This window comes from Pongo pygmaeus, chromosome 12, assembly GCF_028885625.2.
Source record: "Pongo pygmaeus isolate AG05252 chromosome 12, NHGRI_mPonPyg2-v2.0_pri, whole genome shotgun sequence".
Taxonomy (NCBI): Eukaryota; Metazoa; Chordata; class Mammalia; order Primates; family Hominidae; genus Pongo; species Pongo pygmaeus.
Genome location: NC_072385.2, coordinates 87,340,976 through 87,461,336, shown reverse-complemented (window position 1 = coordinate 87,461,336; position 120,361 = coordinate 87,340,976). Strand labels below are relative to the sequence as shown.

Genomic DNA, 120,361 nt, shown 5'->3' with positions numbered 1-120,361 from the left:
TGGAGGGTCTTGGATACAACAATTGGAATATTTGTGACTTGCCCAAAACTTGCTTCCTTTTAGGATAGGGGATTTCTAGCAGGGAGGAAACAGATTCATACATTTGTTCAACAAACGTTTGTTTGGCTGAGTGTCTTCTAAGAGCTGAGCACTCTGCTAAGTACCCTAGAAGATGGAAGGAGTGATTAGCACCCATTACTCTCTGCTAGGAGCTTACAGTGTGGATGAAGGATCACATTTCACTTGCATGACATCCTCCCTAGAGAAGTATCTTCCTACCCAAAGACCCAGTGAGGAAAGTGAGACCTAGAGAGGTTAGGGCTCTGGCCCCAGCCCACACAGCCCCTGGCTGAAACCTCCTGTGTCCAGCTCCATACTTACTCCACTGGACAGGTCCCTCTGCAGATGGGAGCTGCAAATGCAGCCCTTACCTTACAAACAATCCCTACCCTTTTCTCCTGGGCACACATCCCCTTGAAAGTTATCCTTGGCAGATATGACTCTCTCCACCAATCCTGTGGCCTCGCAGGACCCACCCTGCCGAAGAACAGGCCGTGGCCCCAAATGAGACACATCAGTTAGGCACATGGAGCATCCAAGCTCAGGTTTCTCTGTTTGCTTAAATTAATCCTTTGTTATTGTTCAACATTAATGTCTTATTAAATCAGGGTGGGCCTTCATTGGCATGTGAATGCTGGTAAGATTTGGCAGAGCTGGGCATAATTGTGCTCTGGGTACACAAGCCAGCATCTTGGTTTGCCTGGGTGTGGTGACAGTGGCACTAGCCTGGAGCAGTCTTTCAGGATGTGGGAGATCTTGTCCGTCACACAGCCAGGAGGTGATGGGACCGTCTTGGCTGAGAAAGGCCACTGGAAAAAGTTGGTCCCTCCTTTACAGTCAAAGCACATGTTTCCCCAAAGGGAAGGCAATTCTATTGTTAATGGGGAGATACTAATGAATTGAGAAATTTCTCCAAACCTGACCTGCCATTTGGTGTCAAGGCCTCTTCTGTGGAAGTTCTAAGAAGGGGTTGGGAAGGTAAGCTGGGCTCCCCTGGAAGCTGATCTGAGGCCCCCAAAGCTTCTGCAAGAACCCTTGGGGGGCCGATCATCTTAGAAAGCCAGTGAGAGTGCACACACCCACACACAGGCAGAGGGCTAATGCCTTTTGAATCCCGGCAAAAAGCAGCCACTTTGAGCGCAGAGGTGCTGGGTGAGGCAAACTGGCTGATGTGGTACTTATGTGGGATTGCTGTTTTACTCCTTGAGGGATTAGGCTCTAAACATAAACACCCCTGCAGTTATAGTTTAGAGTTTAAAGAAGAGGTCTAACTAGCGGTAGTCCCCTGCCCCTGGGCAGGATGTTATTTAAGCTACATGATTTTTCTTTTCTTTCTTTTTTTTTTTTTTTTTTAAGACAGAATCTTGCTTTGTTGCCAGGCTGGAGTGCAGTGGTGCAATCTCAGCTCACTGCAACCTCCAACTCCCTGGTTCAAGCAATTCTCCTGCCTCAGCCTCTGAAGTAGCTGGGTCTACAGGTGCACGCCACCACACCCAGCTAATTTTTGTATTTTTAGTAGAGACGGGGTTTCACCATATTGGCCAGGATGGCCTTGATCTCCTTACCTCGTGATCCACCTGCCTCAGCCTCCCAAAGTACTGGATTACAGGTGTGAGCCACCGTGCCCGGCCACCACATGGTTTTTCTAATGCTTCCATGTATTCCCTCCCATCAGGTCTCGGCTGTATCTGCTCACCTTCTTTAGAGTGTCTCCCACAGAAATACTGTCCCTCCTCTCTTTCGGTACTTTCTTCATTCCTCAATTCCAGGCAGCACAAATGACTTGCCTCTAGTTGAGAATGTTGACGGCATTCTCTTCATCTTGCATTTCTCGTTGCATTTCCAGATGGTAGCATAGTGCCCAGCACCAAGTGGCTGCTCAGAGGGTTTCAGAATTGACTGGAATGCTTCCCCCTGCCCACCTGAGAGACTCGATGGCCTCTGTCAGTGGCTGCTTTCCAACTCCCCTGGAAGCCAGTTCCTAACCCAAATTCTTTACCCCGAATCTCAACTTTCTTTTCCTTAGAAATAAATTACTAGAGATGAGGGAGGGCTTCTTCCTTAGTCTTTGGTTTCCATGAGGCCTTCCTCATCTGTGCACTCCTGGCAGGTTACTCCACCACGCCCGACCCCCGACAGAGGTGAACTGCGGTAGTGACTGAGTGAACAGTTTGGGAATGGATCAGGGCTCAGTTGGGTGTGCCTCACAGCGGGTAGTTTGCACTCTAAGGTGCTCTGACAGGGGTAAGGGTAAAGGATCTACCAACTGGGGGGGCCTGTAGCTGGTTGGGGGTCTGCTGAAGCTGGTCTTCTCAAGGGCCCCCTTGGGAAGTCCCTAGTCCTCAGCAGCTCAGTTCATAACAGAGCCGACATATTTCCCTCCAACCACTGATTCTATATTTCAGAACTTGGGGCCTGGCACAGTGGTTCACACCTGTAACCCCAATATTTTGGAAGATGGAGGTGGGAGGATTGTTTGAGGTCAGGAATTCAAGACCAGCCTGGGCAACATAGTGAGACCCTTGTCTCTACAAAAAAAATAAAAAATAGCCAGGTATGCTTGGTGTGCACCTGTAGTCCCATCTACTCAGGAGGCTGAGGTGAGAGGATCACTTGACCCCAGGAGATAGAGGCTACAGTGAGCCAGGATCATGCTACTGCACTCCAGCCTAGGCAACAGAGTGAGGCTGTCTCCAAAAAAAGAAAAAAACAGAATTTGGATGGGGAAAACATGATTGTTATGTATCAACCTCCTCAGGCTCCAACAGGCCCAGAAAGAAACTTAAGAGGCATTTTTAAGAACTGTCTTGAGGCCCAGAGGCACATGGGAAGCTGGGTGCCCAGGATCTGGAACCCCATTTTACAGAGTAGCTGTCTGGGTCTCTAAATCTGTTCTTGGTTACTTTTTCTCCTTAGGGCCTCTTGACATGTACAGATGCTTGACTGAGTCCTGAAAGCTGCAGTTTTGACTTAGACACTGTCCTCAGCCCGGTGTAACTACACAGGGTCAAAATGACTCAGCATGCACCCCAGGCCCTCATTCATTTTCCACAGTCTCCTGACGGAAATCTCTGGGCAGACGGGGAGGTATCAAGGAGCCACAGGGAGCTAGGCTGAATTCTGGGTAAGGCAGGAAGGATGATGAGGTGTCTCAGGAAGAAAGTCAGGACACCCCCAGCACCCATTCTCCCTTTGTAATTAGAGCCCCCACCCACTCAGCTCTCTGGAGATCAGGAACACTGGCCAACACTTCCTGTTTAGAGCAAATATTTGCTATAGCTGAATTTTGTGTCCAATCCCTGAAATGGGTGCATAGGAAGGGCACCCTGAAGCTAAATAAAACATGTATCTTAGGGATTTTAGGTCAGGCTAAACTTTCAGTGTGTACTTCCTGAGCCAATTGTGGAGAATTCTTAGCTTTCCATTTCCCTAAGGAGTTAACACTTGACAACTTTCACGGAGGAGTGATTGGAAAAACATTGCTCTAAAGAAGTCTTGAAATTTCTGGGCCCAGTGTGAGCCCCAAATTAAACAATTCTAGTAGGTCACTCTATCTTTAACTGGCTCATCTCTATGACCCAGATGGAGGGAGGGAGCGGCCTGCCTTGGGGACGTTCCTGCCTTACCCAGAATTCAGCCTAGCTCCCTGGTGGTTCCTTGATACCTCCCCGTCTGCCCAGAGATTTCCTTCAGGAGACTGTGGAAAATGAATGAGGGCCTGGGGTGCCTCCTGACTCATTTTGACCCTGTGTAGTTACACCGCGCTGAGGATAGTGTCTAAGTCAACACTGCAGCTTCCAGGATTTAGCCAAGTGTCTGTACATGTCAAGAGGCCCTAAGTAACTAGCACTGGGTGACTTTACAACTTGGTTAAACCCAAGGTGTCACTTCCATGGCTAGTGGATTGATCATTTACCAATCTTTCAAGAACAGTTCTGTCAAGCAAACCTAACCAATCCTTCTCTGATGTGTCAGACATATTTCAGGATCTCTTGGGATTTCAGAGTACTCTTGGAACTATCATTCCCATTGCACAGATATGTCCACTAAGAGAGTAGGAAGCTTATGGGAGGAGCTAGGCCATTTAGTCTAGAGAAAGGATGACTCAGTCTGCAAATACAGGAAGGGCCAGACAAATTTGGTCTCTCCCAGAGAGCAGAACCATGTCCAGTATATGGAGGGAGGGAGCTGCCTGCCTTGGGGACATTCAAAGAAAGACTGTATATGCATCAGCCAAGATGCATAGAGGGAGTGTTTATGTCTCCCATGAGGGCTGGTTTCCAAGACATTCCCACCTGTTATGGACTGTGTTCCCCCGAAATGTATATGTTGAAGCCGTAACCCTCAATGTGATGGTGTTAGGGAGCAGGACCTTTGGGAGGTGATGAGGTTTAGATGAGGTCATGTGGGTGGAGTCTCCATGATGAAGTTAGTGCCCTCATAAAAAGAGGATGAGATACCAGAGCTTCCCAGCCTCCAGAACTGTGAGAAATAAATGTCTTTGGCTTAAACCACCGAGTCTAGGGTATTTTGTTACAGCAGCAGGACTGGCTAGGGTACCACCCACGAGTCCTTAATTTCATGGAGGTTACAGAGATGGAGCTGAGTCTACACCAACCTTATGAGATGCCCTGAACATTATAAAAAAGAAAGAAAATTTGCTCCTTTGTCTCCTCCTAAAAGCAGGCAAAAAATTCCTATGGTTTGTACTTTCATTGAATTGTGGATAAACAGGAATCTGACAAATCTTCATGTGTTTTCCTGGGATCTGGAAGGTGCTATTTAGCGATGGCCCCCTGGGGGCAGAGGTATGCTGGGCTTCACTGTATCTTATGAGTCTATGAGCATTCTCAAAAGTCCTGCACTCAGAGATTGTAGTGACAGGTAGAGACCCAAATAACCAGGAGGTGACATTGGCTGAACCACTACTGCCAGAGACCACCTCTCAAGTTTTCTTCTTTTCTCTTCATCCAACTTCTCCACCATCTAATTCATGTGGCAACAATTGAGGTCTAGGTCACAGGCAAAAAATAAAACATGCAGGCCAGGGAAGAAAGGCAGGCCCTTTATGCGGGAAGAGCAGGTGGCTGTCTGCATGGTGAGCCTTGAGAGACACTTACAAAGTGCCTTTGTCCCCACTCCCACCCTATCCATACTCCCTGACCCCTCATTCTGCAAAGCTCACTGCCGTGGTGCCTTGGTCTACTGACTGGTTATACAGCAACACCAAGGCTGGATCCAGGGTATTCATTAATTCAGCAAAGCTCCAAGTAGTCATCATAGAAAAAAATGTATGAATCTTGTTGTTCTTCCTTATGTTTCCTTTATTTTTTCCTTGAAGTGTTTTAAAGTTACAGAAAAGTGAAAAGAACAATATAACCAGCATCCATATTTTCACCACCTAAAACAAGCCTTCTTTCTCCCATTTGCTTCTAATCACTTTATTTTGCAATAAATAAACATTTCAGATAGAGCTAAGTGTCCTTGTTTTCATGCCCCAATCCTACTCTTACATATCTGTTTGTGTCTCTTTCTTTTTATATAAATAAATATAATGTAATTATAAAATTATGAGTGGGTACTGGGACACTGGGATATTTTCAGTGCTTGGGGCCCTGTTTAGGGGGACTTTGGGGTCCAGGAGAGACCTGTCACTCAGCAGTGAGGTGACCCGCCCCCTGGGCTCGTGCCCAGCAGCCAGTAGGGACTTGTGACCTCAAGCTCTCTCTCCTTCTCCAGGCGGGAGAAGGCAAGGCAGGCTAGGGCTGCTTCCTAGAAAGCTCCGCCCAGGCTTCCCTGGCTGGCTGGGGGGAGGCGTTTCCGGGACGCAAGACCCCGGCAGCCTGGCAGGGCCGCCCCGCGGAGGAAGCGCTTTATTCTTCCAGTGGCACGTTCGCCGCAGGCCGTGCCAAGTGCCCCGCTGGGTGGCAGGGAGTAAGGGGAACCCGCGCCACTCTGGGGGGCCCAACTAGGCCTTGGGGTTTGCAGGGACGCCGGAGGGCACTCACTTGTTGGCGCCCTAATGATGGTAGCATTTCTTACACACATGCATATGTCTTACAGCTCTGTGCTGGGCACTGGAATTACAAAGACGGTTTCTTCCTTCATTCATTTGTTCTACAGATAGTCATTGAGACTCTACCTGTGCCAGGCACAGTTCTAGGTGTAGGGGAAACAGCTGGGGAACAAAATAAATAAAGGTCTTTGCTCCCCTGGAGTCACATTCCAGCAGAGAGAATGAGTAATAGACATAAGAAGTGAGCATATTCTACTGTAGATGTTAAGTGCTATGGAAAGAAAAAAAGAAAGGAAGAGGAGAGCAGGGTCGGGGAAATTAATAATAGAGTGGGGAGTGGGGAGAGAGTTGCCAAATTAGGTCTCTGGGGAAGAGCATTCTAGGTAGAAGAAACAGCATGCAAAACCCTGATATGGGAACCCGCCTGGTAGAAGTGATTTATGCAGAGATGGTTTTCCCCCTCAGACACTTGAGCCTCATCTGGACTCTCTAAGCTCCCCTAGAGGAAAAAATGTAAAATTTCCCCAAGGGAGGGCCAACAGTGAGTGGCCACATCTGAGCTCCAATGGCTACTATGATCTGCAGGATAAAATTTATACACCTTGGGACACCCACAGGTATCCTCATTATCTGGACCTTGTGTATCGCTCCAGTTCCATTTCCCACCTGTTTCTACTTTCTCCCCTGAAGCTTGACCAGTGACTTCTGGTTCTCTAGGTGCACCATGATGCTTTAGGCCTTGGCTCACAGCATCTCCTAGAATGCAATAAATGTACTTTGCTCCTACCTGCATTTACCCGACAAGCCCTTACTCTTCCTTTAAGACTATTCAACATCACCTCCTCTGTGAAGACTTTTTTCATTTCCCTCTGAACATTCCAGCCCCATCCTCTGCTTGTTTGACACCTGGCACAGACCTCTACCAGCAAGTGTCTGGCTACATTGCAGCTATGCATTGACTTGTCTGTGGTCCCACTGGATGTGGTGGTTCTATCTCCCTCACCTCTGTGTCCTCAGCATCCAGCACCTGCCTCATGCAAAGTAAGTCCTCAAGAAAGACGTGCCAGGTGACCGAATGGGCAGTGCTTGGTTGCTCTGGGCCCCTGAGAGGGCCCCAGAGGCCTGCACCAGGCAGCACCTGGCCCATCTTGAGCTATTTAACAGACTGTATTCACAGCTGTGAACTCCCGGGACAAGGATTTCCTGTGGATGAGGGACTGGCGGGGAGAAAGGCCCTCCTTTTAACCACAGAAAATGGCCGGCTCAGGGGCATTGTTATCCAAGAGAATAGGAGGAGCCGCCCCTCTCCCTGACCCCACCCTTGCCCTGGGTGCCAGTCTGTACTGGTGCACAACTCCTGGAAACCCTGGTCAGAAATGTGCTTCCTCTCCCTCCCCCAAGGACTCTGAGCACTCCTGGGGCAGTGGCGCCTCAGCTGCTGAGATCAAGGTACACAAAGAGTGCGCTGGGCTGGTGGATTAGCCACCACTCAGCCCCCAAGGCCTGCCCAGTCTTTCCTTGAAAGTCCTTCGCCACTGGTCCTTTTCTTCCCATTCCCACCTCCACAGTCCTAATCCGTGCCCCTGGCATCTCACCTGGATGGCATGAATGTCTCTGACTCACCACCTTGTCTCCAATCCCTACCAGTTCCTATTGTCTCCTGCCAATGTTTAGAATCACCTTCAGATACCTCTTTTCAAAGTCGCCTCTTTGGAAATGTGCAGGTGCCTCTCATTGTCCAAAGGACAAAGTCTGGACACTCAAATCTGGCATTCTTAGTCCTTTGCAAACTGACGCCAACTCCCTTGTGTGTACTTTTCCCTACTCCTCTCCTTCACCAGCCTCTTTCCAACAGTCTACACACTGTCCCTCAAATGTCCCAGCTCTGTGCTTTACCTGTCCTAAAAGGCTTTCCCAGTCCTCTGTGGCAGTCCAGCCCTAACAATCCTTCTGCACTCCCAGACAGTCCTGGCTCAACCCATGTCTGAGCTCTGTGTCCTTTGTGCTTATACCTCTACAATAGTTATTTGATAACCAATTGGATGGTCAATCTTGAAAACTTTTAAGGTCCCTTCAGTCCTGCAGTTCTATGCTACCATATGTTTTTGCTGTTATTTTTCACAAGTCTGTCTTAGTTCTCCATTTACAGAGTAAGAAACCTGAGGACCAGACCTTGCCTCATATTGGTCTGCATCTTCTGTGATATAGCAGTGCCTGGCACAGGGTAGGAGCCTCAGTATGGGCTTACTAATGGAAGATTCCAAACCCCCATCTCCAGGTATGGCCATTCTCAGTAGTTCCCTCTTCAGTTCCCTTACGCAGGGGCTCTCACATACATGCCTTCTGAACGGGAGCTGATAAATATATACATATCAATACGTGCATATTAATATATTTGTCCTCCAAAGGGAATCTGCATTGTGAAAGGTATCTAGAAAGAATATTCAGCTGTACTGGTGGGGTACCAGTTACCAGCGAAGGCAAAATGCTTGGCATAGGAACCTTCCTTGGAGCCATCTCCCTACCTTCTTTCCCTGGATGTTCTGCCGGCTCTAGACTGGGGGGATAGAAAGAGGAGAAAAAACCATTTACAAGGAAACTCCCTCTCACTCCTTCACTCTATGCAAACTTTACCTCCCTAGATGTCATCCTGAGAAGAAACCCTGAATATGGGTTGTCAGGGTGAAGGGAAGGAGGGGTTGTCCCTGTTCCTCCATCACTAGTCAGCAAGGCTGCCTGAGCTCCAGCTGGCACCATGCCCTGAAGGAAGGAGCTAGCTCAGTCCTCCTGGGCCAACAGACCTGCTGGGAAGATAAATGTTACTCGAGTAAAGGAGAGTGAGACAGACTGTCTGTCAATGGCACATAGGGTTCAGAGCAAGAAAGATGTGTGTGGGAAAGAAGAGGGAGGGAGAAACAAACCTGCATTTATTTGAGCATCTGTTATGTGCCAGGCACTGTGCTGGTCACATTCATCATCTAATGTTCTCAACGATCTTGATAACTGTCCTTAGCTCCGTTCTCCAACATAGAAGTTCATTTCTTCTCAGACCCTTTCTCCATTGTTCTTTTTTCTGATTTTTAATAAGCTCATGAAGTATTGATAGTCATTATAGATATGGTATATAAAAGAATATAAAAGTGTATGGAAGAAAATAAAAATCACATATAATCCCATGCCCAAAATAAATCATTGCTAGCATTTAAGTGTGTGCATTCCTGGTTTTTAAATTCATTTTAAACATATATTTAAAATCTGCATATACAATTTTCTGTTCTTTTAATGACCTTTATAACAAAAATATTTCCATGCCATTAAAATTTCTAAAAAGCATCCTTAGTGCATTCGCAGTGTCCCATTATGTGGAGATACAACTAGTTTCTTAACTGTTTTCCAACTGCTAGATACCTATTTTCCTATTTTTTAAATTATAAGTAATGGTTTAATCACCATTGAGTCTTGGCTCTTTATACCAACATGTTTCACTGAATTTCTGATTTTTTAAATACATTTGAAGAAGAGGAATTACTGGGTCAAACAGTGTAATTGTGATTTTAAATAGTAGTTTACTTTCTCATTTTAAAAGCTTAGAAAATATAAGAAAATGTCACATATTACCTTTCAAATTACTATTATTAACCTTTAGGGGTGTTTCTCAGTCTATCTTCTAATGGCATACATAATATATAAGCATAAATATAGCTGCATAAAATTGAGATTATACATTATGTACGTTATTTCCTGCTTATCAGCAAACATTGTATTGTAATCACTATATCATCAATCTATAAAAATATTTTTATTAGCTGTATAATTCCACTTTAAGAATGCATTATAACCAATTTAAACATTCTTTTACTCATGGCCATTTAGATTTTTTTCCAAAAATTTCCTGTTAATAACTCTGTGATGAACATCTGAACATCTGTGAATATTAATCTTTGACCTCATCTCTGATTATATCCTTCAAACAGATTCCTAGAAGTGAAATTACTAGGTTAAAATGCATGAGTATTGTTAAAGCTGTTGGTACATATTGCCAAATTGTGTTCCAAAAAGCATTCCTAGTAACCAAGTGGAGGTTGTCCATCTTATCACACCCTTGTCAATACTGATTATTATAGATTAAAAACTACAGTAGCTTTTCATAAGCGAAAGGGCTTGATGCTCTCCTCCCTGGCCCAGGAAGGAAAGGCGGTAAGTCATCATCATCACCATCATCATCGTCATCATCCAGTAGTTTAATCTTGCATTGCCATGTCAGAGAGGTCCCCTTTGGGGAGTATAGTGAAGGTGACGTAGGAAGGAGGAAGAGGAGAGGCTCCTGGTTACTTGCTCTCTCTTCTCTTTCATGGCCCCATCTGGGCCTGTCCTCAGGGAGTTTGGAAATGCCTAAAAAATTTATCTTGGCATTTAACTGCACTGTGGGAAATGGCTGGAAACTTGCAGGTTTTGGAGCCTGTATGGAAGCCGGGATGGACGGGTAAAGAAGCTGCAGTGTCCCTGGAGGGGGAAGAGAATTGTGAAGTTCTGCAGGTTGAAGGGAAAGAAAACAGAAACGTGACCTACAGAAATGAATGAAGAGCATCGGAAATTATTAAATACAGTGGTAACTTTTAAAAAAATACTCTTTTCAATTCTTAATGTCTTTAAGACATAATTATCTAAAGCGATAACAACAACAACAATAATAGTGGGGCTTATGACATACGCAGTACTTAGGTATATGATAACAGTAGAACAAAAGATGAGGGTTATAAAAGGGAATGACACTGGTTTAAGTTCTTTCATGTGATTTCAATGCAGACTATGAAAAGTTTAAGGTACATATTATAATCCCTAAAATAAACACAAAAATTAAACAGAGATTTAGCTAAAAAGCAAATGGAGGAGGCAAAATGGAATACTAATTAATACTTGATTGATCCAAAAGATGGCAAGAAAAAGGAAAAAAAGAACCAATGGGACACATAGAAAATACATGATGGCATGTATTCATTGTAATATTATCCCCAAAGGGAAGAAATTAGATGATCTCTAAGGTGTTTTCTAGCTTTCAGTGTCTCCAATTTTAGTCCATACCTCCCCCATGAGGGGGAGGCAGATCTAGTTTCCACTCAGGGAAACTGAGGCAGATCTAGTTAAGGTTCAATATGGCAGGACTGGGATGACAGTCTGACCTGCTGGATCTCATGTCTAGGATTGGCCCATAGAGTAGAGGGGACTGTGCTTATGGATTTGGGTTTGCCATTGAGATTAGACTGCCAAGTTAAGGTGGTTATTAGGGACAGGATTAAAGTTAGAAGAAGGTGTTGTTTACACAGTCAGGCCTAGGGTTAAGGCCACATTTAGAGTCAAAGTCCGCTCTGGAGTTGCTGCTGGGTTTGGCTTGTTGGTCAGATTGGAGGTGGGGAGTGAGCCTGGGCTCAGGAGTCTTAGATCAGTGGGGACGGGATGACCCAGCAGAGCTTGTGCAATCTCTCATAGCAGCTATTCACTCATATTGGGCATATTGTTTCCCACCATTAATAACCTCTTTTCCTTCACTCTCTCCCAGGACTTTTCTCTCTTTCTTTTATCAATACAGTGCAATATCCATTCATTCAAAAAGCCCTTCATTAATTACCCTCTAAGTGCCAGGTACTAATCTAGCTACTGGGGATGCAGCATCAACAAAACAAAGTCCCTGACGCCATGGAATTGATGATCTGCTGATGGGAGGCAGGAAACAAACACGTAAACAGATAAATGAGATTATTCCAGAGAGCAAAAAGCAGGCAGTGGGACAGAGTGATCTGGAGGACGAGGAAGCCCTGGGATTGAGAAGGAGGCAGGCTGTGGAGAGTCAGTGGGGGAGAAGCATGATAGCAGCCTGGTGTGAGAGATGGGGAGGAAAGCAGCTTAAAGAAGGTGAGCCACCTGGACTGTGCTCTCTCTATTGGGAAGCCACAGAGAGTGTGAGCCAGGAGTGACATGGTCTCATTTGAGGTTTAAAAGATGACTCTGGCTGATGTGTACAAAATAGCCTATGACAGAAGAGAAAACCAAACAAAAAAGAACAATGGACTAAGAGAGAGCAGCCCTAGATCCGTCAATACGCTGTGTGATCTTGGATACTCCACTTAGTCTCTAAATAAGTGCTGATAGTAACATCTGTGTTATTGATGTCAGAGAAACAAGGTAGGAATCAGGGATAAACTGTTTAAAAAGTTAGTTTTAAAGAACAAAGGGCTATACAAAAGCTAAGTCTGTGGTGATTTCCCTCCTCCTTGGTATATGGACACTTGCTAAATGCAATTGATTATGTGGGGTGTGTATAATAATAATTTGAGTTAATTTCCTCCATGAACACTGGGGCTTCTGAGACATCACTTGCACAGCGGCTGGTTAGCTAATTTGGTTAATGAGGCCAGACTCAGCTGTGTAACCCTAGAGCTAGCCAGATTCTTCCCCTCCATTCCCAGGCCAGGAATGCTCAGAGGCCCTGATCGACAGCTTTTAACTGGATGTTGCTGGTCACCAGCAGCCCCACTGACAGAGTGAAGATTATTTCCCATGGCTTCACTGCGGAGGCAAACCCTGGTGCAAGCAATTCTCACTCCTCAACATCTGGAAGTCAGATGAGCTTCAAGCCTGGTGGCCCCACATCTCTAAGGCAATTGGTGGGGGTAGGTGGGTGGGAGGATTCAGGATCAACAGAAACCCCTGGGGAGATGTCCACGTGTTTGTTGTGTTGTTGTTGATATTGCTGATGAAAGCTTTCCTGTCCTTAGTGAGAAATAAGAGAAATAAAAGCCTGTGGCACATCAAGAAAGGTTTTAGTGTTCCTCCAGCAGTGTTATCTGTGTCCAGCCCTGGCCCTGCAGGCCAGATCTCAGTGATAGGGCATTTTGTTTAACCACACACATGCACAATGCAGAAAACAATCAACTAAACAACGACAACAAAATGCAAGAAGCCAGACCCCATCTGCACATACACCTTGAGTGGTGCTGTAGGTGATTTGTGTGTCTGAACACTGTAGAGGCCTTGGAGATCATTTAATCCTTACAGCACCCTCTGAAGTGGGTAACTTCATCCCCATTTTACAGATAAGGAAATTTTTTTTTTTTTTTTTTTTTTTTTTTGAGACGGAGTCTCGCTCTGTCGCCCAGGCTGGAGTGTAGTGGCGCGATCTTGGCTCACTGCAAGCTCCGCCTCCCGGGTTCACGCCATTCTCCTGCCTCAGCCTCCTGAAGTAGCTGGGACTACAGGCGCCCGCCACCACGCCTGGCTAATTTTTTTGTATTTTTAGTAGAGACAGGGTTTCACCACGTTAGCCAGGATGGTCTTGATCTCCCGACCTCGTGATCCGCCCGCCTCAGCCTCCCAAAGTGCTGGGATTACAGGCATGAGCCAGCATGCCCGGCCACAGATAAGGAAATTTATATCAAGAAAAGTTAATGGATTTGTCCAAGGCTATAGGATGAATTATAGAGCTGGGAGGCCGACCACATCAGTCTGATTCCAAGACGCCGTGCTCTCTGGTCCTCAGGCTTGGACAGTCCCAGAGCATTTACTGTACGTTTTCTTTCTCTTTCCATGAAGCCCAGAGCTCCCAAAACCCTGGTAACTCCTCAGGCCAGAGATGGAGGACAAGCTGAGACCTCATGGGGCTGGTTTGTCATTCAATCCATCAGAAGACAAATGCTCAATCAGCTGGGCTGCATTAATTGAGGTCTGTGAGGTGTCTGGCAGGACAGGCAGGAGGTATGCATCCCTATGAATAATTTTAGAGCAAGATGCAGCCATGTCTGCACCCAGTGGAGGGGTAGTGCTGGCCACTGGGAAGGAGCTGACCCGGGGTTAAGGGTGAGGCACAGTCAAGGGGTGCAAGGCGTGTCTGGAAGACGGCAATGCCATGGGCTCAGATGCCTCCACGGGGAAGCCAGAGGTCTGACTGCTTCCCTTCCTGGGGCCTGGGACACTTCCAGGGTCCAGGATCCCTCTGGATCCTTGGAGAGGCCAGGCCAGGGCCACTGGGAGCACCAAGCAAAACCTGCACCCACATCTCAGGCTTGCCCAAGTGGCCCAGGTGCCAACCCTGGCCCCCTGTCCTCCCCTCCAGAGCCAATCTCGGCACTGCCAGCTCCTAGCTAACGTCTGGATGAGTGACTTAGGCTGCCAGGGTCTAGATACAGGAACAGGGCTAGGAGCAGGGGTTTCTTTCTACGTGCGAGGAGGCCCCAGGAGAAAAGGGAAAATCAGGGGAAGGAGAGGTTCTCATGGAAACACTGTGTGGGGCCAGGGCCAAGCAGCACCCTCTAATTTGTGGGGCTGGGCTGACAGCTCCCCTGGGGTGACAAAGTGACTGGGTGTGGGGCAGGTGGGGAGGGACGGCAGGAAAACCTGTCCTTCCTGTCAGGTGAGCCTCCCTGCCTGCCTCTCTCCCAACACTATTTTTAAAGTATAACCAGAGGCTTACCACACTCCCACCCAACTGCTCAGGGGCAAGGGGAGGGAGTTCACCCAAAGAGTCCTATCACTAGTGGGGCAGGAAGGGAAAGGGGCCTTCTCCAGAGGCAGGCTACTTTAGCAATGGCAAAGAGCAGGGAGAGAGTCTTTCCCAACACTTAGAAATGCTTCTGAATTTTAATAGAAACTGATTTTTAAATGATCTTAAATAGAAACTAAGTTTTAAAATGTACTGAATTTATATTACCTTAGTGTACAAAATTTAGTTTCTTTGGTTCCTTCTGAGGCTATTTTATCTTGCTAATGCTCTCCCTTTGGAAATCCATTATGGTATAAGAAACATCAAGATATTAACGATAGGATATTAATAACCACATTTGTATTGTACTGTATACAGTGCCCTTGGGCTTAGTATTGCATTTGATTCTATCCCTAAGTGTGTGAGGTGGAATTAGAATTCTCATCTTGCAGATGAGGAAGTGGGGACTCAGAGATGTTGTTCGGGTTGACGGAGACCTGAACCTGGGCTCCAGGATTCAGACTTCAAGCCATGCTCTTCTCCCCTCCCCTTCTCCCACAGTGGGCTCCACAGCATCATCTAATCCAGGGACTTCTAGGCCCATAGGAGAAAAGGGCAAGTTAAACTGCTTCCTATTCCATGTCTAGCCCAGCTTGGAGCAGCTTAGCCCACACAGACCCAGGTCAGATGAGTTCAAACCCTTATATTTATATTGGGCTTTAGACTTTTCTTATCTTATGTCTCAGTTACTTCTCCACCATATGAGGAAGATATGTTTCCTTTAATTTGGCAGAAAAATAAAGTTAGGAATCAGTGGGAAATGGGACCTCACTGCATGTCCTAACGCCTTCCCTCGGGTTCTCTCTGCCATACCTCTCTAGCATTCCTTACCCTCACGCTACCCCAGCACCACCCCAAGGCCCAGCACAGTGTTGGGTTCTTGGGTACTGGTACTGGCCTGAGTGACTTAAAGCCATTCATCTTTCCCTCCAGCTCCTCATAAGCAGTCTGGCCAGGCCTACAGAGAGGAGCCTCTGCTGTCTCTCATCCAAAGACAGTGATGGAAATAGCCTTCTTATCTCTGTAATCAACATGGTCATTGAAACCTTCAAACTCAGTAGAAACTTCTAGGAAAAAAAAAGATATATTTACTGAGAAGGAGGAATGGGGAAATAAAAGAAGAATTGGAGAGGAGAAATAGAAGAGAAGGAATAGGTACGGAGAAGAGGTGGAGGCAGTGCCCAGGGTGAGAAATTGAGTGGAAACTTGCAGGACCCAAGGACTCCCCACTAAGTCCACTCTTCCCAACTCTAGAGGCCTCTCTAATGTTCCCTATGCCTAAGAATAACTCCTGAGTTGGGCCATGAGGGAGTCTGATTTGCTTTTGACCCCATTTAACATCCTCTGCCGTGAGCAGAGATCATGCCACTATACTCCAGCATGGGCGACAGAGTGAGACTCCGTCTCAAAAAAAAAAAAATCCTCAAGATGCTGTGGCCTCCACAGCCATCCATCTGTACTTCCAGGCCACAGATACTAATCAGTGTCCCCTCCAACTTCAGGGTGCAATAATTGGCTCTTTGCTTAGAGTAATGTACTCTAGGAGATTCCAGAACTCATGGGAATGTTGCTCTGATGCCAATGCCTACTGTGCAAAATTTCAGTTTAAAGAGAACATTAAGGTTTTATAAAAATTGGGCTGAACAAGAAAGATACATCTTCTTGGGAAGAACTTGAAGAAGGCGCCTGGTAACCTGAGTCAACTGCTGCACAGGTCAAAGGCATCTGCACTCGGTTCCACAGATGCTCCTGGAGTTTGCAGAAGAATACTCACTACTGTGCTTTGGTGTCACTACTGCTGTGATGGCCACTTAATTATTGGGAACAAATCCAAGGTAGGAGAGCTGGAATGTCATGACTAAAAGATGAGGGTCATATCCCATTCATCTCCAGCACAGGCATTACTGTCATCCTCAAAATGCCCTATCAGGCACTAACTTAGGTGGTCTAAGTACTGCACAAAGTCAGTAGCAGTTGATAGTCTAGCATGGGCAATAATAACTAAATCTCTGCAAAAGGTCTTTTGAGTTGCTCCTGTATGACCTGACATTTGCTTTGCGGATTATAAGAGAAGACTGTGTCCCAATTCTCAACCCAGAATGCTCTTCCTTCCCTGTTCTAACTAGCAAACTTCTGGTCACCCCTCAAGATGCAGCCAAAATGTCACCTTTTCTAGAAGCCTTCCCTAAGTTCTCCTCCCTCCCACCTCCATCCCCAGGCAGAGTCATTTCCCATTCTGAGCTCCCAGAAAAATGGGGTTTTCTCTTTGGAGGTGTAGTATTTTGTTTAGAAGTCTGTCTCCAACAGGAGAGAGTGAGCTTTAGAGGGTAGAGCCATGTGTCATTCATCTTTCTCAGCTGAGTTTCAACCACATCCATGCATATGGACTGGACAGTCAATAAATACCAATGAATAGAAGAATTAATAGATGAAATTAATTCAACAAAGACCAGAATGCATGCAGTCAAAGGGGATGGTGCCTCAAGCACAGTGGAATTTGAAAAGGAAATTGGAAAGCTGCACTGTGTAAACACTATCATTTTATTACTTATAAAATGAGCTTTCTACTCTTAACAGGCAAAGCTAACTTGGAATTGTGTATGGCTCTTTTCAGTACTCTTATAATTAGGCTCTTAATTATTCTTTAAAACCTTGGGCACACGAACTTCACTCTGTAATTCTTTCATACACAGTGCACTCTGGGCTCTCTGCCTTGAGGTCATCTACTTCGAGATTTACCCCTGGCATGTTTTTAGGCCAGAAGGCATCTCTTCACCATAAATTACTATCTGATCAGGATACATTTTAATCTAGCCTAAGATAGAAGTAATTAGGAGAGCTAATCTGCTATCATAGAAAATTAACAATTAAGATAGGGCATGCTGGCAGGGTGCAGCAGCTCACATCTGTAATCCCAGCACTTTGGGAGGCTGAGGTGGGCGGATCACTTGAGGCCAAGATTTCGAGACCAGCCTGGCCAACATGGTGAAACCCTGCCTCTACTAAAAATACAAAAAGTTAGCCAGGTATGGTGGCGCGTGCCGATAATCCCTGCTACTCAAGAGGCTGAGGCACAGGAATCACTTGAACCCAGGAGGCGGAGGTTGCAGTGAGCGGAGATTGCACCACTGCACTCCAGCCTGGGTGACAAAGTGAAACTCTGTCTCAAAACAAAAACAAAAAAGATAGGGCATGCCAAGACCCATTGCCTAAAGGTTTTGAACTGTCTGCGTCTCGTCTTCCTTCCACTGGGGTAGATCATTGAGCACATACGGGCCAGATGGCCTTGAAACCCCAGGATTCATGCACCACAGACTACAACCCTCTGAGGAGACCAAGAGAAAATCCTCGGAGTTTAAAATCTGAAGTATTTACAGTTACATTCTCAGCATTGCATCCCTGTTTTTCTTCAAAGGGCAAAGACTGAGGTATGCACTGAAGAGAAATGAAAAGTTTCCAGTGAGGTTTGTGTAGAACCCTATTTCTGAGCTTGGCACCAGGGAGGTACATGAGCATGTACGTGTGTATGTGCAGGTGCATCTGGGGATATTTCAGTGTGTGCTTTAGACATAACCCCTGTATCTCTGTTGTGTAACACCATGACTTTGGAAGGACCCACATTCAGTCCCCAGAATGATGCAGATATAGAAGGCCCTTACACAGTCACTGGGAATCATAAAGGGGCAAACATTTTCCTCATTCTTCGTGTATTATTTTCTGAGTGTCCATTTTATGCCAGGTTCCCTGCTAGGCATTGAGGACGCCAAGACATTTTCCCATCTAGCACGTCTACCCCATCCCCTTACTAGCCTCACCTTGGCCCCTGTAGGGTAGGAGGGAGAATAAAAAACAAGGAGTAGGAGATGCCTCTCTGTCTGCCTTCCTTCCTTCTCTCCTTCTCTCCTTCCCTTGATCCTTCTCTTCCTTCCTCCCTCCTTCTTTTTCTCCCTCCTTCCATCCTCCTTCCATCCTTTGTTTCTAGCATGGATGAAGTATCTCTTTGACCTTCCCTGGCCATGGCTGGTGCTTCCCTCTTTGGTATCTTTGTCACCTTGTATGTAACCCTCCTGGTCCCCTGGGACTGCAGTCTTCAAGAGTCCAAAGGGGCCTCTCCTTCAGCTGGTCACTTATGGTCCTCCTTCAGCCTCTATCTCCAGTTGGGCCTCCACCTTTTTCTGCCGAGGTCTTTTTGAAGAAGCCCATGTGGACAGAGTCCCCTCAAAAATTGCTGGGCACAGTGGCTACTTGGGAGGCTGAAGCAGGAGAAGTGCTTGAGCCCAAGAGTTCAAGGCTACAATGTGCCATGATCACACCTGTGAATAGCCACTGCATTCCAGCCTGGGCAACATAGCAAGACCCTCACTTCTAAATTTTTTTTTCCTTTAATTCTAGGTGGTTATTCTTTTTCTTTTTTTTTTGAGGTGGAGTCTCTGTTGCCCAGGCTGGAATGCAGTGGCATGATCTCAGCTCACTGCAACCTCTGCCTCCCAGGTTCAAGTGATTCTCCTGCTTCAGCCTCCTGAGTAGCTGGGATTACAGGCACCCACCACCACATCTGGCTGATGTGAAACAGGGTTTCACCACGTTGGCCAGGCTGGTCTCGAACTCTTGACCTCAAGTTATCTGCCTGCCTCAGCCTCCCAAAGTGCTGGGATTACAGATGTGAGCCAGTGTGCCTGGCCCTAGGTGGTTATTCTTCTTGCAGTTTCCACATCTGGTACCTGCATGCCACGTACCATACTGGACCCTGTGATCCCTGCCCAGATCTCCCCTTAGGAATGAAGGACACATTCCCCTACATGCTGTTGCTCAAGGTCACAGCCTTTCCCCAAGGTCAGCCAGCAACAATGACCAATCTATGGCAGGGGTAGAAAGGCCCCTTGGCTCTGCCTTGGGACAACTCTGAAGGGCCACCCCAGCTTCAGATCCGGGCAGTGGGGGTCCACTTCTCTCTGATCCTGCTTCTTCTCCTTTCCTCCTCTGGGTGCTATCCCAAGAGCACTCTCTAATAAACCCTCCTCATGCTCATCTTCCCCCTCAGAGTCATCTTCCAGGAAACTCGATCTGCCACACACTCCCTTGCCATGATATAGGCAAGAGGGAGTGACTTCCAAATGGAAATGTCCTCTACAATAGGCGTCTTCAGCCAGCTGCTCACCGGTGGGCAGTCTCCTGTGTTCCACAAGCTCCAGGGACAGATATCAAGCTCTGTGTGTGGTCTCAGGTAAGCCCTAGTCACTGGACTTAAGAGACAGGAGCAAGGCGTGTCCCCTCTCCATGGTATGGGGAGGAAAACTGATCACAATGTTGACAACTCAATCCTAGAACTCCAACTTTGAGTCCTCTTCTGTATCAATCCATGCACTTCCTTGAGGTGGACAGTGGCTGGAGAAGGCATGCAAAATCATTTTCAAGGAGCTCTTTCTTTTGTTCTGCATTTTGGAAGTGGGAGTAGCTGGCATTGATTGTCTTGGGAACTCAGTTGAAACTGAAGTAGGAAGAGTCCCATTTTAACACTTTGCTACAAGCCAAAGCAATGCCACAGAATAGAGAGGGTGTCTCTGACTACACCCCGACCGGCGCTGTCCTCTATGCCTGTCTTAGCCAGGTGCCAGAGAAAATCGGATGCTTGGGGCCCAATGTCATCATTTTTAGTGATACAGCACCTTCATTTCTACTCATGCCTTTTTCTAAGGTGGGGCTGGCATGTCCTTCTTATTGGCCATTCCTCCCACATGAGTGTTATTTTATCACCTCAGAGGTCACACTCATTAGCCCGGCAGCTGGGCCAGTCCAGGTTAGGCTTCTCTGGGTCCTAGCAGTGGACATGGCTGGGACTCTAGATTTTCTGGTTGTTCACCACCACCAAATTCTTACCACTCCTATTGTTTAGGCTATAAGATTTTGCTCTCGATTTTCACATTAAAAAATTTTAAGAGCATATCAATTGTATATATTTACCAATTTAAAAATTGGGGGAGGAAAAGGAATTACCATGTCAAAAGATACCTGATTTTGGAAGCCTTAAAAAGTATGTATTCAGAATCTGGGAAATGCAGTGTGTACCCAACTGAACTATGTCCTCTTGGAGGGAAGGAAACCAGTGCCCTCTTCCACAGACTGATGTCTTATGCTTTCCCAGAGGCAGCAGAGCACATTGGCCCTGGACCTGTGACTCCTTCACCATTGGTTGAATGACAGTTATAAATGCACAAGCCCCTTCATAGGCAAAACTGCATCCCTAAGCCTAGCGATGGAAGATGTTAGTCTCCAAGTCATCAATATACAGGTGTGAGGAATGGAGAAGCTGGAGTTCTTTAAAACTGCATCCTTCTTACCAGTAAGCACTTAGGAATTCAAGTAGGAAAAAAAGTTTGACTCTTGTACATTGATTTTGTATCCTGAGACTTTGCTGAAGTTGCTTATCAGCTTAAGGAGATTTGGGGCTGAGACAATGGGGTTTTCTAGATATACTATCATGTCATCTGCAAACAGGGACAATTTGACTTCCTCTTTTCCTACTTGAATACCCTTGATTTCCTTCTCCTGCCTAATTGCCCTGGCCAGAACTTCCAACACTATGTTGAATAGAAGTGGTGAGAGAGGGCATCCCTGTCTTGTGCCAGTTTTCAAAGGGAATGCTTCCAGTTTTTGCCCATTCAGTATGATATTGGCTGTGGGTTTGTCATAAATAGCTCTTATTATTTTGAGATACGTCCCATCAATACCTAATTTATTGAGAGTTTTTAGCATGAAGGTTGTTGAATTTTGTCAAAGGCCTTTTCTGCATCTGTTGAGATAATCATGTGGTTTTTGTCTTTGGTTCTGTTTATATGCTGGATTACATTTATTGATTTGCATATATTGAACCAGCCTTGCATCCCAGGGATGAAGCCCACTTGATCATGGTGGATAAGCTTTTTGATGTGCTGCTGGATTCTGTTTGCCAGTATTTTATTGAGGATTTTTGCATCAGTGTTCATCAAGGATATTGGTCTAAAATTCTCTTTTTTTGTTGTGTCTCTGCCAGGCTTTGGTATCAGGATGATGCTGGCCTCATAAAATGAGTTAGAGAAATAGGAACACTTTTACACTGTTGGTGGGACTGTAAACTAGTTCAACCCTTGTGGAAGTCAGTGTGGCAATTCCTCAGGGATCTAGAACTAGAAATTCCATTTGACCCAGCCATCCCATTACTGGGTATATACCCAAAGGACCATAAATCATGCTGCTATAAAGACACATGCACACGTATGTTTATTGCAGCATTATTCACAATAGCAAAGACTTGGAACCAACCCAAATGTCCAACAATGATAGACTGGATTAAGAAAATGTGGCACATATACACCATGGAATACTATGCAGCCATAAAAAATGATGAGTTCATGTCCTTTGTAGGGACATGGATGAAATTGGAAATCATCATTCTCAGTAAACTATCGCAAGAACAAAAAACCAAACACCGCATATTCTCACTCATAGGTGGGAATTGAACAGTGAGAACTCATGGACACAGGAGGGGGAACATCACACTTCGGGGACTGTTGTGGGGTGGGGGGAGGGGGGAGGGATAGCATTGGGAGATATACCTAATGCTAGATGACGAGTTGGTGGGTGCAGCACACCAGCATGGCACATGTATACATATGTAACTTACCTGCACGTTGCGCACATGTACCATAGAGCCTAAAGTATAATAATAATAATAATAAAAAGAAAAAAAAAAGTTTGACTCTTGCCTCAAAAAAAAAAAATCACAGAACTCTTTTTGAAAGATGACAAATTATAGATTTGTGGGGTCAAAAGTCACAACATTTAAAAGAAGATACAGCACATGTCTGTGTGGAATATCTCACGACATTGGCCTAAAGCCAAACACAGGGGGCATGGTTTTCTGGACCTGGAATTCAGTGACAGGCAGTGTGAGTATAGATTTTGTAAAGTCACAAAAGGGGCTGGTTTTGTTTGGATGGAGTAACATGCAAGTGTGAGGGAAGGAGTGACTCAGGCAAGGCTTTTCATAGAGAAAGAGTCTCTGCCAGCTTGTCCTCCCTCCCATCTCTGCTCCCTACCTCCCCTGCTCTCTCCACCCCCAAACCAACTAAATAGCCAGACAAGGGTCAGATGGGTATTACGTGAGATAAGGCATGTAGCAGGACAGAGGCCAGTGTACTTGCATGACTCTTAAAGGCCTCTTTTGCCTCACCCTGGTCCCAACTTCAATATGTGACAATGCATTGGAAGTTGTAAGGTACTAATGAGATAGCCCATCCTTCCAAGAGCTCTTCCTGTTAGATCCCATCCATTCCAACCTAATTTCCAACCGCATCCTGGAACATACTGTTACTTCGATGGGAGTACTGAGGCCATCTTTCTTCCACCAGCCCACTGCATCCCAGGTGGCTGCTCTCTGCCAGGTTTGTAAGTTCACACTTTATCTCTATCCCACCCTCCTGAGGGCACATCCTACAAAGAAGAGAGGAAGCAAGAGAATCAGATTTGTCCCTTATCAAAACAAATAGGTGTTTCACTGGTGCCACAGCTTTTGTTCCCAAACCATCCAATCCAGAGTTGGGGGGCAGGTAGGGAGATTTGCTGGGAGGTGGGCAGTTTGCTCCTATTTTAAGCAGCTTGGGAGCTTTGCCTACCGGTGTCCTCTGCTGCCCTCTGTGGCCAAAACATCAGTGTCTCTAAAGACACCCCTCTAAATCCGGGGACCCAGCTCCCCATCCCCCACTCACTGCCCCAGCATCACCTTTCAAAGTTTTTCTCCTTTAGTTCTCCACAGGGTCTAAAAAGTAAAATTTGATGCACCCTAGCCACAGCCTGCATCTGGTTTACACTCTCAGCTCCTTCCTGCAAAGGTTATTGAGCTGAGTCCTGGAAGAAATCTTAGGCCACCCAGCTCTGCTCTAAGCAAGGCTGGGTCCAATCCTTTTGAGAGTTATATAATGAGTTTTTGGTGAATCTCAGACACTGCCAAAATCCCAGACTTGGCAAGGCGCAGTGGCTCATGCTTATAATCCCAGCACTCTGGGAAGCCCAGGTGGGTGGATCACACGAGACCAGGAGTTCAAGACCAGCCTGGCCAACATGGCAAAACTCCATCTCTATTAAAAATACAAAAATTAGCCAGGCATGGTGGTGCACATCTGTAGTCCTAGCTATTTGGGAGGCTGAGGCAGGAGAATAGCTTGAACCCGGGACGTGGAGGTTGCAGTGCGCCAAGATCATGCCACTGCGCTCCAACCTGGGCAACAGAGTGAGACTGTCTAAAGAAAAAAAAAATCCCAGACTCAATGCCAGCTGTTTGTGTTAGCCTGGGGATCTTTCACTTATAGGGTGCACTCTGGCTAAGAGGAAGGAGCTATATAATATGGTTGATGAAATTTCCAACCTTTAAGTTCAGGGATACATGTGCAGGATGTGCAGGTTTGTTACATAGGTAAATGTGTACCATGGTGATCTGCCGCACAGATCATCCCATCACCCAGGTATTAAGCCCAGCATCCATTAGCTATTCTTCCTGATGCTCTCTCTCCTCCCACCCCTCACCCTCTGACAGGCCCCAGTCTGTGTTGTTCCCCCCATGTGCCCATGTCTTCTTAGGTTGATGTGGTCTTCAGTGACCCCTCCTTGCCTTTCCTCTTTAAAAACATGATCTAAAAAACTATGTTCTCTATGGGTTAGAGGTGTTGCCTTGATCTGTCAAGTACAGTCCAGGACTCAGAGGCTGTTGTGGTGAACTACTGTAGGCATCTGGAAGCCACCAAGGTGCCCTTTTCCTGCACCCTAGTCCCAAGTGAGGGAAATAAGCGTATGGTTAAGGGAGAACTGTCTACCAATTTGAACTCATTAAAATACATAAATGTGTCCACTAGAAATGGCTGGCTGGAGAAGCCCAGTACCAAATCACCCCATTCCTGAAACCCACCAGCCCCATGAAATAGTTCGCTAGAGAGAGATTTGCAATCTTTGAATTCGTTGACTATCAACCTGTATAGGTGCTCCGTGGCCCCGAGATCTGAGAAAATGACAAAATACGTCTACTTCCCGGCCGGGCACAGTGACTCACGCCTGTAATCCCAATACTTTGAGAGGCCAAGGCGGGCAGATCACTTGAGGTCAGGAGTTAGAGACCAGCCTGGCTAACATGGTAAAACTCCCGTCTCTACTAAAAACACAAAAATTAGCTGAGGGTGGTGGTGGGCGCCTTTAATTCCAGCTACTCCGGAGGTTGAGCCACAAGAATCGCGGGAGGCGGAGCTTGCAGTAAGCCGAGATCGCGCCACTGCACTCCAGCCTGGGCGACAGAGCGAGACTCAGTCTCAAAAAAAAAAAAAAAAAAAATTCCCAATTCTTCGTCAGTTTTTCCCCTCTCCCCACTTTGCCTTCTCCAGGCTTCTGAAAAGTATCTCCCCCAACCCCTTCTGTATACACAGGGAAAATACGTGTTCATTTTTATTATGGCGCTGAAACCTACCCTTCTCTTCAAATCGTTTCTGTAGATCGTTCTAGTATAAAATGTGGCAAGAGGCTAAAGGGAGAGATATAGACCAGTTCTCTGGCCCTCGCTTTCCAACTTCAAGTTACACCTGTGAAACTCATGGGTCCTTCCACAGGCTTCAAAAACTAAGGGCGTCCCCTGTCCTCTCCCCAGATGTCCCTTCCCCATCGCCGGTAGCGAGTGGGAGACAGCTCAGCGCGGGGCAGGGGAGCACTGGGCCCGGAGATCGAAGGCAACGTCAAAAGCGCTGCTGGAAAATCCCTGAACGCTAACCGTTGCCTTTGTGAGCCCTTAAATCTACCAATTTCCAACACCTGTAGCCTTTGCGTTTCCCAGGACTTCCATCAACCCTGGTGACAGAGAGGGCAGGCCTGAGACGCAGTGACTTGAGGGCACATGGCCAACTCTTGTCACTCCAAGATCACACTGGGGAACCAGACTGACTTTTCCAATTCTGAACTCGCCCCGGCCCGCGCAGGAGCGGCGGGGTGCCGAGAGTAGGGGCAGAAAGGTCTGGCGGCTCAATGGGCCTCCTCTCCCGCATCCCCGCCAAAACCAAACCGCCTGGCACAAGCCGGTAAGCAACCACCGTGCTGGGAGACGGAAGGAAGAGCAGGCGCAGCCCTAGATCAATTTCCTTGCACTGTTTCTCCCAGACGGTCAAGTCAGCTGCGTCCCACCGAAAAGGGCGCATCGCCCAAGCCCGAAACGCAGCCGCTGGGGGCCGAGAAATTATCCCCAGCTGGCCCGAGGGCCACGCCACAGGGCCAGGGACGCGGGAGCGCAGCAGTGTGGAGGGGCTCCGCGCTGGCCGGGCGCTGCCCGCGGTCCTGCCCTCGTTCCAAGGGCACAGCGCCGGTACGAGGACACCGACGCTGTGGCGCAACTGCCGTCCCCCGCAGCAATCCCGGAGCCCGGCTCCCGGCCGCCCCTCGGCCCTGCAGGCTGCGTCTCCCCGACGCGGAGTCCCACCCCGCTACCCGCCGCCCAGACGACCTCATAAACAAGTCCTAGAAGTGCGGAGGCAGGAGGCGGGGCGCAGCGCGGGGGCAGGAGGCGGGCCAGGGTCAGGGCAGAGGCTGCGGCCGCGCGTCCCCATTGGCCGGGACGCTGTGAGCCGCCGGCTCGGCGCGGGCGGGGCCTGCCGGCGCGTGCCCGCCCCCACCCCCGCGCCGGTGCCCGCCCCGCGCCCTCCGCGCCCGCCCCGTGCCCGCCCCGAGCCGGCCGACGGAGTTTTTAAAGTGGGCTGGCGGCCGCGGGAGCTTTACACTCGCGAGCGGACCGTCACACGGGTCCGGTGCCCGCCGCGCTTCCGCCCCGGCGCTCCTGAGGCGGCCGTACAATCCTCGGCAGTGTCCTGAGACTGTATGGTCAGCTCAGCCCGGCCTCCGACTCCTTCCGACTCCCAGCATTCGAGCCACTTTTTTTTTTCCTTGAAAACTCAGAAAAGTGACTCCTTTCCCAGGGAAAAAGGAACTTGGGTTCCCTTTTCTCCGTTCTCTTTTCGGGTCTGACAGCCTCCACCCACTCCTTCCCCGGACCCCGCCTCCGCGCGCAGGTTCCTCCCCGTCACCTTTCTCCACCCCCGCCCCCGCACCTAGCCCGCAGCGCGCCACCTTCCACCTGACTGCGCGGGGCGCTCGGGACCTGCGCGCACCTCGGACCTTAACCACCCACCCGGGCCGCGGGGAGCGGACGAGGGCCACAGCCCCCCACCCGCCAGGGAGCCCAGGTGCTCGGCGTCTGAACGTCTCAAAGGGCCACAGCGACAATGACAGCTGACAAAGAGAAGAAAAGGTAAGCGGGCGTCCGGGCCGACCAGGGGGCCGGTCCGAGGCCAGGGCCGGGCTGCGCTGGGCAGGCGCCACCGAGAGTGGTTGGGAGAAGAGTGCTGAGAGGTCTTCGGAGCTTGAGGCTCGGTTTGGAGGGCTGTGAGGGGGAGAGCATGTGCCCGGTTTGGGGGCGCGGAGCAGCGGCTTTGCAGTGGAGACGTCTGTGGCTCGGAGGAGTCGGGGATCCGCGCGCACAGCGAGGCCAAGAGGCCGAGGGAGATGGCCTGGAGGTCGGAGGTGTTTCCGCGGTGCCTTTGAAAATCTCCCAGCCGCCCCGCACCAGATTACCGTGGCCACCGGCGCTTGGAAATGTTTGTGGGTGCATGTCTTCGACTTTCTCTGGTCTCTCATGTTGGAGCAGCATCCACGTCTCTCTTTTTCTCTGGATTCCCGGGGTCCTTCCAAATGCGCTCCTATGCCCGCGCCGCGGCCCAAGTGGGCAAAGGGGGGCGGGAGGCGGAGAGCGGCTCGGGGACACGATCCTACCGAGGAGCCAGGACCCTTCAGAGCGCCCCGCTGCCGGGCTCCAGACCCCATCGAAGGTTGGAGAACCCACTTCCTCGTGCCGCACCTTGACTCTGGGGAGAGTAGGTAGTGAGTGACCTGGATTGCCCTGCGGGGGCAGGTGGTTCGGTGTGTAGGGAGCGGGCGGCAACACTGGACGTCCCTGTCAGGTCCGGGTGTCTGTCTCCTAAGAGGACAGGGAAGGGCAGCCACGATCTCCCGCTTGCCCTCGCAAGCCTCTCGGCACTGGGTGAGAGGCAACTCTGGCCAATTCTTGCTGCCCTCTCGCCCTCTCCCGGCCGCTCCCAGTCCAGCCGGGCCCGGCGCTACCCGAGCGAGGGTTCGAGCCCTCTGCGCGGCCGCGCAGAAGCAGGTAGGGCCTCATCTTCTGCAAATGTGTGCGGCTGGCCGCCTGTCCCCTTTCTCCTCCTGTCTCCACCCCTGCGGCCCCAGTGGCCTGGAGCTTCCAGCCCCGCGCTCGGCCGCGGCTTGGCGAGGCTATGCTGCGGGAAGCTGGAATCCAACGCGCGGCCGGCTGAACCGCCTGAGCCGCGGGAAACCAGCGGCGGAGCGGCAGTGAGGAGGTGCGAGGATGAGGAGGACCGACCCGCTAAGGGAGGGAGGTGACTGGCCGGGGGGCTCACTGCCGAGGTTAATTTGCTCTTGTTCCAACTTCCACTACGGGACTGGAGCCAGAAACCGTGTATCCTCTGGTCGAAAGCAGCGGTTCCCACCTCGGGGCACCGATAGGGATTTGATAAACGGGAGCGAATCGCGCCTGCCCTGGCTCAGCGCCCGGGCCCTTCACTGCGGGATCGCTAGGGGAGGGGATTGGGCCCTGCTCCCCTTTCCTGGCCGCAGTCCCCCCTTTCTCGTCACCGTCGCGCCCTCAGACCCAAGACAAGTGAGGGAGCCTTGAGACTGCAGCCGGCACATTCCCAGGGCCCTCGGAGCCGTCCTGGGGTTCCATGTCTTTTGAAGGCAGCAGAGCAAGGAAAAGACTCTTAAGATTCCAGTGCGTTTTGTAAAAACCAATCATAATGCTAATAATGACTGAACCATCGAAAAGCAAAGTTATAGACAGCCCCTCTGTAGGCGCTCTCGGGTCCGGAGCCGGCGAGGGAACTTGTGTATTTTACAACTGCGATGCCTATCGGGAATGTGGCAATCGCCGAGGTGGGGCCTGATAGTAATCTTGACAAATGTGTGAAGTGTCAGCTCCTCCTGCGCTCATTAGCGCCGGGTTTTGTGCAGTTTTGTACCGTATATACCGAGAAACTTGGGAGCAGGGGAAAAATGATTTCGACACACCCGGCTACAGTACCTGCTTCGTTAGCGGACTGTTGGAAAGAGAGAAGGAGCGGGAATGGGAGCGGGAAGAACGTTGCGTAATTAGACTCCCAATTATTGGCGAGAGCGGCCGCTTTAAGAACCACTGTGGGGACTGCCTGCGAAACGCCTTGGAGGCCGCTGTGTGAGCTGCGGCTCCGGGCTGGTGGCCACGCGAGGGTGTTCGCCCTCTTCGACCTGCCTGGATTTTTGTGCTGCAGAATGGCAGGGCAAACAGCGTGTTCTTCACCATCTAGAGCCCCTTAAGGGGTTGTCCAATTCCTATTGGGCTAATCATTTTGAGACTCATTTACTTTTCGTGCCTGGGTCTGTTTGCTGGCTGCAGGCTTCTTTAGGGACCAAGATGTAATTGAAATATGTGAACCAATACATTGAAAGTTGGTGTTGTCATGTAAGTGGCTGCTGTAGCTTTCCTGAGTGCCTCACAAGGGCGATGTGACAGTGAGGGGGCTCTCTGCTGATGATTCTGCCCACTATTCCTTACATTTTGTGTTTCTTTGGTTTAGCAGAGCAATTTCTTCCCCCAAATGCAATATGGGCAGAACATTTGGAATATTCCTTCTAACAATGGCCCCTCAAGAAGTGGGCAGATGATTTTGTCCCAGAACGTTCACACGTCGATAAATATGTTAATGTTTAATAATAAAGAGTTTGCTTTCTAAACGTTAGTTGGCTGGGTGTCCTTGATAGTACCAGTTTTGGTGGTAGTGGGCATTTGCGGTGACATCACAGATGTCAGAAACTGAAGCCTGGTGGGTGGGGGTACTGCACTTTCACTCACCTTTTTGTGCACGCGTCTATCAGGAATGCCTGAGTCCTTTCACTGGGAAAAAAAATGTGGAAATTCTGGGGTGCACGGGGTTTGAGGAGTGGTTCAGGCAAATGTAAATGAGATCCTTGGATAATCAGGGATCAAAGTCCAGTCCCAAAGCCAGACCTAGGTCCAGACACCTTCCCAGAGTGCTTATACAGTAGTGCTCAGTACAGGGCTAGCGTGGAAGGGGAATTAGAGACACCTGGATCTCCAATCGCCCCCTCCTTCTGACAGCTGGACTTAGTTGTTCCTCTCCTAAAATCAAATCAAACTCCATCATTATTCCAACTATGAAGGGAAAAAATACTGCTGGACAGTTTCTCTCAATTTAAACATATATTTTAAATAAATATTCCCTCAACACTTGATATGTTTCCATTGTATTACCAGCAGTGCAGGATGATACAGAATTGATGTAACACATTGTTGGCTTGAGTATTTAAGTTTTAATTCATACAGTTTTCATGACGTTCAAAAGAATGCCATCATTTCAAGTTTTTTTCAGTGGTGCTTATAGCGAGCCTAGAATTATTTTATAAGAGACCATGGAAACCATCTAGTCAGACTTTTCTCTTTCTGGATAAGGAAACTGATGTCCAGAGAGGTTAAAAGACTTCTCCTGTCACAAGGAAAATTAGTGCTGATAAGAGTCAGGGCTGGTCGCGGTGGCTCACGCCTGTAATCCCAGCACTTTGGGAGGCTGAGGCGGCGGATCACCTGAGGTCAGGAGTTCAGGACCAGCCTGGTCAACATGGTGAAACCCCGTCTCTATTAAAAACACAAAAAAATTAGCCGAGCGTGGTGGTGGGTGCCTGTAATCCCAGCTATTCTGGAGGCTGAGGCAGGAGAATTGCTTGAACCCGGGGGGCAGAGGCTGCAGTGAGCCGAGATAGCGCTGCTGTGCTCCAGCCTGGGCAAGAGAGTGAAATTCCGTCTCAAAGAAAAAAAAAAAAAAAGTCAGAACCCTGGTTTATTACTTTCAATTAAGTATGTATTTTCCTATTGTTCACAGGAGAGTACCCCAGCCCTGAAATATCTCTAGATAGTGAGGATGATTTCCGAAGGAGTGCCTTCCCCATCGCAACTCTCAAACCGCTGAACCTTATAGAAAGGAGATTTGCTTTTCTAGATAATTATCAACACCTTTAGGCTGCAGTAGAAGTGATGATTCTGTTTGCTTTTTGAAAAAAAAAAAAAAAAAAAGGAAGCAGAGTTGAATTGATGCTGTTCCCAGTGTCTGTAAACTTTGAGAAGTATGAATTCATTGTTTTAGTTACAAAAAAATCTTCTTATATAGGTAGACCTCATTAAACAAAACCAATGCAAGGACCGCTCCCCAGTGGAGCCGATTGCTTTTTGAGGTAGAGAACATTCAAGCAGCTGCTAGAATGATTTTTGCACTGGGTTAGTTGGCATTTTCACTAGGAGTGAAAACCATGAGACTAAAACAGTCTAATTTACTTAGAATGTCCCTCTTTCTCTGTCTGCGTGTGTGTGTGTGTGTGTGTGTGTGTGTGTGTGTGTGTGTGCGCGCGCGCGCGCACGCGCGGGGTTGGGGGGGTGATTCTCAACTTTCTAGGAATTTATTAAGTAAAGTGTTTAGAAATGGAAGGAAACAATTAGATAATTCTCAGTGCTCCAGGATTTTAGGCTCCTACATTTGAAAATACTTGCTGTCATTAATTGTCTTGAGATTTAGGCTTTTCCACTTTTCAGGAAATCTAGTAGTTTTTTGGGGGTTTTGTTTTGTTTTCCTTGGTTCTGCCCTATGCCAACCTGCTAGTTTCCCTTTTTATTTTAACCTGATGAATCTTCCCTTTTGCTTTCAGTACTAACCATCGCTGGTAGTTCTTAACAGGTCTAGCTTTTACCAATATTGTCAAGTTAGCAATATTAGCTCCTGGGGCTCTAGTACTCTATACTTCCACCCCTCTCCCCACTAGTACCATGCTGCCTGTTCACATGATGGACACCAGCTCTGATATTCACCCTAAGATATAATCCATAAGATGACAAACTTGCATTCAACACCGACTCCTACTGTGGCTAAAATGCTGAAGAGAATACTAAGAAATAGGGGATATGGTCCTGGTCATCAAGTTGCTTAGTCTGATTAGGAAAAAAAAAAAGCATCTCTTAAGTGAAAATATAAGGGGTTGGGCGTGGTAGCTCATGCCTGTAATCCCAGCACTTTGAGAGGCCGAGGCGGGCGGATCACGAGGTCAGGAGTTTGAGGCCTGGCCAATATGGTGAAACCCCATCTCTACTAAAAATACAAAAAATTAGCCAGGCGTAGTGGCGCATGCCTGTAGTCCCAGCTACTCGAGAGGCTGAAGCAGGAGAATCGCTTGAACCCGGGAGGTGGAGGTTGCAGTGAGCCGAGATCGTGCCACTGCACTCCAGCGTGGGTGACAGAGTGAGACAACGTCAAAGAAAGAAAGAAAGAAAAGAAAGAAAATGTAAAGAGCTGACAGCCTACATGCTTTTCTGTAGAAATCTAATATTTTGAAGCAAAAGACAAGCTCTGAGTAGCATTTCAGGTAATAACTGCCCTCCTCCCCAACACACACATAAGCACACACAATTATTTAGAGTATTATGTGTATTTAGAGGTGGAGAAATTTGTTCCTAGTGTCCCCGGAACCACACAGGGTAGGTGCTAACCACCAGCTTAAAGACTGGCTCAGAAGGAAGTTCAAATGGGAGAAGGCAGTCTTTGAGGGATAACGAGAGGAAAGAAAACACACAAGGCTCCCTATAGTGTATTCCTTATCATGTACTTCGACACCATACACAGGAAGGCCCCTGAAATGGAATGTTTGCTGTTCTTTATACACTTGCTTTGGGTGGGGACATGGAGAAGGAGCTGGTGGGGCTCCACAGACAACAGGGGTAGTAATTTCTGTTCCCCTGAGAATATTGGTGGAGACAGCTATGACTCCAGGAAGGCCAAGAAGGGAGACGGAGCTTCTTAACCAGGCTTTGTGAATGGGTTTCAGAGGCTGGCGTGTAAATCTCTGAAAATGTGTGCAAGGCATTATGTATAGAAGCAACTTGTTCTGAAGGAAGTCTGTTCAGCTCTCAATAGCCTTTCAAAGGTTCTAGGATATGGAAAAGGCAAGCCCTTGCTCTTGGATGTCTGATTTGGTGACTGCCTTATGTTTCAGAATCTTTCTGTTCAGATCCCAGACAGTTCTTGTGTTTTATTGCCATTGCCTCTCCCTGTGGTGAAGAATGGGGAGGAGGATGGTGTGTGTATCTAGTAAAGGTTCTGAGGTGCCGCTTAATCTTCCCTGTCCCTGGCTAGCATGTCCGTCCACCTACATGTCTGCCCTCAGTCTTGGAAGGACGGGAAGCCAAGTGCCCTGCACGGGGTAAATACTGGTATGATTCATTTTGTTAATGTTTCTGAAAAATGACTGTGAAAACAAATTTATCCTCAAACATTCCATCATCCTCAAACAGTTATTTGGACAACCTTCATGTTCTAGGAATGTATGTGGTCTTAACAGAAATTATATTTTGCATCAGGACAAAACAAAAAACTGACAGTCTTATTTGTGCCAGTGCCATCCTTAGAACTTTACATGGGTTAACTTTTTAATCCTGTGAGATAAGCCCTGTTATTATCCCCACTTCATTGATGGGAAAGCTGAAGTCTAGAAGGGTTAACTGCCCAAGGTCATATGGGTAGCATGGGCAGAGCTGCATTCAACCTGAGTAAAGGAGGTCCCCAGAGTCTATACTCACAATGGGTGTTCCATACGCCCTTCCCTTACTGAAGATATCTATAAAGTATTTAATACTGCTTCTGACTCACAAGAAGTGCTCTATAAATGATAACTGCCTTTGTTGTTTTCCTTATAATTATAATTACTTTCTTTTTTGTGATTTATCACTTACATCAAACCTCACAAGCAGATAGGGATTGAAGATCTGAAAGGCCAACATGGAACTCCTTGAGTTTCTTATTTTTTATGGGTTTTCCTAGACCCTGACAGGAGGTGGTTCTCTCCTGCCCCAAGAAGTTCAAAGCTTTCCACCTCGCACCCTTCGCTGGTGGCAAGACTTCAATAATCACTTCAGTCTTCGGACTCCATTGTGCAGGAGAACCTGTTAGAAGCTCTTCCTCTGTGGCTTCTGAAGAACCATCAAGATGCACAGGACTTCCTGTGGCTCTTTTGATCTTTTGAAATTGCAAGCACAGGAAGGAAAGAATGGATAGGGGGATAAAGAATAGCTATGATTGTTGTGATAATAGCATGTTGCATTTCTATAGAGCCCTTTCACTGATGAGCCCTGAGCCTTCACAGCCATCACACTGTTGGCCTCTGCACTGTGAACCTAGAGGGTACCTTGAGTTTTCCTAGTGCTGTCAAACAGAATTGCATTGACACATACCTTAATCAAGAGAGAAGCAAACCGTGTTGGCAACTGTGCGTCACAGTCCATGTGGTGGTCATCCACAGGGTGCCCCTAACAGCATCGGTAATTTTCAAGTAGATGTTAGGTGTAACTTGGTGACCCTTGTCTCTTCCCACTGTTGGAAGCCCCAGAACTGATCTGATGAAAGCATAAAGTGAAGAAGAGTGGCGAGACCCTTTGTGAGATACCTGGAGCTGAAGAGTCAGGTGTGGAATGGACAAGAATGTTATCCACTTCTAAGTGACCTTGTTTTTTCTAATTTCTTAAGAAATACCTGTTTGCTTGACTGCCTTAGGCTGTTTGCAGGGGCCACTTGTACGTCAGCAAAACTCTTACTAGATGACATCACTGCCAGAAGTTCCACATGTTTCCAGGAGGCACATTTCCCATTGCCCTCACTCTCCTGAACTTGGAAAGATTCCTCAGTTTTAAAGTTATAAGTAATTTCCATGCCAGATAATGATCCTGTGAACAGATCCTTTTCTCATGTGGAAAAATATTTCAGAAAGGGTGTCTTGTCAATGAGAAAAATGACCCCATTAAAACATATGTTTATTTGCCATGTACTCATCTGACGTTTTCTGAATTCTATAAAGCCATGGAAGTGGATTGTTAGAAGTGTCTTATACACCCCTAGTGACTTCTTGAACTGTCCCCCTCATCCCCAGCCATGGAACTCTCCAATTAAAAAAGCTAAGAGATAAGTGGTAGCAATCATAACAAATTAGTGATTTTATCTGGTTAGGCCATGTAATCAAACACATTGGCAGGAAAGTGTATCCATTATGTTGTACTCATGATTGTGGTGCTGAAGGTAAACCCCGTTGCCCTGTAGGCTGCCCCCAGAAGCAGGGGGTACAACCAATAGTATTCTTAGAAGTTAATCAATTCTGTAACGGGTTTAGTTGAGTTTTTTGGTCTCATTTTTAGTCCGAGGTGCCCTGATGTTGGCCTGTGACTATGGGGAGTCAGTGGCTTGTTATGAATAAGAGGACACATGAGCTGAATCTGAGAAAGTTCAGAAGCATTTTATAAGTTGTTTAAAATACATCCATTAAAGTATATGATTATTTTTTGGTAGTCATTTAAATCATTGTGCTGTGTGTCTACCCAGACAGTATTTATCTGTCTCTCAGTGTTGTATTAGTATGGTATTAAAAAAATACACATATTTCACTCTTGATAAAAACTTTGCATACTGTCACTACTTTGTATAAGATTTTTCCTGACTGCCTCTGGGTAGGGGGCAGGGAGCAAGAAGACCAGCATGCTTTCCTTCCTTTATATTTGGGAAATGGAGGTGCTGAGAGAAACAAGCCACACTGTCTGAAGTAAAACCTAGAAGTGGACCTGGGTGTCCATGGTGAGGGAAGGCCCATATGTACCACCTTGGGCTCCAGTTACAAGGTAATGAGCCATGAGCACAAAAGGGTGACTCAAAATTCAATGCCAACCATTCTCATTACTAATGAGTAATTACAGCAAATATTTACAGGCCTCCTTCCTACCTTTATGACTTCCTGTTACTGAAGCACTTTGGAGTATTGAGAAAGATTGTCCTGGAAAAATACGTCACACACAGTTGCAGGAAAGAGTGCCTTTAAGCACACATAAAAACTCGGTTACTTGGCTTTGTTTATGAATTCCACATAGAAAGAACAGAAAATTGTGCCTTTTGAGGGACTGCTTGAGAATCCTTCCTTCTGCATTTCAAGACAAGATTTTTTAAATCACATATATCAAATATATGGGGAAATGAGACACAATGTTTTTAGAGAGTGTCTAGAAATAATAGGACTGTGCAAGTTAGTACAGCAAAATTTTGGGTCAAAGCACGGGTCATTTGACAAACTCTCTTTATGAACATTACCTCTGCAATATTTTTCTAAATGAAAACAATCACACTTAATAGAATTAATCAGGATGGGAGCTAGAAGCATATAATTCACTTTCCACAGATTGGAGTAAATCCTCATAATGCCCCTTTCCTGTATATTTAGTTAAAAAAGCACTCCAGTGAGATTGCTTTCGCAGTAAGTTTCTGTAAACCACTGTACCCTTGTATTTCTCTCCTGTGTTTCCAAGAGTTCTCAGATGCTATTTTCGAATGGCAGCGTTCACTCCAGAGCTGGCTGAGGTCGATGAAGCTAATTTTGGTGCCTTGGTGCCCAGGGTGAAGGGAGAGAGGAGTCCTCTGCAGAGCCAAAAGGACTCTCTGGGGCCTGGGTTTGGAGCAGTGTGGTGTTGCTGGACACACCACATTTCACCTTTAGAACCTTTATTTGTGTGCTTGCACAACAAATGTTTACCCAGATATTAAGATAAGGAAAGTATGAAGGTCACATTTCACTGGTGACAAGAGAGCTTCTATAAATGTAACCATATCGTTGTGCAGCGGGAGTCTGTCTTTTATTCTGTACCTAGGACTTAGGGGGAATTATTGGTGGGTGGGGCATGGGAGTTGAGGCTCTTGTTGGTTTTTTGGCTTTCTTACCATCACTCTGTTTGTCTTGTCTCAGCTGACGTGCCCCTCCCATTTGGTAAGGGCCTTTGTCATGGCCAAGACATCTAAAGAAATCCTAGTCTGTGTGGCTGGGCACTGTGTGGTCCCCTGACTCTCTGGAGTCTTCCAGAGTTCCATGGAAATTAGTGCCCCTGTGCATTTCCCTGCTGACTGACTGGAAGGCACCCTGGCTGCTGAGATCGCTTTCTGGTCCCCCAGAAGAGGTCCACATGGTGCTGATCCTGTAGCTGTTTTATGCCTCCTCAGCGGGATTGTCCTGTCCTCGGAGCACAGAGAATCTTCAGAGTGGGATAGGGGTTTCTTTTGTGGATTTGGGTTTCTCTTAGGGATCTCCAAAGATTAGCTAGACACTCAGGGCCTCAGTAAAGACATGGGTCCTTGGCCTAGTTTTCTTCCCAAGGGCAGCCACCATGGCAGTGGGAGTTCACCTTGCTGACTACAAGGGACCCCACCTCACCTCTATCGCCCATTCACCATCATTCACTGTGCCTCGAGTTCCTAATACGCAAGCCTTCTCCCACAGCCTCAAAGGCAGTGCTGCAGTGCTCATTCCCACTTCTGTTCCCTCACACTAGCTCCTCCATCTGGATCCTTTTCCCCTCTCTTCCTATTCAAATAGCTCCTACTTTTCTATTGTGAGCCCAGGCTTCCCAAAATCTTACACAAAATCACTAAGGGAGCGTAGAAATTTCCACAGTGGCACTCCCACTCCCTGCATTACTAGCTTTTGGTTGTTTGCCAAAGAGCCTGCTTATATTTCCTTGTTATCTAATGACACTTTATTTGTTTTTGCCTTTCTAACAATATAGCATGTTCCTGAAGGCCAAGGATGTCTGATTTTCTGATGTGCCCTAATACTTTGCTTGCTTTTTTTGGGGGGGGGGGGGCTCTGAAATCGTGCTTAGTTTTTTTAAAAAAAAATAATAGAATTGCTTTGTTCATGTCCCTTGGGTTACTTGGAAAGCCTGCCTCACAAGCTCTGCTTTCTTTATTCATGTAGATTTGATCCCTTTATTTATTTCCCTTTAAAAAGAAAGAAAAAGGAAAAGAAAAAATTTGAGGAACCACAGTCAAGTCTTATTGATACATAACTTTATATCAGATGCAAACATCAGGCTAGTATTATATCAGTGCTTCACTTCAAGAATGCCTTATATACTGAGGTGAGTATAGCCAAACAGAATACTCCAGCTTAATCTCAAAGTTAAAAGCAAGATGGGGAAGTTGTGCAAGAGGGCACTAGCTCTCAGTTCAGAGATCATCTTCCCTGGGAAGCCTTCCCTGATTAACTGCACATTGGTTACCCCTGTGTTTATATATGGTCTTCAGTCTGTATTTTGTCATTTGTATGATGCTTTTACAACTTGCTTTTGAAGGTTGGGGGTGGCATATGTCCCTGATCACCACTCAAGCTGGAAGCCCTTCAAGAGCAAGGACCCAGTCATTTTTTCCTGTTCTTTTTTCCCCACAGAAGTCAGAATAGAGGTCTCTTTAGGTGCTCAGTAATTATTTGTAGACTGAGTAATTCTGTCTATGTCAGGAACTTTGGGAGTTTGGTGTAGAGAACTGGAAGCACAGGTAGACACTTTGCTCACATCAACCTAACTTATCCTCATTGGTTATCCACCATGCATATAGCCGGGTTTGTGGGAATCATCACTGTGTGTAGATGTTTATAGGTTCCCTCCCAAATTCAGGTGCTATGCTGTACCATGAGGTTACAAAGAGGCATTAGATGGACCCTGCTGCACTCAGGATGTCCTAAAATGATTTGTTTAAGCAATATAAGATGGTTTATGTTAATGGATGTCCAAGCTGCCTTTACAATATTGCCATCTTGTTAGGAAGTCAAAATCAACTCAGATAAAACATTGAGCAAACAATGGAAGATTGATAGTAATTAAGTGAGACTGAGTAAGGGTAAATAGATCTTGTGTGTTGGGAATAGTTAGGGAAGTGATTAGTGGAGATTAGAGGGAGGTTTCCTGGAGGAGCATGAGGACCTAGGTCTGTCTTGAAGATTAGGTAGAATTGGGATAGGCAGATCAGTACGGGGCATTCCATTTGAGGTGAATTGCATAAGTAAAATGAGAAGGCAGGAATAAACAGAGTGTGCAGGCAAGGACTGGTGAGCCAGTTCCTTCCAGAGCTGGATCTGGAGCTCTGTTAGCAGAAAGGAGATGAGGACCAGGCCTGGGCTGGTGTTGGGAAGTTTAGGGGCAGGCCTTCCTGAGTCATGTTATGATGGAATCTTTGGGTGGCCTTGGAGCCATGGGAGCAGTGCATGCCTCTTCTGGCACATGAGAAGCTGCTCAGGGCATCTCCATCATTAGCCCTCCAACCAGAAGCCTAGCTCTAGTGTGAGCACCAAGTGGGTGGTTGGAGGAGGCCATGATTTGTCTTCTATAATATTGACCTCAAAGCCTCCCCTGCTAGCCCTTAGTAAATCAGGCATGTGTGAATGTGCCCAAATCACTCTGATATATGTTTCTTTTTCCTGTACCACTTCTCAGGGTAATAAACGCCATGTCTGAGTCTCCTAGTCCACGGAGTGGGAGCTGGAAGAGGACAGCTTGCTATATCCTAAAATAGCAGTGACCCTCATCCCCATGTTCTCTTTCTGATGGTAAAGCCTTTATCCCCCTCATTATTTGATAAGGCTCTCATTCTGTCCCTTTCTCATTCTGGATTCTAGGTTTTTGAGTCTAACCATTATGGAAAGAGAACAGTCCCTTCAATATCCCACTATCTGAAGGGCATGACACAGACAAATCCAAGTCAGACCATCCCTTTTATCAATTTTTACCAATAGCTGTTCATTGCACACCCTGTACAGAGCACTGCGACCAAGCTGTTCCTTGACCTTCTCCTTTACTAGTGTTTGGTCACAACATTCCCTAAAGCCCTAACTCAAGTTCTTGGGATGATACCGCCAGAAGAGGGAAAAAAGGAGCCATCTTCCTGAAGTCACCTGGGTAGAGCAGCTGGGGATTTTTCCCTCCTCGAGCAGGTATAACTTTTCCCCTGGAGGAATTTAGAAACACTTAAAGTCATACCTGAACACTGTGGGCCAGGCCTTGGCCAGAGATCCCAAATCACTGGAGAAGATTCCATTCCAGGGACCAGTAGAGGCCAGCGGATCTCATCCAAGTCACTTTAGCTCACTCTGTCCACTGGTACTTTGAGGGAGGCTATATAACTCCTGAGTACTTTTGGCTTAGAATTTAACCTCACAATGACAACTGCATGTTTGGCCTTTTTTTCTGAGATGGAGTCTCACTCTGTTGCCCAGGCTGGAGTGCAGTGGCGCGATCTTGGCTCACTGCAAGCTCTGCCTCCCGGGTTCATGCCATTCTCCTGCCTCAGCCTCCCTAGTAGTTGGGACTACAGGTGCCTGCCACCATGCTCGGCTAATTTTTTTGTATTTTTAGTAGAGACAGGGTTTCACCGTGTTAACCAGGATGGTCTCGATCTCCTGACCTTGTGATCCACCCGCCTCGGCCTCCCAAAGTGCTGGGATTACAGGCGTGAGCCACTGCACCCAGCATGTTTGGCCTCTTACTCCTTTTCTGTCCCTCTAGTAATCAATAAATGCTTGTAGAACTGGGAAACTGCTGCCTGGCCCAGGCAGGATTGGTTGGTTCAATGACTCGCTCCACTGTCAATTCTCTGTTCATTGCCTACTCTGTGCAGGCTGCTGAGCCTCAGGCCCGAGAGCAGGGAAGGGCCCTCTACAGTTAGGTGGAAAGGAGCCCGGACTGTCAGAACCAGGAAAAGACTGCAGGTGCCAGAGAGCTTTGGAGCACAGCGCAGACCAAACTAGGACTAGTCTCAAGAATCTCCTAAGAACTCCCCTAGGCTAGAAAGTGTTGTTTACCCAAATCTTGCCATGGCTAGAAATTTGAGTCTAGCATCTACCTTCTCACAGCTCCAGGTGGACCTCCAGAAGGAAAAGGAAGATGTCCTACCAAGCTAACCTGTGACTAGATATCTGTTAGTGTGTGAAACCTGTGAACATATCCATGTCTATTCCTTTGTGTTCATTTCCTTTTCTCTTCCTTTTTAAAGTAAAACATCCTTTTGAAAAGTTCCAACTTTGTCTTCGCTGAACTCCTAGCAAGTACTTTTCCCCACCTTGGCTAGTGAGATGTTGAGACATGGGCACACCTGAGGGTGGTGTGGTCACTGTGGCCGCCAACCAGCCCAAGGCCTTGGGAAAGCCTGGTGAGCAGAAAACCCAGGCAGAAAGGAGTCTGGGTGACTGTGAGCATTGATCCCTTTGTTCCTGAGCCATCTCTTTTGAGCACATTTGAAACCATTTTCCATACCCAAATCAACATAATGTTGGTGATTCCAGGCCACCTGTATCTCCTTGTATGGCTCCAAATATTACCAGGGCAATGGCGACAACTTAATTCTTCTTGAGTTAGATCTTCAGGGCCAAGGCAGAGTACATGTTTATTTTGGAGAGAGACAAACTTTCACCCACTTGAATTTCTTTGCCTCCAAAATTAACGTTGGGATGACCACAGGGTTCTGTGTTTCTTGGCTTTTATCTTGCCAAACGGGTTGTAAATGCTCCCGAGTCACCTCTCTTTTTTTGTGTCCCTGGCAAAGCCTACCTCCACATGGGGTTCAGAGGAGCTCTCAAGTCTCTAGGAGTTTGAAAGACTTTTCTAGATCTTTCTCTGATGTGTGTGACCTAGGACAGGTAATTTAACCTTTCTTTCTTTAACCCCTTTCCTAAATGGGGTTAGACGTATTTGCTGCTTTCTCAGAGTACTATTATGAGTTTGAAATGAGCTAGAGTTTCATAAAACCATGCATTTTAAAAGTCTATTATATTTTAAAAATCACTTTTGCAACTATTATCTCAATAGACCTTTGAAAAGTTTAAAGGGCAGACCTTCAAGGCATCATTATTAACAAGCACAGCAATATAATCATTAGGCACATTATTGCCTATTGATGTGATTTGGCTGCAGTTGGAAGGGAGCCTTAGGAAAAGCTAGGAGACTCTTGCTCTCAGGCCTTTAAATTTCTTAACTGGCTGGGATTTTCAGAATTATTAGTTTTTACTAATAATGATTTTGGGGTATGAGTTCTATTTTTTCCCATACCCTGAGATGTGAGGAAATCTGATTATACCCAAGAGACCAAGGACACTTCCAGGATTCTAGATAAAGGGTCTGACCAGTTAGGCTCCTTTCTACATCTGGCCTGTTTTTCCCTCCCCTGTGGAGATGGAGATGATTTGTGCCAGATGTGATTCTGTCGAGAATGGGAATATCCCTTCAACTCAGCACACCCAAATCTCTAAACCTAAAGAGCTACATCTGTACCATGTCTGCTCAGGTCCTACTTGTTGCTTTGCATCTTATGAGCAAGACCTAATTATGGGCTCCCAAAGAAAGCAGATGACTTGCCCAAGGTCTTTAAGAGGTCAGACAGCTACTAGCAGATAGAGCAACAGAGTGAATGCTGACACCTAAAAGATACCTTGTCCTTCTGGTGTTACTAGAAGTGGGAAAAAGGCTTTGAGTGCAAACACCTGGCTATGCTACATACTGACCATGAGATGTGACAGGCCACTCAGCTCTGGTCTCTGATCCTTCATCTGTAACATCTTTGATGCCCCTAATGCCTAAGCTTGCTCATCCCTCAGCCCCACCCATGAGGCTGGCCAGCTAACTTCGGCCTTCAGGTCTCAGCTTAAATATCACCTCCCTAGGGAAGCATTTTCTCACCTCCTTTAGTTAACCTCCCTCCTGTTCTGTTTTGTTTAAACAGCACTTCCCACATGTTGTAATTTATTTAGTTATTTAGTTATTTATTTTTGAGACAGTGTCTCACTCTGTCACCAGGCTGGAGTGCAATGGCGGGATCTCAGCTCACTGCAACCTCTGCCTCCCAGGTTCAAGCGATTCTCCCACCTCAGCTTCCCAAGTAGCTGGGATTACAGGCACGCACCACCATTCCAGGCTAATATTTGTATTTTTAGTAGAGATGGGGTTTCACCATGTTCGCCAGGCTGGTCTCAAACTCTGACCTCAGGTGATCTGCCCGCCTTGACCTCCCAAAGTGCTGGGATTACAGGCGTGAGCCACGGTGACCAGCCCTACATGTCGTAATTTATTTGCTTATTATCTGTCACCTTTGCTGCGCCCTAGTTTGTAAGCTTCATGAAGGCAGGGACCGTGCATTACAACCATATCCTCAGGGTTTGGGGCGGTGCCTACACACAGGAGGTGCTTCTTAAATGTTTGTTAAGTGAAATAATCTGGGGTTGTCGGGTCTTTGTCTTCAACATTATTATTTCTTATGTTTGTTCAGTGCTTAATTTTTTTTTTCAAAGCTCTTGATGTAGATTGAAGCTTTTGTCATTTTTGTCATATAGATGAAACAACTGAGGCACAAAAATGTGATCACAAAACCAGAGAGTGGCAGTGCCTACCTGAACAGCTCCCAGACCCAGACTCTTTCCACAGACCCATGCTATCTCTCTTGGCACCTTATTTTTCTGTCGTGGTGATGTTATTGTTTGTCTTATTTGGCAATGTTTACACCAGAGGAGTAGAGGCCATTGTGTGTTGGTGGCGTCTGGAAATACACAAGAGAGTCCCAGGAGAATGCCACTGTCGGTTCTTACCACAATTAGCAATTGTCAGGTCAGGGGCAGTGATTGGGTGGGTGTCACTCTCTACATGGCTGGCTCTGCGTGTTGAAACGCCACTGCCTGTACCTCCACAGATGCCAAAGGGATTGTGGGTCCTAGGACTACAGCCCCATTTCTACCCAGCACTGGCTATCCCTTCACTCAGATCTAGGTCCTTTCTGTTCAGGAAAACGTCCTGTTTGTGTGGCCTGCTAGACAGCAAAGGCAAGTGCTAACCAGCTGGATGATCTCTCTGGGCCTCAGTTTCCCCATCTTCACAATGGACTGGTAAGTGGGAACCCATCAAAATTGGCTCAGAGATCCCCAGTAGAGTTCTAGCTTCATTGTGAAGTAAATTTCAAGTGGAGCCTGGTCCTGACTCCCGTTTTCACATGCTCCCTTAGAGGGAAGGAAGATGGACGATTAAAGATGATAGGTCGGGGGTTGGAGGAAGGAACTCCCCATTCTCCAAGAGGAGGTTCTATTGGAATAGAGGAGCAGAGACTTGGAAGTCGCTGTTGGGCATGGCCCAGCCCACTTCCATGACAGCAGCAGGACCACCACCCTCAAGAAGGAGGTGGGCTGGGGTATGAGAAGTTGGGCTGCCCAGTGGTTTCTACAAAAAGGGATAGTTGTGCTTGCAGGAGGTGTAGTGTCTCCATCTCCTGATGCCAGGGAGAAGGAGGCAGGCTGCTGGGGTGACAGAGATCACCCTCAACTAGGTCACACTGCACTCCCTCTGTGCCTCAGTTTCCACTTCTGTTAGATGGCTGATATGATCTCTGCCCTGCCAGTTGGATTGGGGCTTCCAAAATATCAACTACTGCAAAAGAAGAGGTTGTGGCCACTGTGACTCATGTACATGTACATGAACGTATCTGAAGTTTTCAGGGCTTGATACTAATGTGAGACAACCCATGCAGGCAACCCAGAGGAACTGTGTCCCTCACTCTGAGACGGTGAGAGCGGACTGAGCTGGAAAGCTGGTGGCCGTGAGAGGAGCAGGTTTGAAAATCACTGAATGAAGTCATGTTGTACAGAGGGGGCGGGGGTGCATACTGTGGGACGGAGGTGAGTCACAGTGCATAAGTGTTGGGGAGTCACCTTGAACTTGGGCCAGAAGAGTAGAAATATTGAGACTCGGGTTTATCTGCCTCACATCAGGTACATCAAGTTCTGGATGGCTGCCCACTGGCCAGAGACATGAGGTGGACGGCTCCCTTTTGCTGCCCTGGGAAGGCTTTCTGCTGGCTTCGGCCCCACTGAGCAAAGTCTGCTTGTTCACTGGAGTTCACACAGACTCCTTGCCAGGCCTGCCCAGAATCCTGTCTCCTCTGACTTCCTGTGCTCTTGCATAATATTTCCTTGCTCCTTGAATGGCTGGCCCCAGTGCAGGAGCAGCTCACTCACACTGCTGGACCGAGGGCAGGATGTAGAGGGAGGGCAGGGATCTGCAATCGTCACCTAGGGGTGCTCTGAGCTCTGAGGGTTGAGGGCAAGAGGGGCAGAGCCCCCTCAAATTCTTTGGAAGATTATAGCACAAGGGGAGTTAGGAAGGCTGTGGGACCATGTGCACACACATCTATCTCCATGAATTGTCTCTCCTGTAAAATTATTTTTAAAGTTGCTAAGTTGTTTTCTTCTGATTATAAAAAATATACATGTTCCCCATAAAAAGTCACAGTAAAAGAAGGCATGGAGATAACAATGAAAATCACCAAAATTCCACCACCCAGAGATAACCACTGTTAACTCTTTGGTGAACATACTTTTCTCTATATCATGAATATTGATATATAATTAAAGAATACAGGCATACTTCTAAGATATTGTAGGTTCGTTCCAGGCCACTACAGTAAAGTGAATATCACAATAAAACGAGTCACATGATTTTTTTTGTTTCCTCGTGCATATGAAAGTTATGTTTATATTTTAGCATTACGTCTAAAAAACAATGTACATACCTTTTTTTTTTCTTTTTGAGACACAGTTTCACTCTGTTGCACAGACTGGAGTGCAGTGGGGAAATCTTAGCTCACTGCAACTTCCGCCTCCTGGGTTCAAACAATTCTGGTTGCCTCAGCACCCCCGAGTAGCTGGGATTTACAGACATGTGTTACCACACCCAGCTAATTTTTGTGTTTTTAGTAGAGATGGGGTTTTGCCATGTTGGCCAGGCCGGTCTCGAACTACTGGCCTCAAATGATCTGCCTGCCTCAGCCTCCCAAAGTGTTGGGATTACAGGCAGGAGCCACCGCACCTGGCCAACAATGTCTATACCTTAATTTAAAAATATTTTATTGCTAAAAGAAATGCTAATAATCATCTGAGCCTTCAGTGAGTCATAATCTTCTTACTGGGAGAGGTTCTTGCCTCCATATCGGTGGCTGCAGAACTGATTAGTGTGCTGGTTGCTGAAGGTTGGGGTGGCTATGTCAATTCCTTGAAATAAGACAAGAATGAAATTTTTTACATCAATAGTGTCTTCTTTTCATGAAAGACTCTGCAGCATGTGATGCTATCTGATAGCATTTTACCCACAGTAAAACTTCCTTCAAAATTGGTGTCAGTCCTCTCAAACCCTGCTACTGCTTTATCAACTTAGTTGATGTAATATTCTAAATCCTTTGTTGTCATTTCCACAGTGTTCACACCATTTTAACCAGGAGCAAATTCCATCTTGAGAAGCCACTTTTCTTTTCTCATCTGTAAGAAGCTGTGACTCATCTGTTCAAGTTTTATCATGAGGTTGAAACAGTTCAGTCACATCTTCAGGCTCCACTTCTAGTTTTCTTGCTATTTCTTCCACATCTGCAGTTACTTCCTCCACTAAAGTCTTGAACCCCTCAAAGTCATCCATGACATTTGGAATTAACTTCTTCCAGACCCCTGTTAATGCTGATATTTTGACATCCTCCCACAAATTACAAATGCTGTTAATGGTATCTAGAATGGTGAACTCTTTCCAGGTGGTTTTCAATTTACTTTGCCCAGATTCATCTAGGAATCACTATCTATGGCAGCTATAGCCTTACAAAATTTCTTGAATAAGACTTCGAAGTCAGAATTACTACTTGATCCATGGGCTTCAGAATGGATCTTGTGTTAGCAGGCATGAAAACAACGTTAATTTTGTGCGTCTCCATCAGGGCTCTTGCGTAACTAGGTGCATTGACAACGAGCACATAAATATATGTGCTGTCATCCAGGTTTTGTTGTTCCACTGATAGAGCACCAATAAAGTAGATTTGGCATAATTTTTAAGAACCCTAGGACTTACAGAATGGTAAATGATAAGTGGCTTCAGCTTAAAGTCACCAGCTGCATTAGTCCCTAGTAAGAGAGTCAGCCTGTCCTTTGAAACTAGGGATTGACTTCTCCCCTCTTGCAGTGAAAGTCCTAGATGGCATGTTCATCCAGCATAAGGCTCTTTCATCTACACTGAAAATCTGTTTAGTGTAGCCACCTTCATCAATGATCTTAGCTAGATCTTCTAAATAACTGGCTGCCGCTTATATATCAGCACTTGCTCTTTCACCTTGCATTTTTATGTTATGGAGATGTCTTCTTTCCTTAAATGTAACGAACCAACCTCTGCTAGCTTCATACTTTTCTTAATGCAACTTCCTTACCTTGCTCAGCCTTCGTAGAATTGAAGAGAGTTAGGGTCTTGCTCTGGATTAGACTTTGGCTTAAGGGAATATTATGCCTGGTTTGATCTTCTCACTAAGCTTAAACATTTCTTAACTTTTGATTTTAAAGTGAGAGATGTGACTCTTCCTTTCGTTCGAACACATACAGCCCACTGTAGAGTTATTAAAATTAGTCTAATTTCAATATTGTTGTGTGTCAGGGAATAGGAAGGATTGAGGAGGGGGAGAGAGAGAGACGGACACACACACACACACACACACACACACACACACACACACACACGAACAATTACTGGACCAGTCAGAACACACACAACATTTATTAAGATTGCTGTCTTATATGGGTGCAGTTTATGCCTAAAAACAATTACAGTGGTAACATCAAAGATCACTGATCGCAGATCATTCTAATAATAGCTATAATAATGAAAGTTTGAAATATTGCAAGAATGACCAAAATGTGACACAGATATGAAGTGAGCACATACTATTGGAAAAATGGCATGGATAAACTTGCCTGACAAACTTTCAATTTGTAAAAAGTGCAATATCTGCAAAGTGCAATAAAGGCATAATAAAACAAGGCATGCCTATGTTTCTCAACCATTTAACATGTGTAAAACTGTGCTACCATTTTTATTAAGTTCCCATCTTGTTTTTGTGTTGCTGAGAAAGTTTTTGAGTGTTATACCCTAACCTCTTCTTTCCCATAAGCTCTGTGGTTTTTAGTTTTGCATAGTGTAGTGATTTTTAGGAGCTCATATGCCATGTTGTAGCAGAACTACTTGTAAATTCACATGACATGTCTCCCCTAAATTCAACATTAATTATTAGTTATTAATATTATGAATTGTGAAGCACAATAAAATGAGGTATGCCTGCATTATCATGTTACATGCTATTGTGAAATGCATTTTCTATATAGCAATATATCAGAACTATCTCTTGCTACTAAGTTACAAAGATTTAATACATAGTTGTATTAAGTTCCACTTATAGAGGTATCATAGTGAAACCCTTATTCATTGACATGTCCAGGCTCAGAAAACAAGCTATAAACCAGCCCAAGATTATTTTCAGACCTGAAAAGCAGCATCTTTTCTACATTTCTGACCAATGTGTTACCTGAAAAGCGGCATCTTTTCTATATTTCTGACCAGTGTGTTAGCTATGGTGCCCCAGAAATAGCTGCAAAATAAAAGGTTAAGTGCCATGTAGGCCTTTCTCTAGGCTTAGAATAATTCACTTGATTACATAGGAAGAGGCTGCAATGATGACAGCTTCCAGGGCTGGGCCAGACCTTACTCTGGGTAAAATGATCCTCCAGTGTGGCCCATATGTATGCTTTGAGCCAGGAGCTGCTAGCTGGGAGAACAAGTTTTTCTTCAGTGGTATTCCTGTGACCAAGATTTCACATAAGCTCCATTTTTAATTTTAATTGGTTATTGTCCTCCTGAAATTTTATGACACAATCTATATCTTTAAAAAGGCACTTTCTTCTTTATACAGTTGTTTTCATGATATTAAAAACTTTAAAGAAAGTATCATTCAGATTTGCTGACAGTTGGAAGACTATTTTAAAAATCCAACTAGTTTAGCTGAAAAAGGTGTTATAAGTGTTTCTGTCTCATCCTTGGAAATTGTATATTTTTAAGGCTTGTGATTAGCTTTTTCTCCTCCATTGCTGATCGTGGTTGGAAGTGTGGCATAGATTTACAGTAAACTTTGATATAATGGTGATTCCTTTTTGTTTTGGAGCCAGGTGCCTGCGGTATTTGCTTATTTTCTTTGATTCATTTTTCAATTGAATTGAATGTTTGATTTAATCAGAAGTGATAGTATGAGGCTGGGGATGATCGCTTGTGGTTGGGAATTGCTTGTAAAGTTTACTGTTTAGTCAAGACAAATCGTTTCCTAAAGCTCTCTTTTTCAGATTTTTTGTCTATGTGGGAAAGCATGATAATGCCAGTCAGTTTAAACATATTTAAGAGTTCCCAGGCATCTTTTAAAAGACAAATTTGCAACAAAATTTGGCAACAGCAGAATGCAAGGATTTTGCCTCATTTTGTTTATAGTTGTCTGCTCTTCAGGCAAATGATCTATTACAACAATCTGAATAATTACAGTCTCTCCTTCAATTTATTCACCCTGGACTCCTTCTAGAATTACTGGCCAGACTCTTATTACACCAAATTCCTTGACTCTATTCCCAAGGAATGAGGATGGGACTAGGAGTAAAAGTTACAGAGAGAAACTAATTGTTGCCTGCTTTTCAAAGTTTTCAGTGTGTGGAAATTTGTTGATTTTGTAATTGCTCCCTTAGTTGGTCATTACCTGATTCTGGTGGGGTACTTGCCATGTGTACACATTTAGGGAGTGCAAAGGGACAGTAAGACTTAATTGGTCCTGAGAACTGTTGAACAGGACTTTGTTGAAATGGCTACTTCTGTACAATGCACATGGAGCAGCTGTTGGCATAGCAACTCCTACGTGGAAAAGTGCACGCCGCTTGCAGATGACTTTTGCAGTGCTCAGTGTTAATTTGATAAATGGCTTTTCTAATAGTAGTTTGTGGGCTAATGGAAAAATCGAAGCAAACCTTCATTAATGGAAAGCAGAATAGGGATTTTGAAGCCACTGGGTGAACACACTGGACAGCCAGAGCTAAATCTCCATTTTCAGCTGTGTCTCTTTTTCACAGCAGATATGCTTGGAGTGTGGCAGATGAAAGTAAATTAAGAAAACTGTCTGCCCGTGCCATTATCATCTTAGATTTCAAGCAGGGAGAGGTTTTGGAGTCCTTTCTATTCAAGATACTTACTTTGTGTGAGAGTTTAGTTTAAGAGTACTGTAGAAGCTTTGCATTGTGTTGTTGTTTTCCTTTGCTGGTAGTGGTGGGGTTAAGGTGGTTAAATCTTTTTTTATTGTGGTAAAATATACATAACAAAAAATGTTTACCATTTTAACTATTTTTAAGTATGCAATTCAATGGCATTAAGTACATTCGTATTGTTGGGCTACAATCACCACTGCTCATCTCAAGAACTTTTTCATCATCTCAAATGGAAACTCTGTACTCATTAAATAATAACTCTTTATTCCCCACATGCTCCAGTCCCTGATAATCACTATTCTACTTTCTCTATGAATATGACTGTTCCAAGTAGATTGTATATATAGACATATAAAGTATTTGTCCTTTTATGTCTGGCTTATTTCACTTAGCATAATGTTTTCAAGGTTCATCCAAGTTACAACATGTATTCAAAATTTTATTTCTTTTTAAGGCCGAATAATATCCTATTGTGAGTAGACACTGTATTTTGTTTATCTGGTCTTCTGTCAAGGGACATTTGAGTTGTTTCCACCTTTGGGTGTTGTGAATCATGGTGAACATGGTGTACAATTTTAGTCCCTGCTTTCAGTTTTTTTGGATATAGACCTAGAAGTGGAATTTCTGGATCATATGGTAATTCTGTGTTTATTTTTTTCAGAAACTGCTGTACTGTCTTCCATAGCAGCCATACCATTGTACATTTTCACGAGCAATGCATAAGAGTTCCAGTTTCTTCATTTCCCTACTAACACTTGTTATTTTCTGTTTTTTGTTTTTTGTTTTGTTTTGTTTTTGTTTTTAGATATCAGCCATCCTAGTGGGTGTGAAGTGGTATCTCATTGTGGCTTTGATTTGCATTTTCCTAATGATTAGTGATTTGTCTTTATAAACATATTGCCTGTTCCTCGCCCCCCACCCCACCCCCGCACCCCCACAACAGCCTGTGTGGGAATGAAAATCACTGCCCCATTGTTTCTACCTGTGAGGCAAACAAAGAATATCAACATAATGATATTTGGGAGTGAAAGGTGTCAGGGAGAGAAGGATGAAGGCACCATAAGGTTAGTATATATAATAACTGGCATATAGGATATAGTACAGGCACTTCAGTAGACCTATTTTCAGTTCGTCCTGTGGAGCACGTGAAACTATCTTAAATAGAGGCCTTTGGGACTTAAGTAACTTCAACTCTCTGAATGAGGTTTAAGGCAAGCTTGCTGTGGGCTGGATCTATCCTATATAATCCGTACTGATTTGGGTGATGTATAGGTACCCTTCCCTGAAATTCTTCCCTGAGAATAATTATTGTTGTCATCTACTACAGAATCCTGGGCCCACTTTCTTCCTTCTTCTTGGGGGAGGAAATCTCCCAGACACCTTGCCAAGCATTTGCTTAAGTCTTTGAACCACTGCACTAGCTAATTTCTCCACCTGAAACAATATACAAACCCCTCCTCTTCCCCACCCGCTAGGCTCTTATGCTCGCAGCTCATATTTTTACAAGAAAAAGAAGTTAGAATGTATTGAGCACCTGCTATAAGCCTGGCACTTTGCTAGTCACTGTGTGGCAGATGACTACATCAGTCATGACTGATAAAACATAACTTCTATCTTTGTAAGTACTGCAGGACTTATTTGTGACTCTTCACAACAGGGGTTCCAAACCTTAGTGTGCATCAGAACTGCCTGGGGCTTATTAAAACTCAGATTGCTGGACCTCATCCCTAGAATTTCTTACTCAGCCCGCAGGTCTGAGGTGAAGCCTGAGAGTATGCATTTCTAACAAGTTCCTAGATTATGCTGATGTTGCTCATCCCTGGACCACACTATGAGAACCACTGCTTTCCATCAAGCCTGTGAAATAGATATTATTCCCATTTATAGATGAGGAGCTGAGATGTAGAGAGGCCAAATGACTTGCCTCAGGTCTTGTAGACAGAGCCAGAGCCCAGATTTGAAGCTGAGAGGCCTCACTCCAAAGCTTCTGCTGTTTCCATTATATCAGGGATGGCAAATGCATAGATACCACTTGTGCTTCCCTCACCTAGTCCACCCCCACAACAGGCAATATTAATCAATCACAGCACCTCTGAGCCCAGAGGTGTCCTCGGAATCTTTCACACACTGCTCCTGACAGCCAAACCTACCCGTCAGTGGGAGCTGAAGTTTGCAATTTCTGTACTAACCTGTATGGCCTTTCTAAAATGGAGACATTACCAAGGAATCAATCTGTTAACAGCTGAAAACAAACCTTGTGTGAGCTCCAGTCTTATCTGTCCAGGAGGGAAGTGGGTGGTAGATAGCAGGCTGTGTGAAGCACAGCACTCCCATGGCGACCTCACGGATCATAACTAGAGTCTACACTCAGCACACAGGCAACACAGGGCCGTTACCCTTGAAAAGTGTAAAAATCTAGATGAAGTTAATGAGGAGACTTTTTTTTAAGCTGCTATATTTTGTCTAATTCATATATGATATATTTTATTCTAAAAATAGTTATTCTACTATTTGGCACTAAGTTTGGTGATGGATATAAAATAGTGTTCAATAAACAGTTGTTAAGAAAGGTAAAATAAAGTAGGTGCCAAAGGCAACTGTGTCCACACCTGATGAGGTCTTTTAACAAATGGATGGGAGGAATAAACAAGACTGCATTATGTTTTTATATGTCTCGCGCACCCCACAGTTCTTAGCAAGGCCCATGGGCAGTAGATGCCCAATAAATATTTATCATATGAAACTACAAATCTTGCTTGTGAAAGTACAAAGCATAGGTGCATGCTGGAGGTAGGGAACAGTAACCCTGAGAACAGACTGGTTTAAGGCCATCTCTGGCCAAACCAAGACACGTTACAGAGCCTCTCTGAGTCCCAAAGTCATCCATAGATTGATGTCTTGCTTATCTTCTTATGGCATAAGAGACTGGTAGAAAACTGACCAAACTCATCAAGAGAGTAATATTTTTTTTCCTCTGAAAATTGTGAATTGTATCAGATATTGCCACTATTATGCCCCTAGGTCACTTGCTCATCTGTTTTCCACAGGGAAGCCAAAACAGAATTTTGCAAAGATATACATGAGTAATCAAAGGAAACTGACTGTATTGGGTGTGATTCTCCTGTCTTCTGAAATAACCCACCATGATCTTTTGCGTGTTTCTGCCAGCCCATACAATGTCTGGTCTCACCACCACCAACAAATATTTAGTATGGCTACTGTGTATATAGGGCAACCTCTTGTCTCATTTGCTGTTTGTGCAGCTTAAAAGCAAGGGCAGGGTGAATTATGGTTTTTTTGTTTGTTTGTTTTTGAGACGGAGTCTCGTTCTGTAGCCCAGGCTGGAGTGCAGTGGTGCGATCTTGGCTCACTGCAAGCTCTGCCTCCTGGGTTCATGCCATTCTCCTGCCTCAGCCTCCTGAGTAGCTGGGACTACAGGCGCCCGCCACCACGCCTGGCTAATTTTTTTGTATTTTTAGTAGAGACAGAGTTTCACCATGTTAGCCAGGATGGTCTCGATCTCCTAACCTCATGATCCGCCTGCCTCGGCCTCCCAAAGTGCTAGGATTACAGGTATGAGCCACCGCGCCCAGCCCGAATTATGTTTTTATATGAATCGCGCACCCCACAGTTCTTAGCAAGGCCCATGGGCAGTAGATGCCCAATAAATATTTATCCGAAACTACAAATCTTGCTTGTGAAAATACAAAGCATAGGTGCATGCTGGAGGTAGGGAACAGTAAGCCTGAGAACAGACTGGTTTAAGGCCATCTCTGGCCAAACCAAGACACAGTTAAAGGGAGCATTTATGTCCCCATTTGGCTGTGATATGCCATATAGACTAGGGCAAGACTGTGGCAGCCTGGCCAGGATGAAAACGCTCATCCTTGGGCTGCCCCTAAATGCCAAACTTTTTCCACACAAGTTTTCAAGGCACATATTAAAAGCAGTTATGTAAGTGGGGAACTAACTGCACCTTATAAAAGGCTCAACAGTAGAGACAGAGTCCTCCATTTGGAGCTGTTTTGTTAAATGTTGAGAATAGAGAAGTCCAGAAGTGGTTGGTGTTTCTGCTCTACACTGAAAACGAATTGGGTTAGAGCCCATCTCACAGCCTGCCTTTCTTTCTTCTATCTCACCCAGCTTGGACACAGGCTTTTGCAATACTGTTGGATTGGGCAGTTCCCCACTGATAGAGATGTTGTTTAATATTTAAGTACGTTGTGTAGCTCTTAACATTGAAAAGAGAAGAAAAAAGGTCCAGTTTATCTTTAGGGTGAGCTGAGCTTTCCAGATGGAGCAGGGAAATCCCCTGAGGACAGGACCCTGGGAGGAATCCACTTCCCTGCTTAAAAAAGCATGGTGAGGAAGGTTCCCTTGGGCTTGTTGGATCCAGTACTCTCCAGTGGGCAGTGCTCTGTGTGTTCTAGGTAAGTGTCCTAGATAATATGGGATTTTAAAACCAGTATTGTATTACATTAGAATATTACTGCCCTTGGGAATTTTTTAGATAGTTCCTTTTGGGGAGGGAACTGTTTTGTCCTATCCATTGCAGATGGGAGCAAGAACATGCAAAAGAGCATAAAGAAAAATTCTGCCGATGTGGGCATTTCCTTGAGGCTGAGGGACTAGGAGAGGCACCAAAGGGTGTGCTTCATTCATGGTAAAAGCCCTAATAGCCTCAGTGTAAGAATATCCTGTAGGCAGGTGAAGGATGACATGACTCACTTTGGTGGTGACCTCCTAATAGTTCAACTGAGAATCCAGGCGGGATAAGATCAGTGCAGGGTAATTGTATGGTAGCTAGTCAACCTTTCCATTGCTTAGCAGGAGAATTCTGGCTTTTGTGCTGGTGATGTCAGGCAGGTGTTGGAGGAGGAGTTCCATAACCATTTTCTCTGTTCCTGCCAACAGGAAAGCTCCATTGGGACATACACGCTCACTTCCAGGGTGTTTTATATTCATCCATAGCTGCTGCATGGATAAAAAAATTTGGTGAAAAACTTGAAATCCTATTACCATGATGATCGTTAGAACTCATGTTAGGGCTTTTTGTTTTTAAAACAGGGACACAAAGAAGAAACAGAAGGCTGCTATATACAAGGTTAGTGAAAGCCCCTTACCTTCACCCCATTTAAATCCTCAAGAGAGAAAATAGCTAAGCTGTAGTGATCACTTCCTGCAAAGAAAACCATAATTATGGCACCCAGTTATTCTTCATAAGGGGAAGCCTTGGAATAGCATGGGTGCTATTTTGAATATTTGAGAAAACAGTGACATTCAATATGAAATGGAAATGATTCTGTGCTGCTGGGATTGGGTCAGTTCCTTCTAGGCATCAGTTGCCCCTGGGGATAGCCTAGTTCCCCCTCCTGTGTGAATTTGGGAAACACTAGAATCTTGTAGTTGTTGCTGACTCTCCCACCAGCAGGGAACCAACTTATGCTCTCAGGAGAAGCAGGGGGAGTGGAGAATCTGCTTTTCTCTTTAAGCTTCCAATCTCAACTGCCTAATAACAAGGGAATTAGACTATCAAGATTTCCTGGAGTGGCTTAAGTATGGGAGCCAGGATGAAGTCTTCTGTACCCAGTGAAAGAAAATGGGGGTAAAAACCATGATGAATAGGTGCAGAGAGGAGTGGCTAGATCACCTGCCTGGGGGATTGAGCCTCCCACCTGACTTTAAGGTTGTGCAAGAATTGGGCAACATTTGGTCAGGGTGGAGAGGCCTTGACAAAGCATTTGTACTCCCAATAGATTCCTATCTCCTCCATGGGGAAAAACAAGTATTTAAAGTTCTACACAGTGTTTTAAGAGGAAGAAATGGATTGCCTTACTACCCTAGCATACTTCATTTGTACATATTTGGAGTTCTATTCACTAAGCGCCCACAGTAGGAAGGGCACTAGGCTGAAGATCCCAGAAAATTAAAGGAGACACCTTTGTTTCTGCCCATAGGAGGTATAGTCTAGTGGGGGCCAGGTAGGGGTAAGACAAGCATACTCAATACATACTCAGACATACTCAAGATCATACTCAAGACAGGAGATAGTAAATACCCTGACATGGAAATAGGGGAAATGGTTCTAGGGGTTCTGGAGAGGAGAAGTGAGAGGGAGGCGGTAAGCCTGCAGGCCCTGGAGCCAGATTGCCTGGGTTCCAGTCCTAGATTTACCACTTATGAGTTGTGGTATCTTGGAGAAGTTACTTAAACACATTGTACCTCTGATTCTTCAACTGCAAAATGTGGGTCACTGTTGTACCTATGTCGGTAGATAATGGTTTACTGCCCATAAACATTGTTCTCAGCTTCAGGACCAGGAGGGGCTGTGCTGAGCTAGTGACTTACAACCTCCAGGTCACAGTTTCCTCATGTGTACAATGAAGATATTAGACTGGATAAATGCCAAGATTTTCTTTATTCTAAAGTGCCATGATTTCATGGTTGAATATGTATTAAATGCCTGCTGTGTGCCCAATACTGTGTTGGCATAATGAAAAAGAGAAAAAGTAGAATATGTGGTCCCTGCCCTCAAGGAGCTATAATCTAAGTGAGGAGAGTACATTAATATACAGGAGAGTATTAGAGAATTAGAGAATATTGGAAATTAAAAGCTAGGTGATATGGGCAGTGAGAAGATAGGAATAGAGATTTTAGAATGGACCAGAGTAGTCAGGAGACTTGATAGTGACCTATCTAATGTTTAGAACACAGAGACTTTAGACAGGAGCTCAGACTTGTTTACAAATTCCATGAATTCTGAAGCTTGGAACACTGCCATTAATATTTAAATTAAAGTTGAACTGCAGAAAAACAAAAGTTACCTATTTGGAATATAAGGTGGGACAAAGTTTATGAAACTCCATGTCTAAAACCGGTAGTGTGGATGGAAGCTATAAAGAGGCTCAAACTAGCTTCCCATATATCCTTGGATGACAATTCCATTAGAACATAGCCCCTGGCACAGAGTAGGCACACACAAAAATTCATCTGTTGAGTGACTTGTGAAAAAACAGTGTTCTGCCCTGTTCAGCTTTGAACAGCTGTGGGTACCCTGGTGGTGGTCTCAGCCCCACCTCCAGAGGGCAGTGCACAGAGGAGGCCCCACCAGAGCCCTCCTGCCAAATCTTTGGGAAGAGCTTAGTATTGCCTCATGGCTCCTGAGCCAGCCCTCTATCAAAGGTGAATTCTCTGCTCCCAAATGTTAACCCACCTACGCTACACGTACTCCCTCCCCAGCATTGTCTGAACTTAGGTTTTGAGAAAACTTGGCAACAGCCTCAAATTTTTCTTCCAGTCTAACTATCCCATGGTCCCCCAGGGTCCATATGCAGATCGGGCTGTTAGTGACCCTGGCTTACGCAGGTAAAAAAGAGACTTAACAAAACTTGGCAGAGACTGCTAAGTGCCAAAAGAGTGGTGTAGACAGTAAGTGAGGTCACCCTGGCCAGGAAATTGGGGGCACCTCCTGGAAGGAGGGAGAGCTAGGAGCTTTAGTGGGGTCTTGAAGAATGAGTAGAGGCCACGATGGCAGGTAAGACAGGTGGAGGCATTAAGTATTTCTGTCCCCACGCCCAGTTCCCCCCATACCACTCTTCATTAACCAAACATGGGAGGTGGCAGGCCCATTTAGATCTGGTGTTTTATTCTAAGGGAGGAAATGAGATGGAAATGACAGATGAAGTGCAATCTTGAACTCCCTGGCCTCAACCAGTCACTGAGAATGGCTGCCCATCACCCAAACAGTCAGTGATGGCCTGGTTTGATGGGCCAGTTTATGACCTCCTGGGTTGAGAGCAGCAGACTGTAAACCTTCACAGAGCTCTCTGTTGAATTTCCTTCCCAGTACAGAACCCAGAAGTCCTGGTTATACATGTCACTACACTTTATTTATGTAGCATCCTCTGTAAAAACATGAGTATATATCATATCTACCATCAGAACATACCTTCAGCAATCACTTAGAACAGTGGGGAGGACAGATGGGGTCTTCAAGGTTCAGGAAGGTGAAATGTACAATATCTTCCCATTGTAACTCTTCAGAGCAAATCAGAGGTGAAAATGTTCAGAACACAAGTCTGCCTTCCAGGCCAGTCTTCTAAGCACCTTTTTCTTTTCTTTCACATTTTACCCTTGTCTCATTCCCTGTTCCCTCCTCCTTCTTGTTCATAAAAAAAAGTTATTTTTTTCCAAATAAGCAAAATGGAATCAAACTTTGCATCCTCAAAATGTATGAAGTAAACATTATTCCTAATGAGCCTCTGGGAAAGTGCTCACCTTTGAACTTGGCCAAGGATTATGCAGCAAAGAAAAAGTCTTAGGAACTTGATAGAGTGTTAGAGCTTCCTGGGTTTTTAAAGTCAAGTTGCATATTACATTTCCTTAGTAGGGGCAGTTCCAGAAACCCTTCCTGGTTGAGTAGGCCAGTGTCTGAAAGTGAAGCGCTAGGATTGGTTACTGACTGTGGTTCAGGGATTGTCATCTGGGTGCAAGGCAACCACAGGGTAGGAGGCACCATTTCTAGAATGCTCTTTCTTTCCTAGGACTCAGCACCTATGCCTACAGTCCTTGCAAGATGGGAGGGGAACGTGTAGGGCTACCCTATTTATGGTAAGGGGAGGCCCATGGAAAACCAGGAAAATGGTCAAGGGAAGCTGGCAGCAAAAAGGCAATGAGACCGAGGAGTTCTCCCTCTAAGATAAGGTCTTTTCTCCTTGGAGACCTTGCCTATTCATTGGCCTGTGCTCATCTCTGTAGGCTTTCTATTAACACACACACACGGCCAGGCGCGGTGGCTCGTGCCTGTAATCCCAGCACTTTAGGATGCCGAGGCGGGTGGATCATGAGGTCAGGAGTCCGAGACTAGCCTGGCCAAGATAGTGAAACCCCATCTCTACTAAAAATACAAAAATTAGCCAGGTGCGGTGGTGGGCGCCTGTAATCCCAGCTACTTGGGAGGCTGAGGCAGGAGAATCGCTTGAACCCGGGAGGCGGAAGTTGCAGTGAGCCGAGATCACACCACTGCACTCTGGGTGACAGAGCAAGACTCCATCTCAAAACAAGCAAACAGACAAACAAAACACACACACACATCCTTCTTAAAGACAAAAACACCTCTGGCTGTCTGCATAGCTTCTGCCTGCCTCTGTGGAATATTACACATTTTAAATTCCCCAACTATTGCCTCACAGCCAAGAAGTTCACTTATAGGCATTGAGATGAATCATTCACAGAAGGACTTAAATCCAACTGAGAATGTGTAACTGCTGAACACATTCTGATTGAGGTTCCAGACCGTTTGTGATGCCACATGTTTGTTGTAACAGGCAAGAGCATCAGTAATACTCTGTTTCTCTTTTCGTGAAACTTTCCCTCCAAGTTTCCATCTTAATGCTTTAAATCATGACAGAATCAAACAAGCTCTGTGCCCTCTGCCCCTGACCCCCGTGATGGCATGAGCTTCACCAAGCACCCCCATTCCCACAGAGATCTGGGATAAAAGGCTTTACAGAATCCAGAATCCAGCTCCGTTTCTGAGCTGTTATCGCTTCATAGCACAGGCTGTCTTTTTCTCTTCCCTCAAATCCCTACACATAGAGCTAGGCACACATAGATGTGTAGTGCACCGTCCCTGAATTGAGGCTCTCTCAAGTCCAGGCTACCTTCTGCCCAGCACCTACTTAGTGTAGCTTATCTTTTAAAATAAGCCACCCTGCAAAGAGCAGGGTTCCCAGTGGCCTTGAGGTTTGTCAGAAGTTCTCTAGAATTGGCAACTTAGCTGTGACCTCAGAAGTCTTGGCTCTGGCAAAGCAAGGTCTTTGCGCTAAAACAGGCTCAGTGCCCATGGAGATAATCACCTCTTGTAATATCCACACAATCATCTCATTGTCAAAGCACAAGGAATGCAAAAATAGAAGAAATGCCACAATAGGGTTGCCCCATGGTTCAGCTAAACCAGGATTCTGCTTCCGGCTGAGGGCACCTTGGGACACCTTAGGAGGGATGGTCCCAAACATTGTTCTGGAGTTCAGCCCCTGTTGGCAAGACCTGTGCTCCTACAACCATAGCCTCACTGGGCCTGATTTTGCCCCATCTTTTTGGGACTCCTTTACCACCTCCTTGTCCTGGCTAACTCTCCTTTGTCCTTAAATTCACAACTGGGGAAACCCTTGAGGAGTCTTTTTTTTTTTCCTCCCCACTTGGGGTTATGTCATCTTTCTTGCTCCCAGAGCACTTGCTCCTGACTTCTGTAGCAATGGCCTCAACACTATTGAGTGTGTAGTATTTCTTAGGCATGGTTCTCCGCATACATGTATATATTATTTATTCCTCACAGGGGCTCTGTAAGGCAGGCACTCATAGACGCTGAGGTTTAGAGAAACTTAAGTAACTTGCCCCAGGTCATAGAGTAAGTGTCCAAGCCCTCAAGCCCGGGCAGTCCTGCTGCATCTGCATGGTACATGGGCTTGGCCTGGTATGCTCAGTGTGTCTCCCTGATTGGGCTGTCAGCTCCTGGAGGGTAGGGATCTGTCTTCCCTTCTCTATCCCCAGTGCCTGGCATGTAGTAGACACTCAGTAACTGTCAAATAAATGAAAGCCATAGCTCATCAAACAAACACCAGATGTGATTTAAATTCCAAGGAGCCATACTTTTTACAAAAATGCTAAAATGCCAAGAAGTACTTTTTCATTAAAACAAAACAAAACAAAACTGTTTTAGCTATGTAAGGGTGGCCTTTTAGAACTCTGATTGCTTTAGATCTTTCCTCTAGGTAGCATAGAGTTGTGGGGTTTGGCAGACCACCATGGGAAAAGAACAGATGCATTTGTCAGAATCTCTGTGGCCATCAGACGTCACTCCAATGAAGCCAAAGCTCCGAGGTTTAAAAATAATTAAGGGAAATAACTAAGCAGAGAGACAGAAAAGACCACTTCTTAGTTGATTCTGGAAAAATGAACCTTTTCTTTCTACCAACCGGCACCAAAATTCAGAGTATCCTGGACACAGCTGAGAGACAACTCAGGGAGAACCGCTGCAGTCACACCCCACCTCCACTTAGGTCTCCCTACACTCACGCTTATCTTCTAAATCGTTTAATCAGACACGGCGCTGCCTCTGAGGCTTCAGGACTTTCGGGCTGTTTTTTTTCCACGGGCTTAAAGTCTTTCTCTGCTGCTGACTCACATGTTAATTATTGCTTTGCACAAAGTAGAATTAACAGTGCTCCTGCACTCACCTGCCTGCGTGTTACACAACTGTTTTATCTGCTGGGCAGAACGGAGTGTGCAGGCCGGCTGGCTGCGGTGTCACCAGTGGCCCCGTCGTGAGCTGCCAGGGCAATGAGCATCACACAGAAACCAACCATTGCTTTACAGGCTCTGGGGAAGAGGCTGTGGGGTGTGCTCTGCTTGTCCCAGGAAAAAGAGGGTTAAGTGCCAAGTTTTGACCAAAATCTTATAAGAATGGTCCAGGAGTTTCAGTTCCCTGTCAACTGTCAGTGTTAATGGACAGAACTGGTGTTTCACAGAAAAAAAAAAAAAAATGTATATATATATATATATATGTGTGTGTATATATATATATCTCAACTTGTTTTCTCTTTGGCTGCTGGGCTGGATAATGAAGTAAAGATGACATTATCTCTAATAAAAGTGATTTGCAGAAATCACTGACAGGACCTCAGTAGCAGAGATTCACCATTAGCAGGCTAGCCAGATAAGAGGGGCAGCTGGGTTCTGTTAACCCCCTCCTGGTCTGATGTGTGTCTTGCAGGGAAGTCAAAGGCTGGGGAGTGGAGTGGAGTGGACTTTTTGAAGTTTGGGCTAATGGAGAGTGTTTTTTCCAAAGTGTGGGCTGTTCTTTAGCCCCACTTGCTGATCTTTAGGGTTGTCATTGGGTTTTCATTTTTGTTTTGTTTCTTAGGATTTTTGTGTTAGTGGCTTTTTCCCCCTTGGGCTTGGCCCATTGTCTCACCTCTGTGTTATATCACCAGAAGGGTGGAACCCTGGCCAAGCCCTGGCATCCTCTCTGCCAGAAATCTGAGTCCAAGCAGGGCACCTACACATGTGAGGTGAGGGCTCTGGGCCACGGGTGTTGGGCAACAGATTGTTCTGTAGTGTCGAGGAGGTGGGATCTGAGGCAGAAACCTCCCTGGCCTCTTAAGGATGGGACGGGTCAGGAGGGGAGGAGTCTGCCCTTGTCCGGACTTGTTCACCTGTGTCAGTGAGAGCTGACTAGCAGCTGGCTCACGAAACACACTCATGATGTGGACAGCAGGCACAGCCAGCTACTTCTGTGTGAAAACATCCTTAGGATATAGGGATTTGTTTCCTGGGGACAGTGAGGAGTCATGGGGTGTTAAGCAACCTAGTGATGAATATAACCACCATCACTCCCCTTTATTAATCCACTTTCCACTGGAAGCACTAAAGCATTGGAACTCTGCAATACCCCCACAGCTGGGGGACCATGACTGATTTAATCTTGATGCCAGCTCACCATACCATAACTGAAAGGGCCGTATGACACCATTATTGTTGGAATAAGGTACTTTGATACATGAGAGGTTTGACATTTTGCTTGTGCCCTCAGAGAACCTTAAAACAAGGACTAACAAGGTGACGATGCCTTGCAGTCAAGTAGCACAGATTGTCTAAGTGTTCCAGGCAGGAGTGAGGAGGAGACACCAGTGTCGGCTCGGTAAGATGCTCAGAAAAGCCTCTGTGGAGGTGGCAGGCCTATGTTGGATCTCAAACTATAGGGTTTAGAAGGTCAGAAAGGAAGAAGCATTTCAGGTGGAACAAATCAACTGGGGACATGGCTGGGCAGCAGAAAGGGGTGCTGAGTTTGGGGGTGGCAGGGCATAGTGTGGTCTGGCTGGAGTAAGCATGGAGCTACAGGATCATAGGAGCTAAGTTTGGAAAGGGCTGGGAGACCTCAAGGAGCACGTCCAGCTTGGACTTCATCATGAGGATGGTTGGGAGCAATTTTCATTTTAAAATGGGGGAGCGACAAGCTGAAAATGGTTTTGGGGAAAGAGTGGTGGGCTGGCGAGCTGTTCCTTGCCCCAAGGTCTGACTCAAATTTTATTCTTGGTCAGTGGTAAAGAAAGTGAGGGGCAAGGGAAACAGAAGATGGGGACTAAGGTCTGTGGAAATAAATAAAACACCACCGGAGCCAGAGGAGGCGTGTGCCCTGGGTGAAGTTTGTTTTTCATCCCATGGGTAACATTTATGAGTTACTGTTCAGCAAGAATGCCTTGCGGAGGTCTCTGTGGACTGAGCTGAGGCTCCAGCCTGTGGCAGCCCAAGGGTTGCTGCCATATTTAGAGCTTCCAACAGAGGGTTTCATTTTCCTTGGCTTTGGTGCCAAGAAAAGAGGGGTTCTCACACTTGTTGTCCAGCAGGGCCAAAGCATTGCCAGCAGGAGGAGCATGGAGGTTGGATTCTGGCACTGCCCACCACCTGGCACCTCAACCACTAATCAGACAACAGGCTAGGCAATTATCCAGGCATCTGACTTTAGCTACCTGTCCTTTTGTTTAAAGCCCTTTTGTGTGTTTGGCACCTTATGGATACTCAACAAGGCCTGTTTAATGAATGCATTCTCCCTACCCAGATTCTCACTGCCTTGCTCCCTGTTCTCCAGCCTGTCTCCCGACCACTGGCACCTCTGCTCATTCCCACAGTGTGTCTTTGTCATCCCTCTGCCATCCTGATTGCCTCCCCTTATCCTGCTCTTCTTTCAAAACCGACCTCCAGCAGAGTTCTCCCTGTCTTCTCCAGCCTTGCAGGCTTTCTCCTCCCAAACTCCTACAGCCCTGACTATTCAGCCCATTCTTCAGGACTTGGCTCTTCACCTCTCTGCAAGCTTCTTGAGGTCAGGGATAGTTGTTCCACATTTCATTCTACTGCTCACAGCCCCATCATAGGAAGGGGGAATCATTAATATATATTGAATGAGCAGAGGGAATAAGCCATTGCTGGAGGAAAAATACAGTTTTATTTCCCAAATTGCTCAATGTTATTTGAGAGCATGATAATAAATTTGGAAAAGACTTTTAGCATTTCCTGTGGCTTTTGATGACTTCTTTACAAAGGAATGGAAATGTGCACAGACATCTCACTTCTCATCAGAGCAAGAGGGGGCAGAATTGGGGGAAAGCAAGTGTTTGCGCTGTGGCATGAATCAGATCCCACAATGCTGGACATGTGACCATGTGAACAGGCCTCAGATCAGGGTTCTTTATACCAGGAGAGATTCTCTACCAGCTCTCTTCTCTTTCACTTTTCCTTTTTCTTTGCTTTCCTTTTTTTTCTTTTTTTAATAGGGAGGGGAGAAGGGGTTATGGGGATGGGGGTAGGAGAGTGAAGGGATCCCGTGCTTTCTCCCCCTTCTCTTGCTGTTTTGAAATACTTTAAATTCCAGGAACCAGAAGTTCTGGCAACATGTTGGGATTAGTAAGGCAGATCCTAGGATATTTCACTATTAGCATGTGATCAAGCATCAGTCCTGATTAAAAGTCTAAACAAATGTTTTCTTTGAAATTAAAGTGTCTCAAATAAAGAAGAGAGAACTGACCCTTAAAATCATGTTCTGTACTTGAAAAGAGTTCTGACAACTGTCTGTCCCGGTTATGCGCACCCCCGCCCCCCACCCGCCTTTTTCCATCCAGAATGTTTGACGACACTGCCAGGGGAATTTCTGCCCCCTCCTTCCTGTATATACCCAGTGCTGGCCTCTGAGGCAGTCCAGCTCTGTTTTCTCATGACACAGTGATTATTTTTGGCATTGCAGATATTTTTTCTAATGTTATTACCCACCCCCCTTCTTGGTTGCCTTTTGTGGAGCAATCTTTTGGGTAACTCCCTGTAAATCTGAGGGTTAATTTTAGTTTGGTGTGGTAGAGGAGGCAGTGGGAGAGAGGAGGAACGACTTCTACTCCGAAGCGCCCCACCCCCACCTTAAGAGGAGCCGGAGAGGTCCTCTCACGCCCTGCTCATGAAAGAGCTTGCTTTCACCAGCTCTGTGCTCACCATTCATCCTTTCTGCCGGCGGGCTTGAGGATATGGATATCCAGAGGTGACGCTGGGGGCTGCACCTCGGGGATGGCATCTTAATGACTTGACTTGGCGGGTGTTAGAACAGCCTCATTCAGAGTGAGTTCACTCCCTGCGCAGTTGGCTCACTCAGCCTCTGTCCATAGAGTTCTCTTGTTCACGCTGCAGGAGGAAATGGAGATTTCCAAGTGGGAAGGAGCCTTCCCGATGCTTTAACTCTTCACTGAAGGGAAGAGGAGCTGCAGAGAGCGAAATAAAATCTAAGCCGCCCCAGCTGCAGCGCCTGGGAGAGGAGCGAGGCTGGGCTGGGGATGGAGGCCAAGGCAGCTGGGATCACTTTTTCTTTCCTCCTTGAGAGGGAAAGGAAAAGAGCAAAGGGCATTTTTGATTGTCTTTCACAATCAGCAAATATTTACCCAGTTTGTCTGCCCTAGCCCAGGTTCCAGTGAAGGATACACAAAAGTGGAAGATGTTGTGTCTGTGCCCTTCCCCCGGTACTTACAGTACAGTTATAGGAGTAGGACGTTTGCATAGAAAAGCCACCAAGACAGGGAGGCCTTTAATAAGGGCCTATGAGTAATGTGGGCAGGAAGTACCCTGGAGAATGTTGCTAAGGGGCCAGGGACACTGCTGGAAGAAGTAGGGTTTGAGCTGGTCCTAAGGGGTGGGTTTTGAAGAAATAGGAAGGAATAAAATGATACAGGTAGGGAAGACATGAAGGAGGAGAGGGACATTAATGTAGGGCTTAGTAAAATCCCATAAAGAAAGATACAAAGAGAACAGGATTCTTCCTGGCCAGAGAGAAGATTGGATTTGTTGGACTTTACGTGCCTCAGATTAGGATGGCAGCAGGCAGCACTAACCCTGCCAGATGGCATCTTCAGTCTCAAGATCGCACGTGTTCCTGGGTCTGTTTCTACTCAAAGTGTGAGGTCACAGACCAGTAGAATCAGCATCCTCTGAGGGTTGTTAGAAAGGCAGAATCCCAGGCTCCAGCCCAGATCCTACTGAGCCTGCACTGTAACAAGATCCCTGGGTGATTCCTGGCCACAGCAAAGGTTGGGAAGTGCTGCTCTGGGTGACTCCACAGGCAACTGTCAGCAGCACTAGTTCAGACCCAAGATTTGATTCACAGAGGTGACAAAACACCAACAGACATACACACACCTTGAGTGTCTGCAGGGTGACTCTTCCCAGATGGAAACCATCTATTCTAATTAAGAGCTGGGTTAGAATTCTTAGGAAAGATCTAGAACAGTGAGCAGCTTTGAGGAATCCACAGAACTGAAGTCATTGACGTGGTTTTTATCCGATGTCTCCAGTTTGTACCACTTTGTACTACTGATGCTTTAGAGGCCACCAGAAGAACAGGTGTGGGGTTCTTTCCCTGAAGAGTATGTGGTCTAGTTAGGGAGACAGAAGCCACAGAAGTGAAATCAAGGAGAGCAACACAGGGCCAAATCGTGCATGTGTAACCTCTGAAATGGGACTTGGAGGAGAAGTCAGTGCAGGTGAGGCCTTCCTAGGGAAACGGATGCATGGGAGATCTTGAAATATGAGCCTAATTCAGACAGGCCTAGGAGATGGAGAGAGTATATTCCAGGCAGGGAGTGGGAGGCGCAGCAGCAGGAGCTAAGTCCCCCCCTAGAGGCTGAAGTGGGGCGGGAAACTGCTCCCCACTTGCCCCACAGTTTGCTTCATGCCGAGGAACCCGTTTTACATCTCAGGCCTTTTATTCTTGATTCTACTGCCGTGCAATTTCTTTGTCAATTTTCTTAGCTGAAGGCAGTGTTGTAGGAACAGGATGGCAGCACAGGCAGAAGGGTTTGAGCCAAACCACAGATTGTGCTGTTGGAAGCTTGTGAGATCCAAAGGAAGAAGGCTGCTGATGGGTAGAAGCCCTAAGGAAAAAATCTAAATCAGATCTGGTAACAGCCTGGGTGTGGGGAGATACCTTCAAGCCCAGAGAGGTGGCACCAAAGAAAACAGTCTGGTGAGAAGGAAACAACCTGTGGCAGCTGTAGACTCCGCTAGCAAAGCACAAACCTTTGTTTTTTCTTTTTCTTTTAAAGACAGACTTCTTCAAGCTGAGAACTATCCCAAGGCGGGCTGGTCTGCCAGCTGAGGGGCTGGCCTCAGGCAGAAGGGTGGCCACCGTGTCTCACTTTGCTGCTTCCCAAACCAAGTGTATGTTTCAAAAAAGCTCATCAGATTTAGTATCCTAGAAGGCTTCACCCTCAAGATGCCCAGCTCAGCTAAATCTTTTGAACCTGAGGGACTTGCTTATTGGTCTTGTAGGGAAGGTCACCCAATTACAATCAAGAATATGGGATTTAGGGTCAAATGATCTAGGTTTGAGTGCTGGCTCCATCACTGGGTGATGGCTGGGCATGCCACTAACATCCTTGGGGTCTGTCTCCTCATGTGTAAAATGGGAGTGATACACCTGCTCTGCAAGATTGATTCAGGATTAAACAGAAGCAATATGCTGAGAGTTCTTTACTAACAGGAAAGAGTCACATGTAGTTGTTTCCTAGTTGTATAGTCAGTATCTCAGCTTGTGGAGGTTAATTAGTCCCTTAGCTGAAGGCTGCATGGTGTCAGGGGTCGGGCAGTGGCAGACATCAGAGGCCACAGAGAGCAATGGAGAGCCAGGCAAATGCCTCCTGCATCCGCTGGCTTTCTCCCCGCTTTTTCATGAGTGAAGGCAGCACTGAGTCTTCTCTATACATCCCTGCAGTGGATAAGATGAGGGGTGGGAAAGATGGAAAGAACACTTTATTTTTACAATGGGGGAAGAGGTTCTGCTCATCAACAAGGGTGGCCCTCTTCTCAGAACTGGATTAGAGTCAAAGGAAGCTGCCAGTTTTAGCACAGCTGGTCTTCTCTTCAGATGCTTTGACCTGCGTATGCATGAGGAAGAGAAGCAGCCTAGAGAGAGCTGGCCATGGGGAAAGGAGGCTGAGCCTGGTTCCAAGGCTTAGACTGTTGCACGTTCTGTCTTCCTTCCCTCTGATACTGCCCTCTGAAGCACCACGACCCGTGCTCTGTGCTCAGTAATGCTGGCTGTGGTCCTGAGGATGCCAGTGTTGCCAAATCTGCCAACTCAGCTTTCATGGGGTGGGGGTGGGGTAACTGTGAGGTGGCTTTGGGGAGCTGGCAGCAAGCTGGATACATATCTTTTATTGTAAAAAATAAGCAATACCTGATGCCAAGGTAGTCGTCGTCGTGTTATTTATAACAGCTAAAAATTAGAAATTAGAAACCATAACTGAAAAGCAATAAGGGAATAGTAAAATGCATTGTGGTTCAGCCACATGATGTGATATTGCCGGCTATTATGAATATTTTGAAAGAATTCTTAATGGGACATCCTGTTAAGTAAAAAGAGCAAAGTATTAATTTATAAATCCAATGAGATCTCAGTTCGTTTTCTTCATACCTTTTTGTATTTCTGAAGTTGCTTATACTAAATATGCATTACCCTTATCTTCACCAAGGCATTTTTAAAAAGGAAATTATGTGTTGGGAGAAGCTAGGTTATATGATGGACAGATAATGAAGGTCTGTTTCTAATCGTGCCACATGTCCAGTGCTGCTTGTCAGCAGACACTCTGTTCACAGGGCCTTGAAAAAGCCAGAACTCGGGGCTTTTGTTACAGTTCCACATACTCCCATTACCTTTCTAAACCTCAGTTTTTCCTTATCTTTTAAATGGGAATGATGGTAGCTGCTCTTCTATCCTACTGTGTGAAATTTACAAATTTAGTTACAGATTTCCAGATTCACTCACGAGTGTTTCAGACTGTAATGTGTGATCCAAATGTAAAGTGGTATTATTCACTAATATGTAGAATAAAGAATGACCCACTGTCTTAGCCCATTTGGGCAGCTACAACAAGATACCATAAACTGAGTGGCTTATAAACAACAGAGTTTCATTCCTCATGGTTCTGGATGCCGGGAAGTCCAATATCCAGGTGCCGGCAGATTCAGTGTCTGGTAAGGGCCCACTTTCTGGTTCATAGCTGTGTCTCCACATGGTGGAGGGGGTGAGAGGGTTCCCCTGGGCCTCCTTTACAAGTGCACTAATCCCATTCATGAGGTCTTCACTGTCATGACTTACTCACCTCCCAACGGTTCCACCTTCAAATACCATCACATTGGTTGGGAGTGGGGATTTCAACATAAGTATTTTGAGGGGACATAAACATTCAGACCTTGGCACCCACTAAGGCTTGGGCTTGATGAAGCTAAGCACAGGGACAGTTCATTATGATTATTCCTGTGTATGCACAGCTTTTCCCAGCTGGGCTGGGGAGTCCACGTGTCCTCCGGTTACGTAAGGAGCTGGGTTATCTGGAGCCCCAGATGGGCTGCTTAGTAATTGAATCTGCTGCTCTCTTCTACAAGGCTGCCTGGGGCTGAGAAGGCCAGAAGATAAGTATCTCCAGTCAACCCAAGCAGAACTGACCATTAGAGAGCCATGCTGGGTGAGCCCCAGACATTACTGTCAGCTCTGAATGCAGTCCAGGCCCTCTGCTCCAGGGACACAGACCGTCAGAGTAGGTCAGAGAGCTGGAGGCTCAGCTCCAGCGGAGGGGAGGTTGGGAGGCTGAGGTATGAGATGCTTTCCAGGATTCCTCTTTCAGGGAAGTGGCAAGTGAAAGCATTTGTCCCTGTTTTAACCACTCCAGTCTCATGTCTTCTCTCTTCTTTGTCCCCTCTTGTAGACTTTTGATATACTAGTCTGGATTATTAGTCTTATCTCCCAGATGGGCTGTGGTCTCTTTCAGGATACAGGCTATGCCCCTCAGGAGAGGTGTGTGTATTAAAGCATATTAATGCCTTTTTTCTCTGTCAAAGTCTGTCTGATCTGGCCAGCTCCTCCTGAATTTGCTAATGTAATATTTTCTGTTCTGAATTTGTAACTTTTTGTTGTTTTGCTTTGAGATGGGTTCTCACTCTGTCACCTGAGCTGGAGTGCAGTGGTGTATGGCTCACTGCAGCCTCGAGCTCCCAGGTCAAGGGATCCTCCTGCCTCAGCCTCTTGAGTAGCTGGGACCACCGGTGTGTGCCACCATGCCCAGCTAATTTCTAATTTTTTTAGAGATGGAGTCTTGCTGTGTTGCCCAGCTGGTCTCAAACTCCTGGGCTCAAGCAATCCTCCTGCCTCAGCCTCCCCAAGTGCTGTGATTATAGGCATGAGTCACTGTGCCTGGCCTATTTTCTGTTTTCACTATCTAACATTGATACCTTTCCTCCCCTTTGTGATAGATTCCCCTACTGATCACTGCAGCCTTTGGACATCAGAATGTATCTAGAACACTGGCCACTGGAACACTGCCTTCATCTCAAACATTTTTGTCACTCCTTTGGAATGGCCCTCAGAGCCAAGACCATTCTTTTCAATACCTTCAATTGTGGCAAAGTCTTATCTTTTGAGGGCACATTTTATCCTATCAAACAACCACAATCCATCCACAGCTAAATCTGGTGACTATTGGGGTGGGTAAACTGGATAATATTGTTTGGGGTTTGAAATGAAGTGTGTCCTTTGAAGAGTTGTGACTGATTTTCTTATGTGGCTCTGAAGTTAATTCTAAAAAGACTTCCCAAAAGACAGAGCAATGGCCACCTACCAGCATAAAGTTATAGGCTTCTCCCAAGGCGGCTTCTTTGAAGGGTAGCCGCCTTCTGTGTGGCATCTATTTCAGATGTCTCATTATTTTCATCTCCCTCTTCCTGTTAGCCATAGCGTCTGGTACAGTGGTGATCACACTAACTCCTAGATAAATAACTGTTTGGCTTATGATGGTGACTTCAAATTTGCTGGACACAGTGAATACGGACACAGTGCTTGGTAGAGGGAAAGAGTGTGGTTAGGTTTTGGAAGTGGATCTGGGCATCAGTCTTCCATAGACACATGATCCACAGGCCCAGAAATCTATGTATTTATAAGTCCTCCAGATGATTCTGATGCAGGCTAAAATTGAGAACCACTGCTCTGCAAAAATGGGGCCAATAACACTGCATCATTTAAGTGAGGATCAAATGAGACTGTTTATTAAATGCACCTGGCACCAGTGCTCAGTAAATGTGTTTCCTTTTCTTCCTACTCTTTGAGAAAGGTGACATAGCTGTTTGCATCTCCAAAAACATTTAAGTCCAACCCCATCTGCCTCCCCTCACCACACACACCCACCCATCCACCCTTCCTTTAAAAACTGGCTGCTTTGGAACCGTGGTCCTCAGCCCTGGCTACACATGGGTAGCTTTTAAAACTCCCATTGCCCAGCCTGCACCTGAGACCAATTAAATCTGAATCTCTGGGGGTAGAGCCCAGGCATCTGTTTTTTAAAGTTCCTCTGGTGACTCCAGTGAGCCCCAAAACTGAGAACCACTGACTTTGGTTCTGCCCCAATAAGTATGGGGACCGGTGACTCTTCCTCATCTCTGGAACCTGGAGCTGGGTGTGTTTCTCCTTTCAGGCAGCCCTTGTACAGCAGCCACAAGCCTCATGGAAGTGTCGCTAGACCTCTCCCAATTGCATTTGATCTTTATTTCCTCCATTCTCAGCTTCTTGCAAATTGGCACCAACTTAGAATTTCACCACTAACCAATAGACTGATCCTAGCTGGCTTAATTAGCTTCAGTCATCTCTTTACCTGCTGAAATCCATTCTGTTTCTAAGCCATTTAACCTTATAGGGTAATAGGCATATTGTTTTGATACCTGAATGGCCACAGACATTAGGCATGTGAGTCCTAATCACTCTAAAAGTCTAGCTAATTAGGCAACCAACCCCTCTGTGTTTCTGGTGACAGACATCTTGGGGCCTCACTCCAGGCTGTGTTCATATGGAAGTCAGGAACCAAGATCATCTTGACCAAGAGCAGATCATCCTTAGATTCATGACTTAAGTAGCGATCCCTAAGCCATGCTTGGAGCAATGACCTAAAAGTTAAGATGTTTTTAAGATAACAAAGCTCTGGGCAAAGAGGTTTTTTCTGGGTGAACTGTAGCATATCTCTGCTGACAATTTTTGGACATTTCAGTTTTGTTTTATCTTTTGACTGGCTGCCTGGTGCTTAAGTGGTTGTTAACTTTAGCTGGGATCAAATGTTTCAGAATGTGAGTTTCCACCTCGGGGAGAGTAACTATAAATTTGTGCATATTAAAATGTCCAGGGGAAAAAAAAAACCCAAAACAAACAGAAATAGCTTGTTCTCCACCTGCAGCATAGATAGATACTGTGGCAGGGTTGGACCTGCTGCTTTTATGGAGCACTGCAGAGCCACATCTGATAACATTCCACCACATTCCCAGCACTACTGTGACCGGCACCTGTGTCTGCTAAGGCCCACAGCACTTAGTCCCTTCTTCCCCCTCCGACCCCATCTGAACTCTGATGCTGGTTCTTAATCCTACTCTTAACATTCCAGGTGTTCTCCTGAGGTGAATGGGTGCTCACTTAAAGACATGAGGCTCCTCTCATGAAATTTTTGTCACTGTATTTAAAAAAGTATTAGCCCTTCTTCCCAAAGTATGTGTGAACATCCAGGTTGTGGGAAAGTATCAGCACAGCACAGGGAACATCAAAGTTGTAGAGTAAATGATAGTTTCCTTGCTGCCAATGGAAAAACTTTTGATCTTGGACCCAGAAGAACTAGGTTTGAGACAATGTTTTTAGCAAATTATTTAATCTCTCTAAATCTCCACATCCTCATCTATTAAATGGAGATGATAGTTTCTATCTCTCAGGGTTGTGAGAATCAAATGAGATAACACATGTTAAGAAAAAGTGCTTTCTGTAAAGGCATTATTATTTGTCCTTTTAGGTTCAGCTGAAATCCCACCTCCCTGACTTTTGAACCAAGAAGCTACCTAAGATTCTCAATCTTCCTTTTTCTGGAAGTTAAGGTGTTGCTGTTTCTTTATTTCTTGCCAAAGCCACTATCTCCTACAGTTAAGCAGTGAAAAGAGTATTCGCCTAGGAAGAGCAGTGTTCTAGCCCTAGCTCTGCCACTGATTAGCTGGATTGCTCTAGGCAGGTACTTACCTGCTCAAGTGTCTGTTTCCAGATCTGTGAAAGGGGAACAGTGACAATACCTGTCTTGCCTACCTCACTTGGTTGCAAGGTGGAATTAGATAGGGATCCCCTGTGTGTTTCAGGACTTCTAAGTGTCTGCTGACTATAAACCCTTCAATGGCTTATGTAGGCATTGGCTTTGTGACATTGGGCAAATGACATATTATGTCTGAGCCTCAGTTTCCACATCTCTAAATTGTGTAAACAATACCTACTTTATTTTGTTGTTAGGAAGAGTATAATAAGCTAATATATGAAAGGTTCTTGGTACAGCACCAGGCACAAAAAGCACAGCAAGACTCACATATCAGATGCCATTGTCAGAGCATTGACTCCAGATTGCCTTTTCCCTACCTGGCTTTTCCTCTCTGCCTCTTCTTCGAGGAAGGGGCCAATGGCAGAGGGAAGCTTTGTGCATGCAGATATTGGCGTTAATGCCATAGCCTGTGCTGGGATTGCTTTTGCTTCAGGATGGCTTCCCTTGGCCCCTGATGACGAGGTTATGTGTTGATGACGCTTTTGTTGGACAGCACAAGGGTTAGTGCTAGAGAATGAAATCCAGCATCTTTCACCTGACCCTCCTGACCCAAAGGCATCATGTGTGCAGTTTCAGCATCCTGCCCTCTTCCCATCTTCCTTTCCTGTGCCAGAATACTTGCAATTCTTTAACTTTTCTTCACAATCAGGTCAGGATTAAAATGCAAGTGGGAGGGACTAATATAAAAACAGCCACTAAAGGTCTAATCAGGGCAAGTCCTGAGAAGGTGGGGAAAAGGGGGTGCAGGGGTAGGTGTCCTGAGGGTTGGAAGTCAAGGAGAGAGGGAAACAGGGATTAGATAAAGGAAGCAGAGAAGGGAGACAGGACAAGAAAAATAGTTTCACTCATTTCACAATTTTTCTGAAGGTTCTTCTTGACCATCAACAGCTGTTGGACAATTCATCCTTTAATCCGAGTATATGATGCTTAATCCATCCACAGAGCTGGATAGTCTGTCTTTTTAAATGAAGTATGTTGTAAAATCAAAACAGTGCTTCTGCCCCAAATCTTGAGGGATTTGAGAGGCATGCTCACATTCCATGAATCCCAAAATACAGATTTTCTGTCCAAATAACAGGCTGCAAAGCCAAACAAAAGGAGAAGCAGCCTCTGGAATCTCAGATGGCAGGACAGAGTGAGCCAGCTAGAGCTGATTGGATTGAGGCCTTGAAACCTATGAACTGCGCTGGATGCTTTTTTATTTTATCTTATTTATATTTTTATAGAGACAGGGGTCTCACTATATTGCCCGGGCTGGTCTTGAACTCCTGGGCCCAGGTGATTCTCCCATCTGGGACTACAGGTCCAAATACTACCATGCCTGGCTTAGATGCTTTTTTAAAAAATAAAAAACATACTTGTTTCTTTATTAAATATGCAATATAGGTTATTTATAGAAACACAAGAAAATACAGATAAGCATTACAAAGCAAAACAAAAACCAAAAACACTTCCCGTAACCTCACTACCCTGCAACTGCTAACATTTTTGAGTAGAAGGAGACAGGACAGTCATTGGTGGTTAAGTGCCATGATTCTGGGGCCCACCTGCCCAGTGCAAAGCCCGACTTCCCCATTTGCCTGCTGCAGGCCACAGGTGAATTACTTGGCCTCTATGGGGCAGTTTCCTCATATGTAAATTAGGTATAATAATAATAATAATAATAATGCCTACTTCCACGGGCAGTTGTGTGAGTTTAAATAAGCCAAGGTAGTACTGCTTACAACAGTCCTTGTAAGCACTATGTCTGTGATACCTATAATAATAATTATGATACATCTAGCCTTTCTCCTATATAATTTATAGGAAGTATTATGTATAATACATTTCTATGAAAACAGAATTGTCCTGTACTGTTTTGTAACTTTTTTACTCTCATGATTGTCTTTTCATGGCCATCTTTTTAATTAGTATTAGCTAACATTGATTGCTTACAGTTGGAACAGGCTTAGTGCTAAAGATTTTATATAAATTATCACATTTAGTCCTCACAATTAACTCTGTAGGGTAAGCACTATGGTTACCATTTTACAGATGAGGAGACTGAGGCTAAGCAGTTTAAATGATTTATTTACAGAGCTAACAAGCAGAGAAGTTAGAACTCCAATCTAAACATTCTGGCTTTTAAATAATGCCTGTGTTAGAACTTGCCATGGACTTTATAAGGAAGTCCAAGATTTCTTTAGGGCTTCTGAAAGAGGCAAGCTTCAGTGCCTGTCATCTTTCCTTCCATTCTGCAGCAAACAGGAGAATGAGGCTGAGACAGCCTGGCAACCTATGCTGGCGGGGCTTAGAGAGAAAACGTTTGTGCCCACTCGTTTTTAATCCTTGACAGAATGCACGTTGGTACTCTAGACTGTTGGGTGTCTGGCTAACTGTTCTGGGGCTGTAATGGCATTTTCAGTTTTTACTGTGGAAATCACTCTCTGGTATGAAGTGGGATCTAGGGTTCAGTACTACTATTAATTTTTTCCGATTGTGTCTTATGCAGAAAAAGAACCTTAAAGCAGTTTTTTTCTCTTGTTCTCCAGAGCCCTTGACAAAGCCATCTGAGCCACTGATAGCTTCCTTACCCTTCTCTTTCCATCCCTGGACATTCACCCCTATCCTCAGATATTCCAGGGCCAGGTCCCAGGCATTGGTAGTTAATTTAATCAGCCAGTCTTTGCCCAGACTCCACCCATGTGAAGCCCTGTTCTGGCCTCCACAGGGAATGCAAGAGGAGGACTTTGGTTGCAAAGACACCAACACACACAAAAGCAGAGCTAACAATACAAAGCAGGTTGTGTGTGGCTCAGACGACTGGTGTAAGCTCAGATCAGTCCAGTGGGGGAGTGTGTGGCTGCACTGTGGGTTGGGGCCATGGGGATGTCCTGGCCAGAGGTATGATAGGCTGACAGTAACCTTTCCAGGACTAACCCCTTCTTTTCCACTTAGGAGTAGCTCGGAGAGAAGGAAGGAGAAGTCCCGGGATGCTGCGCGGTGCCGGCGGAGCAAGGAGACGGAGGTGTTCTATGAGCTGGCCCATGAGCTGCCTCTGCCCCACAGCGTGAGCTCCCATCTGGACAAGGCCTCCATCATGCGACTGGCGATCAGCTTCCTGCGTACACACAAGCTCCTCTCCTCAGGTAAGGCCAGCAGGCTCCCCTAGGCTGGGCAGATGCCAGCCTTACCAGCATGTTCCTATACACAGGGGACCCTTCTGCTGCCAGAGCTGGAAAGTCACCCCACTACAGAACTTTCACCCACAGAAACACCATCATGAGTGATTTATTCCTGCATGTTAAACATCTCTCTTCCAGCAGTGACCTTCACCGTGAATCCAGCTGTGAGAGGAGGGTAGGGACAGGACCAAGGAAGAACATGGGCACCCAGAGGCTGTGGAGAACAGGGGCTGGGAGAACCAAGGACGGCTTTTGCTGACTTCTCAATTTGTTGCCATCTGGCCATAAGACCCGTCCTCCACACTAGATTGAGTCTGTAGGAAGCATTCTAATCTTTAACCTCCAGTGCCTTCTCCAGAACAGCAAGAAGGTGTGCCCAGATGATCTTTTCTCTCTGAGAAGCCAGTTAGGCCAAGCAAATCATTTGGTCTCTCTGAACATTGGTTTCCTTGTGTATAAAATGGGGTTAAACATACTTCTTGCCCAGGGTGTCAGTGAGAATGGAATGAAATGATGTCTGTAAAGCACCTGGCCTGGCTGAGCTCACTCACACTGGGGAGTCCTTGACATCACCCCTCCCCAGGAAAACAACTTGTTCTCCCCTCCCTAGTACCTCTGCAACTCCAAAGTTCACAAAACATTTGCTTTTTCTCAGTTACATTCTTCAAGAAACCATTTCCTATGCGTCCTGACCAGAAACAGGTGTCTTGAGTAGTCTTCTGGTTTCAGATCCTATGTGACACTCTCGTCAGGGGTGTCAGTTCTGTAAGGACACTGGGCAACGTGTTGTGCTCCTCCCCGCCTGGTCTGGTGCCACAGGTGGGGACAGTGTCTGACGGGGGAGCATGAGGGAGGCACTCAGGGAGGGAAGGTTCTTTTGTGGTTGTTTTCAGTTTTCCGGAGTAAGCCTGGTGCCTTGGAGACGGTGGATTCCGCCATCCTGTTATGAAGTGGCTATTCTGGGAAAGAGGGAATCCAGTGTGAGGCTGAGAGGCCAGACCAGAATGTACTATTCTGGTCCCTGGAGTACAGGAAGGATATGGGGGATAGACTTTCAGAAAATAGGATGACAGCTCAGTGGGCCTGGGGTTGGAGGGCTAGGCCTAAAGAGGCGAAATGTGCAGACAAGAGCAGGAGAGCCAAGGGGGAAGATATGCTCTATAAATACTTTCAAAGAACAATGCAAGACAATGGCAGATACATGATCCTAGATGCTGCAAAGAGAGAACAGTGGGCTGAGCCCTGGCAAGGCTTGGATTGCTGGATATAAGAAAGGCTGGGAGACTCCATCACAGGGCATTTGTGTACCCCTCCCTTTAAAAAGGCTTGTCTTCCTGGATAACTGAGGGCCAAGTCGGCTAATGTTGCAGTCATCTTTACATATAAAAAGTAGACAGTGGAGGATTTAATGACTGGATGGAGGCCCCTTCCTCACAATGAGAACCCTCTCCCCTGCTTTCCTGCTGTGGTACTTGAGATTTTGCTCTTAGACATTAATTCCTTTGGATTAATCATTGCTTCTTTCATCACCACTCCAATTCCTCCACCAACACAAAGTCCCAGAAGGGGTAATACAGGTTGAGTATCCCTTATCCGAAATGCTTGGGAGCAGAAGTGCTTTTGATTTTTTAATTTTTTCAGATTTTGGAATACTTGCATTGTATTTATCAGTTGAGCATCCCTAACCCAAAAATCTAAAATTTGAAATGCTCCAATGAGCACTTCCTTTGAATGTTGTGTTGGATTTTGGAGCATTTCAGATTTCAGGTTTTCAGATTAGGGACAGTCGACCTGTATATTAATTGTAGAACGCCTCTGACTAAATTTGGACTCATTGATTGTTTCTCCTTATTTCACAGATAAGTGAAGCACAGACAGGTTAAGATTGCTCAAAGTCACACATTTAGCACATGGTGAACCTGCACCTGGAATTCAAGTCCTTTTGAATGTTGGTCCATGGGAAAACAGACATGGGATGGCAAGAGCATTTTGTAAACCTGGTCAGGCAAAGATGCTGACAAGGGCTGGGGTGTGGGGTGTGGGGGAAGGGAGAAGGTAGGGGAATGAAGGTCAACAGAGGCAGCTGAGAGCCAGCATGATGGGGAGGAGGTCCTCACACATTCAGAGAGTTGTCCTGTCCTTCCCCCTAGTGCAGGGCCTCGTTTTCCATGCTTGCCCTCCTGAGCCTGGCTGTCCATCTCAGTGGTTCAAAGGTTGGCCTGGAAAAGGCCATGAGTTAGGTTGGGCTCTCTGAGCACATCTACCTGTGTGTGTTCTAGTGTGAGCCCTTATGTGCTGATAGGAACCCCTGTATGCTAAACACACCCACAGAGATAGGACCAGACAGTGGGACATCCTGTATCTATCCCATCTCTGGAGCCTGTTGAAAGTTGTGGACACAAACTTGCCTGCCCTCTGGCTGGGCTCGGCCGTAGACCAGCTAGAGCCCTTACCCTGTCAGCTCTGGTCCTCTCTGTCCCAAGGAAAGAAATGAAGGAAAAGGATAAAAAGTTTCTACTTTTGGCCATGTGGTCCTGGTGTCCTTGAAGGAGAAGTTCTCACCGAACGAGCACAGCCCAGGGAGGAGGAGATGGTTTCTCAGCACCCGCTTTTCTCTGACTTCTCTCCCAGGCTCCTGCCACACATTCTCTAGACTGATTGTTGAATTATTTTCAGAAATTGTAAGACAAGATATTTTTCTTTCTAAATCGTGTTTTGCTTTTACAACACATGTAGCATTATGAAGAAGAGTACAGGACTTGTGGGCAGATAGACCTGCATTGGAATCTTAGTTTGGCTGCCTTCTTTCTCTGCAATGTTGTAAAAATTTCTCTTTGAGCTTTAGTTTCCTCATCTGCACAAAGGGAATAATGGTGCTTGCCCTGCAATGTTATTTGAGGATTGAGATAATAGATATAAAAGGCCTTATCCTCTAGCCTGCCACATATTAAGCTCTCAATAAGTTATAGCTTAGAAATAAAAATTATTATAAACAAATATATTGATTTATATTAAATATAGGCTTCTGGAGAAATGATGTAAAAGAAAACCCAATGTAAATTCTTACTATCCTCTAACCTACCTTCTAGCAATTTCTATCAAAATGCAGAGTCGTCAAACTTTTCCGAGGCAAAACAACCCACATATTCATTATTTAAGCATTTCTAACAAAGGTGAGTACCAATTTTGGCTCACTTTATAATAGGAAATAGCTGGTTGCATACCTCAAAGTTCAAAAGGCTAAAAAATACCAAGTTTTTCTTTAGAAAAGTTTCTCTTTACTTAGTAACACGTTTCCCTTTGATTTTCACAGTAGGCTGTTCTGTGTGGGAATGTTGGAGAGGAAACCTCAACGTTGAGAAATTCAGGCTGTGGGTCTGGGCTGCCGATTGAGATTCGTATCACAGGAAGCAAACTGAAACAATAGCTTTATGATATTAGCTTCCACGCTGGGCTGAGGACAGAACACACTCTTACAGGAACATCGGTGGAAATGCCACTTGATTGTCTTAAATCCTCTTTCAAGATGAGCCCCACAAACCATGAGCGAATCAGGGTCAACTCTGCATTCTGAGGGCATTAAACCGCAGTGAATATACAAAATTTGCTTTTCATTGTAAAATTGAATTTTGGGCTTGCCCAAACTCATACATGGTGAAGTCAAATTCATTTTCCATGGACCTGGAGATCAGCATGAAGCAAGGTTTCTAAAGAGAAGTGCTAGTTGCATTATGGATTCATCATCATTTGCTTAGCGAAGACATCAGTTATAACAAGAGATTAGGTTTTCCTGATCTCTAGACTACTAAGGAAAAGATATTAAAATGTGAGACAAGTGATTTTAAAGTTTTGAAGGCTTGATATGACCTTTCCATGCAGGAAAAGTGGGACAAAGAAAGAATTGTGGAGGCAGATATATGTTCTGGTACCCTCTCACACCCCACTTTCAGACTTCTTTTCCCAGGCTTTCACTCCTAACTCCACCTCTTTGTCCCACCCACTCTAAATCAAGGCCTTTTTCTGTCCTGTTTGGAAAGAACTCAATAAGCTGATTCATGTGAGGATGTTAATGGGTGAGAGCAGCTAATATACAATCTCTTCTAGAGATACTGACTTTGTTCAGATCATTCCGTTAACTTAAACTAAAAAGTCTGGTCAGTCAACAGGTGTTTGCTGAACCCAGTCCTGTACTACATCTTATGAAGGGTAATAGAGAGAGGCAAGATAGGATAGTAAGATATTTGCAAAGAACAAAGGCATGAATCTCTCCTAGTGGACTTTCAGGACTCTCAGGGAGCCCAGGAAGATCAGGAAGGACACAGTGCCTTCTGTCAAAGGCATCAGAGGAGCCCAGGCCTGCTAATGGTGGCATTTAAAGGTATGGCTAAGGATTCAGCAAGCGATCCCAGAATGATTTCCCCGTGGCTTGACTGGCACTGCTCTTGCAGTCTGCACATCCGGGAGGGCGGGGATTGGGGGGCCAGGCCATGGGTCAGGTGGAGGGGAGGAATCAGTTTAGGCAGAGCCTTAGAAGGAAGGCCCCTGTGGTGATCACAAAGTGGTGACTGCCAAGCACATCTGAACCAGGAAGACCCCATCAGAATGGCTTTAAGAATAGTCAGAGCAGTCCTGGAACTTCTCGGAGAAGGAAACGAGGCAAATTGACCTTGGTGGAATAAAATTGCAGCCAGCATTCTGACCAGCAGCACCGTGGGACAGCCTGGTCTCTGAGACCACTCAGGAGGCTCTGCTCTGCCACTCTGCCTGCTCTCTCCCAATGCACAGCCCCTGCTGCCCAGGAAGTCCCACCCCACATGGGCGGTGCTGCCTGAAGGAAATGAGCGATGCTCCGGAAAAAGTGCTCCAAAACCTCAGCCCGCGCATATCCTGGCTGTGGGGAGTCATCAAAGCCTGTTTACTGGGGCTATTTTTAGCATTAAAGAATCTTGTTATGCTCCCCAGGACGGGCATGCACTGTCTCAGCAGAGCACCTCTGGTTTTAATAACCTACCTCTCGTCTTTGGGGTCAGACCCTGAAGGGTCTTCAGAAGCAAGTAACTGAGATCTGGAGCCCAGGATGATTTACAGACCCAGTTGGTGGCTTATTGAACACCTACTCTGGGCTCCTCACTTTGTTCTGACCAAGAGTTGATGCTGGATTGTTGCAACACCTTACAGCAGTTTATCTCTGTCTTCCCCACCAGTCTGTCGATTCCGAGGGAAGGAATTGCTCTTACACCTTTCAGTATTCCTGATTCTCCTTAGGACAGGACTGAGCACACAGTAAGTGACACTTGTGGACAGATTACCTTGTGCCTAGCATAAAGCAGACATGAACACAGTAGAAACTTAATAACAGTGTAGGGAATTAGTGCATTTTTCCATGTCCATAACACTGAGTAGGATATTAATGGTACATCAGGGAAGACACGATGTTCATAGGGAAGGGGCAGAGGGGTCTTCAGCAAATCTGTGACATGAGCCTCCAGGGTGAGAGGGTCTACCTCCTGTCTCCACAGTCTTCACTCTCAGCTCCAAGCTGGGAGTGACCTGGCCAGGTTCCTTCAGAAGCTCCCAGGAGAATAAGCAGGTGCTGTGAGGGCAACTAGTTCCACAGAGGGAAGAGAGCCTGTCCCAGCCCTGCTGTCACAGGGTCCCTGAGGCCAACCTGCTGGCTTCCTGGTCCTCCAGCCATTGTGACCTCAGTCCCAAGACATTCTGTTTCCCTTCGTGGCCCTAGATTGCCCCTCTCCCTCCCAGAGGCCAGCTGACCCGATGCTGCTGTAGCCAATTTCGCCACCTCCTGGAAGCAACTGCACTGGGCATGGGTGGAAACCAGTTTGGCTGTGTTGGAACTGTTAAAAACAGGAAATTTTAAGCAGGACTATTTCCTCTGGGACTAGTTAACCCAAATAGGGTTGTCTTGGGATTACTTCAGATTTTGAAGTCAGCGTTACCACTGAGATCAAAGAAATTGAAGAGAAAATATCTTCTCGGTTGGCTAGAAACCACAGGGTTGGCCTCTGTGTATCTACAGAAGGTGGTCACCTATCTGGTGTGATTGAAGTGGCGCTGAAAACCTCTCCTCACTCATCTCCAAAATAAGTCACCACCTGCCAACACAGGCTAATTAAGGTCACTCGTAGAATCTTTGAGTTGAGGACATAGCTCTCAGCATGTGGTCCTGTGAGTAGCAGGGTCAGCATCACCTGGGAACTTTTTAGAAAAACAGATTCTCAGTTCCCACTAAAGACCTACCGAACCAGCAACCCAGCGGGGGCTCATCCAGGGCCAGCTTCATGGGCGTGCAGCACAGGCAGTCTTAGAGGGCGCCACACTTAGAAGGTTCTCAGGCTTGGTTTAATTTTTCCAATGAGAGGTCTCACATTTTTATTTTGCACTGGGCCACGCAAATTATGTAGCAGTCCTGGTCCCAGAAATTTTTCTTTTAGCCTGAACTATAGATGATTCTGATGCATACTCAAATTTGAAAGCACTGAGTTAAGTCATTTTCTCCCCTAAAGCCCCTGTTCAAATGAAGATTTTAGCTGGGAAAGTTAACATTCACAGTGGCATCGCCCACACCTGGGACATTTTATCATCGCTTAAGCGGGCTGGTTAGCTGGCAGAGAACAGGTGTATCAGAAGAAACCCCAAACAGAGATCAGGTGTGCGTCTATGTATGGTGTAAGGTCATTCCCATGACCTGTGGTTCTCCCCTCTCCAGGCTAGCCACCTGAACGAGGGTGTGGAGAGGAAAGAACTTCCCTTGTTTCACCATTTTAGCAAAACAGAGGGAAAGCCACCGGGGCATTACTCTGTACAACCCAACTCTTGGCTCTGAAGGCTTGCCCATCCCTGGACGGGACCCACTGTGATCCTCTGCCGAAGGCATCTGTGACTCTGGCGTGTTCTCTGATCCTGTGTCCTGAAAGATAGCTGGTCCCCTTTGCCTTCACTGAAGCCTCTTGGTAGGAAGATCTTGTAATTTGGATTTGTTCTTCTTGAGGAATAATGGCAGGTAACCCAAAGCTTAAATTTAGAGGCTCAAGGAAAAAGATAAAAGCGAAATCCGGTTCCCTTGCAGAAAGGCCCTTGAATGACATTTCACAGCATTGATGTGTCCCTGGCCAAGTGGCCCATAAATTGAATTACATTCTACGTTCCTCAGAATAGTCTCCATTTGAAAGACTCCTTTTAATTAAGTGAATATTAATGTTTGCAAGTGACAAATTACTCTCTAATCCCCTTGTTCTATAAATCAAGTGAGGCATACTTTGATTGATGTTTGCACTGGATAAATACAAATTTTCATAAGTAAATGTCTTTGGAGTTAAATAATGAACTAGGAGAAGAGGGCTGAAATAAAGTCGGTGGTCTGTGTATAACAACCAAGGCCTGGGGCCTAAGAGGTTTTTTTGGTCTGGGACAAGAGCCGAGTCTGTATTTTTCAGATAGCAGAGGTATACTAGATAGGCCAGGATACTCAAAGTGTGGGTGGTTCGGGGTGGAAGTTTTCCTAGGCTGCACCCAGCAACCACCTGTACAGCCTGCTGAGAATGCAGTTGCCTGCTCACTCTGTTTTGCACCTCTGGGCTTCACTCTCTCCAAACCATTCTGTATGCCATTGCCAGACTAATCTCCCCAAAGCAGTGCTTTGAAATGCACTCCTCTGATCACATTTGCTTGACATGTGAGGCCCCTCCAGGACACTGGGCCTGCCTCACCAGCCCAATCTCTGAGACTGGGAAATGGATTCTCTTCTTCAGCCAGATGGGCCTCTCTTCAGTCCTAGGACTGAAGCTTGCTCCAGGTGTTTTCCAGTGTTCACACAATCCCATCTGGTTCAGAAGGCCCTTCTTTCATTCCACAGAGTGAAATCGGTTTTTTCTAAGACTCTTCAAATCTTCTTTGGAACAATTAGTTGTCTGTGATCACCCCAAAGCGACCCCCTCGTCCTCTGACCCTTAGAGTTCTTCCCATCTACACTTTTCCTTGGGAGCCCAGCTAGACACCCTTGAACTTTTATTCAGCTTTGCATCTCTGAGTGCTACATATTCCTCACCTGGGATCTGGGCAATTTGAGGGTAGTGCATGTCTTGGAGCAGAAAGAAGAAAGAATTTACTGTTGTTATAGTTTTAGGCACTTTACGTAAATTATCTAATCCTTACAATTCGGAGATGGAAATTGTTATTCCCATTTAGCTGATGAGGAAAGTGATATCCAAAGAGGCTGTCACTTACCCAGAGTCATAGCCTAATAGGAGGCTGATCTGGGAATAGAACCTGTGTTTAACTCCAAAGCCTATGAATGGTTGAGTGTGGCTTCTGGATTCAGCTGTCAAAGCTTGCTAGCTTTGCAATCTTTATACCTTTGGACAAATGGCTTAACCTCTCTACACTTCATCTGTAAAATGAGATTAAGAATAGTATCTACCTCGTAGGTCATTGTGAAGATTACATAGCATGCTTAGTGCAGTACCTTTCATGTAGTAATTGCAGTATAAGCAGCTAAAATTTGTTCCCACTACTACGTCTACCATTATATTCAGGCATACTTTGATTGATGTTTGCACTGGATAAATACAAATTTTCATAAGTAAATGTCTTTGGAGATAAATAATGAACTAGGAGAAGAGGGCTGAAATAAAATCTATGGTCTGTGTATAACAACCAAAGGCCTGGGGCCTAAAAGGTTTTTTTGGTCTGGGACAAGAGCTGAGTCTACAGGCTGTACAGGTGGTTGCTGTACAGGTCCTGAACCACTCACACAGCAGCTCCTACTGCTCTCATTACTAGTGCCAGAAGTACTGTTGTCACAACAAGCACACTGTCCTCACAGCTCCCGTCAGGGTGTCCTCTGTGCAGTGGTGCTCATCCAGTGCCTGCTGCTGGGCGGAGGCAGACATTCAGATGGTCGGCGGTGCGCGTTTCCAGAAAAGTCCACCCGATGCCTTTGCACCATCCCTAGCAAATGCCTATCTGTGCCAGTCACATCTGTTTTCACTCCACATTCATGCAAGCTGTCCCACCCCCCTCTTTCCAGTTTGCTGTGAAAATGAGTCTGAGGCTGAAGCTGACCAGCAGATGGACAACTTGTACCTGAAAGCCTTGGAGGGTTTCATTGCTGTGGTGACCCAAGATGGCGACATGATCTTTCTGTCAGAAAACATCAGCAAGTTCATGGGACTTACACAGGTGACACCCTCCTCTATCTCTTTCAAAAGAAGAAATGTTTCCATTTGGGGGCAGAAATGAGAGGAAGGTGCTAGCCACAATCCCACTTGACCTCTCCCTGCAAATGCGCACTGTGACCCTCGCTGACCTCAGGCCACACGCCTCAGGCCACACTCCCACCCCCAAGCACTGGGTTTGGCTTTGCTCATGTCCATCCTGGTAGACAGCTCTCTGCTGACTCATTAACAGACGAAGTCTCTGTCATCATCAGTAGTCCCCGATTACATCTTTCTGTCTGTGGACCTGACGCTGGACTGGGATTATGAGAAAACCGAATTCAGTCTCCTCTCTGCCTCCAAATCTGGAAGGTGGCTCAGCTTCCTCTTGGAGTCTTTTACTTCACTGTGAGGAATAATGATGCCTAACCTTGTTTTTGAAACAGGTGGAGCTAACAGGACATAGTATCTTTGACTTCACTCATCCCTGTGACCATGAGGAGATTCGTGAGAACCTGAGTCTCAAAAATGGTATCCTTAATTGTGTTTACTTCCTTCTTGCCCCCACTGGGTGGGAATCTGCCTCCCCTTTGTCTACGAGTATAAGGGAGACAGCTCACGGCCCTTGTGATGCAGAAAAAATGGATGTCCTTAAAAAATTTAAGTATGTGGCCTGTGAGATGAGATTGGGGCATTGAGAGGATCCAGTACTCAGAAATATCTCCTGCTGGCCCCACATGGTGCCTGGTGTCCCACTACTAGGGGACACCTTTGGGTTAGGACACTGTCTCTAGGAGGTTTCATCACCCAAGAGTCAAGCATCTCTGCCAAATGACACCACCCAAACCAATGAGGAACTAGTCTGTGCCAAAGTGCTCATAGTAACTACTGTAGTTATCTATTGCTGTCTAACAAACCACCTAAAACATAGGGCTTTGATGATTATCTCCCAGGGTTCTGTGGGTTCAGTGGGTGGGTCTTGTACTCCATGTGATGTCAGCTGGGCTGCAGTCATCTGGGGGCCAGACTAGGCTGGGGTGATCAGGATAGCTCACACACGTCTGGGACCTTGTGGCAGGTGGCTGGAACCCTGGACTCAGTTGGCATGCTGGGACCACAGGACTGTTCTTTCACTCCATGGAGTCTCAGAGACTCTCCCTCTCCATATGGTGTCTCTAGGGTAGCCAGACATCTTATGTGGCAGTTTAGGGCTCCCAGAAGCACTAAAGTGGAAGCTGCCAGGCCTTCCCAAGGCTTTGTCCCCAGACTGGCAGAGCATCACTTCTGCCCCATCTTGTTGGTTAGAGCATGTTACCGGCCAGCCCTGGCTCATTGTGGGAGGAAACTACACAAAGCCGTGAGTGTCAAAAGGCATGGCTTGTTGGAGCTACTTTTGGAGATGAGCTACCACAGGAAATGGTACCCTGATGAGACGTAGGTCAAGTAGGTTTTGACGGAGAAGAGGTTTTAAAAGATCTAGCATTCAGGACCTTACCCATGGGGATACCCAGCAGGTGCCAGTGGATGAGAGGACCCACACAGGCAGAAAGCACGTTGCAATGGCAGTGGAGCTTCCTCTCTTGTAACTGTGGCCATTCAACAAAGGCATGAATAGGGACATTGTTAAGAGGACTGAAGCTTTGGTCAGAAGTGGGGCTTAATGACTGCCAAGGTCCCTTCCAAACCTGAGATTCTGTCACTGGTCTGGGGAGATTCTGTGCATGTCTAGATGTCCTCTTTAACAACCTCACCTGTCACTGCCATGGGGCTTGTGCTTGTCCAGCCTGAATAACAGAGGCAGTGAGGCTAAGCCTACAAGGTTTGGCTCTTATTACCACACACGCTGCAAAAACAGACACTTCATTGGCTCACCTCCACCCTATTACAGACTGAGCCTGCAAAGTACAGAATTACAACCACCTCCTCTTCTACCACTGCCACAGCTCCCTCACCCAGCTCCTCTGCTCTCTCATCTGCAGGACTTAGACCACCTGGGTCCTAGGGTACACTGGCAGAGAGCACCCTGTAGGCTGCTCAGTGTCTTGTCTGGTTCTGTGGGGAAGGGGCTACCAGACTTTCTAAACCTCTCTAAAAAGAGGATTCATGTTCTGAATGGGCTTTCTGAGAAAGCCTGAGAAAACCAAAGACTGATTTCTTCTGTACTCCAGAAACCCTTTGGCCTTTGGGTTCTTAGTCTCAGTTCAACCACTGACCACAGTCTTGAGTTTGAGTCTGTGACCAGAAGCAAGTACCCTACTTCTCTGTTCCTCAGAGTCTTTCTTTTCAAATTGATGGTATTGGACTAGGCAAAGGCAACGACCTTTCAGTTTTCAAGTGCCATGATTCACAGCCAAGTGACCTCTAATTATCTGATTAGAACTTTAGATCTCTTGATCTGCATATTGAGGACTTGGGATCAGTCAAACTCAGTGAATCAGCAAATCTTCACTGAAGCTGCCAGCCTGTAGGTGGACTCGTGATTTAGACCTAAAGGGTCAGTGTGAGTTCCTAGAGGAAAAGAAAGCCATGAGGCAGATTGTGGAAGGCTTTGAAGGCCAGGTGGAGGGCCTTGAACTTTATTCCATAGACAATGGGGAGCTATTGAAGGTTTCTGTGCGGGGGTGGAGTGATCTGTGTGGAGCAGTGTTTAGAAAGAATGATCAAGGCTGGGCACGGTGGCTCACGCCTGTAATCCCAGGACTTTCGGAGGCCGAGGTAGGTGGATCACGAGATCAAGAGATCGAGACCATCCTGGCCAACATGTTGAAACCCCGTCTCTACCAAAAATACAAAAATTAGCTGGGCGTGGTGGCACGTGCCTGTAGTCCCAGCTACTTGGAAGGCTGAGGCAGGAGAATCACTTGAACCCAGGAGGCAGAGATTGCAGTGAGCCAAGATCACACCACTGCACTCCAGCCTGGCGACAGAGCGAGACTCTGTCTCAAAACAAACAAACAAACAAAAAGATCAAATGTCAGCATGGGGAGAATCCAGAGGTTAGCAAGTTAAGAGGCCTCACTAATACCCAAGCAGCAGCCACAAATGAATCCCTCCAGCCCCCTTATACCCAACAACTGGTCTGGTCCTGGTGGTGGGGCCAGATCCCAAGATACAGGTATATCTCATTGTATGCTAACCCCACCTCTGAAAATTAAAATGGTAAGAATCATAATTTGGTATGGGAGAAATGGTTTTATAATCGTGATGAAGGAATGTTCTTTTTTAAAAAAATTCACTATTCAGTCTGTTACTGAGTGGGGTCCCCTAAGGATGTTGAAGTTTTGTTCAAGGGTGCCACAGTTCCTTTGACACATAACTCTTCAGGAATATGTCAGTAAAGTCAAGGTCCTCTGGAAGTTTAAGTGCAGGGGCTGGTGACTGTTCCTGGAGGAAAGAGTGTGACTATTTGAAACAAGGCTCTAGATTGTTCTATGATGCTGGGTAGGGGGCAGGATTATATCTTTGAAAGTAGGTACCAGAGATGGTGGTGTAGGCAGGATTTAGACACAGACAAGTGGGATTCAGTTGGCATTCTTCATTACTTTGTTTTACAAAAAGTGGAAAATGGTTCTGAATCGGTAGGCTGTTTGGCAACTATAAGGAAGGAAGCTATATTGCTGGTTTTGGTGATTTATTTAATTTTTGCTGAGAGAGAGGATATGATCCAGGTTGAGTTAATCCATAAAGTGGACTTGCTCACCAAATCCACTGTAAGGAGATTCGTACCAGAGGTCTCTCTAGACCCTTGATACATATGTCACTTCAGGGACAAAGTTAATGGCATGGTATCCTGAACACAGCTATTGCAGTTTGCAAATGGGGTACAGGAGGGGTTAAATTCCTCCTGAGAGACAGGTTATAAAGGAAAGACGGGAGTGTCTGAGAGACATTTCTAACCTGTGAGGAAGGCTTACACCCTTGGAGTAACTGTGGCCTCACCCAGACTGTCCCTTGGAATTTCTGCAAGAAGACCTGGGCCTGCCCCAGGAAAGGGTGGCTGAGTTAGTGGCTGATAGGCAGTCGTTGTGTCGCTGCTCTGAAGGCACCACTGACCATGTTCCAGATGCAATGGGAAATCAAATGATGGAGCAGCTCCTACCTTGTGGGAGTTTATGCTCCAGTTGAGGAGATAAGCTGGAGAGTGGGAACCATTAGTCCACAGGCCATGATGGAGCTCAGTGTTGATGGCAGACCACAGGTGCTAAGAGAGCAGATATTTGGAAAATATAAACAATAGGCTGCCAAGAAAAACTGCAGCTGGGCCCCTCTCATGAATATCCATATAAAACTGACTTCAGCTGGTTCTTCCCATCCTTCCACATCCAGGCTCTGGTTTTGGGAAAAAAAGCAAAGACATGTCCACAGAGCGGGACTTCTTCATGAGGATGAAGTGCACGGTCACCAACAGAGGCCGTACTGTCAACCTCAAGTCAGCCACCTGGAAGGTAGGGCAACATCAGGCCTGGGTTGGAGTCCCAGGTGTAGGGTGACGGCGGTGCAGGGGATGCCTAAGGCCCTACCCCCACCCCCAGCACTCTCGGCCCCATGTCTGACCCTTCCACGCCTGTCTCAGGTCTTGCACTGCACGGGCCAGGTGAAAGTCTACAACAACTGCCCTCCTCACAGTAGTCTGTGTGGCTACAAGGAGCCCCTGCTGTCCTGCCTCATCATCATGTGTGAACCAATCCAGCACCCATCCCACATGGACATCCCCCTGGATAGCAAGACCTTCCTGAGCCGCCACAGCATGGACATGAAGTTCACCTACTGTGATGACAGGTAGGGGGCCATGGGTGTGTATGCTGTGGGCAGAAATGGGTCTTACCTGTGTGTGTGGGGAGTTGTGCCTGTATTAAAGGTGTGGAACTGGACATAGACATGGTATTGCCGGGTGCATGTTCGTGGACCTGTGCCACTGTTTCATTGCATCAGTGCCCCTCAGAGGTTCCCAGTACTGTATTTGGTGGTCTCCCATTGACAGAGCCTCAGGGTCCATCTGCAGAGCTTTCCTGGTGTGCAACTCTTCTCATCATTGTGGTGTGAACATATTTCTCCATACGTGTATCAGGCTCCTGAGGAAATTCTCAAGGCAGTCTTCTGCCCCAGGAGAAAGAGTCTAGAGACTTCCATCTGTACTCCTGCTTCAGAGGCCAGTAAGGAGCATCAGCTTCTGCCCTGGAGACTGACCCTCTTCCATTACTGACTGAGCCTTTCCCTCCGCCTTGTTCCTTCCTGCATGCAACTCCATTCCGGCCAGTGTCCAGCCATTTTGAAGAAGATGAAGGTAGCTAAGCCAGATGCTAACCCCCCAGTGCCAGGCCCGGTGTCTCTTAGGAGACACAGTAGTGATTAAGAGCATGGGCTTCAGGACTAGATGGCCTAGGTTCAAATTTAGTAATAAATGTTCAATGTTAGCTCTTATTATCACCTTTATTAGAGTTGTTGAAAGAGTGCCTAAGACTGCTTATGCATATCATGCCATCTCGGGTTCTTAGCTCATTTAGAAGATTGAAGCAGGTGGGGAAGAGGCTGGGGTTGTCATAGGAGGGAGTATTTAGATACCCCACAGCTCCTAACTCCCCCACCAGCCCTGCCTCTGGGACTGTGGAACCTGATGATGGGAGGTAGGAGGAGGAAGATGGGGAGAACAGATGCCCGGAGCAATGGCCGGCCCCAGGGAGGGAAGGAAATGCAGAAGACTGGGCCCATGGTAGGCCTGGCTTGAGTAAGCGCCACTGCGGCTTGCTGAGCAGCACACCCCAGATGTGCCCTTCCTGGCAGAGATCTCCCCGCCTGACCTCAGCTTTCTGCAGCATCTAGAGCCGCCATGTGTCCCAGGGTGACAGTTCCTGTGGCAGCTCTTTGCCACCCCAAACTCTTTGCCACTCTTCTCTCATCTTCTAGGGTTTCTCCTCAGGAAACCCTGAGATCTCAGTTTCCCCTTCTCCAAAATAGAGATAACACTTTGTAACCTGTTTCATGGGGTCACTGTAAAATGAGATAATGGCTGTGCAAGCACTTTGAGAAGTCCAGACACTACAACACATGTGAGGCTTCTTGTTATTGCTTATATCTTACTTCCTGTCCTTGGCCTCCTCCAAAGCAGAATCTTCCACTAAACTCAAGGAGCTGAAACCACTTCTGAAGGCAGTTAGTGGCTGGGGGCAGGAAGAGGAAGAATCTGACCCCCAGATCAGCAAGAATCTGCCTCGTCTTCCTCAGCCAGCAGGAAACCATGGAACCCCAGGAAAAAAGCTCCTGCTCAGCCTCCCCCAGGCCTACCCACTTTTCTCTTATCAGCTGGACATCCTAAGGGCATCTGGTTTCTTCATGGGAGGGACCCTCCTCCCCAGGATGGGGTTTCTCTCCTCTGATTCCAGACTGGCCTGGTGTTGGTTGGTCGCCCCTTCTTAGAGTTGGCCACCACTTGTGGAACAATTTCAGAACTTTTGTAAAAGTATCCTTGAGTCATTCCTGTCCTTCAGTTCTGAACACAGTAGGGCCAGGATTCACAGCTTTTGGAGCTAGTGGGTAGTTATATAAGTGGAAAGAAATGTTCTAACCTCATAGGGAGAAAATGTCATGTATGAAGCCTTCCGTCCTGGAACTTCGACACAGTCACCATTTATTGTAATTGTTAGTGGTGGTGGTGGTGGTGGTAGTGGTGGTGGTGGTGGTGGTGGTGGTGGTGGTGATGATAATGATGGTGGTTCAAGAAGAAGATTGCCCTGTTAGTGACAGGCACTGCAGGAATCCATGTTATAGGTAAGGTTATTTATCAGATGCAGTCTTTGTATTCAAGTGAACATTCTGGGCAGAAGACACAGCTTCGTGTACCTCTCTCAGTAGTCTTGTGGGATAACATGGACAATCCCAGTGCATAGCCCCTGTGTCACTGGCTTTGAGGTGAAGTGGCTCAAGCCGACCTAGCCATATAGCCTGGGAGCATATATAGTGCTGTGGATGATGAAAGTCAGATACGTGCTTCACCCTGGTGAGTGAAGCACATCCGTAACGTAACTCCATGAGCACTGGGAAAACCCTACTGTCCTAGAAAATAACTTGGCATCCCTAGATAATAGAAAAGAGAATTTTTTTAAGCTTAAGATTTTGATCCTTGTTACAGTGAGAAGAAATCCTCTGGAAGGGGTAATTCAGTGTTATCCTTTATTCATTATCTTGGTTTAAATGAGTTTCAGGTAATTTTGTGAAGGTACTAACCTTCGGACAAAAGAAGAGGGGGAGAAACACAAGGAATTGGAAGTCTAAGTGTGGCTGGAGAGGAAATGTACATAGAAAGGGGAAAGATGCTGTGCTGACTTCTTAGTTTGGCTCAGGGCTGGTAGGCAGAGTAGCTTCTGGCTTAAAGGAAGTATCAAGCCTCGTGATTTAGGGCTTTGTGACTCATAATGTAGAGGGTGATGTTGCTTATAAGTTCTGCGAGACACACTGCATTTTCAGCAAAATCTTGCCTTTCAAGAAACCTAATTACATGGCCCCAAGTCTGAATTCAGTGGTGCTGGAGAGCTGCATGTAGAAGCATTTAAAGACATAGAATGCTGTGTCACACAGAAGTTGTGTTTAACCGATTAGCAGATTAGTTAACAAGGGCACAGAATGGCTTAGACAGTTGATGAAGTGACTATTTTAAGTCCTTAATCCCGAAGTGTTATATCTTAATTGCTTTTATGAGGCCTGGGATTTTTTTGGTTTTGGTAGCTTGTTTTGTTTTCACTCTTTGTGGTGGGATGGGGAGAAGCATATGCACATGCACACATATATACACTCTCCGCCTCAATTCCCCTTTAGAAACAAATGCTGCAAAAACCAATGCCTGTCCATGATACCTAGTGGGGTGAGGGGTTTTCCATTTTAATCAGGAAATTCACTAGGTTTAATGACATCTGAGACACACAAGGTGCTGTGATTCCCACAAAGGGGATTGTTTTCCTACAAGAAAAGTTAGAATCTGAAGAAAATGTATGGCAGTTAGAATCCACAAAATCAATTTTGAAGCAGTTTGGTACTTGTCTTAGATATACTGAGACCACAGACACAAGCAAAAAAAGAAAAAGGGTCATGGAGAAAAAGATGAAAACAGACAGGAAAGAAGGGAGAGAAACAGAAGAGAGAAAAGACAACTCTAATTTTACATTGAACTCTCAGGTCAAATCAGTTGAATCTGAAACAAACTATTCTGAAACATCTGAAATAGAATAAAGGAATACAGATGGTTCAAAATGCATTTGTCCTCCTGTTAATGAGGGATCAGAGTACCATATTAAGTCTTGCATTAATTATTTTTAAAATAGTAAATACTTTTAAAAGTAAATTTCATAACAATTCATATGTCAGTCACATTTATGTACCTATGGTCAACTGCTCTAGACAAGGGGAGCAAGTTGAGTAGCAGGGTAAAAGAAAAATATCCTGATTATTAATGGAATTAATGATCTCTTCTTCATTTACAATTGAAACATAGGCAATATACTGTGTTTCCCGAAATACTGAGCAACCAGTTAACGAACTGTCATTTACTGAGCATCTGCTATGTAACTGTATGCCAGAGACCATTATATCAAAGTAAAAGAGATGATTCCTGATCTTCAGGAGTTGAGAGTTTGAGACATAAGCCATTTAATGAAACCACAGTGAATGGTACAAAATATAACATTCCATTTACCCAAAAGGAAGACAAAAGTTGTTCCCAAGTAGTTTAACTTTAAAATAGGGTGGTTCTTAAAATCATGTGGAGGTGTCATCTAGTGGTGAAAGAGGTAACTGTGAAGGAAGCCAGGTCGTCAGGGAGATAGAAGCCAAGCCTTTCTAATTATCATATAATCCTACTGCGATTTTGTCAGTTGTAGGAGTCTTCTGTATCTTAGAAATAAATTATAAAACCAAATTATGTGGATAGGAGCAGTATCACCAGGGGAAGAGGTTTCAAAATTACAGTAAAAATTTCAAATCAACAAAGAGGGTCATACAATTTTTACAGGTAAAGAACTTTAGGGCAACCCTGTTTTGTCATTGGATTTAGGGAACATAGGACATATTAATATCAGGAGTTACAGTTTAATAAAGATGCCTACATTCCAAGTTCTGTGGATAAATTATGTTTTTGTACAAAGAAGTTGAGAATAAATAAAAATGGTAAAAGTGAGGGAAAGGTTGAGGATCCTAAAGATAATGTCAGTAAGAAGATCTATAAAGAGCCATAAGTGGTAAAACACACACACAACCTTCCTATGTATACACTTACCCCCACAGGTACCCTGTAACACTCCACAGACAGGATAGAAATGGATTTCCCGTTAATTACAGAGCTGGTTGTATAGATTTCATATAACCATGTAGTATTTGAGGAAAACACAAGGCTTAAGTACTGTTTAAAGCAAACAAAATCTAGATGAAAATATATTAAAACCAACCGAAGGCACTGAAATCTGAGTTAGTGAACAGTGTAGATATTAGTAAGGAAACGCGCTGTCAAATCTTATAAGCACATATAGAAACCAAAATGAGATAAATCACAGGGTGCTGAGGAGAGGCGATGGGCAGAGTGTGGAAGGAAAGCAAGCCAACTTGAAGTATTTATTAGCAGATACATTCTTTGGAAAACAAATAGGTGGTTACGAAGTACTTAAAACTTTCATCCTCTTAAACAGTATAAATACTCTCTCACCATCTTGCTTACATGATTAATTTACCTAGCAAATCCTTTACTCGTGTAGGGAACAGGGGTAAAAACTGCAGCCAGATCTTGCGTGACTCCAGGCAGTGGCATCTGAAGTCAAGCACCGTGGCGCTGCACCGCACGTGGACGGGTGTTGGCGATTACACGCGGGGAAGAAGAGCGAGCCTTCTCAGGCCTGTGGGTGGATTTCTTTCTGCCACTTGAGGTGGCAGCACTCACGCTGTAGCCAAGAGAATAATTTTTTTGCGAGCACTCTGCTGTAGGTGGTGTATTTTGAACAGAGCTTCTAAACAGTTTTGAGAGTAAAGAGCAATGAATCATTCATTTTACATTTTGAAGGCACATCTCACTCTGAAGTCCAGAGCTCAGAGAGCTGACCCACATATTTACTTGGGGTAACACCAACTTCAGAATTTAACAACCCCCTTTAAAGCTGTATTTTCTATTTCCTTTCATCCTTCCTCTGCCTCCTTGTGGCTGCCTATCTATCTGCATCTCTCTCCTCATTGCATCCTTGGTCTGCTGTTTTTTGACTTTATTATTAAAAAGTATCCTCTGTTCTTATGTTTGAAATCTGGTGAATTAAGTCCTTGTACATTTCTCTCTTCTCTTAGAACAGCCCTACTGAGTTGACTTTTAAATTTATGGGTGACCTCAAACTGATTTTCTTTTTCCCAGTGAGTCAGGGGTCCTTAATTAGAAAGAAAGAAAAAAAAATAGTTCCCTGGCCCCTGATGGAGAGAGCAGATGAACCTGTGTTATCACAGCCCAGCTCGGAAGGCTTGTCTGGAGCCTGGGGGAAATGAGTGGGGAAGGCCCTTGTGTGCCGTAGGAGCGACCTTATAAACAAGCTCGGTTCATTAACCTCCCCACTGGCGTCTACGTGCCTGCACATGGGGGCGAATGACCATGAGCTTTAAGTTGGGGTTTCCTGGCTTTGTGAAGTTTGACAACTCAAATGTTCTTCAATTGTGTTTGGGATGTGGTGTATTTCCCAGTTTTTATAGTAGTCTGTTTAAAGGAATGAAGAAAGACATTAAATATTTATTTTAGTTGACAAGATAAATGAAAGCTGCTACTGGGAAGATATCTGGCAGTTCTGAAATCTAGGTTTGTTTTTCCACTTCCAAAACATGCCCATTGTATGCCTTTGAATGGATGATACATTAATTAGATAAACATTTTATTATGAGGCAGATTATAATAAACATCTACTTTGAACATTTTAATTTAAAGATTCTAATCTCGAAAGGAAATTTAATTCCTTCAGAGAGTAGAAAGACATCTTTCCTAGAATGCCAGTAGACTCATTTTGGAGGGTGTCTAGAAAACTCTAGACCTGCCCAGGAACAGAAGCAGTTTATCTGGCAAGTCAGTGAGCCTGTAGATGGCCAGCCCATTGTCAGCAGGACTCACTCATGCAGTTCTAGTTCCCAGGCGAAGCTTGAAAGTCATCCGACCCAGGAGCGAAGCTAGTTGATCGTAGGACCAGCACTGTTCTGTCTCCTTGTTCCCCCCAGTCTCCACCTTTGCCAAGGTGTACTTGGGCGCCAGCCCCAGGGTCAGGTTGCCAGATAATGTATCCATTGCTAATGAGTTCAGAGACCTCTCTGCTCAGGGCCAAGCGAGGGGACAGATCCTTCTGCTCTGAGACTGGCTGGCTGGCACAAATGAGCTGCTGGGATCTCACTGGAGAAATCTCCACTGGGCTGAATCAGCTGAGACCTAAGCCTCTCAGCCCTGTTGAGCTGCTCCTTGTTTGACAAAGGCTTTAACCCCCAAATTCTCACCCAAGCAGAGAACTTGCCTCTTCTCTGCCCACTTCAAAACCAGATGCCTTACAGAATGAAGAAAGGATGGACAGAATATCATGACAGGTTCTGTGTGTGTGTGCGTGTGTGAGTGTGTGTGCGTGCATGTGTGTGCACACACATTGAGACAGTTAATCATATTATTCTAGAAAGAAAAGTAGATCCTTAGTGCCCAGGTTCCTTAACAGTGCTGGGATAAGCAGGTGTCTGTTTGTACCGTAGGTTCAAAGAGAAAATCAATCTACTGGTCAGCTGTTGAGGTTTTTACTAAGTACCCGTTATAGAGGAAGCAAAAGGAGAAAGTGGTCCCGGAGTTCAGGGGTTGACAGCCTAGGATGTGAGGAGACAAATGCATAATTTTCTGTAATATTGTGCATACTCCTTAGGACTTCATGAGAGACGTCGTGCTGGAGGAATTGGAGAGGGCTCTGTGGAGAAGATGAGGCTTTAGCTGGTCCTGGAGGTGTCAGGGCTTGGAGAAGAGGGGAGAAGAAAAGGCATAAAGCTTCTGCAGCAAGAATGAGTTTTCCAGGCATGGGGAACTGAGGGGAGAGGGGTCTTCCGTGACAGAGGGTGCATAACATTTTACAGATGAGTTGAAAATCAAATTGCTCAAAAGGTGGAGAGTAGGTTCCGGGGGGACTTGGAAGTTAGGCAGCATTTACTGTTGGTGTGGTTGGCAAAAGTGAAAGCTGTAGATACTTAAATAGGAGTATGGCAGGATGCAAGTAGTATTTTAGGGCAATTTGGTCTGACAGACGTATGCAAGTTGACCTGTTTGGGGGGTGGGTTTAGAGCAGAGACAGGAAATAAGGAGCCACTGCTTCTGCTTTCTGCTTCTGCTTTCCTCTCCGTGTTACTGATCCCCTACAAGGATAAGTTATAGGACTCTATTTCTAGTTCTAGATCCCTGAGGAATCGCCACGCTGACTTCCACAATGGTTGAACTAGTTTACAGTCCCACCAGTAAACTATCGCAAGGACAAAAAACCAAACACCGCATGTTCTCACTCATAGATGGGAATTGAACAATGAGAACACATGGACACAGGAAGGGGAACATCACACTCTGGGGACTGTTGTGGAGTGGGGGGAGGGGGGAGGGATAGCATTAGGAGATATACCTAATGCTAAATGGCGAGTTAATGGGTGCAGCACACCAGCATGGCACATGTATACATATGTAACTGACCTGCACATTGTGCACATGTACCCTAAAACTTAAAGTATAATAATAATTAAAAAAAAGAAAAAAAAATTATAGGACTGTATCCAGGAGTCATGCCTTCTGAAGTAGAATTGTAATAATGAGACTGTGGCATCACTTCTAACTTGTGATAGGCCAAGTAAACAAGACAGTGAAGCCATTATTTAAAGTTTGTGAGAGCACCAAGATTTTGAGAGATAATATGGAGGTATTATATAGCCTAGGATAGGACATGATATTGGGTAAAGCGGCCAACCTGGTGGTTCTTAGGCAGGGCTTTGTTTATTTTAGTGATTCCAGCACAGAACAAAGGGTCCTAAGAGTGTTAAGTGATTCTTCATGGTTCTCCACATTTGCCCTTTCCTCTGCCCACTTCCCATCAAAACCAGATACCTTACAGAATGAAGAAAGGGACACTGAAATGACAGCCAGTGGTGTCATCTCAGAGCTGCCTATTAGAGTATAATAAGGCACATTTCTATGACTGTGATTTAATATTTCTTCCTCTCAGCACCTCCTTGCCTCCCTCATTTCCTTGAAATGTGAGGGACAAGTAGAAAAAGCCATGGAAGGCAGATCTGGTGTCCGAGGGCACCTGAGGTCACAGGCAGGACCTGCAGAAAAGTGAAGGTTTAAGCACAGACGGGTTCTGCATGCCTGGACTCCCTCTCACATGCTGGTTGACACAGAGACAAAGGTGGCTCTACCTGGGGCCACATAATTTTCATGTTTCATTTATACTGCCTTCTACTAGAATGAGCTTGACGTAGCAACTGGAGGCCCCAGTTTTCATTCTTGCTGTGTCCCTGGACACCTGTGTAGGCATTGAGCAAATTGTCTGCCCTTCCTGGATGTCTACTCCCTCATCTGTAAAAACTTGGGGTGAGCCCCTTCCAGTGGTTCTTGGAGAACAGACATATGTGTGTACCGGGGTGGTGGGGAGAGGGAGTCCTCAGAACTGGTGCTTTTCTCTCCTCCCAAACATGGCTTCAGGAAGGGCAGGAACGACAGGGGTTTGGTTAAACCTGCAATTGTAGATTGAGCACAGTGTTCTTTTGCTTGGATACATGGTACAACAAGAAAGTCTGGATTGTGTTCATCTGCATGTGTGTGTTTGATTTGCCTTCTGCGGTTAGCTCCTGCCCACATGCTGTGCTAAGTTAATATGGTCTTTCTTCCTTACATGCTGCCTTTTTAAAAACTCAGAATCACAGAACTGATTGGTTACCACCCTGAGGAGCTGCTTGGCCGCTCAGCCTATGAATTCTACCATGCGCTAGACTCCGAGAACATGACCAAGAGTCACCAGAACTGTGAGTCCCAGGAGTGCCCCTTGTGGCTTCCTTGTGTCTGTGGTATCTGGCCTTGAGTGGGGTGTGACTGGTGAGACAGAAGACCAGGTCACTTCCTCCACAGAGCTGCTGTCTTGTGTGGCAGACAAGACTCATGCCCTCAAGATGGTTAGAAAACCAAGGCTGCCACCACCCTATAGAGTCCTTCGTGCAAATTAGAAAAAGGACACTTCCTCCAGGGAGACACACCCGTGCCAAGGTACACAGCTGAGACAGTGGAGGGTGGGTTGAATCTCAGTCCCCCATACCACCTCTACGGAGTGCCTGTGTGCAGTCAGTGGTTTGCACACCCTATGGGACAGCACTGTAGAGAGTAAAATAATTCAACATATCATCAACGTGGGTGCATGCTGTAGATTCAAGTACGTACATTCACAGAAGAGGAGGGCAGGGGGAGTTGAGGAAAGGACACTTGAGTTGGACCTTGAAGGATCGGGGAGGCTTAGGCTGAACAGAGGGGAAAGTATTATGGGTCCAACTTAACACATGTGTTGAGGTAGGCCACAGTTCTCAGAGAGCTTGCTTGCTGGATCAAGGGAGCTTTAGAAAAGGCTGTCCAGGCAACCCAGGGATGGCGTATGGAAACTCTGCTTTGCAGTTTGAAAGAAGCCCGAGTTATGTAAGGACTCTGGAAGAGGGCTTCCCGATAGAACTTTCTGCAGTGGAAATGTTCTTGAAATGTGGCTAGAGAAACCGAGGAACTGAACTTTATACAATGTAGTTTTAATTAATTTAAATGTAAATATCCACACTTGGCTTGTAGCTACCATATTGGACAGAGAAGTTCTAGAATGTATCCTTGGCCATGTTCCCAATTCAGGCTTCCTATAGGCAGGTGATCCAGGACCATTACCTTGAATCCATGCAACTCATCACTGTGCAAGGGCTCTGGGCCTATAACCCTGTACTTGGCCCACTGGGGGTGATATAAATTGGTAGAATTGATTCCTGCCCTAAGTGATCTTATTTCTGAGGAAAAAAAGAGGACTGTGGGCTCCTTGGGAACAAGTGGCTCATATCTTTAACCTCAGTATCTAGCATAGCGCCTGGTACAGAACAGGCACTAAATGCACTACATAAACCCATGGGCAAGACTATATTTGGAAAAGAATGCTTCAAAACAAGTCCCACAGTGGTGCAGACAGTGGTGCTGAGAGGATTATGGGAGGATTGAAAATGGGTAAAGTAAGTCTGAGAAGATTCCCAATGGCCCTGCTGGCAATGGAGAAAATGGAAGTGCAGCCATTTGTTCATGGTTCCATCTACCCCAAGGCTAGGACAGCCAAGTTCAGAGCAGCCAACAGAGTCACAACCCCACAAGCTGTATGTGAACATGGTTAACCCACTCTTAAGGAGTGAGATCTTTTCTTTTATTCGTTCCTCTGCCTCTTCCTCATGGCTTTTGGGTTTGATTTGACAGGACAACAGGGCCCACTATGATATCTCAGAGAAGTTTCTCACTGTGCTCTCTGGCAAACACACACACACACACACACACACACACACACACACACACACAAAACAACCTAGATTCAGCCCCACACAGGAACCCAGAGATGGGGTAGGAGTGGAGGTACTCTTTCATGCCAGTGAATGTGACCCCACCTTAGCCTGCCCAAGCTTTGAAATTGTAACATCTGGTTCCAGCCTTCCCTTTGGGATTCCTTCATGCTTCCTGGTCCCTGAGGGGTTCCTGTTTTCAATGGCAGGTGACAGAATCATCCAGGCACTGGGACTTAGCGGCCCAGGCTCTGGCCCAGCCGACCCACTGATTCCCTAGGGCCTGGATTTCTGGACCTTCCTGACTTTAGATGTAAAACTGGGGAAAAGTCTAGCCTTCCTTCCAAGCTAAGGGTGAAGCCAAAGCAAGGGACGAATGTAAAAATTTCTGGGAATTCTTGGAGGACAGTATTGTCTTTTATCTTCTAGGATGGGAAAGCAGAAGAAGCTACTGTCAAAGGAAAGAAAAATTGTGACTTCTGACTAGGCATATAGGAAGGATTTTCCCTCTTGTTCTTCTTAGAACATCTTCAATCCATAAAAAGGGCTAGGATAAAAATGGTTTATGTTTTCTGATGACTCTAGGGAAAATAAGGTGCTTTTTACTGAATCCATGTATTTACTTCTTGGGCACACTGAAAGGTAACTCACAGCCCAAATAGAAATCACAGGCTCTCTCTCCCCCGATGGAGCCAAGTAAAGCCGCCCTGAGCTCAGAAACCCATAGCTAGCAAAGGGACAAGCCCACTTCCAGCAAAGGGAAATCTGCATGGGTTGGAAATTGGATTAATGACAGTTATGACAGGAGCTTGCCCCTTGCCCCCGACCGCTGTCTCTCATTTGTCCTTGAGGTTTTGCAAATAAAGTTTCACTACAGACTGACACACATGCTCTAGAATAACCGGAGGCTCAGGTTTGAGACAGGTCCAGATTCACACACTGGGGTCCCCCATTTACACACGTGTATGTCTTAGCCTGTTAAAGGTTTACCGTTGAAATGCCTGGAGAAGTTCAACTAGATTTAGATCATTGAAAGCTGTAATTTCCAAATGGATTAATAATTTATACACTGTTACTCTGGGGGTGAGGTTAGGGGTCAGTTTCCCTTTGTTATATGAGGATATTATGTGCTCTTAGGCTTTTTATGGCCTTTAATCTTATTTTCCTATCTATTAAGTAGCAGGCCCTTCACCAAGGCTGGCATTAATGACCAGATGATTAGAAAGCTGGCGTTAATTATATTCTACTGACAGAGCAGGCCCTTGCCTGCAATTGTTAGAAATGCAGTTAAAACCTTTGCTTGCTGCACTGTTTGATCAAAAAGAGTAAGAGCCCTGAATTTGGTTTGCATTAAGGACCATCTAAATAAGTTAAATACAGGCACTTGAAATTGTGCAAGAATCATTTTACTGCAGCAGAGGAGCCTCAGTGGCACAGATAAAGGGAGAGCAGAGAGGATAAAAGTTATTTCCTTGGTTGAGTCCATGATGGTTTAGGACAGTGACAGCAGCAAATTTGGTTTTCCCAGTGATTTGTGGACCCAGGTAATAAAGAGACCATTGCACTAGGAGCCACAAGACGTGTTGTGTAGCTCAGACTCTGTCACTATTGTCTTGTAAGCTGTGAAGCAAATCATAACCCTCTGGCTTTAGTTTCCTCATGTTAAAAGAAAATACTTATCGTCCCTGTGGCACAAGATCTCATTTAAAAGATCAGAGAAGATGATACAACCACTTTGGAAATAATTTGGCAGCTTCCTATAAACATATACTTTACATGTAACCCAGCAATTGCACTCCTAGCTGCACCCACGAGAAATGAAAATATGTCCATACAAAGATTTATACACAAATGTTTATAGCAACTTTATTCATAATAACCAAAAACTGAAAACAACTCAAGCATCCATCAACAGGCAGATGGATAAACAAATTATGGTATGTCCATGCATAATACAACAGAATACAACTCACTGATGAAAAGGAATAAACCACAAATGCCTGCAACGCCATGATGAATCTCAAAACATGCCGAGTGTAGAGAAGCCAGACACAAGAGTAGATACTCCTATACAATTCCACTTACATGGAAATCTAGAAAAGACAATTCGAATATATAGTGGCAAAAAGCAGAAGAGTAGTTGCCTGGAACCAGGGTGGGAATGAAGATTAACTGCCTAGAGGCATAAAAAATGGGGTGGTGGGGCGGTGATGGAAAAGTTCTACGCGTTCACTGTACCTTTGTCAAAACTTGTTGAACTGTATACTTCAAATGGGTGTGTGTTTTATTGAAGGTAAATTTGACCCCAATAACATAACATGTATTTTTAAAAATTAAGAGCAAACAGAAAAAGCTTAGACTAGGAACCTTTAATTTGAACTATAATTCTGTCTACTGTTTCCACTGAGGTGGTCTTTCAGCAAATCAGTAGTTTTAAGCCTCAGTTTCTTCAGCTGTAAAGTGGGAATAACAACAGGCACCCCATGGTGTTGCCTATGAAATGCAGTGATGATGACCTAATCCTTAGTGAGCGCCCCATGTGCCAGGCACTGTTCTAAATGCTTTGCAGAAACGAATCATCTTATCAGATAGTTTTGAACACTGCAAAGCACTATACAAATGTAAGTTACAGGAATTCTTGCACTTTGCAGGTGCCTGTTAAATTTTGAAGAAGAAAGCAAAACATAAGTGTAAAGGATTACTAAACTGCACTAGTATGAAGAGAGCCATGTTCCTCAGCTGTACAGGGCTGATGAATGGGAGGCCTGCGAGCCTACCAGGAGAACCGGGGAGACTCTCTGTCTACAGAGAACCTGGATATCCTCCCAAGTGGCCCCTCATGAGACTATCTACCAACGTGTAACAAATTGTCTGTGACAGGCCATGGGCATAATATGTATTAGTGTCTCTAAGAAAGAGGTGGCTTTTCCTATACAAAATTTGTTGGTGACAGTCAGTCAACACTTATGTACCTGATGAGCCATGTGGGTACATTCGATCCTCAGTACAAATAGCAGTGGTATACTGGGTAGCTAATGATGACAGTTATTACCATTACTACTATTATTATCAATATCCTGTTTTGCAGAGGAGGAGACCAAAACCAAGAAGGATTGTTCCTTTCCCCAAATCCCTAAGCTAGCAAGATTTCCCGATCCTCCCTCCATGCCCTTTCCTAATGTCTCTGTGATTTGGGAGCTTCTGAGCTGGAGTTCTGTAAATTCCCAAGGAATGGGCAGCTCAGAAAAATACCAAAAATTCTAACATTATTAGACTTTAAAGATATTTACTGATTCCTTTTGAATGGCAGCAGATGGAACATTCTGGACTGGGGAAGGACAGTTTGTGATGTGAAACCCTTCCCCAAGGTACACAATAAAAGCATTTTTAAATGAACAGTTAGTTGAACAATCTAGAAGAGGAAAAACCTCATAAGTAGGAAGCCTAGCTGGGCAGTTGGGAGAAGGAGTGTAAGAGATTTATTACAGCTTATTAAGAGACTGTGTATGGGCTGCCAGGGTCCCAGCTCTTTCTCAACCCCAACTGAGAAAGGGTGGAGTGGTTTGCCTCTGCCTTTGCTGTGGGTCGCAAACCTTCAATGGCCCAAAAGGTGGCAAGCCTGACAGATGACCTGGAAAAATCAAGGATATCAATGTTTTAAATGCTTTTATTCATAAGCAGGGTATTGGTGGTGGGTCTGCTGCAAAAAAAAAAAAAAAAAAAAAAAAAACTGCCCTGAGGTCAGGCTTTCTCCAAGCTGCTTAGAAGTCCCCCCACCTGGAGTGCTTGACAGGGGATGGCGCTCCTTACCCAGTGTGAAGGGGCTTCTTCTCATTGAACCCCATGAAGAAAGTAAGGCAGGTTCTGGTCTTGGTTCTGCTAATAGCTGAGCTGGTCTGTAAGCCTGACTTGTCCAGGGATTGGTGATGGGCCACTGCAAAGCTGCATAGTGAGTGGGTCCCTCCCTCAGTAGACAGCCTTGGGCAAGTATTTCACCTCTTCTCACCTCTTTTTCCTATATTTAAAATGAAGAGTTGGCTGAGGTGATCCCTAAGCTCCCTCCCAGGTCACTCTCCCTGGTCCTCACTGTCCTGGTGCCCTGTTCTGTCTGTTCCCCTGCAGATTAGACTGCCCTCCCATGGGATCTACTGAGCCTGTGGTGCACACCCCTGCCCCACTTCCCTAAGCTCAGCTCTGTTTCTCCTCCCCTAGTGTGCACCAAGGGTCAGGTAGTAAGTGGCCAGTACCGGATGCTCGCAAAGCATGGGGGCTATGTGTGGCTGGAGACCCAGGGGACGGTCATCTACAACCCTCGCAACCTGCAGCCCCAGTGCATCATGTGTGTCAACTACGTCCTGAGGTAAGCGTGTGAAGGCTGGCGGGCCTTGGTGCAGGGTATGTGGGGGTGCCCAAGCTTCCCAGACTGAGGATGACAGGCCTAGGAGATGCCAGGCCTCTCAGCGCCCTGGGCACCACCTCAGGGAGCTCTTGCAGGGCTAACCCTAGTGACTGAGAGGACTTCCTGTGGATGTCTTGGAACAGTGGGATACTGGGTTGGGATTTTTTTTCTGCCCTTTCCCTGTCATCTGTGATTTATGCCATGCATCTGACCCAGGTGGGGAGGCAGATAGCACACAATAGTCAATATTTTCTGAATGAGGAAAAAGGAAAGAGAATTGCTCATGCTTTTGGGAAAAAAAGATGTCATGCCTTCACTCTATAGTACCTGGAAAGTAAGCTAGAGGAAGTCATTTCTAGTTGTTTCTAGAAACAGAGAAAAAAGCATTCAGGCCTCATATATACCACCCCACTCAAGTGCAATAATATTTAATACAACAGGATCCGAAACAGACATACATTCAGAGGATACCTCTGTTGTCACTACGTCCATGGCTCACACACTTCTATTGTGTGGTTCTTTATAAGATGCCAGTGCCTGGAGTCCTACCCATTTTTTGTCGGAGAGCTTAGCTGTGAGGGTTTCCATGCATGTAGGGGAGCAGAATTTTTCTAGAAAATGTGGAAAGTCTGAATGGCTCTTTTCCCCCCATTAGTGAGATTGAGAAGAATGATGTGGTGTTCTCCATGGACCAGACTGAATCCCTGTTCAAGCCCCACCTGATGGCCATGAACAGCATCTTTGATAGCAGTGGCAAGGGGGCTGTGTCTGAGAAGAGTAACTTCCTATTCACCAAGCTAAAGGAGGAGCCCGAGGAGCTGGCCCAGCTGGCTCCCACCCCAGGAGACGCCATCATCTCTCTGGATTTCGGTGGGTGCTTCTTAGCTAAGCCAGGCCCCTGGAACCCTGTTGGGGCTGGGAAGAGTTCTTACCATAACAGGCCTCCCTAGCTACAGCTTTTTCTTAACCAGAGCTACCCCAGCCCCTTCCCCAAGTCTTGTTACTCACCTATTAGAGGCCAGGCTCTGCTGAGCACAAAAGAACGCCACACGCTCCTGCCCTGATAAGACCATCCCATATCTGACCTCACCAAGTGCTGTACAAGGAAGGGTTAAGAGGACACCCCCCTGAGGAGTTGATTCTCCACCATGGGTGGTAAGAGTCTGAGATGAGAGGGAGGGGAGAGGTGAGGGATCTGCTCCGAGGCAACTTGGACACTGTCAAAGAGAAGGGGCAGATTCCTACCAGGGTCTGGAAGGACAGATTGCTTGTTCAGGCAGAGGGCTAAGTTGGAGTAACGTTGGGAAGGATAATTCCAAAAACACAGAGAACATATTGAGGCCTGGGATTAAGCCCTCAAACCCACAACTTCATTAAAGTGTCTGCCTGTCCCTAGGGATGTAAGTCACTGGGGACCCCGGCAGGGTTTTCAGCCCTCAGCTGCGCCAATCCTGGAAACACCCTTAAAGCCCCATGCTCCCCAGTTAGCAACCCGCTGCCACCCTCTCCTGGCCTTGCTGTGGCTGCCGGAAGAGTGGTGCTCACCCTGGACTGTGTCAGCCCCTTTGAGATGTGTTCTACAGTGGCCACGTGAGGATTGCAGCTAAAGAGAATCTGAAACGCAGCGGGCCCTTGGCCAGTAGGTCTCACAGCTTGTTTTGTGGCAGTACTGAGGCAAATAGCTCAATAGGCCAATTCTCCTCTCCCTCTCATACCTTCCTTGTCTACCCTTCCGGATCTGCTCCTCAGGGAAGAGTGGCTCCTAATATATTTAGTCTCTGAAAATTAAATGTCCCAGGAGACTGTTCCGTTTAAAGGGAGTCTCTACATTGACTCATAGCCAGAGTCAAAGACCCCTGTGTTCCAGCTAAGCCCCGGGGTGTTGGGGGGGCCTATCTCCAGGCATGCCTTCCAGACCCTCTTAGGGCCTTCTCTGCAGTTTTTGGGCCTCGTCTGCCTTGGGGTGAGCCTGATGGTTGTGGGTGTTCACCTCCCAGGCCCTTGTCTCCACAGGGAATCAGAACTTCGAGGAGTCCTCAGCCTATGGCAAGGCCATCCTGCCCCCGAGCCAGCCATGGGCCACAGAGTTGAGGAGCCCCAGCACCCAGAGCGAGGCTGGGAGCCTGCCTGCCTTCACCGTGCCCCAGGCAGCTGCCCCGGGCAGCACCACCCCCAGTGCCACCAGCAGCAGCAGCTGCTCCACGGTGAGCAGCCCTCTTATGGCGAGGACACAGAGAGGGCTCCGTATGTATGACTGCTGCCAGATGGCTGAAGGGACATTTGGGACAGGTACTGTCCTTCTCCTTCTCAGGTTATCACAGAGCCCCCTAGAGTGGCCGTGACACTTACCTACCAGGTATCAGAGCTGTTTTCTTCCTTTTAGTGTTCATCCCCCAACCCCATTGAGATAAGCTCCTTGAAGGGCTTTGAGCCCCCAGCTCAGTCCCCATACAGGGTAGTAACATCCCGTATGTGGCATACAGCTGCACAGTTTGCACAGCCCTGCTGGCCACAGCCTGTATCCTGTTTGGTCCTCAAGACAGGACAACCTGTGAAGCGATAGTAGCCTCATTTTATGATGAGGAGACTGGAGTTTAGAGAGGTTGATGAATTGACCTAATTCATACAGCTTGTTAATTAGTGGCCCCTCTACAAATAGTTGTGTGGTGGAATGGAATTGAACCTTTGGGTCCAGGAATGTATTTCTTCTTCCATGCTGGACTTCTGGGGAGACCAGTGCCATATCTTTGACTCTGTCCCCCTCCTTCCTGGCCCCTAGCCCAATAGCCCTGAAGACTATTACACATCTTTGGATAACGACCTGAAGATTGAAGTGATTGAGAAGCTCTTCGCCATGGACACAGAGGCCAAGGACCAATGCAGTACCCAGGTAGGTGGCTGTGGAGATCAAGCTAGGGTGTGTGCCTGCCGTCTGGTGGACAACAAAGGCTCACATCCATTCTTGTAGCCTCTTCCCTTTGTTGCAAAGAGCCGTGGAGATGCTTGGCCAAGGCCCAGGTCCCCTAAACAGGTAGGGGTGCAGGGTAATGGAGCCTGTGGTCACCCCCTCCTCCCACTGTCAAATCCAGCTCTTCCAGCGTGTGTGTGTCCTACTTAGATAACTTTCTTAGTGCACATGAAAACCAAAATGATACCACTGCACCTTTCTTTAAACAGGCCCTACATTTAACAAGCATAGCCAGATGTATAAAACATGTATAAACATAGGGGACAATTAATCCCTTTATAAACACATTCATCTTGTGATTTTAAAAAAATAATCATTTTATGTGAAATGCACTTTAAAATAACATCTGTTTGACAATTTTTCATTTACATAAAACTTTTCAGGAACACATTTATTACATAAGGCCAATGTTCTTGCAAAAACTATGTAAACAAGGATAAGGTAGAGGGAGGGGTACGTGTTTTACAAAACCCCAGGGAAAACCATTAATCCCCCATTTGTCTTAGTCTTGAGTTCAACCAGATTTCTGCCTTGCCACTTAGTTTGTTTCTTGATCCTACTTGGCACAAATCCCAGCTACTCTGCAAAACATTCCCTATTTTAGCTTTTCTATCACCCTTCCTCCTCAGAACTCCTGTAGTATATATCATGTGGCACTTAATCACAGCTATCTGCTTCTGCTCCTTAACGATTGCTTAGTATTGCAGTCATTAGTCAGCTGACACCCAGTGAGGGTGTCAGTCTCTGAAGTTAGAAACTGTTTACCGCATCTGCTTGTATTCCCTGTAGCGTCCGTCATGATACTGCCACCCTAAGGGATGATCTGAGTATCTGCTGATTGGAACCACAGTCTGTGTCCCTGGGGTCTGGCTGTTACTCTGCGAGAGTCCACAGATGGACCTGGGTACTCACTGCTTGCTTAGGCCCATGCCAGCTTATAGGAGGGAGAAGAGGACAAAAAAAGGCCACAGTGTGCACCACAGTCCTAAGCATTGTAGGACAAGGACAACCACCACAGGCTGGAGTAGGCAGGGCTGACTCTGTGGAAGAGGGGCTGCCTCGGCTTCGAGAGAGAAGGCGGGCTCTGGACAGGTGGGATGGGGAGAGGAGAACGTTTCTCAATGTGCAGGGTGAAGAGGGGATAAACATGGGGGAAGGCTGGTACATGATACAAGGCCGTGTACATGACACAGCCAAGTCTGAGGTTTTCCTGATAGGCCCTAGGGAGCCAGTGGAGGTGTTTGAGCAGCACTGTGAAACAGTGCTTGAGATGAATGGCTCTGCAGGAGCTGAGTTGGAATAGTGTTTGTGAGGTCGTACCAACCCCCTTGCCTCTTTACCGGTGCTGTCTCCCCTCAGACGGATTTCAATGAGCTGGACTTGGAGACACTGGCACCCTATATCCCCATGGACGGGGAAGACTTCCAGCTAAGCCCCATCTGCCCCGAGGAGCGGCTCTTGGTGGAGAACCCACAGTCCACCCCCCAGCACTGCTTCAGTGCCATGACAAACATCTTCCAGCCACTGGCCCCTGTAGCCCCGCACAGTCCCTTCCTCCTGGACAAGTTTCAGCAGCAGCTGGAGAGCAAGAAGACAGAGCCCGAGCACCGGCCCATGTCCTCCATCTTCTTTGATGCCGGAAGCAAAGCATCCCTGCCACCGTGCTGTGGCCAGGCCAGCACCCCTCTCTCTTCCATGGGGGGCAGATCCAATACCCAGTGGCCCCCAGATCCACCATTACATTTTGGGCCCACAAAGTGGGCCGTCGGGGATCAGCGCACAGAGTTCTTGGGAGCAGCGCCGTTGGGGCCCCCTGTCTCCCCACCCCATGTCTCCACCTTCAAGACAAGGTAAGTGGCAGATACTCAGCTGTACCAGCAGGGCCGTGCTGGGCAGGGTGGAACAGAGAGGCACCCACTAGTAAGATAGCTGGACCCCCAGGGAGGCCCCTGCCCCTCTCCACATCCATCTGATACCCCATTTAGCCCTTCTCTGAGCTCAGACTTTGGGGAATCACCTCAAGCCCTGTGAGGCCTCGTGTAGGATGGGTTTTTATCTGGGCTGCCACTGAGGGCAGGCAAAGAAGTGGCTTGTTGAGAGCCCTGTACCTCAGTGTCTCCTTTCGGACCACCACCAGAGTGCCTTTCTTATCTCGGTTCATCATCTGAGCCACACTGAAAATTGAGTGATGATTTTCCCTGGCTGAAAAAATCAAAAAGATGCCCATGCCTCCCCCTTGCCTTTTGACTGCCCCCGGGTCCTCACCACTGCAGCCTCTCCCAGCTGTGCCCAGGCTCCAGAACTGCCTTCCCATCTCCCCAGCATGCTCATTTCACCAGCTGAGAGCTCACTGGGCTAAGCCACAGTGGTTGGTACATGACCTGCCACTCCCAGGGGCCGCTGGTAGTTGCCCTTTATAGAGCAGCCTAACTAGTTTTCAGTGGGAGCAAAAGGCAGAGGAGAGATGGGACAGAAGAAACCCTCCAAAGACTAACATTGCCCAGCCAGGCAGCCATCCCCCAGACCAGGAGGCTCGAGCCCTTCAGCATCTTATAGCTGAGGAAGGAGACAGAGCTCGAGCTTGGCCTGCAGGTGCACAACGTGCCTCTGAGACTCTGCCTTTTGGGTCTTTGAGTCATCACAGGCATAAGCACTGGGACTGGAAGGGCCCCTAAGATGAGAAGGCACTGAGTGGCATGTGGCTCCAGACTCCCTCATAGCCTGCTCTCTCGGGCTTGGCAGGTCTGCAAAGGGTTTTGGGGCTCGAGGCCCAGATGTGCTGAGTCCGGCCATGGTAGCCCTCTCCAACAAGCTGAAGCTGAAGCGACAGCTGGAGTATGAAGAGCAAGCCTTCCAGGACCTCAGCGGGGTGAGTCATCCCAACTGGCCACAGGGGCCTCTCCGCAGCCCTTAGGGAACCCAGGGCTGCTGAGAGGGGTGGGGATGTGGCCCTTCCAAGCCAGCAAGTGCCAGCCCTGTTCCAGGCCCACCCAACCCACCCAGTCTGGGGACCTGATTCTCTGGCCCTTTCCCCTTTCCATCTGCCCTTCTTACTCCCAGGGGGACCCACCTGGTGGCAGCACCTCACATTTGATGTGGAAACGGATGAAGAACCTCAGGGGTGGGAGCTGCCCTTTGATGCCGGACAAGCCACTGAGTGCAAATGTCCCCAATGGTGAGCAGCGGCCACAGGCCTGGGCCTCCCGGGGGTTCTGGTGGAAGGACTGGGGCTCGGGAGCCCATCCTGGTTCTTCCATTCACCACAGGCCGTACCTGCCTCTCTGAGCCTTGTTAGGATGGGGCGATGTCCTCTGTCCCTCCCGCAGTCCCACACACCCAACTTTTCCATTTCCACTCTGACTTAGATGACGCCATCAGAGGGTCCTGAAGGTTGGCTGTAGTTCTGGTGACTCTGAGCACCTTTTATAAAGGAAAGGGATGCTAGGGCTTCCTGGCCTCTCCCCTCCCTCAGGCCAATCACTCTCTGACTTTGGTCTTTCAGATAAGTTCACCCAAAACCCCATGAGGGGCCTGGGCCATCCCCTGAGACATCTGCCGCTGCCACAGCCTCCATCTGCCATCAGTCCCGGGGAGAATAGCAAGAGCAGGTTCCCCCCACAGTGCTACGCCACCCAGTACCAGGACTACAGCCTGTCGTCAGCCCACAAGGTGTCAGGTGGGTGTGCCCAGGATCTGTCACCCCCATCCCAGGATTTGATGCCGGGGGAAGCCCACGTCTACTTTTTTTCCCAGCGTCTGCACAGTGTCAGGCACAGGGAGGTGCTTGACTTGAAGTCACCTATACAGGGCTCAGGTCTCCTTGGATTTAGGGAACCTCCTCACACGTTCCTTGTGACATCAGTGACCAGGCCCCCCAGGGGGTGGGTCTGAGACACAGCTAAAAAACTCAAAACAAACTCAGGCTAGAATACTGAAGGAAAGAATCCAGACCACTACCGGCTGCCCAAAGAGGACTGAACACTGGGTTGGCCACCCCCAGAACACTGTACCACTGTTGACGACAGGAGCACTTTCAGAAGAAAGAGCGGGCGGCCACAGTGGTGAGGGCCTGTTGAAGAAGAGAAAGTTCAGAGAGAGAGAGAGTTGGGAAGGGGTCTGGGCAGAGGCAGGGGATCTCCCGTCTATGCAAGGATGAGCTTGCTGCGTGGAGAAGGGAGTGCTCCTTCCCTGGGGCTGTAGAGGGAACCCTACCATGATCAGGTGCCATCCAGGGCTCTTTCCACCCTGAGAATCCCGGAGCCTTGCCCCTTCCTCAGTTCTTCATGTGGATGTGTTTTGGGGTGTCACTCTGAATTCAGGCAGGTGCTGAGAACATGCCAAAACTTGCTGCAGGGAGAACATCCTGGAAAGCTCTGGTAGGCCCACCCCACTGGACTTGGTTCAACTGTAGGCACCGATGCCTGCCTTCAACCCTGGGCCACCTTCATCTTGACAGTATCTTGTGAAACATATATGTCTTCATGAGGTTTGTTTGGCCTAAAAATAATTCGTGGTTTATGGGAAAACATACATATATGTCTTCATGAGGTTTGTTTGGCCTGAAAATAATTCGTGGTTTATGGAAAAACATACCAGGCCCCTGTCCTAAAAGGCAATTTCCTCAGCAATAGAGTTTGGGGAAAGTTATAGTTCTGTGCTTCAGAGTCCAGGCTGTAGAACCACGAGACAGCCCTGGCTTAAATTCTGGCTCTGCTGTTGAGTTCAGTGACTGGTATATATTTATGTGCAGTAAGAGGTAGCCAGCACTATTCTTCCTGTTATGAAGCCCACAAATTACCTTGAATAGTGAAATCAAGGGAAAATCATATTCTTTTCAAAAGAGTTGAATCATATCATACTCTTTTCTGACCATGAATAAGAGGAGAAGTTAGCAAGGGATGGTGAGCAGGTATCCATTGATACTGTCCACAGGAGCAGTCAAGCTGGGGAGGCAGGCATGGACCCCAGCAAGGATCTGAGCTAGGAGGTGCAGGAGGGAATGGCCACTGGAACGAGGCTCTGCAGATGAGGGAAGGTGGGTGGGCATCTCACATCGGAGGGTCAGAATGCAGGGCTTCCAGGCTCTCTGCTGCCACCTAAGCCTTTCCTCCTTGGGATGGGGCCTGTGTGTGTGCTGGGAGTGTCTCCTCTGCCACTCCCTGGTCTGCCTCCTCAGCAGGAGAATAACACAGAGGCAAGAAGAAAGGACTGCTGAGGGTGGTGACCGGAAACTGGATTTTCAGACTCTTGAATCTTGAGGCAGTCTGTGTTTGTGTCTGTATGTATGTGTGTGTTCTGCATGTTCTGTGTATGTGAGCATAGGTGCCAGGTGGCTCAGAACTCCCTCTCAGCCTTTCCTCCCTGCTGCCAGGAGGCATGGGGTCAGCAACCCCAGGCTCTTCCTGAAGCTTCCACCTACCTGTGCTGCAGCCTGCACCTCACGCTTTCCTCTTTCTTGGGTCTCAGCACCCCACCTGAGGCAATGGTTCTGGAGGCGGACACGTTCCCCGAGCACGCAGCAGGCCATGGGACAGACACCACTGAAGGAGCAGAGTGAAATTAGGGCTGCCCTGTTGGTATCCCCCAGTCACAAAGAAGTAGACACTTTTCCAAATGTTCGATTTAGGCCTTTAAGTTATGGTACACCAACCCTTCTTTCAGGCATGGCAAGCCGGCTGCTCGGGCCCTCATTTGAGTCCTACCTGCTGCCCGAACTGACCAGATATGACTGTGAGGTGAACGTGCCCGTGCTGGGAAGCTCCACGCTCCTGCAAGGAGGGGACCTCCTAAGAGCCCTGGACCAGGCCACCTGAGCCAGGCCTTCCACCTGGGCAGCACCTCTGCCGACGCCGTCCCACCAGCTTCACTCTCTCCGTCTGTTTTTGCAACTAGGTATTTCTAATGCCAGCACACTATTTACAAGATGGACTTACCTGGCAGACTTGCCCAGGTCACCAAGCAGTGGCCTTTTTCTGAGATGCTCACTTTATTATCCCTATTTTTAAAGTACACAATTGTTTTACCTGTTCTGAAATGTTGTTAAATTTTGTAGGATTTTCTTCCTCCCCACCTTCAATTACTTCTAATTTATATTATCCATAGGTTTCTCTCCCTCCCTCTCCTTCTCACACACAACTGTCCATACTAACAAATTTGGTGCATGTCTGTTCTTCTGTAGGGAGAGCTTTAGCTTCATTTTACTAAAAAGATTCCTCGTTATTGTTGTTGCCAAAGAGAAACAAAAATGATTTTGCTTTCCAAGCTTGGTTTGTGGTGTCTCCCTCGCAGAGCCCTTCTCCTTTCTTTTTTAAAACTAATCATCATATTGTAAATTTCAGGTTTTTTTGGTTTAAGCTGACTCTTTGCTCTAATTTTGGAAAAAAAAGAAATGTGAAGGGTCAACTCCAACGTATGTGGTTATCTGTGAAAGTTGCACAGCGTGGCTTTTCCTGAACTGGTGTTTTTCCCCCGCATTTGGTGGATTTTTTATTATTATTCAAAAACATAACTGAGTTTTTTTAAAAGAGAAAATTTATATCTGGGTTAAGTGTTTGTTTATCATATATATGGGTACTTTGTAATATCTAAAAACTTAGAAACGGAAATGGAATCCTGCTCACAAAATCACTTTAAGATCTTTTCGAAGCTGTTAATTTTTCTTGGTGTTGTGGACACTGCAGACTTGTCCAGTGCTCCCACGGCCTGTACGGACACTATGGAAGGCCTCCCCGTCGGCTTTTTGCCATCTGTGATATGCCATAGGTGTGACAATCCGAGCAGTGGAGTCATTCAGCGGGAGCACTGCGCGCTATCCCCTCACGTTCTCTATGTACTATGTATGTATGTATTATTATTATTGCTGCCAAGAGGGTCTGATGGCACGTTGTGGGGTCAGAGGGTGGGGCGGGGAAGTGCTCTAACTTTTCTTAAGGTTTTGTTGCTAGCCCTTCAAGTGCACTGAGCTATGTGACTCGGATGGTCTTTCACACGGCACATTTGGACATTTCCAGAACTACCATGAGATGGTTTAGATGGGAATTCATGCAAATGAGGGGTCGGAAATGGTATAGTGACCCCGTCCACGTCCTCCACGCTCACGACCTTGGAGCCCCGTGGAGCTGGACTGAGGAGGAGGCTGCACAGCGGGAGAGCAGCTGGTCCAGACCAGCCCTGCAGCCCCCCTCAGCCGGCAGCCAGATGGCCCCGCCAGGCCTCCAGGGATGGCCCCTAGCCACAGGCCCTGGCTGAGGTCTGTGGGTCGGGCAGTGACATGTAGGTAGGAAGCACTGAAAACAGTGTTCCCAGAGCACTTTGCAACTCACTGGGTAAGAGGGATGACACCTCTGGTTTTTCAATACCAATTACATGGAACTTTTCTGTAATGGGTACAATGAAGAAGTTTCTAAAAACACACACAAAGCACATTGGGCCAACTATTTAGTAAGCCCGGATAGACTTATTGCCAAAAACAAAAAGTAGCTTTCAAAAGAAATTTAAGTTATCGGAGAAATTCCTTAGTCATGGTGTTGCGTAAATCATATTTTAGCTGCACAGAATTACCCCACACAGGGTGGCAGAACTTGAAGGGTCACTGACATGTAAATGCTGGGATTTGATTTCCTGTGTGTGTTGCCCTGGCATTAAGGGCATTTTACCCTTGCAGTTTTACTAAAACACTGAAAAATATTCCAAGCTTCATATTAACCCTACCTGTCAACGTAACGATTTCATGAACGTTATTATATTGTCGAATTCCTACTGACAACATTATAACTGTATGGGAGCTTAACTTTATAAGGAAATGTATTTTGACACTGGTATCTTATTAAAGTATTCTGATCCTACCACTGCTCGTGGCTCTTATTTCCTGTGGATTTATCATGGGCTATGCCAATGTAAAGTGAAGTATTTATTAAGTAGTTCATAGAAATTGAACATTAGCACAGACCTTTATGAGACTACTGAAGTGAGCTGATAAGACTGGTGAAGGAAAGACTGTGTTAAATACTTGGCAGTTGCCTAAGTCTGAAAATTCATATTGTATCTTCCATATTTCTGCAAGTATTTTTCTATCTATCTGCCTTGGGGCCATTCTTTGTATCCTATGGAGAACCCAAGGAAAGAAGTCATGGTCTCTGCTTTCAGAAAATTACATGAAGTCGTTTGAGAGCCACGCTGCTCTGTATATTCACATAGTGCACTTTGGGATGGAGGTCCCGAAGGGAAAGGGGCAGCCTGGGCATTAGGACTTCAATTTCGAGGCAGCTGGGCTGGAGTAGGGTCTTCCCAGGTAGATTGTGGTTGGGAAGAGCAGAGATCCCCTCGGCCAGAGACAGAGCACAGTGAAAGCCCAGAACTGGACATGAGCATGATATGTTTCCCAATTCAAATTTCACTTTTCCAAATCATGACCTGCTTGTGAGCAGACCGTTGTCTCCATGGAGAGATGGGGGCAAGGCGAGAGACCGTGCAGCAGCCTGTGCTCTCACTGTCCACCCTAGAACCAGCCATTCCAGCAGCATGTACTTTGCCTAAGCATTTGGTCCATATAGTATGGTCTCACATGTTAGCTTGTTAGCTCACTGGATCCTAGGCCTAAGCAATGCCATGGGCACCCATTCTACAGCTGAAACTGAGGATCTTATGACTTAAGCAAGTCACAGCTTGTTGATGGGAGAAATGAAACTGAAACCCCTTCCTGGCCAGTGCGTCTCTCCTCTTACACCTTAGACTGATGGCTGGGAGGTTGATTTTATGACAGGACCCTGTTCTCATTTCTAAATAGAAAATTCATGTCTTTATTACTTTAGCCTTTAGACCTCCTTCTGGTTCTTTTGCTTACTCTTCTCTTCCAAAACTTGGGGCCTGGACCTTCAGATTGGAGTTTCTGGGCTCTGCCAGGTTCCTACCCACCTTTGCCTGCCATCTTGGACTTCCTGAAAACATCACCTGTTCTTTTCTGAAGCTTTTCTGTGACTGACACATCTCAGCCCATCCTTCAGCAGCTGAGTTGCCTCTGAGCACTGGCAAATTCAGGATTCAGGCCTGGAAAGGTGCTATCCATCCCAGGCCCCTAACAATTGCAGGGTCCCATGGGGTCCACAGTGCTGTCCTTGGGCCATGATTGTACCCTCCTGCCCCTGGGGGTGCTGGGCAGCTCAAAGCTCCTCTTGCTTCCAAATCCAGCAAGCAAGCCAGAGAGGAGCACAACGAAGCCATTGTTCCTGATGGGTCAGAGGAGCTCAGCCTCCAAGCACAAGACACAAGACCCACACAAGCCATCACTGCTTCATGTTTTGCCTCAAGCAATCCAGTGAAGACTGACTTAAATGCTCCCGATTTTGTATTTTCAAAATGCAGGTGACTCAGGAGTAGGTACATGCCTGTGTGACCAGATGTGCAAGGACCAAGGTAGGAGCCCGAGCAGACTTAGCAATCGTTCAGCCATTGGGGGTCCTCCTGATGCTAGATATATTCCCCTCTAGGCAAGCAAACCCTGGTGGGCTGTGACGACATCTCAGCACTTGTCTTGGTTGGCAGGCTTATGGATGAGAAATCTCTCTGGGAGAGGGACTCTGACCCAAGGCTGGAACATCAGAAGGCCCTACCTGGTAGAGAAGGGCCAACCCTGCCCCTTCTGGTCATGCAGGGCAAAACTGATCCCATTCCACAGCACGGGCTTTGATGCCCATGTTCAGATGGGGATGGAGAGTGAATGAACTGTGTTTTTTCTGGAGATCAAGGAGATGCAGATTCATTTCTTTTACAACATGCAAGATTCAACCACTTACATCCTTCCTCTCCTGGATCCCGCACAAAAGACTCTCTGCTTTTTTGTGAAAAAGAACTTTTACCAGGAGGCCTGCAGAAGAACAGTCAGGTTAACCTGGCTCTTCCTTCCCTGAGGCAGTGGCCCAGGGTAAGACAGCACAGGATGTTATCTCAGATGCTGAGAGGGGCTGAGAAATAATGTCGCCCAACCCCATCACTTCTTTTTTTCAACCTCCTCATTTTAGAGATGAGGAAAATGATGCCCAGGAAAACAAAGCGACTTGCCTGCAGTCACACAGGGAGTTAGTGGCAGGGCGGGGGCCAGAGCCCAGGCCAGCATCATGGGAACTGAGGCTGAACTCACGTAAGTGAAAGGGCTGTGTTCTCTGCCCCAGAGGTCACTGCTCACTGTCTCAGCCAGCACTGGGCCTCCCACATGGCCCTTCCCAAATCTTCCTTCCAGCCTCCTGCTCCTCACTTCCCTCCGGCACTCTCGGTTCTTCCAAAAATGATCCTGTCACCCCCATTTCTTCCAAACGTTCCTTTGAGCTCAGCGACCCCTGTGGGAACTGCTTGGCCTCTCTGTGACCTCAAATGAAGTCTAAATCAATTCTTTCACTACTGGACTGAACTTTCCTTGGTCCCCCAGGACCCAGGAGAAAAGGATTTTGAAGTACTTCCCCAGCCCCACCTAATACACACAGGGTTTAAAAATGATACTTATTCGGCAGTCATGATCCTTCTTTCTAGAAGCTTCCCAGCTAGTAGGGAACCACACAAAGCCCGCCTGGATGACTGAGACCCTGTCTGAGATGGTGTGTGATGATGGAGGCCCATGGCCCAGTTTTCCCAGCCAGTCTCAGCGTTAGATCACGTGCTTCCGTGTCCCCATGGGTGCAGCTGTACTTGGGCCAAGGGCCCCATCGCGGGTTCAGAAAGCATGATAACTATTGATGCAAATGAGCCCTTGGTTGTTTTAGGGTGGACTCCAGCCCCTGCAAATGTCCAGAGGAGGCCAGCAGAGATCGGCCTGGGTCTTAGGAGTGAAGAATCTCCCACCAGAGCTGGGATGGAAAAGGATTAGACAGGCAGGGGGAAAAGAGGTCATTCCAGGAGAAGTGGACCAGGGAGACAAAGGCCTGAGGCCAGAATGAGCAACACATGCAAGAGGCCCTGGGGAGCAGGCAGGAGGGGAGCTGGGAAGGAGGAGGCGGCAGCCGGGCAGCCTGGCAACTCACAACACAGGCCTAGAGTCAGACAGACCTAGGTTCAAATCCCAGCCCTGCTGCTTCCCGCTGTCTAACCTCAAGGAAGCCCCTTAAACATCTGATAGCCTAAGTCTGCTGTTCTGTAGAATGGTGGTGACAGCAGTCCCTACCTTATAGGGTTTAAAGCTGGAGATACAAATTTGGGAATGTGCAGTAGGTAAATTGTACTTAACTCCATGAGATGGGATGAAATATGCCTATGAGATAAAAGTGCAAAGAACAGAGGTCCGGAGACAGAACCTAGGCCACTGGTAGAAGCCAGACTGAGCAAGAGCAGCCAAGGAGCAGAAAGAAATCCAGGGGTATAGTATCCCAAAAGCCAAGTGACAAGGGTGCTGCGGGAAGTAGGGCATAGTGAACTGCGTTACACACACACTAGACTGAAAGGGAAGGGAAGGGGAAAAAAATTGACTGGGATTTGCCAACATGGAGCTCACCATCAGCCTTAACAAGAGCAGTTTTGGTGCAGAGCTAAGGACAGCAGATTGGAGTGGACTGAGGAATGAACTGGCTGGAGTGGGGAGACAGAGACCGTAGCAATATACAACTCCTTTGGGAAGGTTCCCTGTGCAGGAAAGCAGGGAAATGGAGTGGAGCAAGAAGATGACATGGGTCAGGAGAGTGTGTTGGGGAGTGTGTGTGTGTGTGTGTGTGTGTGTGTGTGTGTGTGTGTGTGTGTGTGTGTGTGTGTGTGTGTGTGTGTGTGTGTTTTCATGTTTAATCAACTTTTATCTTGGAATAGTTTTAGGTTTACAGAAAGCCTGTGAGACTATTATAAGAGTTCCCTGCACTCAGTTTCCTCTAATATTTTATTTTATTTTTAGAATAGAGACGGGGTTTCCCTATTTGCCCAGGCTGGTCTCGAACTCCTGGGCTCAAGTGATCCTCCTGCCTCGGCCTCCCAAGGTGGTAGGAATATAGGCGTGAGCCACCGTGCCTGGCCTCCTCTATTGTTAACATTACTATGGTACATAAGTCACAATTAATGAACCAGTATTGGTACCTTATTATTTAAAGCCTGTACTTTATTCCAGTTTTTAGTTTTACTTCGTATCTTTCTTTTTCTGTTCTAGGGTCCTATTCAGGATACCACATTACATTTACTTGTCACGTCTCCTTAGGCTTCTCTTAGGTTTTCCCCACTTTTGACGGC

The 120,361-nt window shown here is 46.4% G+C and overlaps 1 protein-coding gene across 3 annotated transcripts; it reads left to right on the top strand.

Annotated features, from left to right (window-relative positions):
* The first annotated feature begins 26,288 nt into the window (after positions 1 to 26,288).
* Positions 26,289 to 116,013, top strand: EPAS1 (endothelial PAS domain protein 1). 3 transcript variants are annotated; one of them, XM_054473222.2, is made up of 16 exons: positions 26,289 to 26,916; positions 75,836 to 76,026; positions 85,109 to 85,260; positions 85,682 to 85,766; positions 89,562 to 89,680; positions 89,809 to 90,014; positions 99,157 to 99,263; positions 105,015 to 105,162; positions 105,857 to 106,071; positions 107,215 to 107,405; positions 107,981 to 108,091; positions 109,529 to 110,019; positions 110,912 to 111,038; positions 111,230 to 111,344; positions 111,672 to 111,845; positions 113,831 to 116,013. In XM_054473222.2, exons 1-16 carry the CDS (start codon positions 26,891 to 26,893, stop codon positions 113,980 to 113,982), a joined length of 2,610 nt encoding a protein of 869 aa, XP_054329197.1. In that variant the 5' UTR covers positions 26,289 to 26,890; the 3' UTR covers positions 113,983 to 116,013. The 3 variants fall into 3 exon arrangements, with proteins under 3 accessions (XP_054329197.1, XP_063505487.1, XP_063505488.1); XM_063649418.1 differs by lacking the exon at positions 26,289 to 26,916 and adding an exon at positions 54,781 to 54,813; XM_063649417.1 differs by having other exon boundaries at positions 26,351 to 26,916; positions 111,672 to 116,013.
* The last annotated feature ends 4,348 nt before the right edge of the window (positions 116,014 to 120,361 follow it).

Coding starts and splice junctions, on each gene's coding strand:
- EPAS1 (XM_063649417.1), top strand. CDS start 26,891: ATGACAGCTGACAAAGAGAAGAAAAG. Junction 85,767..89,561: donor GAACCTGAGTCTCAAAAATG/GTATCCTTAATT, acceptor TTCCACATCCAG/GCTCTGGTTTTGGGAAAAAA. Junction 108,092..109,528: donor AGGACCAATGCAGTACCCAG/GTAGGTGGCTGT, acceptor GTCTCCCCTCAG/ACGGATTTCAATGAGCTGGA.